Genomic DNA, 115,824 nt, shown 5'->3' on the forward strand with positions numbered 1-115,824 from the left:
ATGATGTCTCTAATTTGTTACCGAGTGCTTTTTAAACATGTTTTAAGATCCCGACGACTTCACCTATTTTCTTAAAGAAGATATATTTAAATAATTTATTCCAATGTATTAAAAACAATAACGTCATTGATATGATAAATTAAAGAGCATCTTGAAGAATAAAATGCGGTCGAATGAATTGTATGGACAAGTTATTCTATTTTGTCAAGGTTTTTTAAATGTCTAAATGCTGCTTATTTTTTTTATTTTTTTATTAATAGATAGTGATATCAATTTTAATGTTAGTCAACGTCATCAATATTTTTTTTAATATTGTATTTTAATTTTTTAGTTCTTAATAACCATGCATTTATATCACATTTTCTTCTACTTTATAACACATATTCTTTTGTCTTTGGTACATTTCTAGTCATTTGACTATTATATTCGTTTATCTTTTTCTCTAAGTGTTGGATTGTACATCAACACAACTGATCAAGATATTTTTTGTGGTTGTCATTTGTCAGCAAAAGCAAGTATCTTTTGTCTATTTCTTTATATTATATTTTTTATTTTTTTAATATAATTTTTGTATATTTCTTAATTAATTTTGTATTATCTTAAAATGATTAATTTTGTGTCAATAATTATTAAAGAATGTTTTAATTATGTTTTTAATTTACGATTACAATCATAAATTTTAATTTTAATTTTCAATATTTAAAAAAAAAAGTAACCACCTCTATAAAAGAAACTATTTTAAAAAAATAGATTTGAAGTGTTATTAGTTAAAATTTGGGCGCCCTGATGCATGCCAATTCTTTAACAATAATCACACATTATTTGTTGAACAAGAACAGTCATACATTAAAATAATCCTCAAAGTTCAATTGAATTGAAATTTGTATATTTTTAGTTCCAAAATAATTATATGCCCTTCAAATCGTGAAGAAATTAATTAATGGAAGTGTAATGCTACAGTTAAAAGTTGAAAATAGGATGCAGTTCCAAAAAGGGACAGAAGAATTAGTCCCACTTTAATGATAGAAGCAATGTTTATTTAAAAGGGGAGTGGAAAAAATAAATAACTTTTTGGGATTCCTGACTTTACAAAAAGCGATTTGATACTTCTAATGCCAACAACTACTTTATGAGAGAGTCTTAAAGGAACAGATTTCATCATCACTCGACTTTTTCTAACGCACGCTCTGCTCTCTCTCCCTTCCCTTTTACGCGTTCCTCGACCTTGCTTTTTATTTTAATTCAGAAGGGAGCATACAGGATTATAAAAAGTCTATTGAAATATGAGAATAATAGGTGAAACTTTGAACACATATAACCATTTTTTCATGAATTATTTATATAAATATCAGTCTAATTTTATCAATCTATTATAATTATATTTCTGTCGTATTTTTTTAGTTTAAAATCTACCAATCGACTCTTCTAATCGAAAGAGTCAATGATATGGCTCGAATTAGTTGAGTTATTTATAATCAATTGGACAACATCAATATTATAAAGATGTACTTCAACATTCTTAAAAGTTGGAGATTATGTTAATTTGAATTACAACTTCTACAATTCAATAATAGGGATTGGTATAACTATTACTCGTTATGTGAAATCAATGATTTAAATTTCATTTATATGCTTTTCATTATTAAACAATATCAATTTAGAAGATGTGGCCAATTTATATGCTTTTCATTATTAAATTTTATACTTCAATTCGTTCGTTAAAATTTAGAAGATACACGCCTTATTAGAATACTCCATTTAAGCTCAACTTTATTCTAAATAGCTCTATGATATACTTACCTTTATTTTAAAGGGTGTTTAACTTACTGAATAATTACAACATTATTTTTCATATTATATTATTTTATATAAATAAATATGATACTTATGACGACTATTTAAAAAATAAGTTTGATATACTAATTTATTAATTATATGTTAAATGTGTTTTTATTAAAAGTTAGGTATAATTAAAATATTTTAATAAATTTTCATTCAAATATTTATAATTTGATATTAAAATTGAAGTAGTTATAAATAATATATATCACTAAAATAATTTGATAAAATATACATTTAAATAATATTATACTACTCTAATCAAACAGATATTAAATATTTTTATAATAATGTTATATTTTAATATTCAATTTTTAATTTCCATGACTGTCATATAAGAGAAACAGAAAAAGAAAATTCGAGGACGACAAAAACAACATAAATGAAAGAGAAGTTTTCTAAAAACTAGCTATCAATGGAACATGAGAAGGAAATCATTTCATATCAGACTGAGCCATAGCCTCTTTCTACGAGTAATTTCCTCACGCGCTTACCTTTCTCGCGTGGTCATCCCATCAAAATATCTGGGCCGTTGATACGGAGGGAAACTATAATTTCATCGCCAAATTACTAATTTTGTCGTGTAGTGAAGGAAAAACCAAAATAAGTTGAAGAAAAAACTGGCGCGTGAAACTTAGTCCTTTCCCTTTCCGGTGGCCGAGAGAGAAAGCCTAAGAGAAAGTTTTCAGCTTTCTGCATTTATTACCGTTCACGTATCTTTGCCACCTGCTTGTCTGCTTTTTCTCTTTCAGTTTTTGTCATCTTTTTCCCATTTGCAAAGACTATAATACCCTCCTCAGTTGCTCCATTCTCAATTTCCCCTCGTCGTTAAAAGATTTGACAAGTCTGGCATGCGTTCAATTAAGTTAAAAGGCGACCTTTGTATTTGTAATTGTAATTGTAATTGTAATTGTGTGACGAAAATTGTTTATTAAAAAACATTTACAGACACCAAACCTCTGTTTATTTACTATATTAATCATGATTGCAAAAGTTGTTATAATATATTATTCTCTTCCTTTGAACCAAATTTGTATCACTTCGTTGCTGTGATAATTGCAAAATGACAAAACAGTAGTTTGCCTATTTATTTTCATTAAACGAAAAAATAGAATTAGTTTGAAAAATAAGGCATTCAGAATAGGCCAATTGCCAAAAATCTCAATGCTTTTGTTTTGACTTTATGTTTGCAAAGAATCTAAAAAGTTGAAAACTTTTGCTTGTTTTGACGCCAGGAACCACCCTTCCCTGTGATTGCGATGAGACAGCTTTTCCCAAACCCATAAAATATATTTAAGTCTTTCAAAATATAAGTATACTTAGTTTATTTGGACCCAACTTTTTCCTAAATTTCTAAATTCATCATTGTAGTTTTTGACGAAATTTTGATACCCTTTCCTGGCTTGGTATTGTTGTAAATTTGCACTCCCAAATCACATTATTCGTATTTCTACACTTCCAGTTTCGATGCCTTTTTCACACGGAATCTTCATGTTTTTTGAATGAAAATGACACTATTGTTTGTCCTTTTTGTTTTATAATAAAAGGTGTTTTTGACTTAGTCGTACAAAACATTGTCTATTATTTTAAGAAAAAAGGGGATTAATCACTTTAATCAATAAAATTTTAGCCTTTGAAACATTCTTAAAAAATATTTTAGGTGTAATTATAAGTATGTGTTTAGTTTGAGCATTGTTACATTCTTTTTGATGATATGATTTTTTTTACCATAGAAGGTTAACATTGAACCATCCTACAGAGGATGGCTAGAATGAAGTTAGGATCGGATCGATGAATGCCTCCGTTACTATGTCTATATCCATATTCAAACAAAATGTCATTTTTTTTATTTTTAATGATATTGCAAAAAAATATTATAAATGATATGTTATTTTGTTTGATTATTTGATTATAATATAAGAGTCTAATGTTAGTTTGAGCATATTTTACTATATTTAAAACAAAATATTTTGTTTTAAATATAGTAAAATTATATTTAAGCAGATTTGGCAAGGTAAAGATAAGAGGAGACAGGATTGAAAATCAACACTTTATAGGCATGGAAAATAAAAAGAATGAGAGACAAAAGAACAAATTTGGCAGAGAATACGATAGAAGGAAATGATTAATTTAAAATATTTAATTTAATGGGATAGTAGAATAAGGATGCAGCCAAATTCATGAGGTGGGGTCCAAATCCATTTCTTCATGTTCCCTTGGCACAATGCTTACACATCTTCACCCTCTTGCCTACCATTAGAAATTACAATTAGTATAAAAAGAAAGAGTTTAAAGGTTAAATTAGGCCGGACAAATATCAAATTTACTTTTTTCTTTGTTTAATATTAGTACAGATTTAAAAACAATCTCGAAGTGAGATTTATTCGATCAGATTTATTAGTTTTTTAATTATCAATTTTAATTTTGATAAGTTCGATTATCGATTTTTCCTTTTAATTTTTGAATCTATTATTATTTTTAAGTAGAACTATATATCATTAGCTACATAAACCATCATCAACAACTTATTGCCATCTGTTCATTGGACAAATACATTTATAATTATCAAGTAAAATATAAATAATAGCAACCAATGACAATTAGATGTACAATAGTGTAAACGGTTGAGACAACGACATACAAAAAATGATGACTTTGACGTACATGAACCCTAGACATAGAGGGGAAAAAATATGAAGTATATCCAAAGCGAATAAATGAAAAATCAATCCTCCTTATATGCAGTATCAAAAAAACAAGCAACCAAGAAATCTTTACGTCCTATCACCGCTGTCGTTAACGTAAAGACATTGTGATAACTGTCAAAGGAGAAATAACTGCAACAGAGATTTTTTCTTCCGATTAGATTTTTGAATCCATCAATTTTGAATATGTAAGGGAGCTTACAATGGTTGGTTATACGAATAAGAACCAAGAAAAATATATGTTTTTGTAACACGAAATATTAATTTTAAAACTTTGAATTATATTTATTTTACTTTTCAAATCACAATATGAGAAATTGTATTGTCATGATATGGGAGATCGCAATCTTTGCAAACGACAAACATGGCTGTTTTAATAATGGGCAAGGGTTGTGTCATGTATGTAAGATGTAATGAAAAGAAATAGACATATAAAAGTTTCGAAATTTAATAAAAGTGTGATATCGATCCCTTAACTATTCAATTTTACGTTGAGCGTTTCAACTTATGGGATATACAATATAAACTAATGGAATTCGTAAATCAGTAACAAAAATATTATAATATTAAATGGTAAAAGATATTTATGACCAATACATTAATATTATAACCAAAAGAAAAAAAACTTTAAAATTTAAAAATGATAACACTGCAATTTTTATTAGACATAAATAATAGGCCATAACAATTTCCGGTTGGCAACATCTTCATTTAGGATACACATATAATAAATAAATAGACATGTAATTACCCCATATATTCATTATGGGATAGGTAGTCGAATTAATGCTTCTTACTAAGAAAAACTACCATTATGTCATGTTACTGTTCTGCTTCACACTTATTGGAATGATTTTAAAATTTTAAAATATTTATGGCAAGTACAAGTAGAATAAAATAATAGTTTGTGGAGGGGCCTCAATAAATTAATAATGTTTGGACTCATTTTCTACACCATATATATCACATGCTCTCTATTTTTGTTACCAAATATGAAATATGTATACATCACCATTATTATTGTGAGTTCTTATTATAAAAACGATACAACATTTAAATTATCATAATCTCTTTAAATTTTTATATTTAACCAAATTAATAAAATATGGAGATCAATAATAAAATTAACCAAATTAATACTCAATTCATTATACCATTTTAGTTAACATGTTCAAAACTTGTAAATGTACTACTTATTCCAAATTATTTACCTTCAATATTGCAACATTTTTTATATATTATTGAGGAAGAAGAAATTTCTAGGGGAAGCTCCTTTGTTTTGTCTCTTTGCAAACCCACTCCTTAAGCATATGATGCCGTAACAATCCCTTTCAATTAAACAAACAAAAATACTAAAAGGTAACCTCATTAGCCTCCCCCCATATTTCAAACCTTCCTAGATCTCTTTCCATTACATTTGAATCAAACCATCTCTCTCTCTCTCTCTCTCTCTCTCTAAAATTAAAATTGTTTTATCTTACCATCATTATCAAAAGATGTTTCCTTGCTTTCTTGTTGGTTCCTTCACAAGAGAAAAGTTTGTTTCTCCTACCATACCACCCCCATCAATAATATAATAACCATGATTCAAAAAGTTGTTTCATTTTCTATAATTTTTGAGTCGGATTAGTCGATCAATGAATTAAACACCGATAATTAAAAGAAAAAAAAAAGCTCTTTCCATTTCCCTTTCTCATCTAATTGCTCGAAGACTCATTTTGTTTAAGTTGTTAAAACATAAACAAATATTTTTTCCTCAAAAATCAGAATTGATTAATTCGTGATCATCTGTCGGGGTGAATAATAGTAAAAAAAAAGCCTCATCCAAAGTATAATTGATGGCATATGATGAGACAAAGGGTCCCATAACTCCTTTCACTAGTGCAAGCCAAACCCCACATTTTAACTTATCACACACACATGTATAATAAAGAGATGATAATCATGTCATGAAAGGTCAAACTTTAAGCAAACATAAACATAACAACAAAGTCACTCACACCATATGAGAGCTACCACCACCTTTTATCTATAAAGTTATGGTACCTTCGTGCACTCAAAGCAACTAGACTTTTCCAAATACCTCCCCCCTTTTTTTATTAGATGGAGCACCAATCAAGCAAAAGATAACCATTGATTCCCCCTACCTTTTTGCAATAGAAGATGGGTACAGTCACTTTTAGAAGAAAAAAGGGTTCCAATTTAATGTTAGTTGTTATTCCAACAAAGGGAAAATGTTCAAATTATATTATAACTAATGGTGCATTTTATTTGAAAAAAATTATGACCTTGAATTAGCTAATTTGAGATTTGGTTATTTATAATCAACTAGTGGTTATGGAAATTGACTTTGTCGTTTTATGAAATAAAACATTATGATTATTATTTTATTAAAAAATGAGAAAGATGAAAGGAGGCAATTAGAAGATGCCAAATCCCCCACCTCAAAAGCTTTGCTTGAAAGTATGTGGCATCTATATTTTTTCCTTTACTTTTGGAATCCTTAAAGAGTTAGGAACAAGAGGGGGGGAAGCCCACTTAGAATAAGTTTGAGGGAGAAAAGTTACTTTTTCCCACCACTAATGGTGTGGAAAATTAGGGTTTTGTGGCACTAATCTCTCTCACGCCTTTACACACAAGCATATTCAACTTTTAGGAAAAATATTCAAGAAAAAGCTTTGTAAGATTGATTGACTGACACTTTCGGATACATCTATGTGAAAAGCAAGACATGCCTACGTGAGGCACTTAAACCATACTCATTAAATATATGCACTCAAGGTGTGATAATTGGGTTTAATTAAGGCATAAAGTTTTGTTTCAAAAGACACCCAACTTTCAAAGGGACCTACTTAATTAGTAAATTGAGCCGGTGATCATTATCTTGTAGATAAATTCTTTACCATCCCAACCTCAATGAGTGGATAAATAATATCTATTTATTATCTGGAGATAAATTCTTTACCATCCCAACCTCAATTAGTAGATTTTTTTCATGATTAATTAAATTTATTAATTTTTATATAAAACTTTTTTAGTTTTAATAAGTATTTTGTTTTTTCTAAATTATTTTGAATTATTTGTGATTGTTTCTCCACAGATTAATCTGCTCTTTTTCATTAAATAAATTGATTATTTGTAATTATTTTAAATAAATTTTTATTTATACTATTTTTTATTCAGTTTATTGAATTTAAAAATTAAATAATTTTAAAAGATTTTTTTTTCAAGACTCCTCTAATAACTCGCCGCGTTTGGGAATGTCTCAGGAACGGCGGGTTAATATACGACGTTACCGGATATATTAAAAGATATTTAACAAATTCGGTTTAGCGCTACCAGAAATGTTGACTAATAATAATGTAGTAGGTCTAAGTCATAAAGAAATATTAAAAAATTGTGCAACCGGCAAACTTAACTTGTCGGTTCGTGTCGATCCAAATTAAAAATATATCGATCCACAACGATATAACATGTAAAACTATGACAAAACCAGTATTGAAATGATAAAACCGGTAAAGCGGTACCGAATATATTTAAAGTGTCGGTACTTTAATATAAGAATCGACACTTCGTTAATTTAAAAGAGAAGCAGTTTTAGCGCCTATAAAGTGTCGATACTTTCAAAAAATATATCGATCAACAACGATATAACATGTAAAAATATGATAAAACTGGTATCAAAATGATGAAACCGGTAAAACGCTATCGGATATATTGAAAGTGTCGAAACTTTATATAAGGATCGACACTTTGTGAATTTAAAAGAGAAGCAGTTTTAGCGCCTATAAAGTGTCGATATTTTAAAAAAATGTATCGATCAAACAACGATATAACAAGTAAAAATATGATAAAACCAGTATCAAAATGATAAAACCGGTAAAATGATACCGGATATATTAAAAGTGTCGATACTTTCGTAAGTACGTGTAATAAATTATCGATACTTTCAAAGAAATACGTAATTATCCTTTCGAAAGTATCGACACCTGACATAAAAGTATCAACACTTTTGTATTTGTATCGATTAAATATAAATAACATATCCAATGAAATTATAAAGGTCATAGCTAAATATCCTCTGAAAATATATAGAACGGACGAGTTTTTGAAATCGAAACGTAATTGTTGCTGCATTTCAGAAGGCGTTTCTAAAGCGAAGTTTGTTTGTTTGTTGCTGCAGTCGAATCGAAAAGTATGTTGTCTAAACCCTAATTTTTTATTATTACAATAATCGCGATAGGATTTTTATGTGTTGTTTGAGGTTTTGGAGTAAAGAAGCATTTGAGACCGATTGCAGGTAGAAAGTGATATTCAAGGAAAAATATAAATGTCGACACTTTTATGAAATATTATAGGTAGAAAATGATATTATAGGTTGTATAAATGTGCCGACACATTTTGTAGTGGCCATTCAAATTCTTTTGAAGAAAACCGTTTTACCACAAGAGTAGTTATCTATATTTGTATATTGAATAAAGTGTATGTAACAAAATAATTTGATTTGCGTAAACTGATATATAAAGGCTAGGAAAAATGGAGTCAATGGGTTGGAAAATTGTTGGTGGCGCATATGACTTTGAAATTGAGGCCGAGACTCGAAAGTAACCAAAGGGTGGATATATGTACTTCTAGTAAGTATCAATGTCTTTTTGTTATTATTGTTGAAATGGTAATTGGATTAAAGTATCGATAAACTTTAAATTGATTACAAATTTTAAATGTTGACAGTATGGCCGAATGCAAAAGGATGAAGGAAGATGTCACACAGAGCGGTTCGGTATGTAAAATGAAATTGACATTGAGTATTATTTAGTGTTAATGTATTGATTAAGAAACGTTTATGTTTAATATTAGGTGACAAAAGATGTGAGGTCCAAATGGAATTCGATGAGTGATGTTGAAAAGGAACCTTACATCACACAGTCAATGAATGATAGTAAAGAATACAAACGAAGTCCGGATATATGTACTTCATTGAACCTTACAATGATAGTAAAGATCTGATAGCCCTCTGCATTGCCCTATCCCCATCGGTGACAACTGAAATAGGTGATTTATTTATCATGGCTTTTAAAAAATTATGTAGCACCCACTCGAAAGATTGAGACGTCTCGTCAGCGATTATGGCAGTGGCAAACACAATTGTGTTATGGTGATGATTGACACCGACAATAGGCATAATTGGTTGACCATACAAATTATATTTGTACGTTGTGTCGAACGCAATTACATCACCGAAGCATGTGTAATCCGATCTCGATGTAGAATCCGACCAAATAAGATTATACAATGCCCCCGATTCGTCTACCGAGTATGTCATAAAAAAATCGGGATCATCATGTTTCTTATAATCAAAGTAGGCAATAAGCGCATTCACATCCCCATCGACGATTTCCTTTGCTTTACCTCTTTGAAGTGCATTGTAGAGGTCTTTATGTGTAAATCCAACATTATGATAGCCCCCTGCCTGCTGCGTTAAATAGTTCATTACTTGTGACGTGCCAACACCGACCCCTTTCAATATTGTTATCTCATCGATATCAACCTTACTTACAGCTCTATTAGAACGCATAAATGGTGTCATAGCAGGTGTGCACAATGCATGATTATGTTTCTGATCAGACTTACTTATAACCCACTGATCGTTTGTATTTGTTGCTGTAACTAAGACTCTAGCCTTACATCATGTTCTTGTGACTGGCGTATGAGTACGTTGACGATCAACAGTATTGACTTTTGATCCTCGAAACCCTTCTTTGGAACAACAAAATTCTTGTGTCTTCACATTCCCTTCCACGTCAAGCCGTGTTGTTCCCTTACGTGCACTAAACCCATGTTCCCGTGCGAATCCCTTGTAAAAGTACCAAGCTTGATCACGTGAACAGAAGAGCTGACCAACCAATCTGTTAGATTCATCAACATTATGTACTTCATGGCATTCATCGGTTGGCTTAACATTGTCTACATCAGTATGATCCATGGCAAAAATTTTGTTGTGCAAGTTCAGTGGTCCCGGAGTTGGTGGAGATGTAAGCAAAGGTTCATTTTGAACATGTTTCAGTCGTGCTGCTTTTCAATAGGATGTGGTATTGGTAATGGTAGTTAAAGGGTGGGTACAACATTAAATTCGCAGTACATATTTAGGTATGCACAATAACTACCTAAATATGTGTCAATACATTTTCTACCTAAACATATTGTTAAATTTAAATTTTAAATAATATTTTATAAAATATCAAAACAATCAAATAATTTTTTGTGTAAATAAAATTATTAAATTAATATTGTTGGTGGAAAACATGAAACACTATTAAAAAAATTGAAACATAAATTACATAACTTTAAAAAAAGTATGAATCCTTTTTATAAAAAGTATGGATACTTTCAACATATTAGGTAAATTTTACCTTTTTTAAAAGAGAAGAAGTTATATCGTCAATAAAGTGTCGATACTTTATAAAAATGTATCGATCCATAACAATATAACAGGTAAAAATATGACAAAATCGGTCTCGAAATGACAAAACAGGTAAAACGCTACCGGTTATGTTGAAAGTGTCGATAATTTATTATACGTATCGACACTTTTGAAATTTAAAATAGAAGAGTTATAGCGCCAATATAGTGTCGATACTTTATAAAAATGTATCGATCCATAACAATATAATATGTAAAAATATGACAAAACCGGTCTCGAAATGACAAAACAGGTAAAGCGCTACCGGTTATGTTGAAAGTGTCAATAATTTATTATAAGTATCGACACTTTTGGAATTTAAAAGAGAAGAAGTTATAGCGCCAATAAAGTGTCGATACTTTATAAAAATGTATCGATCCATAACAATATAACATGTAAAAATATGACAAAACCGGTCTCGAAATGACAAAACAGGTAAAGCGCTACCGGATATGTTGAAAGTGTCGATAATTTATTATAAGTATCGACACTTTTGGAATTAATAAGAGAAGAAGTTATAGCGCCAATAAAGTGTCGATACTTTATAAAAATGTATCGATCCATAATAATATAACATGTAAAAATATGATAAAACCGGTGTATAAATGACAAAAGGTGAACGCATATAGTGTCGATACATTTATAAAAAGTATCGATCAAAAAAATATCGAAACCGATAATTATAATGTAATAGGTAAATTTGCAATGTTACCGGTATAAATATACCGATTTACTTATAAAATATGTCAATATAAGCGCTACCTATTACATTATATAAGCGCTACCTAATATGTTATTGTACTTGATAATATTTCCGGTTAAATACCTATTTTATTATATAAGCGCTATCTATTACATTATATAAACGTTACCTAATATGTTATTGTACTTGATAATATTTTCGGTTAAATAATATAACATAACCGATCTAAATTTTAACCGATCACTTATTTAACCGATCACGTCATATATTAACCGTTTTTTAAGCGCCGCACACCAGAACTACCCGCCGCGTTTTATAAGCCGACAAGTGAAATTTTGCCTCTTGCACTAAGTCTGGCTAAGGTAGGCCCTCCAATAAATGGAAGTCGGTGTTGGGAGACTGAATCAACCCTTGGGCTTGGAGAGAAATTGTCGTGCGTCCAATATCTCATTTCTTTATTATTAAATAACAAGTCCACTGATTCGTAATTCTGAAAATAAACATAAATGTCCACATTAACATGTATTTTATCCCCCCAAAATATAAATCATGCATTTTGTAATACACCCCTATACTTGCAACTTTGTAAGGGATTAGCCTCACGTTGTTTTCGTTGAAGAAATCCATATTTGTCAAAGAAATAAATGTTAAAAATAGACAACATTTTCAAATAAACCAGCTCTAATAAAGTCTTCACCAATATGCATGCATGTACATTAATGCTTTACCCTCTCAATAACCAATTTTGGGCAAAAATGACAAACCTCTTGAGTTCACCCAAAACAATACTCTTGGTTTATGTCACCCTATACCCTAATGTGAAAACAACGAGGAAAGGACCACAATCATCCTGCGTTTGGCAGCCCAGAAATACAGAAGATAACACATGCTTTATATCACCAATTTTAGTCTACTACTGCTAGTTGTATCAAATAGATTATTTTGTCCTTTTCACGTTCATGGCGAATAACCAGTTCATATATATGGTCCATGGACTAGCTTGAATCATTTAATTCTTAACTTATTTCAGTAGTTTGACTACACAAACATTGATTGCAATTTTTTAAATGAAATTTAAATTTTATGCTTATCCCATATCAACTTTTAAAACTGATTGTATTAATTAATTTAATTTAATTTTAAATTACTTGTTTCGATGATATGAAATATCATAAATATTATAATAGTTGAAATTGAATAAAAGTCACGTTTTGTGTTACAAATAGAATTGATAAGTATGTGAGTATTAAAATACTGAGTGATGCATGCCACACCCAGAATAAAAATACAAATTGCATGCAAAAAAATGGAAACCACTAAAAATGATCGAATCAAAATACAAAAAAAATCGGGAATGTCTAAGGAAAAAGCAGCTTAATATAAGGCTAAAAAAAGATGTTATTAACATTTCCGGTAGAGCGCTAACTAAAATATTATTTTTTTCTACCGAAAATATTAATATCGGGCTCTAATTAAAATGCTATTTTTTATACCAAAAATGCTAATATAAGAAATATTCATTTTAAGTTACGAAATTAACATTTCCAATAAAAAAAATAACATTTTAATTTTAAGTAGCACTCTACTGAAAATATTAAAAAATATTAACATTTATAGTAACGAAGTTCCTTTATACTTATATTAGGTAGATCATAACTAGCCAAAAAATTCTGAGCTCATACATCACATTTATTTCTATCGCTGTTGGACTGAGATAAGAGGAAACAAGTCGTTGACAGTTGCAAAGCAGTAGGATCATAAAAGACGTAGAACGCAAGGCACCCATAGTCTAGTCCAGCATCAAAGCTAGTTGAGACAAAACCAATTAGAGTGAAACATATCTAAATAACCAATAGCATAATCAAAATAAATACTCAGGTTAAAATCTATTTACACAATATAAATTATTTTTAGTTTTACACAGATTTAAGACAGCTGGATGAGCATAAATAGATGTTTGAGATTAATTTTTTTTCAATGAACATCTTCTCATTTCTTGTTAACCAAATATTTTTAAAAATTTATCATAAAAAAATTATTAAATAACAAAACCAAGACCATAAAAGAAAAAAAAACAACTAACCTAACAACTTAAAAATAAGAATATATAACCTTTATTGTTGATGGTGAAGAATAAACACCATTAACTCTTCATAATAAATCATAACATGTTGATAACAAGTTTTATCATAACTCAATCGTAACATATTAAGAATGGTTAATAAACACTTATTCAAAAAATTGATGGAAGAAAGAATATAAAAATATGGAAGAGAACGATAATTAACGCTCGTATAATTACTAACAATAACTAATTAAATTTAATAAAAAGTTAATATATAAATCCACTCTTTTAATCAATAAAAATTCGTTCGACTGCCAAGCATTGATACAAGCTTAAAGCTTAATCACAAACATAGCCTAAATCTTTCAAGTCTAAACACAAACATTAAAAGGGCCTACTCTTCATAGCCATCAGTCCAAGAAATGGTATTACTTCGTTAAGTTGGCCTAAACTAGAACAAACTTGCCATGCATTTTTATTTGTGTTCAACTCAAAGTTAAATAATTTGATATCTATTAATTGATTGAGTTATTAAAATGTTTATGTTATCTTATTTTATGTGGGTTCAAATATTATTATTTAAATTAATATCGTAATACCCCTCTACTTAATAAAAAAACAAAGAATTTCAGTTGTCGGAACCGTCTTTCGGTTGGACTCGGAAATTGGGCTTCGACTTGGATTAAATGAATTGAAGTCGCCACCGATTGTTTTAAAACGTTATTTAGGTAGATCGGACACCATCTTACCTGATTTGCGTCTTACCAGTGATATGTCGGATTCGGGAGTCGGTTACAGTCAAAGAAGGGTTAACACCCTTGAACTGCCATTTCGGTACTATATAATTTTCAGTTGTCTTTAGTTAAGAAAAACATAACTTTAAATTAAAAGGTAAAATAACGATCACAACGGCTTACCTTAGATTGATTTGAAAATGTGCCTTTAAAAAGATAGTGATGTTAGATTCATAGTGTAGTACAAAATTAAATTAAGTTAAAAACGTGTAAATATGAGAACAAACAGAAACGAGAAATAATGAGATAAGTAGACATAAAAATAAAGCAAAACTAAATAAAAGGGTAACGTGAGTAAAAACGTAACAAAGTAAAAAAAAAAGAATAAAAAAATATGAAAACATAAAACAAAAGCAAATACACAAAAAAAAAAAAAAAAAAAAACAAAACAAAAGAAAAATAAAATATGAAAACAATATATGTATGATAATAAGCTATGGTACATTAAAAAGAAAGATAATGAATACATTATATATATACGAGAAAAAAAATAGATATATAAATACATATAAATAAACTTTAAAAGATCCACATTAATAAATAAATAAAGATGGAGAGAGAGAATATATATATATACATATGTTTAAAAAAAGGTAAAATAAAAAAAATACAATAAAGAATATACATATAATGATAATAATAGTGACAAAAGAGAAAAATATATTTATATACGTTAATAGTAAAATAATAATAAATATAATAGTTATAAATATATATATTATATATATATATATATATAATAACTTTAAAAAACATTAAAATAAAAAAATATTAGAATAAAATTAATTAATATATATATATATATAATACGAATTATCAAAAAGAAATAAATAAAAATATGAAAATAATACATAAGGGACCGTTATGAAAGAAAAGATAAAAATTGGGGCCAAATTAGAATTGAATTGGGTTTTAAAAATTGAATTAGGGGGCTAAATTAAACACTTTGAAAACTGGGGGACCAAAACGCGAACCCCCTTCTTATTTAAAACACGCGGGTCAGACGAGGTCACGGGTCGGGTTAGGCGTCTGATGGGTCTACTATAAAACCAAATTTCTTTTCTAATTTCTCATTTCCTTTATCCTCCCACGAAAACACTCCCCCTTTGGCTCAAAAATTCTCGCAAGTGTTCTTGAGATTCAAGAACAAGAGCCGTGCACCGCCGCCTGAAAATGGTGGCCACCGCCTCGCCGCCGCTCATCGGCGGTGGTCCACCACAAAACCCGTCTTTTTTAAAGACCACTCTCTTCCCTCAGTCCAGAAATCCAACTGGTTTCTCAAAAAATCGGCTCGAAAAATGCGGATCTAGGAAATAGGTTTCGAAAAAATAAAAGGCCTCACTTCGTTCATCGGCCAAAACGTTTGTTTCTAGTGGTTTTCCGAGTTAAGAACAACGAAACGAACGCATGCAAGCCTCAAAATGAAAAAAAGGTACAAACTTTACCTTCTGTTGCTTTCAAAATCTCAAAAACGTTTATGCTTTGCCTTGATAGTGCTCGTGATTTTGCTCGAAAGTTTCTGCTTTTATTTCGTATCAACTCCTAGTGTACAAATGAACTGATTACATGTATTTATACTAAAAAATAAACTATTTTAGCTTGATTTCTGAGTCCTACTCGAACTAAACTAATGCCTTATTTGCTATTTTTCTGGTGTCCCAAACATCCACGTTGTTGCGGTTGTTGTATGAGGGATGGAGTGCCTTGAAACTCGGCGTTGAATGTGTGAAAGGAGAGCTGGTAGCGGCGTGATACTCCTGGAGTCTTGGTGACGCGGCGCAGATGAGAACCGAATGGAAAACTAGGGTTTTTGGAAACCTTTGCGTGTTGTGGACTGTTGGATCACACCTTGATCCAACGGTTCCCATGGTTGGCGGCTGGAACAAGAGTGGAGTGAGCTAGGGTTTTTGAAAACCCTAACCTGTTGTGGGTCTGGACCATTAGGCGTGGTTGGGCCTGATACAAGATGTAAAACATGTTTATAATATATTTATACAATATATATATATATATATATATATATATATATATATATAAAATATGTTCATTTCAGTCACAAAAAATGTGTCTACAGCTGCCCCTCTTTGCCCATAGTCGTGTAACGGGGATAGGACAAAGATTAAAAGACACACTTTTCATTTACCATAAACGTATCATCCCTATAGGGGTCAAATCCCATAGAATATCCTATGTAGAGTTAAAATCCGATAATTGGATTAAATCACAAAATTACTCCCTCGTCGTGAGGTCGGGTTAAACTGGAAACTTCTGAGCGCGATATCATTCGTCGTGAAGTTGAAATCATACTCAAAACCCTTGGTAAGTGGCCTCTGAACCGTCTTGTAGCACACGATACTTCGTCGTGGAGGTGAAAAACTTGTCCTGAAGACTTCGGTATTGGTGTGTCATAGATGACTCACTCGTCGTGAAGTTGGGTCAATCTATTGGTGAAGTTGGAATTGTATACGGCCTCTTCGTCGTAAAGTTGACCCTGAGAATTGGTTATCCTTCATCGTGAAGTTGAAATCCAATGTAAGATGCGTTGTTTCGAGGCCAACATCCTCCGCCGTGAAGTTAAAATTGACTCTGAAACTAGAAAGTTTATTGACAGACACTCATTCTTTAAGTTGAATATCCTTCGTCGTGAAGTTAAAATCCAATCTAGAGATGGATGCTGCTTGTGTGCACGATTCCCTTCGTTGTGAAGTTAAAACCGTGGGTGGCCCTTTCATTGTGAAGTTGAGCATGAGAATTGGATATCCTTCTTCGTGAAGTTGAAATCCAAGTAAGTCGTATTGCTCCGAGTCCAATATCTTTCGTCGCGAAGTTGAAATTGGTTCTGGAACTGGAAAATTGTTTGTTGACAGTCAGCCGCCCCTTCGCCGTGAAGTTGAGCTTGTGCTGTCTTGGGTCCAATATCCTTCGATGTGAAGTTGAAATTGGATCTGAAATTGGGGAATTGTTTGTTGACAGTCAGCCGCCCCTTCGCCGTGAAGTTGAGCTTGTGTTGTCTTGAGTCCAATATCCTTCGTTGTGAAGTTGAAACTGACTCTGAAAGTTGTTTGTTGACAATCAGTCGCCCCTTCGTCGTGAAGTTGAGCTTGTGTTATCTTGGGTCCAATATCATTCGTTGTGAAGTTGAAATTGGTTATGAAATTGGGAAGCCCCTTCGTCGTGAAGTTGAGACTCAAATGGCACGATATCCTCCGTCGTGGAGTTGAAATCGTGGATGGCCCCTTCGTCGTGAAGTTGAGCCTTGACTTGAATATCCTTCGCCATGAAGTTGAAATCTAAGTATTGTATGTTGCGGGTAAACACGATTCCCTTCGCCGTGAAGTTGAAACCGTGGATGTCCATTTTATTGTGAAGTTTGGCTTTGAGTTAGATATTCTTCGTCGTGGAGTTGAAATCTACTCTCGAGCAAATTGTGTCGCTTCGAGTTCAATATCCTTCGCTGCGAAGTTGAAATTGACTCTAGCTGAAACCTGAAAAAGTTATGAATATATATGATGCTATGAATGCAATGCTCTTAGGTGTGCCTAAAAGGCATATGCAACATATGTTATCTTGGGGCTCTGGAGAGAAATCTCGATCTCCGATTGCCTGTCTGGAATCTTGATTCGGGAATCCTGAAATTCTGATCCTTGGTCTTAAATTCTTAAAATGTTGAAATATGATTTGCATATTTTGTTTTTTTTACTCTTGATCCGGGAAATACTTCTCGACCATCTCAAGTATATGCATGAGCCTTGATCGGCTTCCGAGTACCTGTACTTTTCAATGAATCTTTGTACAGTAATATGCGATTATCTTTTGCATAAGTAGATAAATCATTGAGTGTAATTCAAGATGCTCAAAAGGAATTGATTTAGAGAAAAAGATTGTCTTTATTCATAAGGGAGAAAAGGAACAAATAATACATGACAAACATTTTGGAAAATGAATACATGATGAAGTATGAGATCCCGATAATGTGAGAACTTCTGAGCTGAAAAGCCGTCAAGTGACTTTGAACACAACCTTTGCCAAGGGATCTTTGAGAATGCGACAACATTCTGGAGAGTGCAACCCTTCTCCGACTTATTGAGTTTGCTGGAGATTCAGATGCCGGGATGCTTCCACTGTCTGGATTTCTTGAACTGACATCCAAATCGCCCTTTCGGGTTTTCAACTTGGACCCATCCTTGGTTGCAAGATGCCCTTTGCGGGTTTTCATCTTGAACCCATCTTATTTTCTTTTCTTTCTCTTTTTTCTCTTTTACTTTTCTTTTTTACAATTTAGGGCGCCCTTTCGGGTTTTTACCCTAAACGATTTTTTTATTTTTTTCCTTTTCCTTTTTCTTTTTTTTAAACTTAGGACGCCCTCTTGGGTTTCTATCCTAAGCGAAGTACTTTTTGACTGCATCCAAGTTGATGGGATGTGGCAGTTCAGGTCCGCCCATTTCAGCCAGGATAAGGGCTCCTCGAGAGAAGACCTTTTTCACGACATAAGGTCATTCCCAATTTGGCATCCATTTTCCTTGGAAATCTTTCTGGACTTGTCAAATTCCTTTTAGCACCAGATCTCCTTCGCGGAATATTCTCGGGCGCACCTTTTTGTCATGTGCTCGGATCATTCGTTTCTGATAGTTTTGACCATGATGAATGGCTTTCAGTCTCTTTTCATCTATCAGATTAAGTTGATCATATCTGGATTGTACCCATTCTGCATCATCCAGTTTGACTTCTGTCAAGACCCGAAGTGAAGGAATCTCTACTTCAATGGGTAGCACTGCTTCCATTCTATAAGCTAATGAAAATGGATCGAGGTTCGTACTGAGGTTCGATAGGCGAACAAAGCAAAAGGCAACTTCTCATGCTAGTCTTTGTAAGTTTCAGTCGTTTTCTCCACTATCTTCTTAATGTTTTTGTTTGCTGCTTCTACTGCTCCGTTCATCTTTGGTCTGTAAGCAGTAGAATTGTGATGCTTTATGTTGAATTGCTCACAAGTAGCATTCATCATTTTGTTGTTCAAGTTTGTAGCATTATCGGTGATGATCCTTTCGGGTAGACCATACCGACAAATGATTCTTTTTTCAGAAACTTGCAAATAGTGGATTGAGTGACACTGGCATATGATGCAACCTCTACCCATTTCGTGAAGTAATCAATTGCCACAAGAATAAAACGGTGACCATTCGAAGCCTTCGGATGAATTTGCCCGATGACGTCCATGCCCCATACAGAGAAAGGCCATGGTGATGTCATTACATGAGGTGGATGAGGTGGAACATTGATTTTATCTCCGTAAATCTGACATTTATGATATCTTCTAGCATAGTTGATGCAATCACTTTCTAGTGTGGACCAAAAGTACCTGCATCTCATTATTTGTCTTGACATCATGTGTCCATTTGCATGTTCTCCACAAACTCCATCATGTACTTCTTCTACTATCATCTTTGCCTCTTCAGCATCGACGCACCTTAACATGACTTGATTATGGCTTTTCTTGTATAAAACCTCTCCATCAAGGACGTATCTAGCTGTCATCCTTCTAAGGGTTCTCTTATCAGTTTCGGTGGCTTCTTCTGGATAACTCCGATGCTTGATATACTGTAAAATGTCGTAGTACCAAGGCTTAATGTCTTTCACTTCTTCAATTTGGTAACAATGAGTCAGGTACTCATACGTCTGCATGTCGATTGGCATCATTTCAGCCTCATCGCCAGCCTTGAATGCGGCTGCCAAGGTAGCTAAAGCGTCAGCCATTTGATTTTCTTCTCTTGGCACATAGTGGAAGGTATGTTGAAAACATTTTGATGTTTCGATATAACAAATTAATTTAAATGAATTTTAAGATTTTACAAAAGATTTTCTAAGTATATTTGATGTAATTATTCAAATATCAAAATATTACTCCAAGTCTTTCAAAGTTCATTTTAATCCTTACTAAAGTGTAAAATTGTGTTTTATACTTAAACTATTTTAAAACAATTTTACAAAGTATTTCGAGCCTTAATCGAGCAAAAAATATATTTTTTTAAAGGGTTTCAAGAAAAATCAGATTGTCCAGGGGTACAGATTCCCCCCAAGGGGTACCGATTCCCCCCTGTCTAATGGTCGAAAATAGATTGCACTTAGGGAACAAATTCCCCATGAGGGGGTACCGATTCCCCCCACGCTCCAAGCTATTTTATTAATTGTTTCTCATCTCCAAACGGCTCCAAAACATCCCCAACGGCTATATACGACTTCAAACACATTCCAAGCTATAAATACAACCTAAGGACACTTGAAAAAGCAATAGAACAACTATCCAAGCAATCAAACACAAGAGAAGAGTTTTTCATTCTTATTTCATCTTTCTCTTGTATATATTTTGTTCTTGTGAGCTCAATCTTGTAAACACCTACCTTAGAGAGGTTTTCTTGTTTACATTTCTTATCATTTTGTAAAGGGGAAATGTTCTAGCTAATCCCGTGTAAAAGCTAGGGAAAGGTTCTAGTTTAGTCCGGAAAAACTAGGGAGTTTGTAAGGTTACTCTTTATCCTCAAAAGAAAACAAATTAGTGAATTTATTGGAAAATCCTTGGTGAAGAGCTAAGGTAGTGGACGTAGACTTTGATTGAGAAAGTTGAACCACTATAAATCGCTGTGTAATTCTCTATCTTTCAATCTCCTCACTCACTAAACACAAAACCATTCCGACCCCTCTTTACAAACCGTTCTGGTTATCGATTCGAGCTTCCGAAAATCCCAACAATTGGCATCAGAGCCTAACTCGTTAAAAAGGTTTAATCACCTTGAGACGATCCTAGAGGAAGCTCTACCAATTCCCGACGCAACCGACAAAGAAATGACTTTTTCCTCCGGTGCTTATTATCTTGAAAAATATCCTATTATGGATTCACAACCGGTCAACAAGCCACCCTTCTTCAATGGAGCAAATTATGCACATTGGAAGAATAAGATGATGTACTTCATTCAATCATACAATCTAGGAGCTTGGTACTCAATCATGGACGGTTACTCCTCTCCACCGGGCAAGTACAACGATTGGAGTAGAGAAGAGCAGAAAAATTTTCAGCTTAATTCTAAGGCTATACATATTCTATTTTGTGCTTTAGGCCCAAATGAATATGGAAGAGTCTCATCTTGTTCCAATGCCAAAGGGATTTGGGATAAGCTCCAAGTCACTCATGAAAGAACCGATGAAGTGAGGGAATCAAAGAAAAGTCTTCTCAACCATAGCTACGAGAACTTCAAGATGAAACCCGATGAAGACATCAAAACTATGACGGATAGATTTTCCATGATTGTCAACGGTCTCAAGGGATATGGAGAAGTATTCCCAAATGAGAAGCTTGTGAGGAAGATGATTTACTCTCTTTCAAAGGAGTGGCAATCAAAGAAGATGGTCATTATCGAAGCAAGAAACCTAAAGTCTCTCACTCTCGACGAGCTAATTGGTTCCCTTCTCACTCATGAGATGATGGTGAATGAAGATGAAGAAAGGGAAGAGAAGAAAAACAAGAAGAAGATGAAGAAAAATGAGGACGTAGGCATCAATGAAAGCTATCAAGATTCAAGTGATAAGGTGGATGAAGACGATGATGAACAAAAAGAAGAGATGGTCAAGCTCTTGAAGGAACTCAAGAGATTCATGATTTCCAAGGAAGTGAAACATGAATCAACCAAGAAGAAGAGTCCCCCGGTATGTTTCGATTATCAAAGAAAGGGGCATGTCATGTATGAATGTCCTCTTCTAAAGAAAAAGGGGAAGAAGGCATTTGTTGCATCTTGGAGTGACGAAGATGATTTCAATGATGAAGATGAAGTAGTCAACCTATGCCTTATGACCACTTAAGAAGAATTCAAGGTATCTTCTAACTCAAATGAATTTAATTCATTTACTTTTGATGAGTTACAAGATGCTTATAATAGGTTGTATTTGGGATTTGAGACCATGAATTCCAAATATACGAAATTAATTTCAAAACTAAAAAATAAAGATAATTTGATTTTGAAAGCAAAAGTTGATTTTGAAAATCAAAATGAAATTTTGAAAAATGATTTAGAGATTTCAAAAATCAAAATAAATGATTTAGAAAAAGAAAATTTTGAGTTAGGTGTTAAGTTTGAAAGCTTAACAAAAGAAAAAAATTAATTTCTAAAAACAACCTATTATGTTTAAATATGACAAAATGCTCACATTGTCATTATCATGGTCATATGGAACATACTTGTCCTTTGAAGAAAGGAAAACGTTTTAAAATTAGGCAAGTATGGGTTCCAAAAGGAACAAGGGGCATTGTAACTAACGTTCAAGGATCCAAAGCAATTTGGATACCAAAATCTACTTAAATGTCTCTTGTAGGTGTCTGGAAGCTATTGCGATGAAAATGATGATATTCAAGATGCTCTAGCCACACATGAAAAAAGAATGAGTAACCTCTAAGCTTCATACTTTTAATTTTGGATTATTTGGTTGCTCATTTGATTTTAAGCATGCACGAGTTTTGGTTTTAAATGATTATGCATCATTGTTTTAATCTCATGTATGTTGAAAAGATGATTATGATGAACATTTTAAAGTTTTAATGATTTTTCAGAATTTTTAGTTCATCATAATAAAATTTTGGTCAAAAATTGTTTTAATGCAAATGATATCTCTCTAACAATTGATATTAACTTTTCAAATACTTTGATTTTATAAATATTTAAAAAAAATTGACCTAAATTTGAATATTTATGCATGTGGTTTAAATAAAAATGACATCTCTCTAATAATTGATATCAAAAATTTTCAAATGCATAACATTTTTAGAAAACTTTATGCATATGATCTTAAATTCAACAATTGGTATTGCATAAAGTATTTTAGTCTTGGATATATTGAATTTCATATGCTACTAACATGTTTGTTATTCTTTGTTGAAATTCAATTTTGTTTAAGTGTCAAGATCCTAAAAGCAAAATTTTATTTGGAATGCATTTATTGAGGGGGAGCTTTGATTTTTTCAAATGATTTTTAAGTGTCAAATTTACTACTTACTCTCCAAAGTTATTTGAACTTCAAATTAGAGTCTTTTTTATTTAACAAAAAGGGGGAAAAGTGTTAAGGTGTTAAAGGGGATAAGTGTTAAAGTAAGGGGGAATAATTTCAAACTTTATTTCAAAATCTTAAAATTACTCAAATGTTTTGTTATATCAAAAAGGGGGAGATTGTTGAAAACATTTTGATGTTTCGATATAATAAATTAAGTTAAATGAATTTTAAGATTTTACAAAAGATTTTCTAAGTATATTTGATGTAATTATTCGAATATCAAAATATTACTCAATGTCTTTCAAAGTTCATTTTAATCCTTACTAAAGTGTAAAATTGTGTTTTATACTTAAACTATTTTAAAACAATTTTACAAAGTATTTCGAGCCTTAATCGAGCCAAAAATATTTTCTTTTTAAAGGGTTTCAAGAAAAATCAGATTGTCCAGGGGTACCGATTCCCCCCCAAGGGGGTACCGATTCCCCCCTAAGGAGGTACCGATTCCCCCCTGTCTAATGGTAGAAAACAGATTGCACTTAGGGAACCGATTCCCCATGAGGGAGTACCGATTCCCCCCACGCTCCAAGCTGTTTTATTAATTGTTTCTCATCTCCAAACGGCTCCAAAACATCCCCAACGGCTATATACGACTTCAAACACATTCCAAGCTATAAATACAACCTAAGGACACTTGAAGAAGCAATAGAACAACTATCCAAGCAATCAAACACAAAAGAAGAGTTTTACATTCTTATTTCATCTTTCTCTTGTATATATTTTGTTCTTGTGAGCTCAATCTTGTAAACACCTACCTTAGAGAGGTTTTCTTGTTTACATTTCTTATCCTTTTATAAAGGGAAAATGTTCTAGCTAATCCCGTGTAAAAGCTAGGGAAAGGTTCTAGTTTAGCCCGGAAAAACTAGGGAGTTTGTAAGGTTACTCTTTATCCTCAAAAGAAAACAAATTAGTGAATTTGTTGGAAAATCCTTGGTGAAGAGCTAAGGTAGTGGACGTAGACTTTGATTGAGAAAGTCGAACCATTATAAATCGCTGTGCAATTTTCTATCTTTCAATATCCTTACTCCCTAAACACAAAACCGTTCCGACCCCTCTTTGCAAACCGTTCCGATTGTCGATTCGAGTTTCCAAAAATCCTAACAAGGTGACTTCGTCGAACTCTTCGAGCAGATTCAGTACTAGTTTTTGGTACTCTAACAGCTTTACATCCTTGGTTTCCCACTCTCCGCGGAGCTGATAGATTACTAATGCTGAATCTCCATATATTCGTAACGTCTTTATGCTTTGCCCCAGTACAACTCAGATTCCCAAGACATATGCTTCATACTCTGCCATGTTATTGGGGCAATCAAAGTTGAGCCTACTAGTAAATGGGTAGTGACTCCTTTCTGGAGAAATTAGGATAGCCCCGATGCCATGTTATAATGCATTTGACGTACCATCGAAATGCATTCTCCAGGAACTGTCCGTTGAAGTCCCTGCTTCTTCTAAGGAGATAGCCATCAAGTCTTCGTCTGGGAAGTCAAAGTCCAAAGGCTCATAATTCTCATCGGTTCTGCTGTCCAAGAACTCCGATATGACACTTCCTTTGATTGCTTTCTGGCTCACGTACTCAATGTCAAATTCCGACAAGAGCATCTGCCATCGGGCTAACCTTCCAGATAAAGCAGGTACACTCATCATGTATTTCAGGGGATCTAACTTGGAAATTAGCCAAGTAGTGTGGTACAACATTTATTGTCGGAGTCTTTTTGTAGCCCAGACTAAAGCACAACAGACCTTCTCGATAGGAGGATATCTGACCTCGCAATCGGTGAACTTATTGCTTAAATAGTAGATGACTCTTTCCTTCTTCCCGGATTCATCATACTGTCCTAGGACACACCCCATGGAGTTCTCGAATATGGAGAGATACAAGAATAGAGGTTTACTCGGAATAAGGGACATCAGGACATGAGAGTGAGATAAATACTTCTTTACTATCTCGAATGCAATCTGACATTTTCATCCCATACTCTTGGATTGTTCTTTAGGAGAAGACAGAAGATTGGGTCACACTTGTCAGTTAACTGGGATATGAACCGTGCTATATAGTTCAATCTGCCCAGAAAACCTCGAACCTCCTTCTTTGTTCGTGGGGGAGGCAGATTTTGGATAGCTTTAACTTTATCAGGATCAACCTCGATGTCTTTCCTGCTGACTATAAAGCCTAATAGTTTCCCGGATGTTACCCCGAAAGTCCACTTGCTAGGGTTCAATCTTAGTTGGAACTTCCTCAATCTCTGGAAGAGCTTCCTTAGATTATCGACATGTTCATTCTCGGTTTATGCCTTGACAATCATGTCGTCGACATAAACTTCTATCTCTTTGTGCATCATATTGTGGAACAGGGTCACCATAACTCTTTGATATGTTGCCCCATCATTCTTTAGTCCGAATGACATCACCTTGTAGCAGAAGGTTCCCCACATTGTGATGAACGTGGTCTTCTCCATGTCTTCAGGATGCATCTTGATCTGGTTATATCCTGAAAATCCATCCATGAATGAAAAGAAAGCGTTCCGGCTGTATTGTCTACCAACGTGTCAATGTGAGGTAGAGGAAAGTTATCTTTAGGGCTCACCTTGTTAAGATCACGGTAATCGACGTACATGCGAACCTTCCCGTCATTTTTCAGAACTCGCACTATGTTGGCCACCCACTCCGGATACTTGGCCACTTGAAGAAAAACGGCACCAAATTACTTCTTGACTTCTTTTTTATCTTAAGGAGCATTTCTGGTTGCATCATTCTTAGTTTCTGTTGCACAGGTTTGCATTCTGGCTTAATTGGCAGTTTATGAACTACCATATCTGTGCCTAGTCCCGACATGTCCTGATATGACCAGGCGAACACATCTCTATACTCATGAAGTAAGACTATTAGGTTCTGTCTTGCTTCAGTCGAGAAAGTTGTGCCGATTTTAACCTTTTTTCTGTCATCTTCAGTGCCCAAATTCAAGATTTCTATCGCTTCCTCATGTGGTAGAATTTGCTTCTCATCTCTTTCTATCATCCTCAACAATTTGGTAGGCAAGTTACACTCCTTTTCAGTGTCGCATTCATCAAATTCCCCGAGACAAATGGCTGATTCAAAATCCACTTTCGGATCAAGATCATCAGTGCCTACATTATCATTATCTGGGGTCCTGAAGGAACAAAGAAGGGTATGGGTGTGTGAGAGGAAATATCCCACACGAAACTGTCAAAGAATTAAATTTGAAAGAGAAATGGAAATGAAGTGCTGAAATGAAGAAAATAGACAATGAATTCAAAAAGAAATAAAAGAAAATTTGTTTGCCATGGATATAGAAAAAAATGCATCCTTTATTGAAATTAAAACAAATGTTTATTCACCCTTAAAAAAGATCACCTATTGCCCCGGGTATAGGCAAATAGGGGTAGTTCGAATATTACTCTGAAATACTCTTGTAAACCACAGGTAGTTCTTCCACCGACCATCTGCTAGGCACGAACCTAGGTAGCAGAGGGCATATACCGGATCTATCTCCGTTGTCAACATCTTTTGTGGTCACGACATTGATATCCAGATCTTTCAGAGTCGCTTCTAACTCGGATATGGTGGTTTCAAACAAATAACCACCTGATTTGAATGTTTTGTAAAGAGGCGGGAATGTCATAGGCTTCCATTGTAATTCACTTCCAGTCAACTTTGCTAATCTCCTCTCCCGACTATTTTGGATCTCTTTCCTCTTTTCCTGATAACTGGGCTGAAAACCGAGCCCAAACCGATCTAGCTTTGAAATGGGAAGGACTGGATTAATCCTTCCTTGTAGCTGTTTCCCAAACCCTCTTTCGATTTTAGCACCTCGGCCTAAGGTTTGCTTGATCTCCATCTTTGTGTATTTGGAGAGTCGGGGTTTAGGAATCTTCTTTCCCTCTGTCACGAATATGACATTCACAAATTCCAAGAAGCGGAATGAGCACTCCACCGCTTCCTCATCTATTTTCGATGTATGGGGGCTCCGTGGTCACACTTGCCACGATATCTTCTTCAGCGTTGATAATTACCAAGGCCCCGTCGATAACAAATTTAACTTTTTGGTGCAGCGTGGAGGGTACTGCACCTGCTTAATGAATCCATGGCCTTCCCAAAAGACAACTATAGGACGACATAATATCAATCACAAGGAATTCAACATCATAGGTGGCTGGTCCAATGGTCAACGATACCTCGATCTTACCCATAACCTCTCGTTTGGTCCCGTCAAATGCTCGGACCACGTTCTGACAGGCTCTCATATGAGAGGTATCTATTGGTAGCATCTTCAATGTAACCAAAGGCATCACGTTCAAGGCTGATCCGTTGTCGATTAAGACACTTGGTAAAGTGTGCCCCTTACAGTAGGTGGTAATGTGTAATGCCTTTGTTCGGCCTCTTCCTCCGGATGGAATCTCATAATCTGAAAACGAGATAAGATTATCATCTTGAATATTGTTTACCAGTCGATCCATTTTACTGACTGGTATGTCATGTGGCACGAATGTTTGATTAAGGACTTTCAATAATGCTTCTCAGTGTGCCTCTGAGTTTAAAAATAGTGCTAGCATTGAAGTACGCGTAGGTAAGTTGTGGAGTTGTTCTACAATGTTGTACTCGCTGTGCTTCAAGATCTTGAGGAAATCTTTAGCTTCTTCCTCCTTTATGGGTTCGTTGACAGCTAACACATCTTCTTTGAATGGCTCAAGTGGTCTTTGTCCCACTTTGCCATCACATCCTTTAGGAGTACTCACTTGGCATTCGTACTTCCATGGCACTTGTCGATTATCCTTGTATTGAAAAGGCCGAGGTGCTGTGATAATCACCCTGACTTGTGTTGTTGTTGTCATCTTCACTTTAGGGGTAATTATCAGAGGACCACCCCTGCCATACCTCTTGTCGGATGATTCTTCGGTAGTGCAAACATCTTCTTCCAAAGAATCTTGAATTTCCTCGTAAAATTCCAGCTCTTTCCGGTCCATCATGAGCTGGACTAACGATATGAACTCTGGGCATTCTTGCACATTATGCCCCTCTTCATTGTGGTAACAACAATAGTCACCATTTCCTATCCTTGTTGCCCGTGAATGGGGTGTAAGAAGCCCCACCTTTATCATTTGGCTCCATACCCAAGCCAAAGGAGCTTTAATAACTTCCGAAACACGAGTTTTGTTTTTCTTGCCATTCTCGGTGGTGATTGCGTTAATTCCTGTCTCCTGATGATTAGGCAAGGGATTCTGGGCACACCTCCATGATATTCACAGTGGGTGTTCTCGTTAAACCATTTCGGATATGGGGGCTTTATCGGATCCATTGGGTAGGGTGATATTGCGTGAGTGTCGAAGAGTTGTTGATATAACTCTTTATATGTCATGGGAATGGGATTGAACTGCTCCCTTTCCCTTTCCCTCATTGGTTCTCTCTGAGATTGGTTAGAAGTACCAGATGGTACAGCTACAGTTGTTTTTAAGATCGTAACATCTTTGCTAGCGTTGTAGGTATTGACATTGTTAATCTCGCGGTCTTTGTTCTTCACGGGAAGCTTTCTACTAAAGTCACCTCCTTCAATCTTTCCTTGTTTTATGGCCAGTTCAACCATCTCACCGGCCATGACTAAATCTGAGAAACTTCCCGACGTGATTGCTACCAAATGCCCAAAGTAAGGTGCCTTCAGGGTTTGTAAAAAATAACTTTCTAGTTTCTTTTTCATCCAATGGTGGATGAACTTGCACAGATAAATCCCTCCATCTCTGTGCGTACTATCAGAAACTTTCGTTATGCTTCTTTTCCAAGCTTTGCAGCATAACTCGGTCTGGTCTCATATCTTTGATATGTTTGTAATGCTCTGAGAAAGACTTGGCTAAGTCTTTCCATATCTTGATATGAGTTCGGTTGAGCTGGTTGTACCACCGGATAGCTGAACCGGACAAGCTCTCCTGAAAGCAATGGATTAAGAGTTGGTCATTTCCCCCGTACCCTGTCTTCTTCTGACAGAACATAGTGATATGGGCTGAAGGGCAGCTGTTCCAGACGAACTTCTCAAACTCAGGAACCTTAAATTTTGGTGGAAGAACCAAATCGGGAACCAGACTTGGTTCCATTGCATCCACATCATAATAATCATGGTCTCCTTGGACCATATTCATTTGGTCTTCTAACATCCTGATCTTTTCTTCCATATTCCTTGCCTTATCCTCCTCGTCAAAATCCGGGATAGGGCAGTTGTTCGGATGACTGTCATGTTTCACCGCAGAAGTCTGTAAATTTGCCACTGATGCAGCTTTCCCTTTGGCGGCGGATGGGTGTGCGTATCTAATGCTTGCGGTGGTACGCTTGGTGTCTGAGACATGTTCTGTTAGTTAATACGAATGTAAAACATGGAAATATAAAATAAAAACAAACATGAAAATATAAAATGCAATAAATGCAATGCATGATGTATGCAATTTGAGGCATTGATCCAAAAAAATGTACATTATTATAAATAATCCTTATTCAGACAAAAATGTTTTATCTTTTAAGAGACATAAACAATTAAGGACATTCGGACTAAATCCTCTATACCCCTAACAGCTTCTAGTAGGTTGACAAGTCTTCTGCCTTCATCTATCACTGGTTGAATGCCTTGTCGAACCACTCCTGCTTCCATTGCAGGCCGGAATGACGAGCTTCTGTACTTGTTCCAGGAAATCTCGGATGGTTCATCTCTGGCCCTTACCCTTCGTTGTGTTGCTCCCACGGAAACGCCACTGTAAACCTCCATCAAATGACACTATCTGAAGCTCGTTCGCTTGCCTTTTGAACCCATCTCAACAGCTTCTAACTCACTATTGTCTTGTCATCCTTTTCATGTTTCTCTAAGTCGCCACCCGGATTCTCAAGCGTTGGTTCTGATGTTGACTGTCTGCCAAGCACCTTTGAGCAGTCTTCAGTTGTTCCTTCCAAGCACTTTCATCGGGCCCCTCGAATTTCCTTTCAGACTATGAACTTTGTCTTTCCAGTATTCAGAGGTTACTTTTAACTTGGAGTTATCCTTGACCCTTATCTTGATAGCATTTTCTTAAGTCTTCAAGCTCAAACGGACTCTTTTTCTGTTCCTTTTCTAGTTTGTCTACTTACCTTTCTGAGAGTCGGCATCTAGCTTCCATTGATAATTCAGCTTCAAGTTCCTTAATCCTCTTCTTAAGCTCGTTATTCACAGCTTCAAACTCTGGCCCTGACTATCTCAAGTCCAAAGGGACAGACCTGAGATGTTCCTCCATAGTTCGGGTGTCTTCGCAGTCTGCACCGGATGTTATCATTCTTTCTCAATATTCGCCACTCCACATATTCCGAGTAAGCATGTCTCTGGCAGCTACAACATCCATCCGAAATACTTGCTTTCATGAATCGGCTGTTTCTTGATCATCTTCTTATAACTGTCCCGCTATACCACAACTCGATTTAATTAGTCCTTATGTTGCGGGGACAACTGACGTGCCCCATACTGTCTCTCAGTGCCAACAACGAGCATTCCCAACTGCACCCCAAAGTCCAAGTAAGTTATAGTATCAGAATCCCTACAACGGAAAAGAATGTCACCGAGATAACCAGGGGCTCTCCAGGTAATATCCCGATCCTGAAGATGTGTAAAACCTTTCATCCCTTTTCCTTTGAAGAACCTTCATCCATTTCATTGTGATGAACTCTCCCAAAGGTGAATAGTGGTGCTAATCGGCGGTAGACGACCCCGTTAGTTCCAGAAGTTGGCTGTGAATCCAGACTTGAAGGAGCTGAATCACCTAAACCTTCCTCCACCAGATCTTCGACAATGATTAAGAGACCGAAAGGTATCGGCTAAGATGGTCAGTGCTGGGTTCTCGTCTTGGAAGTTGTTCGACAGCTCTATACTACAGCATCAATGTAACCCAAAGTCTTCGGGAATATAATCAGACCCAGTGCAAATAGGTCTATTGCCTTCTACTCATCGGGATGGTTCTTCATCAGTTGCTTGATATGAAGCCAAGCAATTCCTTCCTCATTGGCTTTACATTGAGCCCGGTCAGTTACCCATTTTTCGTCAACCCCGACAACTTTGGCTAGTGCATTCTTGAAAGGCTGACTTTTAATGTGTTTAAGGTAGGCCCTCTCTAGTCTGATACTTTCACAGTGTAACATGTAATGTATTCTTCAATGGTGGGGCACCATGTCCTCCTGATTAAAGTAAGCAACTGTATCCCGGTTCCAGAATTGAACCAAGGCTCTGATTAAGGGCTCATCGGTCTTGATATGAAGCAAAAGTGCAATGTCACCATACCGTTGGCTGAATTTCTATTTCTGATCATTCTTCCAACTATCCCAGATGTCTCGAAGCTCCTGCACGTCATTCTGTTTTAGGCTGATAGAGGCATAGCTGACCAGCTCTGACATATAGCTTCTTTGAAGACTGTCTCCCTTTTTCCTTCTCTTCTCGGACCATAGTCGTACCTCAGAGTTTTTAATCTCTTGTATTAAAACACCTTTATCCATTTGTTCAGATTATTTTATGTCTAATAAACGCTTTTTAAGGATCAATGGTCTCGTGTTATGATGCAAATGCTAAAATACAAACACAGGCAAAAAGTTAGTACAATAAAAATAAATAAATAAATAAATATAAAATGACAAAGGGAAAGAAAAAAAACATGGTTAGGTAAAAATATCTAGTTTTGGAATGTGGTTTCAGGGTAGGCTCTAATTCTCCACAATCTCCCGGTTCAGCTTCTAAAAAAACGGTACTCGAGATCTCCTCGCCGGTGCCACCCTTAGTCTTAAACCCATCACAGGCTTGTGTGGACTAAGTTAAACTCGAGAGGACACATTCCCTTATGTCTATGCGAATAATAAATTCACACGAAGACATAAGATATATGAATCCCGAAGGCTACTTGCTAGGCATATGCGGTGAATAAATTCACACAAATGCGTCGCTTTCACCCCCACTTAAAACAGGGTTTGGAGCTCAGGTTTAGAGCCTTAAGTGAAAAAAACTTTGAAGGCTGAAATCATTAGAAAATGATTAGTACAACTATTTACTCGAAAATATAATCAAAATTAAGTAAAAGGATCAAAATGTTACCTTAAAATTTAAACTTACCCTTTTCGTTAAAAAGACAACTGGAAATTACCTTAGCCTGACTCACTTACCTGTATCCCCAGCGGAGTCGCCAATCTGTCGGAACCGTCTTTCGGTTGCACCCAAAAATTGGGTTTCGACTTGGATTAAATGAATTGGAGTCGCCACCGATCGTTTTAAAACGTTATTTAGGTAGATCGGACACCATCTTACCTGATCTGCGTCTTACCAGTGATATGTCAGATTCAGGAGTCGGTTACAGTCAAGGAAGGGTTAGCATCCTTGAACTGCCCTTTCGGTACTATATAATTTCCAGTGTCTTTAGTTAAGAAAAACATAACTTTAAATTTAAAGGTAAAATAACGATCCCAACGACTTACCTTAGATTGATTTGAAAATGTGCCTTTAAAAAGATAGTGATGTTAGATTCATAGTGTAGTACAAAATTAAATTAAGTTAAAAACGTGTAAATATGAGAACAAACAGAAACGAGAAATAATGATAAGACATAAAATAAAGCAAAACTAAATAAAGTAACATGAGTAAAAACGTAACAAAGTAAAAAAAAGAATAGAAAATATGAAACATAAACAAAAGCTAATACTAAAAAAAAACAAAAAAACAAAACAAAAAAAAAAAATAAAATGAAACAATATGTATGATAATAAGTTATGGTACATTAAAAGAAAGATAATGAATACATTATATATATACGAGAAAAAAATATATATAAGTACATTTAATAAACTTTAAAGATCCACATTAATAAATAAGATGGAGAGAGAAAAAATATATATACATATGTTTAAAAAAAGGTAAAAAAAAAATCAATAAAGAATATACATAAATATAATAGTGACAAAAGAGAAAATATATTTATATACGTTAATAGTAAAATAATAATAATATAATAGTTTAAAATATATATATAATATATATATATATATTTAAAAAAAATTAAAATTAAAATAATATTAGAATAAAAATAATATATATATATATATATATATATATATATATATATATTTAATAAGAAATCAAAAGAATAAATAAATAGAAATAATACATAAGGACCGTTATGAAAGAAATAAAATTGGGGCCAAATTAGAATTGAATTGGGTTTTAAAATTAATTGGGGGCTAAATTAAACACTTTGAAAACTGGGGGACCAAAATACGAACCCCCTCTTCTTGTTAAAAACACGCGGGTCAGACGAGATCACGGGTCGGGTTAGGCTTCTGATGGGTCTACTATAAAACCAAATATCTTTTCTAATTTCTCATTTCCTTCCTCCTCCCACGAAAACACTCCCCCCTTGGCTTAAAAATTCTCTCAAGTGTTCTTAAGATTCAAGAACAAGAGTCGTGCGTCGTCGCCTGAAAATGGTGGCCACCGCCTCGCCACCTCTCATCGACGGTGGTCCACCACAAAACCCGTCTTTTTTAAAGACCACTCTCTTCCCTCAGTCCAGAAATCCAAGTGGTTTCTCAAAAAATTGGCTCGAAAAATGCGGATCTAGGAAATAGGTTTCGAAAAAATAAAAGGCCTCACTTCGTTCATCGGCCAAAACGTTTGTTTCTGGTGGTTTTCTGAGTCAAGAACAACGAAACGAACGCATGCAAGCCTCAAAACAAAAAAAAGGTACAAACTTTACCTTCTGTTGCTTTCAAAATCTCAAAAACGTTTATGCTTTGCCTTGATAGTGCTCATGATTTTGCTCGAAAGTTTCTTCTTTTATTTTGTATGAACTCCAAGTGTACAAATAAACTGATTACATGTATTTATACTAAAAAATAAACTATTTTTAGCTTGATTTCTGAGTCCTACTCGAACTAAATTAATGCCTTATTTGCTATTTTTTCGGTGTCCCAAACATCCACGTTGTTGCGGTTGTTGTATGAGGGATGGAGTGCCTTGAAACTCGGCGTTGAATGTGTGAAAGGAGAGCTGGTAGCGGCGTGATACCCCTGGAGTCTTGGTGACGCGGCGCAGATGAGAACCGAATGGAAAGCTAGGGTTTCTGGAAACCTTTGCGTGTTGTGGACCGTTGGATCACACCTTGATCCAACGATTCCCATGGTTGGCGGCTGGGACAAGAGTGGAGTGAGCTAGGGTTTCTGAAAACCCTAACCTATTGTGGGTCTGGACCATTAGGCGTGGTTGGGCCTGATACAAGATGTAAAACATGTTTATAATAATATTTATACCATATATATATAACATATATATATAAATATATGTTCATTTCAGTCACAAAAAGTGTGTCTACATCAGTATATTGCATTTTCAAAGTCTAAAAGGAAAATTTGGTACTAGCAGTTCAAGGAAACTTCATCAAACTTAATAATAATTATTTTTTTGAATAATCTAGGGTGATTATAAGTTAGTATATATATGTTTAGAGTTTTTCTTAGTCATTGACAATGCATGCACACCCGCAATAACTACTTGATTCCGTGTTTTTTTAAAAATAACTCACTTTAATCATTGATACCACTAAATTATGCTATAACAATTCTTTTATATAGTACTTAAATTAGTAAAAAGTAGAGTAGGAAATGTCTAACGCAAAAACACAATTCGGGTCATGCATAGCATAAGTGAACCTTAAACTAACCTTAAGTAATACCTAAACACATGAAAACTTATCATCATCCCATAATTAATCATGCTATGTCCAACCATATGTCCCAAACGTTTCATGTAAAAAATAAATAAAAAATGAAACAGCCACGATTCTTTAAAGGTGAAATTTAGAAGGTTGGCGAAATAAACTTTAAAACAAAAAACAGTTACCATTTTTCTATAAGAAAATAATTTAAAAAAATAAACATTATTCTTCATTCATTCGTTTATCATTCTATGAAAAATGACTTGCTGATTTAAACCAAGTATAAATTTTATGATTTCATATGTTTATGAATTTAATTATACTTTAAAAGTAATTATTAATTCCTACTTTTAAGATTTGAAAGTTTTTGAAATATCCAATCCCCGTAATGATATTTATTTAAAAAATGGCTTAACATAAAAGTAAGTGACCAAATTATCTTTTCTCATTTATGTGCTTATACTTTTTAAATCAATTTAGGTGTCTAACGTTTCTAATATTATCATTTAGGTGCCTTATCCGTAACAATATTAAAAAAATCCGTTATTGTTAAGTTAAAAAAATCTGTTTGTGGCTGCAGACTTTGGAGATTGAGAGGATGTTACCGACAAAGTGAACGGCTATGGAGTATTCTATAATTATTTTAGCATAGGTGTAGTGTGATTGTTTAACTTCTAGCTCTTGATTATTTTCATTTCAGGTATGGAAATTTTCCCTTAGTAGGGACCTGTACTTTCTTCCAAGAAGTTTAATGGATGAACTAACTTTTATTACGACTCGGTTTGCTTCTTTTTTATCCCCCATTTTACATTCAGGAATGGATGCACAAGTTGCTTATGGATTCCATCATTTAGTAATGAGAAACCTTATCTTGCGCACGGTCCTATTGCAAACAAGGTATTTTGGATTTCTTTAACGTATTTGACTGCCATCTGCAGAAGATTAGGTATCCAGATCATAGTATGACTAAGGATGGCATAGTTGGAGGATTTGAATTGATTGTCCCCAATATACAAGTCTGCCCATTGACAAGTGTAGAATGTGATACGTCACATGATCCAAAATCTAGGAGGCCCATACTTTGAAAAATATGTATTAACTTAGAAAAAATTATTTTTTCTTGCTAAGATTTAACAAAAAAACTTCTAATTTTCTCCCTTATTATCTCAACAATTCAATTGTGATCAATTATTTCTAAAAAATTATCAAATTTATGATGTTTAACGAAAAAATCTTATTTATCAATCATAGTTTCAATATTCTTAAATTTGATAGTTTACGATTCGACCTTATTATAATTTATTTTAGGGACCTCATTATAATAAAGTACACATGGCCCACATGTTTTCTAAGACGGGCCTGTCAATATGTTCTTTCTAAATGATAATACTTGCACTTCAATGGTGATGTATATTTTAAAGATTTATTGATGCATACTCCTTTGACAAGGATGATGAAACGCTACAAGTGAAATGAATCTATAATTTATAAAACCCTTGGCAATGTCTTATTCTTCCCCAATATATTCTTTTTGTGGTTAAATATTTAGCACTTCAGTCTCAATATCCATATTTAAAGATTTTCTGCTCTATAATTCTTTGAAAAGGAACGAGGGATGCATGAAAAGCTAGACGTAAATTTAATTTAGGAGCATTTTCTTGATATTAAGGTGCCGTGCCATAGCACTAGGAGCATTCATTTGATTAGGCACATTGTTGGCGCAAAACAAAGCTTGTCTGATTGAATGTCTCTACTTCTTAATTTGTGGTAATTCAGTAACAAATTTGGGACCATAAGGAAATTGTGTACTTTGGCAAACAAACAGAAATGAAATTGTGTATGTTCTCAATGATTTCTGTTAGATGCAAAATGTAATTATCTCACTATAATTTATCTCCCATGATTTCTGTTAGGTGCAAAATTTAATTATTATCTCACTAAATTTAAGTTAGATTGTAGTTTGGGGATTGGCATTCGAAATTCAAATTATTAGTTTATCTACCTCAGTCACTGATTTCTTTTTTTGTTGTTGCTAAAACTAATATTAAATTGTAATTGGTTCATCCTTTTGGTAGATCGTCTACTCCGGTTACAGTTGCACTCAGGGTTGGTTTCTTACACCATGCACAAGTGATCCAAGTTTAAGGTTAGATATTATAGATTTTACCTATCATCTCATCCTATATGGACATATCTATTTTTTGTGTAATAACAATATGTATATTGCTCTTCATGTTGGGGTGTGGGTGTGGGTGTGCGTGTGCATTTATAACAAGCATCTTAGTTAAGTTTTGATTATTCCCAAGACAGTGTAGCCAGGGCAGAGGCCTTGGTGCATAGGCAAGGCTTAGTGTGCCTCGAGACTACACATGTTCTAGTACCTTGAGGGTGTCTTATACAAAAATGTAAAGGGTGCTATTTTCCCTTTATATTTGTATTATATCAGCACCTTGCTTCGCTCAGGCAAATGTTTCCTTGTTTTTCACTCTTGTGCCTTGAGAAGTACAGAAGTCATAGTACCTTGACAGTCTCTTCAGCCTTTTACCTCATATTTTTGACTTAATATTCTAAAATTGATAAATCTGTTGATGTTTATAATATGGTTATAAGCATAGATGAAGTTAGGATCAGACAATAAGAGTCAAATAATCTATTTAAAGTTAATGAAAACTTAATAAGTGTTAACTCAAAATTTAAAAAAAATTATTATAAAATATTCGATTAAAATTGTCATTAGATAAAAATTGAGGAGCACAGACTTATCCGAAATCTTAATAGCCCCATCCCTGTACATACGTGTATGTCAGTTACACCATTTATTTCCTTTCGGTCCATTAGCTGGGAAGAAGTGATCCCCGAATCCCATGGAGAAAGTGTCTTGCCATCTTTGAATGGTATTTGGTGGTGAACGACCATTCTTTACGAAGTGAACATATTTAAAAATTGTTTCTAACTGCAGGGGATTTTGGGAGATGGTTCCAGTCCCTAAAAGGTGCATTTCTATGTATTTAATTTATTATGTATTTGATCAGTCACTTGACGGCATAAATATACAATAATTAAAGTGATCCAACTAAAAAATAAATTTGTGTCAAACTCTACGAAAACGAGTGATGACTATTTAAAAGTTGTTATGATTTAACCAAGTATCAATTTGATTTGTACATGCTGACACAACTGCTCTAAGATAGATGGTTAGAAGATTTCTGCCCTTGCTATGGCATGCGATTTCATCATTCTCTTAACATTATGTTGTGTTGTTTTAGTGTGAGAGCAATTATTGCTTTAAATCTTCATAATTATGGAAGTGGGCGAAATCCATGGGTCAATTTAACGCCAGTATTTGGAAAAGGTATGTTATACTTTTTTCACGTTAGGTAGTATTGGGGTGGTGTCATGTCATACTGCCTCTTTCCCCCCTCTCTTTAAGGTTTTACTTTGAACTGTTTGCTTATGTTTGATAGTTGAATTTGGATTTCAAAAGCTGAGCCTTGGAATTTGTTTTGGGTTCCTGCATACTTTATTTGCAAATCAATACAACTTTAGCTTGGTTATTTTCCAAGATTGGAGATTTGAACCTGCTTGAGAATTCAAAATTTTCTGACCAGTAGTAATCTTCCGCAAGATGTTAGTGAACCATATTGATGGCATGACATGTAGCCTTTTTAAAGACATAGACGGTTGAAGTTGCATATGTCACCCGTCATTCCTAACATGGTCCAGGTAACAGAATGAATTCTATAACGGGCCAAATTCTTTTAAAACTGGGGAATTTGTGCTTATTTAATCAATAGGCTTGGAAATGTTATTTCAATCCTGATGATCTATGGTCAGCTTTCTGCTTGCGGAAATGCTAAAATGGCTGTAAAAAGATGATCCGACCTGTAAAACTGACTGAAACCTACTCGAGTCAAAACTGTTTTCGACCTGCACTGTGGCGATCCGAAACCGATTCGAGTCAGAACTGGTGTTGATCTGAACCCGATTTGGACCTGGAAATTGTGGATCCGAATCCGACCTGAGAACGACTTGAACCCGAATTGAATCGAAAATATGATATCCGAACCCCAACTGCATCCGACTGATATGAACCCGAACCCGAGATTGACCTGGTAAATAATTGGTATTACCCGACCTGTTTTCAACCTGACCTGTTTTTAACCTGACCTGTTTTTAACCTGATCTGTAAATGATCCGACTTGTTAATGACCTGATCTGATATTTATCTGACTTATATATTATCATGGACGAAATTATAAGATTTTAATAAATTATGAGTTTTTTAGTTTATGTAATTAAAAAATTAATATGATTACTTTTTAAATGTTATAATAAAACTTATTATGATAATTAAATTAATAAATATACCTATTATAAAAATTATTATATAAAATTAATAAAACTATTTAAATGTAAATTAGATAAAACATGATTAATAATGCAAAGAAAAATTAATATAGTTTAATTTATATAAATTATATAGTTTTATTTATACAAAGAAAAATAATATTAATAATGAAAGTATTTATTATGTAATATATTAATGTTTTACCTTATTAATATAAATAATTTTGGCAATACATTAGTTTACATAGGCCTAATACATAAGTTCACTCTTTTTACAAATATATATGCATTAGTGCTAGTCTATTTATATTATGGTTTATGATTTAGTGTTTTTTATGTTTTAGTTTTTAGTGTTTATGATTTAAAGTTTAGGGTTTATGATTTAGGGTTTAGGTTTCTATATATAATTTTACTTTATATAGTTTATGCATAGTGTTTCTATAACTATGTAAGTATTTATTTTATAGTTTATATATTATATATCTATATATATATATATATATATATATATACATATATAACTTACCTATACTATACATGGTTTATACATACATATTATAAAATTAATAAAATTATTTAAATATAAATGATATAAACATGAATTAATTGGTGTTAATAATTAGTATGTCACATTGCATATTATAAGTCCATTTGCAATAGTAATAATCCATTTACATTAGTTTACCTAATACATAAACACACTCTTTTATTAAAATATATATGCATTAGTGCTAGTCCATTTTATTAGGTTTATGGTTTAGTTTTATATTTAAAGTTTATTAGTGTTTATGATTTAGGGTTTAAGTTTCTATAAACTATACTTTATATAGTTTAAGCATAGTGTTTCTATAAACTATAGTATCTTTATATTTTATATATATATATAGTTTATATATACTATACATGATTTATACATACATATTATAAAAATTATTTAATAAAATTAATAAAATTATTTAATATTGGTTATATATATATATATATATATATATATAAATTACTTTTGTTTTCATTCACGTTCAACCCTTTAACAACTTTTGATAATAATATTATATTTAGAATTGGAATCACGTGGTTAAGCTTTTGAGAATGTGCCATTACCGATTCTCTATTAGTGCCATATGCCCACCACTATTATTGATCTTTGATCCAGCAGAATCAACAATAGGAACATCGTGCAAAACCATTAATGTTATATATCTATTATTTTATAACTTATATTATATATATATTTATTTTTTTTTTCAATTTTTAAATGAATGAAATTTACTATATTTTTATTATTTCTTTAGATTTTGCATTTATTTCGATTTAATCTTTTTGTTTTTTAATTTATTTTAATTTTGAGTCTTTCACTTTTATATGTATCAATTTAGTCCTAAATTTATATTTGCATCTTCATTTGGCCCATTGTTAGTTGTTATTTATATTTTTGTAACTGGCCCATAACTTTTTAAATGTGTTTAACTTAGTCATTTTTTATATTAATTTAAACCTCACATTTTAAATTTATTTCGACTTAGTCCCTTACCTATGTGTTGTTTAATTTATATTTTAAAATTTTATTTGTAATTTTACATTTCTTCAATTTTGTCCTTAAATTTATATTTTTTACAAAATTGATCCATAGATATTTATTTTTCTCTTAATTTACTCGAAATCATATACAATTACAACTTGCAATTCAACAATCACGAAAGATGACAAAATAATTAATCCAAAAATAAAAACGATCCGACCTGAACTCAATCCGTATCTGGTAAACATTCGACCTGAATTTTATCTGTCAATGATGTAACCCGATCTGAACGAGATCCGACTGAAGTCCACCCGAACTTGAATTAACCTGGTCTTTATCTGCTTCGAACCTGAACTGAGATCGATCCGAATTGAAAATGACCTGACCTGAACCCATCTGAATCTAGTCAAATCAATATGAGTTGACCTGTATTCGATTTTACCTGACCTATCAAGATCCGACTGAAACATGTCCGATTATCTGATTTTACAGCCTTAATGGTTTAAGATGGTTACCAGCTATTGCTATATTGTTGTGTCTAGTCTAATATAATATTTATATCAACATAAATACTACCGGTGAATAGTACAACAAAGTGTAGTATCTATCTTAATAGGTGTTATTATTGGACAGCTTAGTTACTTTCAGCATATAAATGTTTATTTAAATTAAAACCAAATCACGGGGATCGCATGTATTTGGAAATATAAAATTATATAAATAGTGAGAAAGGGTGATTTTGAACAGCTAATTGATATTGTAATTTTATATATTGAAGTAACATTGAAGAATTTCGTCAATAATCTCTAGAACAAGTGGTTAAAAATTTTCAGTTGACATATTTTTTTTCTTAGTACGTGGGTTAAATACCCTATAAGAGAAAAATTCCACTTTCTCCTCTGCAGAAATTGCTAAAAAAAAAAAATTCTGGAAGGGCATTTGACTTTTCATTAGATGCATCAACATGGATTTTACCTAACAGGAAAATCAAGAAAGTAGAACTGTTAGTTTAAAATGATTGGTCATCAATAGATATAAATCATGGTTCCAAAAGCATTCTGAAAGATGCTACCGCTAAGTTTTTCGACCTATAATTTTCGCCATTCTTTGATTATGTAAACTTGATTGCTTTCAACCTCGCAGCCTATGCTTATGTTGTAAGTAAGAACAATGCCTTATCTATGATTCTTAGGCCGGTGGATAGTAGAAAAGTTAGCCACTTTGTTTGATAATATGAAAGGCTTGATTGAATTCCAAATCTAAACTTATTGCCTCTGATTTTCATTATTTATTTTTGCAGAGGGGATTTGTTGAGGCCCGTGCCAATGATGGGATTCTAGAAATCTTTGGTTTAAAGCAAGGGTGGCATGCATCATTTGTAATGGTTGATCTCGTATCTGCAAAGCACATAGCGCAGGTAATGTAACGTATACAGTTTCACATCATAACAAGCCAAATGGGTTAAACTTAAGATTAAGTACAAGTTAGACTGGAATCAAATAACGTTCATCGTAGGTGGCTTTCAAAAGAGGAAAAAAGCGAAATTACGAAGGGTTGTTTGACAAGATGCTTGATAGGTAGCAAAAATTACTCTCATGAACTTCATAATGTTTACAGATGATCAATGTTGTATACTCTGCTGTGCCATGTTTCTGGTAACGGTAGTTCCTATTGTTGCATGCATAATAAATGGGTTTTGAAGTGCCCTGGGGATGCACAGGCCTTGCTCTTCTGAAAATATGATGATGTTTTTATTGATTATTGTCTCTTATCGCAGGCTTCATCGATAAGATTGGAGATAACAGGTGGAGAGTGGAAAGACGTATTTATGCAGATGGATGGTGAGCCGTGGAAACAACATATAAGCAAGGATTATTCGACGTTGGTGGAGATTACGAGGGTTCCTTTTCAGTCTGTAATGGTCAACGGAGAGTGACATTCCTTAAACTTGAGCATCAGTTAAATAAATCGATGTAAAATGTGGGTACCATCCTAGGGTTTGTAAATTATAGTAGTTTCCCCAATGACTAGGAACTTGGGCTGAAGATACAAATTCCAACCTAGGAATAGTTTATCTGTTGTATCAAATTTGATTTGCAGTCAATTTCATTTATTTATATCTTTACAAATCAAATACACAATCCAAACCATGCCTAAAATTAAGGAATAAATCAGGATTTAACGTGCAAAATGAAAAGAGAATTTCCTTCAATTTTATTGAAAAAACCTGGGGGAAACTGTGGATTGTCTTCCATGAATAAGTGATTAAAAATGTATTTGGACATCACATCTTTACTGACTTAATTGCTGACGCTTTTGTTTCAAGCAATAAGAGCGAGAATCCACCTTTATCTGGAGTATGTTAGGCAGTTCCCTAATTTGCTCTGGAAGCAGTTCTAGTTCATGGCACCTACTGATGGTCAACTCTTCAAGGCTTCTCATGGCTCCATCACATATCGTCCAAGTTCGAACACCGATTTCTTCCATGAACAGGAATCTGAGTTGAGGAAATGAGTTGGGTCTCATTTCGAGGTCCGGTCCCCTAATGGACTTTTTTAGTAGTTTCAGCACCTGTAGGTGATCCAGATTCTCTAACATTCTCATTACATCATCAGCAACCAGGTCAGTTTCCAACAAGGTTACCTTAACCAACTGTGCTGGTAATGTCCCTGGTCTCGATGGAAGTATAGCTGGATTGATAATCTTTAGCTTTTGAAGACAATCCAACCTGTCAAGGCACTCCAAACATCTTTGAATCTTCTCCATGTCTTGGCTATTAACGTCAACTTAACCAACTCGGAAACCTGGGATGCATGATGAGAGCTGTTGTGTTTCATTAGGAGTTATTGCTGAAATTGTTTGGAGAAAAGGTAGACATTTTGGAGATTGTTTAGGACAGTTAGGCAGTGTAGTATGGGGAGGCAACAAAGATGCTTAAGGTTGTGCATTCCAAATGTCATTAGGCAGGCATGTAGATGGAACACATGTACTTTTAATATCAAATGTCTGTAGGTTGGGAGACTAAAAATGGAACGGGGAAGATGGTAGAAGAAGGATGGTTTTCCTCAATACTTCAAAAGAGATGATTTTTTTATGTTTTTATGAAGCTTGGAAACGCGTGTAGGTCCTAAGTCAAACACTCTGAGTTTTGGGAAATGATCGAATTTCAACGTAAGCCCATTGGAATCAAGGTTGTCCTTATCGTGAAAACACAGCAGAGTGCGTAGGTTGGAATTGGATAAATATCTGGATTAGACAATATGTACCTCAAACTGTAATGGATGGAAAGCCTCCCCGACACGTTACTGCTTAGAGGTGATCCTAGCTTGGTGTGAACTTGGAACTCCCTTTCACCTTTGGAAACGCAAAACTCCGTCCACAATTCATGGATTCGAAACGTTCTTACACCGCCGTCTCTTTTCTAACAACCTGGATCAAGTTTAGTTTCCTTAGTTCGTGCAAGTATCTCCATCCAATTTCCTCAGCTCTTGATCGTCCAGTTTCCTCTATAAGTTCCTCCGCCATCCAAAGGTTGATGACTGCCTTGCAGGGATTTCAAAACCGCTGGGGAAAACACCCAAATAGAGCAAACATTTTCGAAGGTATTGAGGTATAGTATTATAGGTCAAACCAAATATCCCGAAACATGGTGGGCTATCTTTTTTATTAAGATACCAACTCACATCCGCAATTACGTTTACCCAGTGCTCGTAACATATATCTCTAGCTAGTAAACTAGCCAAGCAGACAATAGCAAGCGGCAGCCCAGCACACTTGGAAGCAACTTGTTTTCCAATATTCTTCAGTTGTGAACAGAAGCTTCCATCTTTGAATACCAGCTTTTCCAGGTTCCCAGCTCCGATCATCATCAAGGGGTTCCATAACATGAATATTAGACTGATCATCTGTTGATGAGCTTGCTAGTGAAGCCACGTTTTGTGAACGAGTAGTCAACAGTAGTCTACTTTGATGCTTTTCTTTAGGGAATACCTTATCCTTTTCTAAAGTCTCCCATAGTTGAGTTTCCTCCACGCCGTCAATGACAACAAGGTATCTTTTGCCTTGTAATAAGCTCCTCGCCTTCTCAACCAACTTTTCGTCGTCTATTTTGACGTCTCCTTCCCAAGGATGCCCAACAACACGTCCCTCGTAGCATATTTGCTCGGCACAAAACCCATGCATGATGTTGAAACTGTTGGTTAATTTCTCCGTAAATCTTTTTGGCTAAAGTCGTCTTGCCGGAGCCTGTTGTCCCCATAATTGAAATAACTTGACGCTTTAGCGTTTTAGTTAGCAGCATGTTCCTAACTTCTTGTATTGCAACGTCAAACCCCACCACGTCCTCCTCCTCAACCTCCCTCCTTTGCTTCTCCAACCACTCTGAATTGGTGGGTACGAAGAGGTCAGGGAAATACTTCTTCTGGTAACCATCAATTTCTTCCATCTTCGTCTTGATTTGTTGACTCGTATGGAGATACGACGAAGCTTTGCAAGGTGACAGCAAGCGTAAAAGAACTTGGTCACCGGTTTCCTGTGGTAGTCCTGGATATGTTTTTGGGTGGTGAATGTGTCGATGATGTCCTTGCCTCCTGACCTAATTTCTGGATTTGGTTCAGCCACTCTTTGACGGTGCTATCTTTCATGAACACGTGATCATATTCTCCGAGGGCCTCGACAATAAATTGCAGTTCATCTTCAAGTGACTGAACTTTCTCCGGGGCTCCACGAATCAACCTAACCTGTTTCGCTACATATGGGATTCCTACGTTTATAAGCTCTGTTATAAGAGAAATGGTTCCAATATTCCATCCTCTCTCTCACTTGAAAACTTATTTGCAGTCTTATTTTGGAAGTTTGAACCTTCCCCTCCATTTATAACTGCCCCATAGCCCATCACCATACCCACCTTCACCACCTAAGACAAAGCAACAATGACTCTACAACCACCACGTTAGGAACCGCTTGTCTACGGTAATAATAATATTAATATTATAAATCAAGTCAACACAAGTAATAAAATAAGTCACTCACCTACTGACGTGTCCATTAGATGATAATAATTATATTTTTTAAATAAAATTATTCAAAATTTAATTTTAAACCTATTACAATAGCCAATTCCACAAAATAATTAAATATAAATCAATCTATTTTACAGTAAGATTCTTATTTTGATAGATAACTAAACATTATATTAATACATGTGAAGTGTGAATGTACCATTATATAATCTGTAATATTTATTAATTTTATTTATAAATTGTGAATGTACCATTGATTTTTTATTATTATTATTATTATTATTATTATTATTATTATTATAATATGTCTACCTATTTTGCAATTAGATTCTTATTTCGATAGAACTAAACATTATATTAATGCATGTGAAGTGAATGTACCATTGATTATAAATTGTGAATTAAGTCATGTTACTAAAATATATTATTTTATCTAAAATACATGTGAAGTGTGAATGCACCATTTATATCATTTGTAATATATATTAATTGTGGTAGAATTGATATTTACTAAGATTTATATAATCTCTAATATATTATTAAATTTTATTCTTAATTTATTAAAAATTAAAGGAACGTATATAAAATTTTGAGTTAAAATAAAATAATTTTACAACGCATGGCCTTCGACAATGACTGAATCTATCTTAAATAACTCTATCTTGTCTCATCATAGTGCTAGTCCTCCTTGTACTACTACTACTATTAACAACTAGTCAATTCCACAAATAATTAAATAATAAGTCAATCTATTTTTACAATAAGATTCTTATTTTCATAGATAACTAAACATTATATTAATACTTGTGAATTGTAAATGTACTATTTATGTAACACCCCCCCCGTACCCGACCTGGATCTGAGTCCGAGGTATACATTGACTTTTCAAAACATTACTTGTATAAAATAGTGAGTAATTTAAACTTTTATACATGTAACTTATTCAAAAGATTTCCAGACTATTCAGAGCTTAAATGTTTTTGCAAAACCGATCAGAGCATACAATTCAAACATTAATTACATGCCAATTATTTTCAATGTACATACATCTAATTCAAGACAACTTTTCTGATCTGATCTTCAGTAAGAAGTAATTGACCTGTCTTGCTCCACTTTGCTCTTTTCTCTTCTCACTTCTATAACCTACGTGTGAAACAATCACATGCTAAGTCTATGACTTAGTGAGACAAATAAGCATATAATATAAACTATAGCTTGTAATCATGCATGAACAATTACTGCTATCACTCATACCCTTATTCATGTAACAAATCCCTATAACATCTATGCAATATATCATTACATGTAAGAACATATACACACACATATACTCATCACCCATCATTTCCATCATTAGCCTTATTTCGTTATCAATATTATTATCGTTTATATCACTTAATACATATCCTCTTATACCTAGCCTTTTAACCAACATTTGACTCATTTAATCATACAATCCACATATCATCATATAAATATATAATATCATTCATAGCACAAAAGCATACAAGTCACATGTACTATATGTTTGTTGTTATTTCTTTATTAACCCATGTACACATGTGAGAACTATGGATATGTGAGTCTATATAGGTTATGCACTAATGCTATCACCATAGCTCGTATAAATGCACCAAAGTGCCACGTAGAAGTGCACCGAAGTGCCGCATAGAATTGCACCGAAGTGCCATATAAAATATCCCTAAGGACCACGTAGAAAATTCCTTAAGAGTCATATACATATACAAAGGATCAAGTATGTGTCTCAAAGATATCACACATGTTCCAGGAATACATATGTCCCGAAAACCGCGTAGACCCTCAACTCTTGGCATGCCAACTATACCTCTAGCTCTCAAGACACATAGCATGGGCATTGTCATTTATGTCATTTCACATATTCATATTATACACATAGTTCACTTACGTAGAACATTTTCATATGATTCACATTTACATGTCACATAGCTTATATACTTTCTCACGTAGTCACATAGATCCATGTCATATCATATATCCAAAGTGCATATAACACGTATATCATATCTATAGCTTAGATAATTTCTCAGGTATTCATGTAAACATACATATCATATCTTGTTCACATATGATCATATATACTTCATATAACACATAGAAACACTAGAACACTTTCACATAGCTTATCAATTTTCAGAGTCCTTTCATATGCTTGATAACATATATCTATATGTATATAATAACATATATAATATCATCTACCTTATGCTCCATTTCTTGTATTCCCTTAGATTATATAAATTATGTCGTATTTCTAAACATATCATTTAAGTATTTTTATTAGGTATTAATTTAATCTATTTACTTAATTCAATTCATATATTCATTATAATCTTTTTATATAGCTCCATATTTAGCATATAACTTATTTTACATATTCGTATCGTCCCTTTATATTCAAGTTTTCTAACTTGATATACTATTCCCATTTCATTCTATATTCAATCTTATTTAGTTCCCTTAACTCTCATTAATCAAAAAGCTCTATTATACTAATTCTCATAATGGATCATACCACTATGTACTTGTCCAACTCATGTTTCTATTATGCATATACTGTTACCCATGTTTACCTAGTTCCTATCACTTCTCATGAACTCACTTTCATCATATTTTCCTATTATTACATATTTTATCTCATAACCATGTATTCACATAGTCTTATATTTTATTATCATATGGCTTATATTTGTTCTCCTATGACTCTTCATAAACATCTATTTCCATTTCCATACATCTCTTGACTTATCTTCTATATTCCTATAATTTCATAACTTATTTTATATTCTCTCATTAACACTTAATAGTGTTTTAGATAAACCACATAACACATACAAAATCATATCAATTCATATAATCAAACATACATACACTTCATATTGTTAACATACTTATAATCAAGACTTAATGAGCTATTACTATAGGAAATAGACTTATCACAAGTCCAATTTCCATATAATCTTATACAAATAAGATGCACTCACCTTGGCCTCACTAAGTTCCAATCCACTTTTATGATTTCCTCTTTTTCGATCGAATCTTAACTCGATAATCGTTCCGGAACTTGTTCATGTTCGATATCTACATAATCATACATTGATACATATTAATATCCCATTGATATACTCTAATCTATCATTTCTTATACCAAAAGAAATGTCTATTTCAATTTCCCCTTGAAGTGCATCGATACATTCTATAGTGCATCGATGCATTCTTTAACATGTGCATTGATGCACTACCCATGCATCGATACACAAATCACCTTCGATGTTTTCATTTTAAGGGGGTGCATCGATGCACTAACTGCAATCGATGTTTCTATTTTTAATGGGTGCATCGATGCACTTCCTATGCATCGATACACACTGAACAATTTCTGGAAATACCCTTGATGCATCAGTACACATTGAATGTGCATCGATGCACATATCCCAGAATTCATTTTTATGCCCGAAAATCTACTATTTTCAGCTTAATAACTTCATATATCATCCCCTTTCTTATTCTTAACTTACATACTCATATTCAAACTCATTTCTATTCATTAATCACCTTTAACATCAAAATCCTATTCTTCATATTAATTCAAGAATTACACTAAATTTTCAACATGTTCCAAATTCAATTCTATTGCTTCTAACTTCTTAATTAGACCATTGACAGGTCAAATCCATCTTTAGAACTTCAAAAACCTTTCTATAACAAAAGTTCATTTATACACCCTTCATATAATTTCCTTTTTAATTATCTATTCTTGATGTTTAAAGCTTATATAAGCTTTCCTTAAGCTTATATAATACTCAAAGAACCAAAATCAACTTATAAATCCAAGAATTAAACAATTGAAATTAAACTCACCTTTAACTAAGGCTTACGGGGAGAAGAATAAGCTGGAGAAGAAGACTCTGGATAGATTTCCTCATTTCCCACGTTTTTATATTCCTTAAAAAGAGAGAATAAAAATCTTCTCTTAGAAAAGACCATAATACCCTTGTTACTTTCCAGCTTTACTATTAAATCCATGAACTTTTAACTTATTTCAAAATCAAGCACATAATTTTCAAAATTTGCAATTTAGTCACTGACCCTGAATTTCGAGATGTTACAATTTATATATTTTGTGATACATTATTAATTATGGTAGAATTGATTTATTTATTTATATAGTGTGAATACTAAGAAATATCAAAGATAGATGAAAATAAAAATGTATTATATATTTTTAAATCATCAACACAATTTTTACCTTACATCATAGATGTTATCATTTAAACAAAAGTCAATTTATCTAACCAAATATTGACAATTTATTCAAATAAAATCATGCATGACATGAGCTTAATATCTTAATGTGATGATTAATGGTATAGGATAGATGATATTTACAAAAGATGTATATTTTGATTATAAATTTTTGTGAATTAAGTCATGTTATATAAATAAAATTGTTTTTGTATTTATTTTTAAAAGATATTAGTCACGTAAACTATATATAACCTATAAATAAAATTTTTAAATAAAAAAAGAGTAGAGTTAAAAATGAAAAATTCTCCAACGCATCGCCCTGGACAATGGGTATGGATTGGGGTGAATAAGATGCTATGGAATGGGGTTGATGATAACGTAGTGCGTTGGAATGTGGTTCCTTCACTACAGAATTTTGGATCGTAAACACTGCTTTTATGGGGTTGATATTAACGCAGCATGTAAGTTGGAATCTAATTCTTTTCTTCAGCTGCGGTGGAACGGGATTCTGGATTATAAACACTGCCTTTATGGGATTGATGTTAACGGCATAGGCATCGATTAGTAGGAACCAACGTCAAATCTCTTTGCAATGAGCACCCACGTTCCCAACTGTTAAAGCAGATTGTGCTTAGAAAATTAAACGCTCTACCTTTCAAGATTGGAATATTTTTGCTTATAACTTACGAATAAAATTATCATAAAGAGCGGAGTTTTTTGCTCATTCAGTTGTGACCAATACCTACAAGTTGCAACCATTTATTAAAGAAATTCGTTAAAAAATTAGAGATATCAAAATGATAAAGTAATATATATTTACTTCATAAAAAGTGGAAAAAATCGTTAATAACCAGAACTGGTGATTTTTCTACTTCTACGATCCAAAATCAAAGAAACAAATGGTATAAGATGTGCTTTGAGAACTGGTGAGTTGTCGACCACCAAGGTTTGATTCCGACCATGGAGGCAACAACTCGACTTTCATATTATAAAGAATAAGTTTTATTTTTTAAAATTAAATTAAATTATATTTTTATTACAAAAGGACCGAATATAAATCTCATCGAATGTATCACATGACACATCATTTAAAAAAATACCACATAGCTAAATTAAATGTCAAGTCAGACTTTTAACAACATAATATTTGAATCGTTGATGAAATTTTTTAATATATATAGATTAAAATATTTTTAATTAAAAATAATATTGGAAACATAGTATATGAATTGTACTTTAACCCATAGGCATCCGGATGCACTCAGAAATCCAGGCCTTTTAAGCATGTTCTATGACCGACAGGAGAGAAAATCTCAATCAATTAGATGAAAATCTTTCCATGCCTATAATCAATTTTCATCCAAGATAGTAACTAATTTAATTTGAAGAAACCATACGAATAAATTAACAAAGTTAAACTGAAAAATATCTCAAAAAGTTCCAAAAAAGTGGTGGGAACCATTTATGTGATAAGCAACAAAACTCTGCACCAACAATGGCAACGACTCTTCAAGGCTGCCCATAGCTCCATCACCCATCGCCCAACTTCTAACAACTATTTCTTCCATGAACAGGTAAACCAAATGTTAAGCCCAGAAAATAATAATAATAGTAATAATAAAACCAGAAATTTCAGGTCAACTTTTTCCACGGATCAAATTTCAATCAGATCATCATGCTAAAGCAGACACCATTAGGATGGATCATGTAGCTGCAATGCTTCTGATTCTCCATGCCAAGAGCTAGCTGCTTCCAGATTTAAGGGTATTACTCAGCCTGCAATCATGGCCAATAAGGTGAACAGTTTAATTAGGCTAGAGAGAATTGAATCCCCAGCGACCCACATCAATTTGCCTAGTAATTTCAAGGATAACATAAGATACCAAACTTACCAGTCCAAACCTTCAAAAAGACCTTCCCCTTTTATCGCTGATGTTTTAAAAATAGCCCATTGTCGGTTTTTTATCTTGTGCAATTCCAAAGACTCTGTAATTGCAGCATCATCAAGTGCACCTGGAAGATCCTGTGTATACACCAACAACGTGAGTTACAAAACTTTCATAAACTACAAGTATCAAAGTGGCTTAAAATCTTTTCTAAGGAAATTAAAATGTTATTCCTCTTTCCTCAGCCAAATTTCTTAAGGTTTTATTTGGGAATTTAAATTTTGAATAATGGATTTGGATTTATATTTGTGTCAATATTTGAGCAATAAAGCACACAGTCAATGATATTCACGACTAATTTACACATGATGCGCTAATTCAACCCCAAAATGTCTACCAAACAAAATCCAAATTCTCTAAAGTAGCAGCTTTCACTCGATGTCAGTCGTCAAACATGAGAAAAACACCTAAAAATAAGAAGGGTCTGCAGTCTGCACTACAAGAAGAAAAAAAGAAGAAGAGCCCCAACCTGCTTATTTGCAAAAATCAGAACAGCTGCCCCTCTTAGCTCCCCTCCTGCAAAAGATTCAAACTTGAAACTAGTCCAGAAGTGGCATGATAAAATATAAAACAAGCATTGACAAGTAAACAGGAGATCGTAAAAACCAAGCAGGAGTTGTTGGTTACAGACATAAAAATAAAAAGGTTTGGTTTAATTCTTTTTCATGGGAGACTACAAACAGACAGAGAAGTCCTCTGATTTTGCATTCAAATAAATAAATAAATACACGAAAGGGAAAGACAATACAGCAGGACTATAACATTCTAGGCAGGGACGGAAACTGTGTAGTGCCCCCCCCCCCAATTTTTTTATTACTAAAAACTACCTATTTAGACCTTCAAGTTTTGATTTATTTTGATTTTCCCCTCCCATTTTTTATTGTTAATTATACTTTGCCTCCCTTGAAAATTGAATATAAGTTGTAAGAAAATAACATTCTAGTCTAGGAAGCAGAAAGAATGTTTTCATGCATCATTCTTTCTTGTTATCGAACTTCTAAACTACAACAATTACTACAATGGAAATTTATATAAACGTTACAGCCTGCCAATGATCTATATGTCATCTTCACAGCATGGAACATTTATAATATATACCTTAACTATGGTTTAGGATGTTTTAAATAGGAAAACTAAAAAAAAAAAAAACTGTCATATGAAGAACTGCATCTTGATGTGTTTACCTCCAAGATTGCATGGAATTCTTCTTTAGCTATCACCAGCCTATCTGTGTCACTTGAATCAACAACATAGATTATAGCTTGGGTATTTGGAAAGTAGCATCTCCAATATGGCCTGTAGAGCAAATGGATAATAGATTTAGGGGTTTGTTCTAAAGGTACTAAAAAAAAATGGAAATCCACTTGTACGAACATGGAAATGTTAATAAACAATCTAGGTTCAGATTGCATGGTAAAAGCAGTCTTTGATATTCTCTCTCTCTCTAAAGCAAAAAGTGACTAAGATAACTAAGCATAATTTGTCTTTTTAAAGATCTCCATTTTAGCAATAATTTGACGGAGAGGAAAGTTAAACAGCTATGGAAATTGAAAAAAATAATGACCTAATTGAATTAGGGATAAAGAAAAGGGTTCTGGGATTTTCCAGCAACCAATTCTATTAAAATTCTGTTAATGATAATAATCACTTCCCTAATAACCTCTAGCATAGTATTTATAGTAAAATTCTCACAGATACTCCAATTTAATTATAACTATAACTAAGAGTCCTATGCTAATCATATAACTCTTCAAAATAACACAAAAGATAAACTAAAAAAAACTAACCTAAAGCCTGATAACAGAAAGCTGATCCTAATAATTAAATAATTAAATAAAACTTGGATGCTCATGCATCAAATGCAAAAATAAAGCCTATTGTGTATCCAATCACAAATGTCGTAGGATGAGTGTACAACATGATACACTTTTATTATGCAGATACTCCTATAATACTCTGAGAAAAATATCCTTGAAAGACTATGAAATGTCCTTGAAAGACTATGAACTGTCCTTGAAAATTTTACAATTACTGCATTAGATGGATTTTTGTAATGCATACCCCTTAACTACATGAACTGAATAAAATTTCTAATCAGCCAACGGCCAGGTCTAGACTCACAAAGACAAACTTTACATACAGCTTCCGCAAACCAAACATCTTATAGGAGAGAGTTGACAGAAGAAAATAAATAAAAATAACGAACGAACTTAAAAGACAAAGAAAATAGTGCATGTTTAGAAAAGTTACCTGATACTTTGTCGTCCGCCTGCATGATAAATGGTAAAGATGTCATTGAGACAAGAAGTTGATAGCACTTATGTTAAAACAAAAGAACTCCAAATGATCAAAGAAAGCAAACTTGCGAAATAATGTATATTATTTTTCAGTCCAACACTAAGAGATTCAATTCCACAACCTAAAATTTTTGTGATTGGATAGACAAAAGAATGCCCATGTCATGAAATACTAAGAACAGAAATATGAAGATATAAGAAAACCATGAATAGATCAAGGAGTAGTGGTCGACATACCTAAATCCCAAACTTGAAATTTGATGTTATTGTACTGTACTGTTTCAACATTAAATCCAATCGCTGCGCCATTAACAACAAAGTAAATCATATAACAATTCTTAAATATAAAAGAAACTCGTGGATCTGCTTAATTGCAAACACTAACTCCGTAACACATGAAATGCTCATAAATCCATTTCAAACAAACAAAAGACAAAATATAGAAAATTGAAAAAAGAAGAAGACTAACTTGGAATTGTCGAGACAACTTCACCCATCTGGAGTCGATCTGCAACCAAACCATTGAATTATAAAATAAAAAAGGCAATTGTACATTTAATAAATCCCGATAAAAGCAAAACGGGAAACACTGAAAATAATAAGGAAGAGAAATAATACAGAGAATGGTGGTTTTGCCGGCATTGTCAAGGCCTAGACAAGGATCCGAGCCTCCTTGTTACCAAACAGAGAAGAGAACATTTTTGTAAACAGAATACCCATATCGTTAAATATAGAAAAAAAGGTCTCTCAGAGCATAGATCTTGGATCCGATCAGAGAAGCAGCACCCCTTCTTTTTTTCTCCCTGTACAAAGGAGAGGGCCTGCTTGCAAGAGGACTTGAGATCCCGAGAGGGTGAAATTAAGAATTCGAGAAATAGAGGGGGAATAATTCCGAAGAATTGTAAACTTCTTTTCTTCTTCTTTTTTGCTTTTCCCAAATCGAATCGAATGGAAGCAACGAAGAAGGAAAATAATGGGATAGAATTATGTGCGGAATGGAACAGATACAGGAATACATGATTGGGCCACATATCCTTTTGGGAAATCCTTGGACTTTGTATGTTGCTGACGCGGTTGCATCTAGACTGCAATCCTTGAATTTTCGGAGGGAAATAAAGCGGCAGTTTGGCCATTTTAGTTACGAGTTACAACTGCCTATTTAAATTTTTAAAAACTAATTACAACGCTTAGATTTATTTCTGTTAAATTAAAATATGAATGTACGTAAACTCATTAAATGACTTCAATGACAAAAGTAAATGTTATTTTTTGCGTTATTAATTGATTAAAAAACTGAACATATACTATTAATTACACTCTTACCTATTAGGAAAAAATAGAAATGTACTTGAATTTATATTTTGTCACGATTAAAGTATAGATGGGAGAAATATTTTATATAAAATATTTTTTTAAAATTTATCAAAATCAGGCCTTTTAGTAGCATCATCTTCACACTACAAAAAAAATCTCTCCCACAAATTGCAAAGGAAGCCATCCAGTTGAGTATCCAGATAAGGAGCTCCCTCGAGAAAATCAGGCCTGGGAATCCCAACTCCAAATCAATGGCATCGCATGTTCCATTGATGCCCAGTGTGTAGTAAAGGAGGTCCCATTGTTCGAAGCTGCAAAAATAGCGGCTGTATTGTCCTGTTGTGAACACCAGTTCATTGTAATACATTGACATCAGGGGGAGAATCTGGTATGCATTAAAATGCTGTATATACGATGAATGGCTGGATGTTGTCTCATAAAACTTTTGCTTACAAACACCAGTACAGATCTTAAAACAGGAGATGGAATTTCTAAACCATTGAACTTGTTAAAGACCGTGACACAGGATCAGGAAATGAATAGATCACCAAAAATCACCACAAGAGCAACGACCTCCTCCAAATGGTGAAACCGGTTTATCTAACAATGATTTCCCTCTGCGTAATGCTAGATGCATGTTTCATAATAGAATGGCAGTCCCCACAAATCCTGATTCTTCATTATTCGAATCGGGGCACTAGTAGGTAGGCACAGCAGCCCAAAACTAAGCGCCAGTTTCTCACTGTGGTGTTTCAAAAGTTCTTTTACTCTTCCACATCATGAAGGTCATGTTCAGTCTCTACTTTATAACCAGGATCTTCACTTCCTCCACCAACTTATCTAATTTGGAATAAATTTCACTAATTCTTGGGTGATTGATCTCTCCAACCATAAAAGCATGGACCTTATCCTTGATTGCTATCCAACTCTACCCCTTTCGTTTTTCACCATGTTTCTTAAGAAATTTCCTTGCTCTCACAACTTCCTCCCTTTATTAGCCGCATAAATATTGGAGAGCAGAATATAGTTTCCAGCATTATCAGGTTCCATCTCAAACAAATGCTTAGCTGCTACCTCAGCTATTCAAGATTCCCATGGAACCTACAACAAGCTAAAGAGATCCCCATAGAAAGTGGCAACAAAAGGCATTCTGTATCAAATCGTAAGCTTCAGAAATCATTCCATCTCGGCCAAGGGTATCAACCATGCATGAATAGTGAATGACATTAGGTGATATATTGTGTTTTCTTACCATGAGATCAAAGTAGCTCTCTGCTTCATCGACCAAGCCCATATGGCTACATGCAGATAACACAGAATATTTCACTTCCTTAGGGTAAAGACTCATCTGCTGCATTTTCAAATGAAATCATTGCCTCCAAGGCACGAGCATGTTTAGAGAAGCCAGAAATCATTGTGTTCCAAGAAACACATTTTTCTTCTATACCGGTGAATACAGTGTAAGCGTCTTCGACGCTGCCACATTTAGCATACATGTCTATAAGAGAGGAAGCTATGATATGTTTGAACCAAATCCAGTTTTAGATATAATGGCATGCACCTGTTTTCCTTCATCAAAGCAGCTAGCCCCGAACAACCACATAACGGAAGAGAGTAAAACTGATCATTCTACTCCCATCATTTGAAATCTACGAAACAACAATAAAGCCTCCTCAAATAACTCATTTGAATGTACCCCACCACCATACAACTCCATGTAACAACACCTCTCCCGCTGCTCTCGAAACCCAGCTAGCATCCTTTACCAAACCAACTTTGCATAACATCAACCAATGCAGTTCCCACAAACATGTTTGAATCAACGGCAGCCTATAGCAAGCCATGCAGTAGTTTGCACACAGAAACAGCACAAATTGCAACAGAGGCGCAAAGACGCTTGAAATGGTGATTCACTAAACGAGCTTCCATTCCTTTGCATAAGCTTGAAAATTTAATGCTTCATGGGCTTCCCCGTTTTGGGCGTACGAACCAATCAATGTATTCCAAGAAACCAAGCTTCGTGCTAGCATTCCATCGAACACTTTGCGGGCGCTGGACAAAAGACCTGATTTACAATACAAGTTAATGAGAATGTTAGATGTTGTAGTGTCTTCTTGCAACCCGAAATGGATTGCCCGTACATGGCATGCTTTCCCATGGATGGCTGCTTTGTTCTTGCTTCGTGCTGCATTCCATCGAACACTTTGCGGGCGCTGGACAAAAGACCTGATTTACAATACAAGTTAATGAGAATGTTAGATGTTGTAGTGTCTTCTTGCAACCCAAAATGGATTGCCCGTACATGGCATGCTTTCCCATGGATGGCTGCTTTGTTTCTTGCGCATAACTGTAGAACAGCATGGAAATACGAAACCCACGTATTACACATTGTTCTCCATGAAAGGTTCTCTGGAGTCGGTGTCTCAAGTTGAACAGCAGCAGCAACTCCTACTGCAGAAAAATTCTTACAGCAGAGAGTAGAATACAAGGTGTTCATCTAACAGCTTACAACATAGCATGCACACGGCACAACTAGCGTAGTATAACGAACGTCGAATATATATATATATATATCAAAAAATGGGGCAGCGTAGTAATTGCAATAGCATCTCCAAGTGTTTATTTGAGAAATTATATTATTTTGAATTCAGATCAACATGCGGGGATAGCTCAGTTGGGAGAGCGTTAGACTGAAGATGTAAAGGTCACGTGTTCGATCCACGTTCACCGCATGAAGTTCCCTCCGTCCCTTTACATGCTATTTCCCTGATCGAAACAATAAAGGCCCACTTCGACTTGACCAACTCATTGGAAGAATCCAAAAAAACAATAAAGGTCAGGCCCTTAAATCATCATGAACATAAGTACAGAAGTAACTCCCATGTATTAAAAAATGATCTCCTAGCATATTATATCTATATTTATATATACAAAAAATTTAATGTTTCTTTTAAAATTTAACCATTAAGAATTTACCCTCATTAGGAGTATAGAAAAACAATATAAATATTAGATTTAAGTTTTATCTTTTTATAAATGCCAAAACAAAATACACACGGGGACTAGAGTTATATTTCTTCCTTGAAATTTTCATTTTAAAGGGGAAACTGTTATATTAATGTTAGAGATGTTTTAAGAATTCCCATAGCCTAGAATAATCAAAACATCAAATTCTGACAACTGCAATGTATAAAATATGTGCATAAGGTAAAAGGCCAAATTAACTTCTTTAAATTTTAATGAAATATAAAAATTAATAAAAATAAACATTCTTGGATTAGAGAACTAAATCAAAGGAGGAAAAAGAACCCTGGGCGATGCATAGAATAAGGAAATTTCAATTTTAAGAGTTATAAAACTGATGGATTTGGCAGGTAAAACATTTGAGTAACTGTAAATTAGGGGGGGGGATTGTTTTGCAAGCAACAAGTTTGTTTTCTTCTTTATGAGTAGCAATGGATGGAGATGATCACTTCAACTAGTCTTTTACTATATGGTTTACCGACCAAAAAGAATTAAAAAAATTTAACTACCTTTTTGCGTAAATTTCCAATTCCCAAACATAACTAAAACCTCCCTTGTTCCTTATAGTTGGAGATTGTTGGTTCAAAGGCACCTTGAAATGGCTTTGCTTATTCAAAGTTGAAACTTTTGTTCACACGCATGAAAGACATTGCAGCACAAACCCCGTTTCGTTTCCAGTACTTGTAAAAGCTAATTTTGTAAGAAAATTACCATGCTATGCAAACAAGTAACTTGTTTAGGTCTAGTCTATGTAGCTACATGCATGTGAAAACATGAATTTATTTTTCATGCAAATTCAACATGGAATTTCTTTTGATGTTGATTGAATCTTAATTTCATTAATAATATTGCTTTTATAATAATTAAATTTAATTAAACATAAATTTCTGAAGTTTAAGGATTAAAGGTGTTCTTTAGTTAACGGTGTTCCAAACATAAATGTTGATTGAATCACAAATGATTCTCAAGTCGCATAGGATTACTATTGTTTGAAGCTCTAGAAAAAAAAAGTGCAGTTGAGAAGGAAATTAACGTTATTATTGACACAATTTACATGATATCTTTGCATGAAACCCAGCAGTCTTCCCCGTCTTATGTTCATCACAAATAAGCTTAAAGAGTAAACCATCCCTACATTTGATTTTCTATCTTTGTCTCTCACTACATAGGGTAACCTAATTCATAATCCTGAAAGACCCCATTGGATTGAAGGAGCGAAGTTGAATCCCAAGAGTTGGAAGATGATGATTTTGCATCGAACTCAGTCGGCCACCAAATCAAGCTTTCCTTTGAACCATTCATGTCCTTGAACAATCCAGTACTTGATCAGCCATTTTTCTTCCTGGGGATAACCGGCTGTTTTGTTATTAAGAAACTCATCCAGCTCGCCCTGCAACTTCGAACTGCTTGAAAATCACCATTATTTCCGTTTCCCTTTGGCACAATCGTCGAATCCATCAAATTGTCTCCGGTTCCAAAAGGAACCGAGTCATCCGATGGAGATATTCCATCCAAAGAATTATCCAGCACTTCAAGCCCCTTGGCTTGAAATTTTTTGGATCATAGAGATCACCAACGCTTTGTTCATTTGCAGGCTGAGGGTTTTCCAAGAGAGGTTGCATAAGAAGGTTGGGGTTTCCATTGGATGCAGCAGCCTGCATGCTTTGGATCATCTTGTCTTGCAAGGGGTGAATGTTCTTAGGCCATAAAGCTGGATTGTTATAGAAAGAGAAAGGGTTGTGAAGTCCTTGAAGCTGCATATGAAGTTGGAGTCGTTCCAACGCTGAGTTGCTCAAACCGGAGAGAATTGATTATTATAGGAGGCTGAGCCAGTGGGCTGATGATCATTAGAGTCTTGATTGGAGGAGGAGAACCTATGGATGTTGTTAGATTGTTTGCGCCTCCCAAGTAGTTTCTTCTTTAATTTGGTATTCCAGTAGTTTTTGATATCATTATCAGTTCTCCCAGGCAGTTGTGCAGCAATTATGGACCACCTAAAAAAGTAGATCCAACTCAGTCAAGGGTATCCTCAACGAGAAAAGACGAAGCATGGAAGAACAAAGAGAGAATATCAGAACCTAGGGAATTGGAAAAAAAAAAACATAAGTAAAGAAGATCTAAATTATCTAACTGTAAAAGATGCAGCTTTGCATATAGTTTTCGTGAAGGGTATCTATCGAGGACAAAGAATAAGAAGACAAGCAATCAAAGCCTAAAGTTTGAGAGGAAAAAGAAAAGACTGGATGCATTACCTGCTTCCAATACTTATATAGAGACTGCAGATGATGTTGTCTTCTTCTTCAGAGAACCCACCATGCTTAATGTTTGGCCTCAAATAATTCAGCCATCGGAGCCTGCAACTCTTCCCACATCTTTTAAGGCCTATGAAATATTACCCAACAAATACAAAAGGTCAAGTTAAATCAAAATCTTTTGACAACATGCAAATAAGCTCCCACCATATATATATATATATATAATTCAAACAAAGTTTTATGTAGGGTAACTAGGGGATATATATATACCAATTTTCTGAGGAAGAGCAATCCAATTGCCTCCAGTGCCATACTGTTCGATATAAGCCTTGAGCTTAGCATCTTCTTCAGGTGACCATGGTCCTTTCTTCACGTTAGCTTTGTCACAGCAGGAGCTCGACCCATGTCTTCTTTCTTCTTCTTCTTCGTTTGTTTCTTCAAAGCAAAGAAAAAGCTGGTTAGATTTTGGGGGAAATGGGGGAAAGGAGAGAGCTGGATTTTATAGGTGAGAAATTTTGGGTGACGTGAGGCATTTTGTTCCCATAAAATGCTTAATTTTTTATCAGGGCCTAACGAATTACAAGTTGGCTACTTAGGGTTGCTGTGTAAATGAATTTAAAATTATAAATGAAGGCAATATTTTAAATAAAGCAATGAAGAAAATGCCAAAGAGATTGAGTATTCAAAACCTTTTTAATTAGAAGCACCACCACTCATTGACCTTGGTTTCCTTTCTATAATATTTTCCCTTGGTTTTATTAAGCTAACAAAGGGAAGAAAAGGGTCCCCGGAACCCCAACTGCATAGAAATTAACATGAGGAAAACTATCAAATTTTCAAAAGCATATAACATTTTAAACATACATTTAAATTATAGATTTTAACACATATTTCTTTGATTATCCCGTGTTTATCATAATCATGCATAACATTTGATTATAATAATTAATTACGATATATTATGATAGTATGAAGATAATTAGAATCGTAAAACTAATAACAAGTAATCGATAAATTAAGATTTAAAAGTAAGAAGAAGAAAAAAGCATGTTTGTGCTTGTCTTTTCTCTTAACCCTAGAATCTATGCGTTGACATATAAACACTTGCGTTTCATCATCAATAAGACCAAAGCTTAAGAGTCCTTTGAGTGAGAGCTGGTAAAGGGTGGGATCAGTGGGTTGATAACAAGATAAGCTTAGATTGTTGTGCATACTATATTAATAAGGTGGAATGATTGATGCTAATTGCAAACTAATTTGATTGCTTTACTGAAATATTTCAATTAGACCAACTTTTGGTTTAACATATAATATACATTTAGAGTATAATACATTAACAAAGGTACAAAATGTTGGTTGACTTTTGTTTATGGGAAACTAATTTCTTCTTGCTTGGCTCTGTTTCCCATATAATTGATTCAAACCTAATGTATAATCCACTTGTTTTGTGGGAAACACAATTGGAATTGGGTAGTTTTGATTTGGATTAAGGTGTTAATAAAACTGGTTAATTAACTATAGAATAATAAGCTTAGAGAAAGGAGTAAGGTAAAGTTAATGTACTTTACTAGGCATTCTTCTTCTTCTAGGGATTGGGTCTTCTAGTTTGCCTTTTTGACCACTTCGTTTAGTTCTAGGCTCTATAACCTAAGTGTTTAACATATTAATTATCTGTCGATATTTTTTGGTTCAAGCTTTCTTCTTTATCCTCTCACTCGTTGTAATTTTTTAAATTACCATAAGATTAGCTCTTGTTTGCTTAGTGTGCTAAGAGGGATAATATCTAATTAATTATTTTGTGTATGTATTAGGGTGAATATTAGGCGTGATATAGTAAGGACAATAGCTAAGTTCAAACAAAGCTCTTGCTTTATCAAATTTTGCTTATTTTATTAATCCCTAAAATCGCCACCTGTCACTTCACCCAAGGGATAATGTAGATAAGACTGGAGATATAACCCAGAAATTAACAACGTTAATTATTGATAATGCATGCAATTACTGGACTTTTCATATACACCATAACACTTGTTTAATTCTTTTAGTGCGGAATGTGACACTGATTCTTTACATTATTAACGTATCAACCATGTCAATATTTTTACCTTCTGCCTCGTGTCACATCGGTTATATTTCAATTGTTGTTTACCTGGAAAATTTCTACTAATTGGATCACTTTCTACCTTAATTATTAAGGGTTTTTCTTTCAATTTTATAAATAGTCCTCATTTCTACCTTAATTATTAAGGGTTTTATTTTTATCAATTTTATAAAATTATCCTCACTTTCTACCCTAATTATTAAGGGCCTCTAAATTTTTTAACTTTATAAAATAGTCATCACTTTCTACTTTTATAATTGAAGGCTCCTAATTTTATTTAGATTTTATAAAATAGTTTCAGTTTCTACCTTTATAACTGAGGCATCCTATTTTTTTCTAATTCTATAAAATTCTCAATTTCTCATCCCTTTCTCTATCTCTCTCATTTATTCATTCAACTTTGAATTAAATCAAATCATATTTTTCTCTCTTTTTTTTAATCTCATTCTTCAATTTATCAAATAGCATTTTAACTGTTAGTCTTCTTCAATCTTAATTTATCGGTAAAACAATATATTATTCTTTATTTTTTTTTTTATTGTTCAAAATCAAGCTCCATATCATACTTACATAAAAAAATTATTCTCACTTAGTTGTATTTAAGGTGTTTTCTTAACAAAACAATGAAAATAATGTGTTTAACAAAATTTAATCATTTTCTATGATTTATTAAAATACTATTAAATTGATTGTTCAAAGTAATAGAATATATTCTAATTTTATCGGCCTATATTTGAATTATTGCTCATGGCCTCAAAAATATCTTAGATGACTTTGATTAAGATTGATTTCAATACATATGATATTATAATAACATTTAGGGTTTCATCCTTATGATCTTAGTTATCTGGTTACTAACGTAGATGGAGACCATGCATAGTCAAATTAAATGCCCGCCTCTATAGTTGTAAACCCTAGATGACATTAACTCATAAATTGTTTAATCATTTGGAAAACTAAAATTCTTTATATGTCACATTCCACGTAGTTTCCATTTTATGGACTCCAAAGTTTGCTTAAATAATTTATTATATTCAATTGCACAAAAAATGATGATAAAAGGATAAAGGTTTATGAAGCTATGCAAATGAAACATTGACGATAAAGTTCAAAATGACGATTTATTCATTTTCTTAATATTTTTAATTTCAATTTTGAAAATTGATATTGTGGCCACCTGAGACTTAATATCGCTACCATTAACTTTTAATAGTTGATTGAATTTATGAAGAGTTTATTAATCAAACCATCAACTCTTTTGTTACAATAAGAAACGTAAAGAATTTATTGAGTGATTCTAATGATTAAAGAGAGTGTTATTCTCTCTTAAAATTATGGATTTCGGCAGTTATGTATGTAGAGTGTATATGTTGTTAATGGTTAAATAAAATTATGAACAAATACTACCTTATAATTATTCACGACTATTTTTTTTTTAAGAGGATACTTTGTATTAAGAAAGTTGTTCACGACTATTCAAAGGGGAAAAAACAAAAAACTTCAATAACTAATCATAGAATTACCCCTTTAATTTTTTAAAAAAGTCAACGACACATGAAAAACTTTGACTTGTAAATTAAAAGTCTTCTCCGCGTATTAGGTGCATGCATGGTCATGAGAATAAAATGTAGCCAATAGAAACTTCCAGAGAATTGCCACATTTCAGTCATATTGGTATAATTTTATGTTATTATGCGCTTTAATTGTTATATAAAATTTAGTATCATTTAATTATGAGCTTGATAAAAAAATATTTTTAAATCAAAATATTATTATAAACATATCACTTCACCATTAAAATTAAAACAAACAGTACATGTGTCTCGGTATAATAATATTTTAGTTATAACTTGTATATTATCAATTTTATCTTAATTTAAAAAATTAATCCTTCATATTAAAAATTATAGTAATTTATTATTTTTTTTACAGTATTATTAAATCAAACGAACTCATTGGATCAAGTAGTGGTTGAATAATTGTACTTTTCTATAAAACAATAATAAATTATTATTAAAACAAACATTTAATGTGTTTTGGTATAATAATAATTTTAACTTAAAAGTAAATATTTTTTCGTGCCGCATAATACTTTATATTGCCCTTTAGTTAGTTTTATGATACAGAAATAAAGTAAATGGCGTCAGAGTGTTGACTCCATGGGGTAGCGCAACAGGGAGTTGTTGATGTCGTTGGCATTGCCATGCTAAATCCTACTTAATTCATTTACCTCATTCTTTAATCATTATCGTAAGTATTATAAACCCTTCAATGCCACGCTAACTTCATGCACATTATATAATAAAAAGAAGTTTTAGCTGAGGAATAAAGTCAATCCGGTGTTGGGTTATTTTGATTTGCAATAATCTCTTGTCAGTGAAAGTGGGACATGCAGAGCATAGAGATACCAAAAACTCTGGTGATAGAGCATATATTTTAAGTTAAAAATTTGGATTATATTGTTAGAATTAAATTTTATATATTTTAATAACAGATATAATAATTTTATGTCAATTATTTTTAAAAATATTAACTTTTTTAATGTTTTTATATAAATTTATTTAATTTTTCAATAATTTCGGGGGGCGTCGAATACTAAGGTAGCTCGGCCATATATTTGCATGGTATTGTTTTAGTTAATTTTGATAGAGTAGGTGAGTCCCTCTTCTCCAACGACCAGAGTTGGATTTAAGATAATCCCCCGACAGAAATCAAGCATAAATTACCTACTAGTGTAGAAAAAAGTTCAATAATTACCGTAAACTCGTGTACAGATCTTCTAAGCAACAGGAATCTCACAGCCACATTCACCCGTAATTAATAGGGATGGACAGGAGGAGTCTGATGATGCAGTCACCCTCCTAAAATTTTTAAATTAATATATTTTTAATATTTTAGTTATATTTTCAATTGATAATGTCGTAGATGTCTTTTGGTTAGACCCGAAATTGAACTTCAACTTGAATGGATTGGGTTAGAGTCACCACCGACTATTTTAAAACGAATTTAGGTGGGTCAGACATCATCTTACCTGATCTGCGTTTTACCAGAAACGTGTCGGGTTCGGGAGTCGGTTACGATCAAGGAATGATCAACACCCTTGAACAGCCCTTTCAGTATCAATTAATTTACCGGTTGTCTTAGTTGCGAAAAGTTGAAAATTTAAATTAAAATTTAAATTACCTGATTCGAATTACTCACCTTTGATCGATTGAAATTATCACTGTAAGTATCAAAAAATGTTAGATGGTAAAATAAAAATAAATACGAGGTAGCAAAGGGAAATATATATATATATATATATATATATATATATAGATATAAATATAATAATAAAACAAAACGTACGACAAAAATAAACAACAGTTAGTAAAAAAATAATAGAAATAATAAATAAGTAAAATAATAATATATAAAAAGGTTAGTTAAAAAAAAAATAAATAAATACATAAGAATAAAAATGAAAATAAAATAAATGAGAAAAATAGTATAATATAATAGTAAGAAATAAAAAAACCAAAAAAAAATAGAAAAATATAACTAAAACATATATATAAAAGAAATGTTAAAAGGGAAATAAAAAATGAAAAGAGGTTTTAAAAATAATAATATAATAAATAATGATACTAATAAAAAATCTAAATTAGGACTAAAATAATTGAAATCTAAATCTAACGATTCAATTTAAAATGAAAGTTCTAGGATCAAAATGAATTGGATGCATAATATAATGCCACACTTAAAGGAAAAATAAAGCTAACATAATTCATCAAATATCAAATGACCAAATAAGTAATTTTCCCGATATATTACAATTGGTGTGCTCCACTTGCTATGTCAGATCAAAGCCGGGTCGTTCTGCGGTGCGGCGCCTAAAAAACGGCTAATATACGGCGTGACCGGTTAAACAAGTGACCGGTTAAAATTTAGACCGGTTATGTTATATTATTTAACCGGAAATATTATAAAGTACAATAACATACTAGGTAGCGCTTATATAATGTAATAGGTAGCGCTTATATTTACCTATTTATAAGTAACCACCATATTTATACCGATAGCATTGCAAATTTACCTATTACATTATATTATGAAAGTGTCCATACTTTTTATAAAAAGGATCGATACTTTAACAGTGTTTCATGTTTTCCACCTACAATATTGATTTAATAATTTCATTTGCACAAAAAATTATTTGATTGTTTTGATATTTTATAAAATATTATTTAGAATTTTTAATTTAATAATAATATATACCGTAACGTAAAAAATAAATCATTAGACGCCTATAATTACTAAATTAATATCTTAAAACTCACTCAAAAGATAACCTTAAATTAATGTTTTCCACAGTGAAAAAAGTATGGACACTTTTATAAAAAGGATAGACACTTTACAATATAACCATTACCTATTACATTATAAACGATACCTATTACATTATATAAGGGCTACCTATTACATCATATGTTTACCTATTATATTGAAATGTCCATACTTTTTATAAAAAGGATCGATACTTTTTTTAAAACTTATGTAATTTATGTTTCAATTTTTTAACAGTGTACTGCGAATTTAAAATGATAATATACTTGTAGTTATTGTACATACCTAAATATGTACTGCGAATTTAATGTTGTACCACCCTTTAACTACAGAAACATGTTCAAAATGAACCTTCGTTTACATATCCATCAACTCCTGGAGCACTGAACTTGCACAACAAAATTTTTGCCATGGATAATACTGAGTAGACAATGTTAAGCCAACCGAGGAATGCCATGAAGTACATAATGTTGATGAATCTGACAGATTGGTTGGTCAGCTCTTCTGTTCACGTGATCAAGCTTGGCACTTTTACAAGGGATTCGCCGGGAACATGGGTTTAGTGCACGTAAGGGAACAACACGGCTTGACGTGGAAGGGAATGTGAAGACACAAGAATTTTGTTGTTCCAAAGAAGGGTTTCGAGTATCAAAAGTCAATACTGGATCGTCAACGTGCTCATACGCCAGTCACAAGAACATGATGTAAGGCTAGAGTCGTAGTTACAGCAACAAATACAAACGATCAGTGGGTTATAAGTAAGTCTGATCAGAAACATAATCATGCATTGTGCACATGCTATGACACCATTTATGCGTTCTAATCGAGCTGTAAGTAAGGCTGATATCGATGAGGCAACAACATTGAAAGAGGTCGGTGTTGGCACGTCACAAGTAATGAACTATTTAACGCAGCAGGCAGGGGGCTATCATAATGTTGGATTTACACATAAAGACCTCTACAATGCACTTCAAAGAGGTAAAGCAAAGGAAATCGTCGATGGGGATGTGAATGCGCTTATTGCCTACTTTGATTATAAGAACATGATGATCCCGGGTTTTTATGACATACTCGGTAGACGAATCGGGGGCATTGTATAATCTTATTTGGTCGGATTCTACATCGAGATCGGATTACACATGCTTCGGTGATGTAATTGCGTTCGACACAACGTACAAAGATAATTTGTATGGTCGACCAATTATGCCTATTGTTGGTGTCAATCATCACCATAACACAATTGTGTTTGCCACTGCCATAATCGCTGACGAAACGTCTCAATCTTTCGAGTGGGTGCTACAGAATTTTTTAGAAGCCATGATGAATAAATCACCTATTTCTGTTGTAACCGATGGGGATAGGGCAATGCAGAGGGCTATCAAATCTGTTATCCCTTATGCTAAGCACAGATTATGTTCTTGGCATCTTTCTCGCAATGCACAAGCTAACATTGGTGACCCAAAGTTTACAGCAGCATTCTCAAAATGCATGGCTTCCTGGTGGACAACCAAGGAATTGATATTCAATGGCGTTCGATTGTTTCAGAATTCAACGTCCAAAAGCATCCATGGGTGATTGAGAAGGGAAATACGACACTTATGGGCACAAGCATATCTAACCGGTCATTTCTTTGCCAATATTCGCTCAACACAAGGTGCGAGTCTATGAATGCTTCACTAGCTATTGCACTGAAACACAAGAAGACATATTTAGATGTTGTTCGTGCAATTGAAGATGGAATTAGTAGAATGCGTATGAACGAGTTGAAAGCGGATTACTTAAGTTCCCATACGAAGCCCTTCCAGATCACAAAACTGGTCGACCTTGAAAGCCATGCCGCTGCGATTTTTACCCCGAATCTTTTCGTGTGTTCCAAGATGAACTTACACGGGAGACATTGTACCGGATTGAGGCAGAGATTAAGTCCTTATCAGATGAATGTCAACATTATATTTTGTCAAAGTACGCAGAAAAAAAATAGGAAATTTGAAATTAGTTTTGATTCTCGTACGAAACTCTAATTTGCTCCTGCAAAAAATTCGAGACCGTTGGACTTCCGTGTCGCCATCAACTTCACATTTTGAAGCAATTGGACTACACATATTTGCCCGGACTTTGATTCAAAGTAGGTGGACTAATGATGCGAAGGCTTCTGCACCCAGCTATGTTGATTTGAATGTGTCTCCAGAAGTGATGCAAATGGCAAGGTTCGCTGCTCTACGTTCAACGTCAAGTAGGTTATGCTACATTGCATCAAAGACAGACGAGTCTTTCAAACCGCAAGAGATGAGATGAAAAAAAAAAATAGAAGAATTAGAAAACTCGTTTGGTTTGAATCATTCAGTCAACCAGAGCATTGTAGTAAACAATGTTCGTGACCCTCAACGAAAACAACGCAAGCGAAAAGAAGTGCCGAAGAACAAGGTCGAGAAGCAAATTAGGCGATGTGGGTACTGCAACGGTGAGGGGCATAAAAAACTAACATGTCCTCAAGTCAAGCTTAGTTGAGTACAAGCACACAGCCTACATCAACTGATTTTTTCAAGACGGAATGGAATGACAACGATCTCCATATAATATATCGTAAGTATCAACATCACTCCTATTGTATGTACATATAAATATTTTGAATGAAGGAAGAAAAACCGCGTTACTTCAAATTACCGACACTTTTTTAAATGGTATGGACATAAAGTACCGACACAATATTAAAAAGTGTCGATACCGGTTGTAGACCTATTCGCTCATAAAACCGGTATATTTATACCGGTTATATTACAAAATTATCTATTACATTATAATTATGGGTTCCGATGTGTAAAATGTCGACACTTTTTTAAATTGTATCGACACATTTTTCTTCCAATATGGACATAAAGTACCGACACAATATTAAAAAGTGTCGATACCGGTTGTAGACCTATTCGCTCATAAAACCGGTATATTTATACCGGTTATATTACAAAATTATCTATTACATTATAATTATGGGTTCCGATGTGTAAAATGTCGACACTTTTTTAAATTGTATCGACACATTTTTCTTTCAATATGGACATAAAGTACCGACACAATATTAAAAGTGTCGATATAGGTTGTAGACCTATTCGCGCATAAGACCGGTATATTATACGGTTATATTACAAAATTATCTATTACATTATAATATGGGTTCCGATGTGTAAAATGTCGACACTTTTTTAAATTATATCGACACAATTTTCTTCCAATATGGACATAAAGTACCGACAATATTAAAAAGTGTCGATATAGGTTGTAGACCTATTCGCGCATAAGACCGGTATATTTATACGGTTATATTACAAAATTATCTATTTTATTATAATGTTGAAAGTGTCCATACTTTTTATAAAAAGGATCGAAACTTTTTTAAAGATATGTAATTTATGTTTCAATATTTTTTAAGTATGTTTCATGTTTTCCACCTACAATATTAATTTAATAATTTCATTTGCACAAAAAATTAGTTGATTGTGTTGATATTTATAAAATAATATTAAGAATTTTTAATTTAACAATAATATATACCGTAACGTAAAAAATTAATCATTAGACGCCTATAATTACTAAATTAATATCTTAAAACTCACTCAAATGTATATGTACACATAGAAGCAAATATGGAATAATTAATGAAAATATACATACAATATAATCACACCAAAATTTAAATACACAAGAATGTTCAAATAATGTACCGACAAACAAAATTAATCCGATGAAAAAGGGTTGTTTCTAACGAAGTCCGGAACATTAGAGGCCTTCAACAAATTTTCCAAATACTCTCGTATGTTTCCGCCTTTTTCTGAGGACATACATAAATAATTTCAATTATCAAACTAATGAGGTGCAATTTTACTAACAATAAATTAAATTCGCATAAGCATGAATAAATTTGTGTCATACCTAGAGCTTTGTCGTTCGAATGGGAAGCAGCGTCAAAGGTATGTGGACATATGTAATTGTATTTCTATATAAACACATAAGTTGTTAAAATAATCAATGTCTGAACACCTGTTCAACTGATCAGAAACATATTGCATAAATGCAACCTACCGGATTATAAATCATTTTTTCCGCTGAATCATCGACCAAAAGTGTATTTAGCTCGTTAAAATCTGGACACGCGTTCCAAACATCATTGAGATCTTTACAATAGGTAACAGAATCGTATGTTTGCATTTTTTTTGATCCTGTTCACAAACAGTCGAACATAAATATGTAGGAATCATAGACAAGGAAAAGTCAGCAAACTGTAATGACATTCATCTTACCCACACGAATAGAAAATGCTCGGAAAATACAGGTAGTTTCTCAAGTACACGGTCGACGTTATGCCTGAGATTGTAATCAAGATGAATGTTAACATTCAAATGTATATTAACGATTTGACTACAGTAATTCAATTGCCTCAAACATGTTCTAACCTCATCTTTGAAGACCAAAGGGCAACAACAAAATTGTCGACACAAAATTGCATAAATTCAAATAATCCTCTTCTGAGGACAACATCTACAACATGAAGAAAATGAGATTAAAGTTCTACGCTTATATGTTAAAATAATGGATACAAAAGAATAGAATTAAAACCTGCCGGCAGTCTTGGGATGTAGGCAAGGACACCATTGAGATCAAAAATTAAAAGTTTTCTTGAAGGCGGCGTTGCAGACACGATATACTTGTTTGGATCATCATCTTCATCATCATCGTCATCATCATCATCATCGTCATCTTCATCGTCAGCTTCATCTTCTGCGACCGATTGGTTGTCCACATCTGTTAAAGAAAATAAAATAAAGTTCAGAACGTGTAAATGTTAAGAAACATAGATAATGAATTACCTAACTCGTTTGATGTCGTTGACGTAATTCGTTACGCAACATGGAGACTTCACGTTGCAATGATGAAATATCGGATCGCATTCCACTCACAAGGGAATCAATATGCTCCCGAAAATTGACCATGTATTCCATCACGGTCTTAATTGTGACATCCTCTGCAACTGTTGCTTCTTCCATCATTGCGTCTCCACTTGGTTGCTCTTCTTCATGGCCAACGGGGTCCATTTCCTCCCTCTCTTGATCTAATCCGACCTCCTTGACACGCTTCCAACCGAGTTTTTCAACAAAATCATATCCCGCTTTTTTAATAAATACCATGTCAATCTTGCGGGTTAATCGAACAGGGGCGTCATGCGAAAAATCAACTTCCTTCTTCTTCAACAGATGGGTGATGACACATCCATATGGTAGTGTAGTTGAAATTGTTGCTCCCTTTGTGACCATATATACAATTGTATTAAATATGAGTTTTGCAATGTTTGGAGCCGTTTTGGATTTATACTTTGCTATCCACCAATAATCGCTGTCTCGAAGCGTTGAATGTTTCCCCCACTAGGCCGGATATACCATGTGAGCATTTTGTGAAACACTCTCGACTCTACATCGAGGTGAATTGGGCTATTTCTAGTAACCCGTTTAATTGTAGACCAATCTACACCATTTTCATCTGAATCCCCTGTATTCGCTACACCTAAACCCTCCGCATAGTTTCTGGAGATATATATATCCTTCCCCATGACATGTGTATTAATTCCTATTATTAGTCTTATTAGGCTCGTGCTGTAAGGAAGCATTGTTGTAGAAGACTCTAACTAGGTTGGGATAATATCTTGGTTCTACACCAAGGAATTCAAGCCAACCCCAAGATGTAAATGTGGATTTAAAACTAAATGCATATTATCATCAAACAAGAAACCCAGGTCAATGACACGTTCGGGACGAATCTTTTAAAACTCGTCTGCCATCTTTGTTTCTCCATGTCGGATCTAAAGTTCAGAGTTTCGAAGGACCTGATTTCCTCAGAAGAATCGTTTGTTACAGAAGGAGGTGGTTGAGAAGAACTGGGTTGAGAAGAGCTTTGAGAAAGACCTCGCTTCTGACGCTGACGTTTTGGAGCCATTTGGTTGGATGCTACCCCTATTACAATGGAACACAAACACATTCAGGATAAAAACTCCAATAGAAATCAATCAAACCCATAAAATATCGATAAATTTACCTGAATATCTGATCGTCACTTATGATAACGGTAGAAGGAAGAAAGAGGAGAGGAAGATCTGCCTGCTTGCATTTATGTTTAGGGTTTCTCGATTAAGAGTACTATATAACGGTGGAAAACACTTGATATTTAAATTAGTATCGACACAAAATATATAGTGTCGACACATTATTTAGACATATTCTCTCATAAAACCGGTATAATTGTACCGGTTAGATTAAAAAATTACATATTACATTATACTTTTGGGTTCGATGATTTTGGGATCGACACTTTTTTATATATGGATCGACACTTTATGGGTGCACCTTGTTTTAATTCATTCTGGGAAAAAAATATCGACACAAACTATATTAGTGTCGACACATTATTTAGACTTATTCTCTCATAAAACCGGTATAATTGTACCGGTTAGATTAAAAAATTACATATTACATTATACTTTTGGGTTCGATGATTTTGGGATCGACACTTTTTTATATATGGATCGACACTTTATGGGTGCACCTTGTTTTTAATTCATTCTGGGAAAAAAATATCGACACAACTATATTAGTGTCGACACATTATTTAGACTTATTCTCTCATAAAACCGGTATAATTGTACCGGTTAGATTGAAAATTACATATTACATTATACTTTTGGGTTCGATGATTTTGGGATCGACACTTTTTATATATGGATCGACACTTTATTGATGCACCTTGTAAAAATTCATTCTGGAAAAAAAATATCGACACAAACTATATTAGTGTCGACACATTATTTAGACTATTCTCTCATAAAACCGGTATAATTGTACCGGTTAGATTAAAAAATTACATATTACATTATACTTTTGGGTTCGATGATTTTGGGATCGACACTTTTTATATATGGATCGACACTTTATGGGTGCACCTTGTTTTAATTCATTCTGGGAAAAAATATCGACACAAACTATATTAGTGTCGACACATTATTAGACTTATTCTCTCATAAAACCGGTATAATTGTACCGTTAGATTGAAAAATTACATATTACATTATACTTTTGGGTTCGATGATTTTGGGATCGACACTTTTTATATGGATCGACACTTTATTGATGCACCTTGTAAAAATTCATTCTGGAAAAAAAATATCGACACAAACTATATTAGTGTCGACACATTATTTAGACTTATTCTCTCATAAAACCGGTATAATTGTACCGGTTAGATTAAAAATTACATATTACATTATACTTTTGGGTTCGATGATTTTGGGATCGACACTTTTTTATATATGGATCGACACTTTATGGGTGCACCTTGTTTTTAATTCATTCTGGGAAAAAAATATCGACACAAACTATATTAGTGTCGACACATTATTTAGACTTATTCTCTCATAAAACCGGTATAATTGTACCGGTTAGATTGAAAAATTACATATTACATTATACTTTTGGGTTCGATGATTTTGGGATCGACACTTTTTATATATGGATCGACACTTTATTGATGCACCTTGTAAAAATTCATTCTGGAAAAAAAATATCGACACAAACTATATTAGTGTCGACACATTATTTAGACTTATTCTCTCATAAAACCGGTATAATTGTACCGGTTAGATTAAAAATTACATATTACATTATACTTTTGGGTTCGATGATTTTGGGATCGACACTTTTTTATATATGGATCGACACTTTATGGGTGCACCTTGTTTTTAATTCATTCTGGGAAAAAAATATCGACACAAACTATATTAGTGTCGACACATTATTTAGACTTATTCTCTCATAAAACCGGTATAATTGTACCGGTTAGATTGAAAAATTACATATTACATTATACTTTTGGGTTCGATGATTTGGGATCGACACTTTTTATATATGGATCGACACTTTATTGATGCACCTTGTAAAATTCATTCTGGAAAAAAATATCGACACAAACTATTAGTGTCGACACATTATTTAGACTTATTCTCTCATAAAACCGGTATAATTGTACCGGTTAGATTAAAAAATTACATATTACATTATACTTTTGGGTTCGATGATTTTGGGATCGACACTTTTTATATATGGATCGACACTTTATTGATGCACCTTGTAAAAATTCATTCTGGAAAAAAAATATCGACACAAACTATATTAGTGTCGACACATTATTTAGACTTATTCTCTCATAAAACCGGTATAATTGTACCGGTTAGATTGAAAAATTACATATTACATTATACTTTGGGTTCGATGATTTTGGGATCGACACTTTTTATATGGATCGACACTTTATTGATGCACCTTGTAAAAATTCATTCTGGAAAAAAAATATCGACACAAACTATATTAGTGTCGACACATTATTTAGACTTATTCTCTCATAAAACCGGTATAATTGTACCGGTTAGATTAAAAAATTACATATTACATTATACTTTTGGGTTCGATGATTTGGGATCGACACTTTTTTATATATGGATCGACACTTTATTGATGCACCTTGTAAAAATTCATTCTGGAAAAAAAATATCGACACAACTATATTAGTATCGACATGACCCTTAATGTGTATAAGAAACATGTACAACAACATACTGCTAACTTTTCTCATCTCATTCATAATTATATTCACATAAAAAAATATAAATCGTATACAAATTATAAATCGTATACAAAATTATAAATCTTATACAAAATTAACTCGACATTTACATCATTGCATCCTTTGTTATTCTTATGTAATATTGCGGCTTTTGTTATCTCCTGTCTTCGTTCATTTTGATTGTGGCTTACGAGATCATTTAATACTCGCGATCGATCCCAGTCTCCAACAACCTATATTCAAATTGTCAGAACGTTAAGTATTGTCAACTACAGCATTCAATCTACGACTTTTAACAATTTTACCACAAACAATTTTTCTATCCACTTACAAATCACCAGTGCCCCTGTAGAACCGATCGATTCCATCCACATCATCACATACATGCCGCAATCATATCTGTTACAAAATTTGAAAACCACACATGTCAATTATGATGAATACTGCATAAATTAAGCTTTCTATTTGTGATAACATCTCATACCCATTCAATTGCTTATTCTTCTTATGCTCCACAAATTTGAAGTTTTTCAAGGGATACTTTCCTAGAGATCCACATGACTCAACCCAAATGCGTTTCTTATTATAAGAATCTAATATTTTAATCTGCATTAAAATAGAAGAAGTTATGCACCAAAAAAATTATACATTATAATTTACATAATGTCCTTTCATACATACATACATACATACATACCAATCTCTTAGCATCCTTCACTCTCTGTTTAGCTGCTTCAGTTGTAAACATACTATCATATATTTGTTACAACATGATCTACCATATCCAACACCAACAGATACCAGTGTGAATTATGGTAGTTTATTGTGATCATTATCTGCAACAAATTTCACACCCAATTTGACAAAATTCAACATTCTATATCCGAAAACATCATTTGCAATTGGTATGGTGTCTTACCTTCTCACAGTCCGTGAATTTCACATAGTTATCCAATATGACACCCCAGAAGGTAGAAATATTCTCAACACTTTCTTTATTGTTGGCTTCCAACGCCTGTTGCTGTAATTACGCAACAAACATTATTAATTTACCGTCTATAACACTACTTTTCAATATTTATTAATTTAACTCACCACTAAGAGGTATGGAAGGTAGCCAATCCTCCGGTGTGACTTTTGAGAATCGTAGCATATGGTCCAGGCGAGCAAATCGATAACCTAACAAAATTAATTACACAATCAGAACATATTCAATAAGTTTTATTTATTTCTACTTTCTACTTACCACACCGCCAACCCATTCTGTAGGCTTCAACGTTGCAACGTCGTATACAGTAGCGAATTGATTTCCCATTGATATTACAGAATATCTGTATGAATCATTAGGATTAATATCTTGTCATGAAATATTTAAATATCACTCACAAAACAATATATTTCACTTACCCCGATTCTAACTCGCTATTCCATAAATAATCACAAATTGCAGCTTCGATGTCATCAATTCCAGTTGGAATGTCCGCTTTTTCAACCTACAATTTTGCATACAAATTTTTGTCACAACAACATATAAAAATCAAATTAAGTATTCTTTTATTAACTTACCTTCTGCTTCTTCTTCTGGGGTGCAGGACATTCCGAATCCAAAACTGCTGCTATGACACTCTCCGGTGTATAAAGCACATTGGGCCTCTCCTTCCTCCTCATTTCTTCCATCTCTTCTTCTTCCTCCTCCCTCTTTTCTTCTTCATATTTTTTCAGTTCATCGTACTTTTTTTCTACATAGCTCTTCATATCTTTTATTTCACCCTTCAATTGAGCTCCTTCATCCGAGTATTTATCAACCACCCCCTTCACCCCCGTAAGTTCACTCCTCAAATCAACAACCTCCTTCACCACTCCCTCAAATTTTTCTCCCGTCACCATCTTAATATCACCCCTTAACACCGAAACTTCTTTCACCACTTCACCCCTCAACACCTCTACTTCTTTCACCACTCCATCTATTTTTCCTTCCACTACCCCCTTATGCCTCTCGAGTTTCTCTACGACTTGATCAAGTTTCTCTTCGACTCTTGATTGTCTTTGCATGATTTCAAATTGGATTTTTTTGATATCAGCCAATTCAGACATCAAAATGTCGAAGTTACTCTGTTTTGCTTCACCGTCGTCCCACTCACCTTCATCCCCCAATACAACCATCCCTCCTTTCTTCTCCTCTGCCTCCACTGCCTCCTCTACATCCTTGCCAATAACCTTCAAAAAATTAAATTACAATATTAAGACATTGATTATATTCTTAATATTATTTAATTACATTTATTACCATTTCTTGCTTCTTCCCTCTATCCAACTTCAACTTCACCATCACTCTAACCACCTCTTCCTTCCCCCATGCACGGATGCGTGCCACTCCGGTTCTTTCATAAGCCGGCACTGCCTCACAGCCCGACTAAAATCGAACAGTGCAACCTGCATTTATAATAAAATTAGAATTTTTATATAAAAACACAAAAAAGTGATTCAACTCATTTACCTCTAAGATTGCTATGCACCCTTTGAGGTATCTCTGGCTGCCCTTTTTAAAGGTGATAATTGATTCAATCAATCTCGAATGGATATATTCAGCCCAATTGAATTCACCCTTCAAGCCTTCATCGCAAATGAGCTTCATATATTCCTTGTTCGTTGACGTATCACCCGTTGGACAAAGAAATATACCGACAAGGTACAATAGAACTCGGGCCTTCAGCTCATCCCCCAAGTAAGATCCACTTTTGATATCCTCTTCAACTTCAGTATATGTCACCTTATGATTCAAACCATATTTGGAGGCAAGTGCTTTCCAGTTCTTACTCCTACAGACTTCTATAACACTTTTGCCTTTGTTTTGTACCCCCAATACGGCTGCAGCAGTCGATACCCCCAGAGGGAATGAATAATCACCATACTTAGCCATACATTGACTGACGTCAAATTGTGCCATCAAGGATCGACACAATTCCCTCCGAATAGGTCGATCCCTTACTCCGATCAACGATCCAAAACCTATTTCTCCCAGCACATTCAACTGACCCTTCTCCTTAAGGTGTTTAATTAATAAATTCACCCTTTTAATGCTGCATCTTGTCGAAACTTCCTACATTTTTTAACAATATATAATGTTATAGTTCTTATATATTTTGTATCAACGTATTTACAAGTTTAATGAATACCTTATTTTCATGTGCTTTCCTCCGTTCTTTGTATTCTTTACTATCATTCCTTGACTGTGTGATGTAAGGTTCCTTTTCAGCATCACTCATTGAATTCCATTTGGACCTCACATCTTTTTTCACCTAATATTAAACATAAACGTTTCTTAATCAATACATTAACACTAAATACTAATACTACTCAATGTCAATTTCATTTTACATACCGAACCGCTCTGTGTGCCATCTCCCTTCATCCTTTTGCATTCGGCCATACTGTTAACATTTAAAATTTGTAATCAATTTAAAGTTTATCGATACTTTAATCCAATTACCATTTCAACAATAATAACAAAAAGACATTGATACTTACTAGAAGTACATATATCCACCCTTTGGTTGCTTTCGAGTCTCGGCCTCAATTTCAAAGTCATCTGCTCCACCAACAATTTTCCAACCCATTGACTCCATTTTTCCTTCATATATCAGTTTACGCAAATCAAATTATTTTGTTACATACACTTTTCAATACAAATATAGATAACTACTCTTGTGGTAAAACGGTTTTCTTCAAAAGAATTTGAATGGCCACACCAAAATGTGTCGGCACATTTATACAACCTATAATATCATTTTCTACCTATAATATTTAATAAAAGTATCGACATTTATCGTTTTCCTTGAATATCTATTTCTACCTGCAATCGGTCCCAAATGCTTCCTTACTCCAAAACCCCAAACAACACATAAAAAACCCTATCGCGATTACTGTAATAATAAAAAATTAGGGTTTCGACAACATACTTTTCGATTCGACTGCAGCAACAAACAAACAAACTTCGCTTTAGAAACGCCTTCTGAAATGCAGCAACAATTACTCTTCGATTTCAAAAACTCGTCCGTTCTATCTATTTTCAGAGGATATTTAGCTTATATTTTCATCGGATATGTTATTTATATTTAATCGATACAAATACAAAAGTGTCGATACTTTTATGTCAGGTGTCGATACTTTCGAAAGGATAATTACCTATTTCTTTGAAAGTGTCGATAATTTATTACACGTACTTACGAAAGTATCGACACTTTCAATATATCCGGTATCATTTTACCGTTTTTATCATTTTGATACCGGTTTATCATATTTTTTACCTGTTATATCGTTGTGGATCGATATTTTTTTTTAAAGTATCGACACATTATAGGCGCTATAACTGCTTCTCTTTTAAATTCACAAAGTGTCGATCCTTATATAACGTATCGACACTTTTAATTTTACCGGTTTTATCATTTTGTTACCGGTTTTATCATATTTTTACCTGGTATATCGTTTTGGATCGATATTTCTTAAAAGTATCGACACTTTTTAGGATTTAAAACTGCTTTTAAAGTTATGTAATTTATGTTTCAATTTATTTAATAGTGTTTTATGTTTTCCACCTACAATATTAATTTAATAATTTAATTTACACAAAATTTTATTTGATTGTTTTGATATTTTATAAAATATTATTTAGAATTTAAATTTAACAATATTAACCAAATATAATAATAAATATGTTTTCAACAGTGAAATAAGTATGGACACTTTTATAAAAATGATATATACTTTTTTGAAAGTTATGTAATTTATGTTTCAATTTTTTTAATAGTGTTTCATGTTTTCCACCTACAATATTAATTTAATAATTTCATTTACACAAAAAATTATTTGATTGTTTTGATATTTTATAAAATATTATTTAGATTTTAAATTTAACAATATTAACTAAAGATAATAATAAATATATTTTCACAGTGAAATAAGTATGGACACTTTTATAAAAAGGATAGATAATTTACAATATAACAGGTAAAAATATGACAAAACCAGATTCATTATGACAAAACCGGTAAAATTTACTTGATATGTTAAAAGTATGGACACTTTTATAAAAAGGATAGATACTTACCGATAACCAAAGTTTACCGGTTACCAAATTTTTTAATAGTTTTTTCTTTTTTCTACCTAAAACATTATTAGTTGTCAACATAATAGGTACCGCTAAACCGAATTTATTAAATACATTTTAATGTATCCGGTAATGCTGTATATTAGCCGTATATTAACCCGCCTTTCCTGAGACATTCCCGATCAAAGCCACATTCACGTTTAAAATTAAAAAAAAAGGAACCATACTCATTTGTTACCAGATATTAAAAACAAGGGTGAGTGCTTCACTGCTTTCTCGCCGGGAAAGAAGCCGTTCAACGCTAAACTTTAAAGGTAGATCTTTCTCGACACCGGTAACTTGGATCCAATCCCGGTCTTGCAAAAAAATGTCCCCAACTCCGCGAAAAGGAAAAAGAAACTTCGACTCTTCACCTCTTCGATCTAACTCCTCCGCCGTCAGATCGTTTCTGTTCTGAGGTATGTCGTTCTTCTCGGACTTCTCCTTCCGAAATACTTATGTATTTTTTTCTTCGAATGAATCCCCTCTGTATTTCTCGTATTTTTCGTGTATTCCTTGTAGGATTTTTTTTGTAAATCGTTGCTCCCCGTATGTTTGCCCCGTCGCGTTTCTTGTAAACTCTGAGTATTTTTGCGTGTAACCTCCTCCCTATTGCCTGAATTTTTACACACATTTATAGTAAAAAATATGCTATTTTTAGTCCTGATTTCTTGAATCCTACGAAGACTGAACTCTTGCTTTATTGGCGAGGATTTCGGTTGCCTTTGGAGTCCTATGGAGCCACGTCTCATGTTGGTTGTTTTCGAAGATTCCGGTGACGTGAAGGGAGACATGAGGCGAGAGGAGTCTTCGGGTTGACCATGGAACTTGGCTGGCGGAAAATTAGTGTCAACAACTGCCCTTTTTTATACTTTTTTGTGGAACGAAAAATAAGACAAAGATAAAAAGACACGAATTTTCATTTGGTGGAGTTGAAAATTGACTTTGATATTTCCATTAATAATAACTCCCTGTCGAATTGAGTTGTGGATGGCTCTTCCGTTGCGAAATCGAGTCCATATTGAAATATAGAATTAAAGTCGCAGTTCGAAATTTGAATCAGAATGTGGCTTCTTATCGTCAAATTGTAGTCCACTTCGGCCTTCTTCTCGATTTAAAGACCTTGGTTTTAAAACTCGACTGGAAAACAGTTCTTTGACTCCGCCATGTGGTTGATAGGTCCTCGAGATGAATGAAATCGAACTTGAAAGGTCTTCGTTGACAGATAACTTTTATCGACTTAAGTTATGTTGTCGGAAAACAGTTCCTTGTCACTACAGCACGACTAACCCAGATTTTCTTCTCGACTTGAAAACCTCGATTGCAATTGGACTATAGTGTGATTGAGGTATCATCGAGCTAAACGTAATCGAACTCAAAAAATTTATTGACAGATAACCCTTCTTGCCTTGAGCTATGTTGTAAATTTGGTTTGCCTCCGAGCTGAATGCAATCGAACTCGGAGGTCTTCGGTTGGTAGATAACCCTTCTCGACTTAAGCTATACTGCAAATGATGTACCTTAGAGCTGAGCGTAGTCGAACTCGAAGGTCTTTGGTGACAGATAACCCTTCTAGCCTTGAGTTATGCTGTAAATGATGTGCCCTCGAAGCTGAGTATAATCGAACTCGAGAGTCTTTGGCAGATAGCCCTTCTTGACTTAAGCTGCTGCAAATGATATGCCTTAGAGCTGAGCGTAGTCGAACTCGAAGGTCTTTTGGTGACAGATAACCCTTCTAGCCTTGAGTTATGATGTAAATGATGTGCCCTCGAAGCTAAGTGTAATCAAACTCGAGGGTCTTTGGCAGATAGCCCTTCTCGACTTAAGCTATGCTATAAATTATACACATTGGAGTTGAGCGTAGTCGAACTCGAAGGTCTTTGGTTGGCAGATAACCCTTCTCGGTTTAAGTTATGCTGTAAATGATATGTCTTGGAGCTTAGCGTAGTCGAACTCGAAGGTCTTTTGGTTACATATAACCCTTCTAGCCTTGAGTTATGCTGTAAATGATGTGCCCTCGAAGTTGAGTGTAATCGAACTTGAGGGTCTTTGACAGATAGCCCTTCTCGACTTAAGCTATGTTGCAAATGATGCGTTTTGGAGCTGAGCGTAGTCGAACTCGAAGGTCTTTGGTTGGCAGATAACCCTTCTCGATTTAAGTTATGCTGCAAATGATATGCCTTGGAGCTGAGTGTAGTCGAACTCGAAGGTCTTTTGGTGACAGATAACCCTTCTAGCCTTGAGATATGTTGTAAATGATATGCCATCGAAGCTGAGTGTAATCGAACTTGAGGGTCTTTGGCAGATAACTCTTCTCGACTTAAGCTATACTGCAAATGATGCGCTTGGAGCCGAGCGTAGTCAAACTCGATGGTCTTTTGTTGGCATATAACCCTTCTCGATTTAAGTTATGCTGCAAATCTGAGACTGTTCTGTTTGAAAATGTTTTTTTCTTGTTTAAGAGGGGGAAAAATGTTGCTCCTTAATTCAGGCTCGCAAATGAATCAAATTATAAACATGAGTTCAAAGTATATCAAATGAATCAATAGCTCGTTTAATCCTTCCAGAGTTATAGCTCTTTGACAAATATTTAAATGGATGAGTTGGCTTTAGGTTGACCTAAGGTTTCATCCATAAAAAGGTCATTTTTTGGACTGCTATTGCAACAGGCTTTTCTTTGGCTTGACAGTTTAATTGGATGCGGACAAAATGACGCAACTAGCCTGATCAATTACTAGACCTTCTATTTCGGTCCTATGAATTCTCCATTTGTTCAAGTTTTGTAAGCTCTTCTAATAAAGGTAGTGCAAAAATATCGGTCTAAAAATGAAATTCTTGAGTGCTCGTGCGTATTTGACTATAACAGGTGTTCCTTAACTCCCTTAGTCCATCATTACCGAAAATTTCTTTCTTAGATAAATTTGATTTAATTTGTCGTTATCTGGCTAGCTGAATCCATAAAGTCGGGGCGTTTAACCAATCGCTTTACAGGGACAACTTAACATTATAATCAGTTTTATCAGGTTTAACTGAAGGGTTCATCTTATCACAAAGTCTTCGGCTTGACAAAAGCAGTGGAGCAAATACCGAATTGCCAAGTGTTCGAGCAATGTCATGGTTTGAACGTAATCTACTCATAAGGCCAGGGCTTTCAATTTTCCTCTATAACCAATTGCCTTAGTGGAATAACTCAGCTTTACGGATTTAATTTCTTAAGATTGTCAAGAAGAACCTGTTATAGCCTAGGTGTTTGTTGAAAGTCAAAAATTTCATCTTTAGAGTTCAATTTCCAAGCAACTGACATAAACTAGATTTTACCTACTCGACTATTCCATTTGTGAAGATCATTATCATCACTGAACGTCTTAAATAAATAGTATAATAATGTCATATGCAAATGATGCCCTATGTTGTCTATACATTATTAAAGGAAAATGTTATATTGGTTAATTGCAAGAGAGGGTACGGTGTTTGAGGGTATATTCTGGGTAAGGTCAAGGTCTTTGTTTTAAATCATGTTACCTTGTCAAAGATCTGTAACTTTGAACCATTTACAGAGTTTCTTAATTCAAATGATATTCAAAGAATTGCAAGTTTGCAAATGTGATTCATTGCTTAACATCTTTAAAGTAACATAAATTTCTTTAAAAAGTCCTTACAAAAACTTGAGAAAAAATGAAAAAAAAAAACAAATTCAAACAGAATGCCTTAGATGATGAAATGGTCTTCCTCACTTGGATGCCCCCAAGTTGTTGAAGTCGATCCAATTCTGGTTACGCATCTTCTGTATGACTATCTTGAATGCGTAACAGTTCTCAATAGTGTGCCCTGGGACACCGTCGTGATATTCACATTGAGCACTCTCGTCATACCACTTGGGGTATGGGGGCTTTATGGGTTCCACCGGATATGGTGACACTACGTGGGTGTCAAGAAGTTGTTGATAGAGTTCTTTGTATGTCATCAGAATAGGGTCGAAATGCTCTATTTCCTCTCCGGGTTCTCTGGAATCTTGTTTAGAAGTACATGACGGCACAGTTGCAGTTGATTTCGGTTTGGAGATTGTAACACCTTTACTGACATGGTTGATGTTGTTAATCTCTCCACCCCGCTCTCGCATAGGAGGTTTCCTACTGGTCTCCCCATCCTTAATCTTGCCTTGCTTTATGGCTGAGTCGATCATTTCTCCGGCCATAACCAAGTCTGAAAAGCTCCCTGATGTGATCACAACCAGGTGTCCGAAGTATGGAGCCTTCAGGGTCTGTACGAAAAGTTTTCGGGTTTCTTTTTTATCTAAAGGTTGATGAACTTGCACAACCAAGTCCCTCCATTTTTGTGCGCACTGCCTGAAACTCTCGTTATGCTTCTTTTCCATGCTTTGTAGCATGACTCGATCTGGCCTTATGTCATTGACATGCTTGTATTGTTCCAGAAATGACTTGGCCAGGTCCTTCCAGGTCTTGATATTTGACCGGCTTAGCTGGTTGTACCACCATATGGCCGAGCCCGACAGACTCTCATAGAAGCAGTGAATCATGAGTTGATCGTTTCCTCCATATCCTGTTATCTTTCGGCAGAACATGGTGATGTAAGCGGATGAACAACTGTTCCCGTCAAACTTCTCGAATTTTGGGGACTTAAATTTCAGAGGAAGAATTAAGTCTGGGACTAGACTGAGTTCCACAGCATCAATTCCAGGATAGTCATGGTCTCCTTTAACTACCTTCATTTGCTCCTCTAACTGCTTGATTTTTTCCTCCATCTTCTTCGCTTTGTCATCCTCATCCAAATCCGGTATATTGTAATAACCCGGATTGTTCTTAGGGTTAAATACAGAGGATGAGGGCTTCGCTTTTGCAGCAGAAGAGTCCCCTCGAAGTTCTGGTAAGATTTCAGGTGAGATAACCACTTGCGGGGTAGGCTGTATAGTTACCCCTTCCGGTGAACCTGCCCCAGGCGCACTGGTCTGTTGTAGGCCAACTAACTTGACAACGATCTGATCAACCAAGGACTCTTGGTTCTTTGTGATTGTTTCCAGAGTATTTCGACTGCTGGTTTATCTTGTCTTCTAGATCTTTCTGCAATTTGGCCATGTTCTTTTCGATTTTCTCGATTCTTGCTTTCATCTTCTTCTTTTTCAGGCGGGTGTTATGCGGATGGGGTATGTCCAATGCTTGAGGTGGTGTATCTAGTATGTGTTCCCTTTTTATGAGACATACATATGTTAGTTAATGCGAATGTAAAGAAAAATAACAAAATGCAACATATGTCTAGATGTATAATGCATGCAATGTTCGAGGCATTAATCCAAAAATGTGTCTGTTATTAGAAATAATCCTTATTAGGGACAAAAGTGTTTTATCTTTTAAGAGACAAAAAATATTCTGACAACTTCTCACATGTTGACTAGTCTTCCACCTTCATCCGTAACCGGTTGAATAACCTGTCGAACCACTCTGGCTTTTATGGATGAACCGTGCAAATGACGAGTTGTTTGCCCCAAAAAAGAAGTCTCGAATGGCTGCACCTCCAACATTTATCTTTTGTTGAGCCTGTTCCCAACGAATACGTCATTGAAGCCCTTAATTGATAGGACTATGTGAAGTCCATTTGTCTGTTTCTTGAACTCGTCAGCAATGGTCTCCAATTTCAGTTATCGTTTTGCCATTATCGTCTTTGAAGTGACTCCTAAGATCAGTGGCCATCATCTTGCCCCTGCAACTTCTGCCAGTCAGTTCTTCAAAGATAGACTTTCATTGTGCTTGATGTAGACCCGGTTCATTGAGTCCTTTATAATGCAGTATAGTGATATATTCTTCAATTGTGGGTACCACATCTTTTGGATTAAATGTGATACATAGTCTCCTTGTAGATTGTCCTCTGCATTTTCATCTCTTGTATTACAACCCCTTTTTCCATTAATGCAGATTATCCATGTTTAACAAACACATTTTTGGTGGATCAACACCTCGTTTCAAATGATGAAAACAAAATAAAGGAAAACAAAAAATAAAAAGAGTTAGTGAGGTAAATCAAAATAATAATAAAAATGAAAAATCCTACTGCACATGATATCTACCCCACATGCTTTAATTCCTACCCGGACATGATCTCTATCCCGCATGCTAATTTCAAACAAATCCTAACCGCATATTTGTCTAGTTCGCATGCTTTGAACAGAAAATAAAACAGGAAATAAAGCAACCTAGGGTTTGGAATGAGGTATTGGGGTGGGCTATAATTCCCTGTACTCTCCCGGTTTAGGTTCTAAAAAGGTACTCGAGTTCTCCTTGTTGGTGTCCCCTTGGGCTTGCCAGACCCTTAGTCCTAAGCCTATTATAAGCTTGTGTGGACTAAGTTAAACTCGAGAGGAAACATTCCCTTATGCCCATACGGAGAATAAATTCACACGAAGGTATAAGGTATATGAATCCCGAAGGTTACTTGCTAGGCCCATACGGCGAATAAATTCACACGAAGGCGTCACTTTTACCCCCACTTAAAAGGGTTCGGAGCTCGGGTACAGAGCTAGAGATGACAATTTTGAAAAATCTGAAATCATTAAAAAACGTCAGTATAACTATTTACTTGAAAAATAATCAAAGGTAAATAATTAGAATCAAATAAATAAATTAAAATTAAAATTTATAACTTTCGCTAAAAAAGACAACCGAAAATTAATTTCGGTCTGACTCACTTACCGATCCCCCGCAGAGTCGCCAAGCTATCGCGACAGTCTTTCGATTGGGCCCAAAATTGGGCTTCGACTTGAATGGATTGGGTTAGAGTCGCCACCGACCATTTTAAAACGAATTTAGGAGGCTCGGACACCATCTTACCTGATCTGCGTTTTACCAGAAATGTGTCGGGTTCGGGAGTCAGTTACGGTCAAGGAAGGATCAGCACCCTTGAACAGCCCTTTCGGTACCAATTAATTTACCGATTGTCTTAGTTGCGAAAAGTTAAAAATTTAAATTACCCGATTCGAATTACTCACCTTTGATCGATTGAAATTATCACTGTAAGTATCAAAAAATGTTAGATGGTAAAATAAAAATAAATACGAGGTAGCAAAGGGAAATATATATATATATCTATAGATATAAATATAATAATAAAACAAAACGTACGACAAAAATAAACAACGGTTAGTAAAAAAATAATAGAAAATAATAAATAAAGTAAATAATAATAATATATAAAAAGGTTAGTTAAAAAATAAATAAATAAATACATAAGAATAAAAATGAAAATAAAATAATTAAGAAAAATAGTATAATATAATAGTAAGAAATAAAAAAACCAAAAAAATAGAAAAATATAACTAAAACATATATATATATATATAAAAGAAATGTTAAAAGGGAAATAAAAAAATGAAAAAGAGGTTTTAAAAATAATAATTATTATAATAATAAATAAAACGATACTAAATAAAATAATCTAAATTAGGACTAAAATAATTGAAATCTAAATCTAACGATTCAATTTAAAATGAAAGTTCTAGGATCAAAATGAATTGGATGCATAATATAATGCCACACTTAAAGGAAAAATAAAGCTAACATAATTCATCAAATATCAAGTGACCAAATAAGTAATTTTCCCGATATATTACAATTGGTGTGCTCCACTTGCTATGTCAGATCAAAGCCACATTCACGTTTAAAATAAAAAAAAAGGGAACCATACTCATTTGTTACCAGATATTAAAAACAAGGGTGAGCGCTTCACTACTTTCTCGCCGGGAAAGAAGTCGTTCAACGCTAAACTTTAAAAGTAGATCTTTCTCGACACCGATAACTTGGATCCAATCCCGGTCTTGCAAGAAAATGTCCCCAACTCCGCGAAAAGGCAAAAGAAACTTCGACTCTTCACCTCTTCGATCTAATTCCTCCGCCGTCAGATTGTTTATGTTCCGAGGTATGTCGTTCTTCTCGGACTTCTCCTTCCGAAATACTTCTGTATTTTTTTCTTCGAATGAATCCCTTCTGTATTTCTCGTATTTTTCGTGTATTCCTTGTAGGTTTTTTTTTTGTAAATCGTTGCTCTCCGTATGTTTGCCCCGTCGCGTTTCTTGTAAACTCTGAGTATTTTTGCGTGTAACCTCCTCCCTATTGCCTGAATTTTTACATACATTTATAGTAAAAAATCTGCTATTTTTAGTCCTGATTTCTGAATCCTACGAAGATTGAACTCTTGCTTTAGTGGCGAGGATTTCGGTTGCCTTTGGAGTCCTATGGAGCCATGTCTCATGTTGGTTGTTTTCGAAGATTCCGGTGACGTGGAGGGAGACATGAGGCGATAGGAGTCTTCGGGTTGACCGTGGAACTCGGCTGGCGGAAAATTAATGTCAACAAATATGCTTAAATATACAAAAGTTGTTTAATTTATGCATGCTTTTTTAGTTTAGTGCCTAACGTTTATTTCGTCACAGTTTGGTGTCTAAGTTTCATTCCATTACTCAAAATGAGACAAGCTGTGATGGACTGTTAGTTTTCTCCGTTAAGTGACACATGTCACAATCTCGTAATTTTATTTTTTTTTAAAATTAAAAATATTATTATATTTATAAAAAAAACCCTTATATCTTTTAAATTACAAAAACTCTCAAAATCCCTAAAATCCTCAAATATTAACACTAACCTGCCGTCGCCGTCCTTTCTGACCACGACCACCATCGCCGATGTAGTCTTTGTCATCATCCTATTTATAAGTCGTCGTAGTTGTCGTCGATTGGTCGTTGAAATCGCTTGGGATTGTGATTTTCATCCTAGGGTTCGCGGGGTATAAAACATCGATTCGTCGTCGATCGACCGTTGATCAGTCACGATTTCATAGGGGTTTTGGTCATCGGGGGAGGTGAGGTTGGGTGGAGCTTTCTCGACGACAAAGTGTGGCGGGCGGCGTGGGTTTAGGGGTTGAAATGAATGTTTTCAAAGTTTTGGGGTTATTTCGAATTTTATGTGCTTTCTTTTAAAAAAATATATATATATATTTTTTAATTTTATATAAAAAATTTAAAATTATCATATTGTGACATGTATCACTTAACAGATAAAACTAACGGTTTATCACGGCTTGACCTATTTTAAGTAACGAAATAAAACGTTAAGTACGAAACTGGAACAAAATAAACGTTAAACACTAAACTAAAAAACAAGCATAGGTCGGATAAATTTTGTATATTTAAGCCTAAAAGATATTGCATGACACGTACCAATTATAGAAGCACAATGAATATATGCGCACTCCCAAAAGAGAAGACACCAATCTGAAGTGTAGTACTTGATTGATGAAACGTGAATAAGATAAACAAAGAACATATAATGTCCCAAGAGAAACACAGAACTCATGCTGCAGACATCTGTTTCTGTGCACAGAACCTTTTTCGGATACCATGTCACTTTTACCACTCAAAAGCTCAGGCAGAGGTCATGTGACCTTTTCCGGGGAAATCTTTTTACCAAATTAATCCAATAACTATTACAGTATTACACTGCTAACTTATGAGGTCACGTGATCTTTATATATATAGAAATATTTTAGGTTGAGTTTAATTTGTAGAATGTAAGATTATATTTGATAATAAATAAATAAAGACAAAGATAATATGATAAAAAAAATTAAATTACACCTTTAATCTTAGATATGACTAAGGTAGAATGTTATGATATTATAACCTGTACATAATGTGAGATCACGGCCAAGGATTTTCATGAACCAAGCATCATAATCTGATCTGAAATCAAAGATTTATGCCCTATAAAGTTATACAACGTGAACCAAACCTCTATCATATAATAAAAGTTTGACTTAATCAGGGACGGAGCTCCCTTAGTGTCCAAGGAGGCCCGACCCCTGTTAAAATGTATATATTCGATATAATTTTGATTTAATAGTATTTTTGATTCATGAAAAAATAAATATTTAAATTTAAAAAATATAAAAATTTATTAAATATTTAATCAAGTAGGGGTCGAACTAAAGAATGATAAGTCTGTGTTCTCAAATTTTTTGTCTAATTACAATTTAAGTCATTGTAAGTTTAAATATTAGATAAATTAGAAGTTTTCTTTTGATTTTTTTTTAAATTTAGGGTGAATATAAGATAAATATCTTAACAATTACTTTCAAGTATTTGACAATGAACGTTCATACCCTACATGCGTTCTTGAACTCGGAACCTCAAGGATAATAACAATCCCTTAATCACTAAGGTCACTTGGTTCATATTGAATGAGTTTAAATACATAATAAGTCTTTATATTTTTCTTAAATAGTCTAATATTTAGGTCACTGCCAATATTTAATTCTGGCTCCGTCCCTGGACTTAATGGATTTGAAGTACTCATTCTTAAACAATTTTTTTGCATTTAATGTGACTTTTAAATTGAGAAAAAAAAATTCAGTATGATCTTTTAACTAACACAAACACAAGTTGATTTAAGAAATAATAATAAAATAGAAATCAAACGCCAGAACTCCTTAGATCCAAGATGGAGAATAAAGTCAAAATGTCGGATGGAGCAAAAGACTCCTTAGATCCATAGGTGGAGAATGAAGTAACATGATATATATTATTCTCACCATTTTACTTTCTTATAGAAAGAAATTAAGAGACACTTCCATATTATTTTAAGAATTTCATTAAAAAAACTGACGGATTCAGTATCAAAGATCGAATGATGTGCAAACTCGGACAGGATGACATCCCGTAATTCACCTTTCTCTCTTGCAGACTATAAACACAGCTAGAGGTGCTTAATGAGTTAAACAATTTGTGAACGGCTCGAACTCGACTTAGTCAAAACTCAGGTAATACTTAACTCAGATTGACTCAACTCGAGCTCAAATTCCATTGGAAACATTAACGAATTGAGTTGAGCATGATCAAACTCAATAACTTCGTGAACACCTTGTTAATTTTTTTTTATAATTTGTAAGTAGTCACCTTAAAAAATTACTACATTAAAAAATTAAACCTACTTAATAATTTTATTAATAGATAATAAGAAAGATACTAAATTACTAATTAATAAATATTACTAATTTTATAATCTATTAATCTTTTAATAAACAATAAAAAATATTAAATTATCAATTGATAATTTACTACACTAAAATATAAACACTAATTACCCTTCCCGAGTAACAAATCGAGTAAAAAAAATTTCAACGAGCATGAATCAAGTAAAATTTTAACTAACTTAACGAGCACCAAGTCGAGCAACAATTTTTTTTAATGAGCACGAGTAAAACAAAATTTTAACGAGCAACGAGTCGAATAACAAATTTTTTTAACGAGCACGAGTTAAATATTGTCTAACTCGTGATCGACTCGCTCGATAAACACCCCTAAACACCACCAACAAACTCTCAAACAGTCCAATGAATCCACCCTAAACACAAGACTACTAACAAATTCATTAAATAAAGATGGATAAAGGAATCGAGGCTGAGAGAGTAGTACTCTCACGCGATCCCAATATCTGCAAATTTATAAACATGTTTTATATGCCCAAATCTTTTGGTATTCCATCACTAAAGTCGTTTCCTTCAAGTGATACGACTTTAAGATTTCGGTAATGACGTAAACTGCAGAATAGTGAGCCCCAAACCGACCACGCTACTGGACTTGAAAACTAACACGTAATTCAACAGAAAACAAATTGAAACCATGGAGTCCGCCAAAACCGGCTGTCTTGAAACACCAAGCAGAGGCTAAATGAATCAAATATGTGAATCCCTCCATTGATCTTTTATTCCCTGTTGTTTGTACTATTTTTCACATGCAAGTGCAAAACCAAAGATGTATATAGATATTTACAAGTAAATACACCGCCCGACTTCTTTAAAATTCAACTCATTTTTTTGTTAAAACCAAACACCCAATTGAAATACACAAGTTGCCACCAGATACCTCATTACCTATGCCAAAGCTTGAGCCATAATCGAACGTTGCGACAGCTGCTGCTCATAAAGTTCTCGGAAGATGCGGTATTTAGCATCATGATACTTCTTCACCCTTGGGTCTGTTGATGGATGAATGACCTGCATGGTTTCAAGAGTTGAATTGGTCTATGTCAAGTACAATATCAGAGACAATCGTCTATTGAACCACATAAGTGGTATGATCTCGGTTGCATAATTAAATAGAGAGACACATATGGAAAGAAATCGTAGAACATCAAACTTAAACAATTTAAGCCAGTTTAAAAAAATGGTATCTACAACCTAGGCACCAGCCAAATCATTAGCCCAAATAAATTTAATGCCCAAAAGGCCAAAACAGGCCTGCCCTTCGATTAGTTGATGCCAATCAATCAGAGGTCACACGCAACTATTCTTTGCACCACAAGGAGATTGAGCAAATTAAATGAGACCACCTTCCTAAGCTAGATTTCATGCATTACCATCAGTTAACTTGTTTAAGTTGAACCACTTTATGAAAGATGTAAAACCGAAATACAGCTCAATTTTCAACTGGACCTTCTACAGTTCTACACATATTTTCATGATAAAAGCACCAACTAACAATAAAAAAAAAACATGACCGATAGCTTACCTGACCAGCTGCATTAAGTGCTTTCATAGCCTCATTAAGACAAGTATACTTCTTTGCAGAAACTGCACCGAGAATAGCAGCCCCTAAGAGCACCGACTCACTTTCACGAGGAAGTATTATAGGGCAACCTGAAATTATGAGCAAATGGTCTCCCACCAATAAAATGAATAAATAACAAAAGAGGGAATAGCAAATTCTTAGCAAGAAAGCCACAAGTTTTTTATCAGCATGTGCCCAGCAATAACTAAGATGCCAACACCCTCCTAGATGACCCGGTTCACTTGTTTTATGTGAGAATTACATAAATCTAATTCAAAGTGTCTTCTGTCTTCTATAATGATGTAAGAATAATGTGTTTCCACACTAACCTTTCTAGGTGGTTTCAACTTACAGTGAATTTAGATTTCAGTAAAGGTTACAGTTCTCAAATGAAGATCTCAATCTACATGATACAGCCATAACTGACTACAAAGTTCAACGTTCTACGTTTCAACAATAATGTGTAAGACAATGTCGAAATCTTTCATTCTAAGAACTCTCCATGACATGGAAGAAAATTAATCTTTGCCTACAGCAGCTACAAATATAGAACCAGTAAACTCTATTAAAGACCATACCCAAAGTAAAGCTACCCTAAGTAAAGCTCAAACTCAAGGAAGGTCCTGTCAGCCACTAAATCACACTTTCAAGGGAGCATCCACAGGTTCTTCTGTACATCTTAAGAGGAGACAAAATTACATTTTTAAAAACTTATAATTACCATAACATTAACAATCAGTCTTTTAAGGGGCAGTGGCAAGTTCCTCTTTACATCTAAGAAATTTTTACATCCAAAGTTAGCTTAACCCTAGAAAAATTCTGCCTTTTCCCTAGTCATATTAACAAAAATGTTTGGCTACATGGAATGCATCACTTGAGTGCAGAGGAAAAAGAAACATTAGACCAAAACAAGGTTCTATGTTGCTATAGACTATAAGGTATATAAAACCTTAATCATAAATCGAAAGATGAAAGTTACTAAGCATGCAGGAACATGCACACAGGACCATGCATGCATGCAAAATGGAAGAAAATAAATGTACAAACCAATAATATCTGCATGCTCTTGAATGAAAAGGAGGTTTTTTGAGAGGCCACCGCATGCAAGCAATGTATCAATCTGCACAAAGGGAGAGACATACTAAGGAAGGATTTCAGGGTATAAGAGAAACGAATTATGAAGAACCAATGGCCCAATGCCAAGCAACCCTATTGTTAAGCCATAACAGCAGCAGCAACATATTTAATCATCGAGCAATAATTAGATTGCTTCTAATTGGAGCTTCTTGCACGTGCACAACTTTGTTTTATATATAATAACAGGAAATGAGAGTGCAGGTGAGGACATGGAATGAATTGGGACCAATTTAACAACCAGTCAGGCCATTTGCCAACAGCCAATCTACATTATAATTTGACTAGACTGAAAGCTTACGCTCTTTATCACACAGAAAAAGCAGGCACTATGGATTGAACTGAAATGATTAACCTAATTCCATTTTTATCCATCAAGGATGGTAGCCTATTTATCCATTATGCAGGTACCTCAAACTAATCCTTGCTTAATTCTTCATTATGCAATCACTTCATTCCAAGTCCAATTGCTTCCAAGTTTTTTTTTATCACAACAACAGGGTTTGATTCATAATTGTTTCAACCAAGTGTGTGTGTGTGTGTGTGTGTGTATAAACAAAAAAGAGAAGAAAGGTGCATATCTTGCCTTGTGACCATTAGCATTACAATGCTCCACAATATGGCGTGTACCATATGCAATACCCTGTACTGTGGCAAGGTATAGACGAGCCAATTGTTGTTCACTAGGATCCAGAGTCAATCCAAACACTACTCCTTTTGCTTTTGGATCTGCAACAGGAGACCTGTGCATCACAATGGTAAAATCTTAAGCTCATTCATACTGATATGTAGGCTGCAGTAAGAACTGGAAAACTCATTATTCAATTCTTCAAATGCTTTACCTATTTCCATGGAAGTCAGGAAGGACATGTGTATCTTCAGTCAAAGCAGAAATAAACGGACACTGCATCTCATGCATCATTGATTCTAACATCATGTTCAGTAGCAGAAACACAGAAGTTTCTGGAATGAACATAGAATAGAAAGTCAAGCCAGTCCCTAGAATTAGAAAGAGGGGGACACAAACCAATTTCTTACTCTGAGAGGCAGCACGGTTTGCAAGTTGAGGAGAAGCAACATGGTTCTCAATTATGTAATCCAATAATGCACCAGTAGCACTCTGCCCCCCTTCTGTGAGCCAGTACTCAGGTATCATTGCTAAAAATCAAAGCAAAAAGGAAACACCAAATCACCATTAATGATGCATATCTACCATAAGTAAACTTACATGGTATAATATAAAATCATTCAAATTATGCCATTAGTGTTAACCAAAGTGACAAAGATGAATGGTTAAATAATGAGTTAAACTTTGAGAGAAGTCTAACCCAATCAAACATTATGTATAGGCATGAGTATATGTACATGCTAGTAACAAACGAAAAAGATATATAGATGCCTAATTGGCAAGAATTATCAGATAATATTTAATAAAGCCAGTCTCATAGACCACTCTGTAACTACATTATATATTTTGAGATTTTACCTGACCAAAATGGTCCCCATACCCCAGGAATAAATAGCTTGTCCCGTGATACAGCCATATGACAAGTAGAAGTGCCACAGACCAGCACCATACGACGGCATATAGCTTCATTATCGTCCTCTGAACATGTGTCACTTTTTCCAAAAAGTTAAATATTGTAGCGAATAAGGAAAGGAAAGAAAAAAGTGAAAAATTTCTCCAATAAATAAACCTTTTTCAGGCAGACTTTCCATTACCCCCACACCACCAGCATGTGCATCAATCAGTGATGTCCCGACAGGCGTTCCAGCTACAAGACCAAGTTCCTGAAGATATAAATTCTCAATTATAAAAGAACCAGAAAAGGGTCAAAATCTACAGACAAAGATGAACAAACCTACAAAGCCACATAAAAGGTCCATGTTCGCATTCTTATATCTAAATAAGTACATTGACTTCATTAATTGACCTCAAGGGAGGACCACTTGAAAACAACTTCAAATCTAGAGTACAAAATTTCTTGCCTTTGCAGCAGTAGGAGTGAGACCAGATCCCAAAGCATGGCCTGGAAAAGCTACACTTCGTCCTGTCATTATAGAATGTGTCATGTTGTAAAACTAAAAGGTTAAGTTAATTTTTTTTAAAGAGATAGCAAAAGTTCTTTCACTGTGAATTTCAATGTTTTTTTGACACGTTCACAATACAGCTGCATAATCTAAGTACAAGTCTAAAACTGACTAGAAAGCACTAACAAAGTCATTGCACTTCTACTATTAATGCCACCGTCGAATTTTCTTCTGCATTTGAATCTTGAATGGACAATAAAGTAACATAATAGGCACGTAATTGTGTAAAAACAGAGCATTTTAACAGCAATAAGCCTACACCAGCAGTCAGCTATTGGATGTAATTTTACAGAATGATAAGCTATGTTGAGAAAAAATAAATTCTTACTGCCAACCTTCAGTTATGGAAAGAGACTTTGTAGTATAAAGTTCAGTCACTCTAGAAAAAAAAAGAATATTTAAAAGGTAGATCCAAATAGGAATGAAGCAAGAGAATTGAAGATAGGCACACTGCTAATTAATTTCGGCATCTAGGCTCAATTACAAAAAGGATTGGGGGTATTGCCGGAGATGTCATCCACATGATCTAAGCATAATGGACAAAAGAAGAAATGCATCTAGAATCTTGACTGATTGCGAAATTTTATAAAGGAAAATACAAGTATAACGAAATTATGCATTTTGGGTAGCTCAATTTTACTCTGTTAGTAGTACTTTTTGTAATTTTTGTTATAACTAGCCGAGATCCATTTCTTGGTTGTTATATTGTGGCCATGATCAGGGCAGCTGGCATGAACGAAATATACACAATGAATATCTCTTCCTTTTATGCTCTTCTCTCTGTTTCTCTAACTCTTGTATTCCTTCTCTTCTCCATCTTACTTTTTCTTCCTTCTCTTTTCTAACTGTTCTTGAATTGGCTTGTATCAATAAATGATGGATAAGATAAATTGACGAATGAGTAGATGAGGGAAAATGTAGTGGATACATATCAGCCATTTAGGGTAAAATGAGGGGAAAGCTAATTAGACATGTAGAAAATAGAAGTATGAATTATCCTATGAAAAGATGCAAGTTAAAGGAGGTACAGTTGGAAATTATAACAAAGCTCATTTTTCCTATCAAGTTTGTTGAGTATATGGTTTGAAGTGTATAATATGACCAATGCTGCCAACCTCACTACAAAATGGCTCATCAACTCAGTCTAGCTGCTATTCCAATCTATTGAAAATTATCCATGTACACAGGAAACTGCTCTACTCTCACATCCAACCAAAAGATAAAGATCAAGAAATGAAACTCTTAAAGTATACCGATCTTAGCATGATGGCCCTCAACAAGATCACCTAAGTCAATCTCCTCCCAAAAATCATCATCCCATCCACAAGCTTCCATGTCACGAGAATCTCTCTCATTCATCTGCTGCATGTGTGCATGACCAAGATATGTCCATTTGCATACTGTGGTGCATAGGCTTCGTGTATCATCTCCTGTTGCCCTATTAAAGGAAGTAAAAAAAATAACGTTGAGTTCATAAGGTAAAAAAAGAGCATGATGTCTTGACATAAAGAAGCAAATGAGATAGATGAGCAGAAGAAAGAACCTGTATGACAACCAATCACTCAAGTCCATCCACCTAAAAGCCATTGACCAAGACTCTTGCAAATTTTCTTTCACCCATAAAAGCTGCAAAAGGAAAAACAAAATTATCAATCATTGTCTCTGACAGAAAACAGAAGACAAACCAAAAAACAGAAAGAAAAATGAAAACTGAAGTTCTTATTTTCTAATCTGCCGTAATAGCATGCATATGTCCCCTATTTAACACTTAGTGATTAACTCCTAATAAAGTACTCTACTGAAAGATAAAATTTATCCAGAGATAAAGATAATAAAAAATCATAATTTTAAAAGACTCCTAAAACAGTAGGTATTCTTAATAAACATGATCATTTGTTCATTTTAAGCATGTTCGCATTCGGTTTGTGTTCGTTTAAAATTTCAATGTGATCATGTTCGTTTTGTGAACAATAAATGAACAGGTTCGTGAATATGTAATTGAACATGCCCACGAGCAATTATAATCTGTTTAAAAATAATAAACAATCAAACTGAAAATAAACATATTTCTTAATGTTAGATCTAATAATCAAACATTAATATTAAAATTATATTAGAAACAAATAAAATAAACATACATGCTTTTAAGTACTTTGTAGGAAAAATATCAACTTTAAATAAACGAGCTTGTTTGTGAGTATAAACGAACTAAACGAACCAAACACACCTTTGTTCAAATAGGTTCGTTTAATTAAACAAACATTTTTTTGTTCATACTCATTTATTTACGTTATCAAAAAAACAATATGCGAAACGGTTCACAAGTGGTTCGTCGAATGACCTATTCGTTTACAACCCTATTTTGACCTCCCTACCACAAGTCCCCGACAAACTGAATTAGTTCAATGATTTGAACTAATTTTCAACTAAGATTCTAAGAAGAGCACACCAACAAGAAGCACTGCTTTAGAACCCCCCTCCCCCCTTCTTACCACCATCCTTTCACAGAATAATTGCCCATTTATCAGCAATCCTAAGTACTCATACTAGTTTTATTGCCTTCTTGCTGCAAAGGTGCTACAGTACTCATACTAGTTTTATTGCCTTCTTGCTGCAAAGTTGCTACGTTTACCAAAATTAAGGAAAAAGGAGGCTCATGTTATCATCTACCCTAACCAAAAATAATCTACTGAGCTTATTTTAGACATCCCTATCACAATAAAAAAAGGACCTGCAAGATTCAAGGCTCAGAACCAAATATTCAAGATATGTACCAAACTACCAATAATATGTGATGGAGGATTCTTGTTCAGCAAGTATTTGACAAAAAGATCCACTTATATTACCAGGGTGCATAAGACTGAGTGAGAAAAAGAAACCAGGCATTATCGTTTTAGGTCCACATTCCAAAATATGATATTATGATTAAGCATACTGGAAATGGGTAAAATAACTTCAAATTCCATTTTGTTTATTATGTATATCAGAATACAGGGTGTTCTATCTTCCCAACATAAACGTTCAGAATAAGTTGTTTTTTACTATTTTTCCAACAAAAGAAGCTGCATATTCAGGGTAGATTTACCCTGCAAAATCATTCAATATTGAATATAGACTATGCAAAAAAATCGGATGGCGAAACTTGTTGACTGGGTACCTTTGGTGGCTGCATCTCCGGTGAAACAGATCCACCACAGTATTGTAACACAGGCGAGTTACGAGAATTAATCTTCTCAGCTTGTTTAACAGCCCTATGGTCCATCCAGACTATAATATTTCTTCTTGAATCACCACTCCAAGAAACTGTAACAGGAGAGTCATCTGCATCCACAGCCACTGCATGAAGAAGCCATATTTTCCTTAACATTGCGATTACCTTTCCATTGCGATTACATGGCATACAGCATTAACAAAAAGAGTTCTCATTCAGACACTGTGTTGGATAAATATTTCCAAATACAAACCAAGTGAACAAGTAGCTGCAAATCCAATGCCCTTCACCTCTTCCCCTTCAACTTTTGCATGTGAACATGTTGATTTTACAGCTGAACAGACTGCATGCCAGATATCAGTTGAAGATTGCTGGTATAAAAAGAAATGGTCTCGATTAAAAAAGTATTCATTATAAGTATGGTAATGTTTACTCCAATCAAAGTAAGTTGCCACATAAACTCAGCTACAAATTAATAGGATCATAGAACAGTAACTCCACAAAGATTGAATTTTCGTTTATTTTTACCTCGATACAGTCACCTTCTTTCCATATTTGTATTGGGCTACTAGCAGATCCTAGAAGCTTCCCTTGCTCATCAAAGAGACCTGAAGCAGGCAGTAATATATAAACAAAAACGCAGCAATAAGGTTTAACCCCAAAAAAAAGGGCTATATTGCAAAAGAAAAAATGCATGATGTGTGCCTTTTGTAATAGGTCGGAAAAATAAAGAAAGCAACTTCCATATTTAAATTGAAATACAAAGTTTTTCAGCTATTAAACAATCTCCAATAGACTAAGTTCACAAAATATAAGAAGATATCATCTCAAAAATCTTGACTCATTTTCAAGTGTTTACGCTATTTGCTTTCATCTTCATCAATAGCTTTCATCTTCATCAAAGCAGATATAAATTCGTAAGGAAAGTTAAATATAAGAAAAGAAGCAAGAATCATATTTGACTAAAAAGAAAAGGCATAAACACCAAATCAAAAAAAAAATTGAAAAGCATCAGTCCATTCTCGATAAACTAATTTTACTCGTCAACATTCCATTTTCATTTCTAATTACTACTCCAATTTAAGTTCAAACAAGGACGAAAGACGATGTTTAAGTGAAGCTAAGTATTCAAGATATATAGAGATTAATAGGAAAGTTGAAAGGGGATAACAGAGTGGATGCATCGGTTTAAACTAGAGAAAGGGTGAGTCAAACTTTTTCTTCTTCCTCCTACTTCAGTTGCAGCAATCACACGGGTAGTGTCTACTTTTATTATGAAGTGTCAAACACAATTTCTATTCCAAATTACTCCAAAGTGTATAGCATTTCAATCAAAACTATAAATAATCACGCAGTTATTATTATATGAAGAAAATAAAAATGGAGGAAAACAGACCGGCGCGTGCGCTACCGGTGCCGACGTCGATGCCGAGGAAGATTGAACGACGGGAAGTAGGGGAGGAGGAGGAGGAGATAGCGGCGGCCATTTCAAGGAACAAAGGAGAGGAGATGCTGTGGGAACATGCGGAGGGAGAGGAATGGAACCGGATAATTGGATGATGATGTTGTTGTTTGTGTTTGTGTTTATGTTTGCCCAGAAGCGGCGTCGTATCCGATTGAGATCTCCCTTCACCTGACACATCTTTTCCTTTAATTTTCTCTATTTCTTTCATCATTTTGTGTTTGGTAAACTCTGTTTAATCTGTGGTTTTCGTTTTGCTCATCCGTTCATGCTTCCTTTACTTGTCAATTTGCTTTTGTTTGTAAGCCGATAATAATGAGTTGAAAGCTAATTAATTTTAGTTTTGGTTAAAGGGTAATTCTCTAATAAAATACTTTTATTAATTTTATAAAAATAAACTATTTTAAAAAATATATAAATATTTTATATTTTTCAATTTTAAAATCTTTACTAATATAGTATAGAAATAAAATAATGGATAAACTACATATTTGTCACATTCATTTAAGTTTTATACATTTTTCCTCACTAAATTTCAAAAAAAAAAAATATTTGATCACTTTCGTTTTTATTTTATTAAAATAAGGTCATGTTCGTTTTTTATTTAATTAAGATTTAATCACTTACCTTATCAACTTTTAAATGATTAGTCAATGAAAAATTGTACAAAACTAAAACAAAAGTGAGAAATCTTGTAATTTACCTTAAAATAATTCATATCAAAAAATCAAATGTTAAATGTAATGATAAAAGTATATTTATATGTAAAAGTTTAGGTTTAAATTTTTTTTATGAAAAAATAAACTAAGCCATTAAAATTTTTTATTATCATTGAAAAGAATAATTATATTTTTTTTATAAATCAAATTACAAGGTAATATCTATTTACAAATTCTCAACTCTTTTAATAATGAAGGTTTATACTTCGAGTATATGTGATGCTCAAATCCTGGATCACAAGAGATATTAATAAATCTCTTAGTCACTAAAATAACTTGATTCCTGCAAATAATTATAAACTCTAAATATAAATCATTACATAAATATATATTTATCTAACTTAAAGAAATTAAAAATAAAATATAAATGGTTAAAAATTTTAATCAGTATATTTGTTTGGAATATATATTTCATAATAATCTATTGCATATAAAAGTAATAAGAAATCTCAAATTTCAAAAGAGTCGCGACTTAATATAAAGAAAAATAATAAAATATCAAAGAATAATGAATATTGATCTCTAATTTAACTACCCCTAAGTGGACCTAGGTCTTTTAAGACATGTTGCAATATGAGGGTAAACCTTGAGGAAATCTCTTGACATAAGTGCAGTAGTTATAGATCATATAGTTCTTCTGTACCCGTCGCAGCCTTTGTTGATTTGTTGAATCCATCTCTTGAGAGAACCACGCATTGTTGGTTGATGCAGAAGAAGATGGGGAACTTGATTTGCAAGAAGAAGCTCCATTGGACCACACACAAGCATCGGCATTGAAGTTCCTATAAGAGGCAGTGAAAGGAGCTTGGGACCAATCGGTCTTAACCAGACCAACCCTTGTGGCCCAGTCATCAACATTCCACAAACTGGAGTAGATTCTCATCGGTTAGTTCTTTGGAAATGGGACACCGATTGATTCCATGTTTTTGAACTCTCTGATGGGTGTACCATCCACAGAGAAGATGATGCGTTGGGTATTCCAGAGGATGGAGTAAGTATGGAAACCCGTTGTTGGATCAAACCAGAGATAGAACTGTTGTTCTTTATTGCCCTTTCCTTGGCTGAACAAGTCGGTTTTTGAACTCTCTAATAGGTGTACCATCCACAGAGAAGATGATGCGTTGGGTATTCCAGAGGATGGAGTAAGTATGGAAACCCATTGTTGGATCAAACCAGAGATAGAACTGTTGTTCTTTATTGCCCTTTCCTTGGCTGAACAAGTCGGTGTGAAGAATGTAAGGATCACCACTTAGATTTCTAAGGAACTCAAAATCAATTTCATCTCATGTTGACCCTTTCGAAGATAGTTGCAGATACAACTAGTGAAATATACATAAGCTACAGTTATCTGTCATTTCTACATAATAAAGTGTTAAAAAGAAGAATTAAATGGAGAATAACTTACATGGTAGGCAGTGACCGTTCCAGCAGAGTTGTCAGGTACAAGCTTGAGTTACATATCAATCTTGCCAAAAAGATACTCATTACTGGACTGGAAACCAGAACCAGAAGCTTTATCAAGTGAGAGAGTGAGAACCTCTCCATTGTTAATAATCTTACCACGGCCATCTCCCAATGTAATGTCAAAATCATTGTCGAAGTTGTTAACAAATGCTGTAACGAGACAACCGACTATAAGAGGCATCCGACTATATGAGGCATAAGCAAGGTAAACTTAAAATCTAAAGAACGCATTTTGTTTACTGGTTTTTGCACAGCAAAGAGAAGTGAGAGAATATATTGGAAAATGACAAGTTTGTAGCTCGATAATTTGGTGTGATTGTCAGAGGAATGGCAGAGCTTGACATTTATATAGTAAAGAAAAAGGGCATAGGAAGAGCTGAGGAAGCTCCCTTGAGCTTGGTTATATACACGTGAACTTGTGGGGCCGCAATTAACACAAAGCATCCTATTTTTACTGTGGTGCCGAGACCAGCTAGGAACGGCAATGGGCGGATTCGGGCCGGATTTTGCTCTTTCATCCTCATCTCTAAAATGAATCTTTGTCCTTGTCCTGTTCTCCGTCGGTGATTTTTTTGCCCCGTCTCTGAAATCGACTCGAAGTATTGTACCCGAACCCGACCCAAAGTATTGTACCGAACCCGACCCGATCCCGAGAAAAACCTATCAGCCGTAGTTTTCATAAAAAATAGGAAAAACGATCACAAAACCTGAAAAATTAGTCTACATGATTTATAATTCAAACTACAGTCACAAATTCAAACTCAATTCTAAATAATTGTCTAAACTCCAAAATAAAACACACACATAATTAAATACAAACTTGTTCCGATATTCAAATCATACATCGAAGATGCATACGTAATATTAAGTCAAATAAAGTCATCCAAAATCGTCATGCAACTTTTGTCACTTTCTTTGGTAGCTCCCTACATTGAGAAATTTATCAATAAATCAACCAAATTTTACTTTAATAATTAATATAAAAAATATTATATATTATATATATATAATCGGGGCGGGGATACCTTGGCCCATCCCCGAACCCAAAAAAAATCCCTGAATTTTACCCTGATACCCGACCCGACCCGATATTATTCAGACCCGACCCGACCCGAACTTAGCCAGGTTTCGGGTTTCCCCATCGGGTTCGGGTTGTTCTGTCATTCCTAAGACCAACACCTATCAGGGTAAGAAAGACGCCGTCCAGACGGCTCACAAGGGTCACGCTGAGACTAAGGTACACATAACATCGAACAGGGTAAAGACAACCCCACCCCAAACTACCCACAAGCACGACCATCAAACAACAAAGGTCGCCTAGGGTCGTGACCACCGCACACCAAGGTGCACCTAGAACCGAGACTAACGCATGACAAGGTTAGCTGAGGGCTCTAGCCAACAAGCAACAGGATGCACTTGAGGTCGGGGCTAACGCACACCGAGTGTGCGCTTAGAACCAAGATGAAAAAACAAAGGGGGTCACTTGAGGGAGAGGGCAACACACATCGGGGGCACACAAGGTCGAGGCTTGCGCACACCGAGGGTGCACTGAGGGCCAAGGTCAGTACCGACTTAGGACTTGTCCACCTAGCAAGGTCGACCATTACTTGGAAAATAAAGCCAAATATCATAGTCCTTGTTTGAATAGAACTTAAATATTAGAGTTTCAACTAAAGTAAAGAGTTTTACTTATAGTTAGCCTAGGAGTAGTCATGAGATGTAGGGGTGTGCAAATCCGAATCGGTGATTTCTCGGCCCGTGTCCCAACCCAGATGTTGCAGGTACCCGATTTTTTTCATTTTCAAATTATTAATTTAAAAAAATATACACAAATTTAAATGTTCAAAAACTTCAAATTACCTTTGGGAATCTTTAACAAATAGAAAGAATCACAGCTCTGTTTGAGCTCTACTGGTGTTCCACCCACAGAAAATCGCTTCTCTTTAATGGTGACTTTTTTGGACTAACGAGTTTTTCTCTTTGTATGTTAGTTAAGTTCACGTCTCCATCAGGTGAAGAACACTACATGTTCATCAATAAAAGGAGTGATGACAAGTTTGGCTCAATATAAAATTCAAAGCGGAATGGATTCTCTCAAGGCGCATGTTAGCTGGTCTGATGTGGTCTCCAATTCTCCTCTCCGATCCTAATTTCCTGCTGGGTCTTTCTTTTCTGGTTGGTTTGCTAGCTCTATGGGTAGTTAATTCATGGATTCGTCGCCTTTAAAGCTTGATTGAAGGAAGCTTTTCGTTGGATCAGCAGACCAGTCTCTTGAATTCTTTCCTCTTGAGGTTCTGGATGGTATACTCATTGTTAAGCCGCCTTTGGAGGTGATTGAGGAGGGTATTGCTGAGTGGAATTTTCCTGTTGTGGGTCAATTCATTGGCGCTGCTCCTAATTTTGATTCGATGCAACGAATCATTCGATCTCTTTGGGGGAAATCTTCTCCAGTAAAGGTTAGCCTAGCTGGTGCAAACCTTTATGTTTTCTCGTTTGTGGATGCTGCCCTTAGGGACTGGGTCCTTGAGAACGGGCCTTGGCATGTTCTGAATAAGCCCCTGGTGTTGAGGAAGTGGGAGCCGTGTTTGCAAATGTTAGATTTTGATCTTTCTCACATGCCTGTTTGGGTTCATCTTTATAATGTGCCTCTAGAATTGTACTCTAGAAGTGGGCTTAGTTATATCTCTGGTGCCCTAGGAAATCCTTTATACATGGACTCCATCACAGTTTTTAGGGGTAGACTTGAGTATGCAAAAGTTTGTGTTGAAGTTTATGCGGAGTCTGTGATTCCAAATGAGGTTCAGGTAATCCTTAAGGATGGTTCTATGGCGAGGGTTGGAGTGTTTGTTCCTTAGTTTCCTAGAGCTTGCTCGAGCTGCAAATCTTTTGGCCATCTGGCCAGTAGATATGTTGTCAGTCAGAAGGTTGCTGGGAAATAAGAGGTTCAAGTCTGGAGGAAAAAGGTAGTTGTCATTTCTGATGATAAGAAGAAGCTGGATCATGGTATTAATTTGAGTACCTCTGTGGAATTCAATTTGCCTAGTTCTTCTGTTAATACCACCTCTGCAGTTGGTAATGATAGTTTAAATCCTGAGTTGGTGGTTGGTATGGCTGAGGAAATCTCTGTGGTAGCTTTGCAGGAGATCCCAGATAGTCATCTTCAAGAAGCTGTTGGCACTGGTTTTGGTTTTGCTTTGAAAGACTCTGACAGAGAAATAAATGGTATTGTGGAGAATCAAGGGGATGTTATTGCTGATTCTATTAGCTGGCCTAATTCTTCCTTAGTTGAGGAAATGGCTCAACTAGTCTTGCAAGAGGATTTGAGATCAGTAAAGGAGTTCCCCACTTTGCAGGACTCCATGTTCCAAAAAAAGAAGACTAGAGGTAGGAAAAATGATAATGTTGGCTCCTCTAGTAAGCTTGATATGATAGCTGGTGGAGGTGTTATGGATGGTCAGAGGAAAGCTAGAGTGGCTTCCATGGGTGTTGTTGTTTTGCTCAATGAAATTAAGTCCAAGAAGAGGGACATAGTGGATAAAGCTAAAGGCATTGGGAGTGTGGGGGTGGTTAATGGTGCTGGCCCTACTATTACTTGATGTTGGTATGCTTTTGGAATGTGAGAGGGATTAATAACCCTCTCAAGCAAGTTAAGGTGTTAAGGAGGCTGGTTACTTTGGAAGTTGATGTTGTTTGTCTTTTGGAAACTAGGATTAGGAGGATCAATGCTGATAAGTTCATCTCTGCTTTCTCCAATGACTGGAATATGGTCGGGAATTATGAGTCTATTGAGGGTGGCAGAATTTGGGTTTTGTGGAAGAAGCAGTGGTCTTTTACTGTCTTTAGGGTGAGTGATCAATCCCTTACTATAGATGGTAGTGTAAATGGTCATAGGACTCTGATCACTGTTGTTTATGGTAGTAATAGCAGGACAGCCAGGAGAGGGTTATGGGATCAGCTAAAATACCTAAAATGTGAGGATGGCTCTGCTCCATGGGTGGTTGGAGGAGATTTTAATGTTATCCTCAGAGCTGAGGAGAGCTCTGATTTTGAGACCCTTGGTGTTTACAACTCTCCTGATATGGAGGATTTTCAAGGCTGCCTGGAGGGCTTAGATCTTTTGGACCACCCTTTCCTGGGTCCTTCATTCACTTGGACTAATAAACAGGATGTGGAATTCTTGGCTCGCAAGTTGGATAGAATTTTGGTTAATCCTGGTTGGCTGTCTGTTTTCCCTGATTCTTTTGCTGAATTTAAGGCACAGGGTGTTTCTGACCACTGTCTTGGTGTGATTTAGACTCAAAGGGGTACTTTGGCTAGAAGACCGAAGCCTTTCAAATTTTTTAACTGTTGGACCTCAAGTGCTGACTTCTTGAATATTGTAAAAGAGTATTGGTTTGAGCACTGTGATGGTAACCCTTTGCAAAGGCTTTTCACTAAGATGAAAAGATTAAAGCCTAAATTGAAGAACCTTAACAATGAGTAGTACTCTGATATTTCAAAAAAAGTTCTTTACAAAAGAGCTGAGCTGGAAATGATCCAACTGAGGAACTTGGGCCATGCTGATCTGAGGAATATTGATGAGGAGAGAGCTGTTCATGCTAAGTTGGTGGATCTAGAGGTTACGAAATCTGATTTTTATAGACAGAGGGCAAAGGTACATTGGCTTAAAGAAGGTGACCTTAACACCAGATTTTTTTTCATCAAAGATTTGAATCAAATAAAAAGAGGAATACCATAAAAATTTTAGAGACTGAGAATGGCCAGTTTTTGAACTCATTTGATGATATGGCTGCTGAGTTAGTTAATTTCTTTACTAATCTCATTGGGACAGCTGATCCCTTGGTTAGATGCCCTTCTGTGGAAGATTTGAGGAGCTTGTTAAACTTCTCCCTGGATGCTGGTGCTGAAGAAATGCTTACAAGGGAGGTTGATGATAAGGAAATCAAGGATGCCTTGTTTAGGCAAGGCAATGGGAAAAGCTCTGGTCCTAATGGTTACTCATCTTGGTTTTTCAAGGCTTCATGGAGAGTGGTTGACACTGATTTTTTAGCTGCAGTAAGGTTTTTCTTTCAATCCTCTTTTATGTTGCCAGCTTTTAATACAACTACTATTGTTTTAGTCCCAAAGTCCTTGAATGCTAGTAGGGCTAAAGACTTTAGACCTATTTCTTGTTGCTCGGTAGTATACAAGACCATCACTAGGATCATTACTACTAGGTTAGCTCTCTTTTTCCCTGGAATGATCTCTCTAAGCCAATCGTCTTTTGTAAAGGGGAGAAATATTGTTGATAACACATTGCTAGCTCAGGAAATAGTCAAAGGTTACTCTAGGAAGAGCCTCTCTCCTAGGTGTGCCATCAAGTTTGATTTGCAAAAAGCCTTTGACTCTGTGAACTGGGAGTTTTTTATGGTTGTTTTGGAGGCTATGGGTCTGCCTTTGAAGTTTTGTAGTTGGATTAAGGTTTGTGTCACTTCCTCCAAATTTTCAATCTCCTTGAATGGAAGCCTAGTTGGTTATTTTAATAGTGCTAGAGGGGTCAGGCAGGGGGACCCTTTATCCCCTTACCTCTTTGTATTGGTGATGAATGTCCTTTCTTCTTTACTGGATGTCTCTGCCAAGAATGGTATTTTTAAATACTACTCCAAGTGCAAGAGAATCTCCCTCACCTACCTTTGCTTTGCTGATGATTTGATGGTATTCTGTCATGGTTCTATGGATGCTATTATGGGTGTTTTGAGCACTTTGGAAGCCTTCTATGAGTTTTCTGGTCTGAGGCTTAATGTGCAGAAAATTGAGTTCTATATTTGTGGTTTATCTGGGTCTGTCCTTGAGCAAATTCAGGCTGGTACAGGTTTTAGAGTTGGACAACTCCCTATAAAGTACCTGGGAGTGCCTTTGGTGACTAGGAAGCTCACTGGAAAAGACTGCTCTGCTTTGGTGGTAAAAATTAAGGAGAAGCTCAGCAAGTGGTCCAATAAGAAGTTGAGTTTTGGTGACATGCTACAACTCATCAAATCTGTTATGTTCAGTGTTTTCAGCTATTGGAGCAGGCAGTTGATTCTACCAAAAGGGGTTATCAGGGATGTTGAGAAGTTATGTATGAGGTTTTTCTGAAAAGGGTGTGACTCCCCAGCTAGAGGAGCTAGGGTAAGTTGGAGCCAAATCTGTTCCTTGAAATCTGAGGGAGGTTTGGGATTGATGAGTTTAGCTGATTGGAGTAAGCTTTCTTTTTATTGCTAATCAAGAAAATCCTGGCAGGAGAGGGCTCTCTCTGGATTGCTTGGGTGAATTCTTACTGCCTTAGATCAGTAGATTTTTGGAATGCTGATTCTAAGGCTCATTTCAGCTGGATCCTAGCAAAGTTGTTCAGAATTAGGAGTGAAGCTAGGAGGGTTTTTGGCTCATGCAGTTGCTGGGACCAAATCAATGCCAGATGGATATGGGATAACATTCGGAATAGGTGCGAGAATGTACGTTGGCATCACCTGGTATGGTTTCCTGGCCATATCCCAAAGTTCTCTCTGATCTCTTGGATGGCAATCTTGAACAGATTGCCCACAAAGGACATGCTCTCTAGATTTGGTGTAGTAATGGATGGAGGATGTGGTATGTGCAGTTCGGGTCTTGAATCTCGCGACCACCTTTTTTCTGACTGTGCATATGCAAAGGAAATCTGGACTGCCATCCTTCTCTCCTGTGGTCTTTCTCAGACGCCTCTCGATTGGTATGGTTCTTTCCAGTGGCAGTTACTTAACCTTAAGGGTAAATCTCTGCTAGTGCATATTCTCAAGTTGGCTTGGACTGGATTCATCTCTTCATATGGGAAGAACGGAATCGCAGACATTTTGGAGGAACTCATCGCTTTGCTGGAGCTGTTGTTAGTTGTATTAAAGAATCTGTTAGAATCAAATTACATAGAACTCATATGAATAGAATTGATGCTGTAAATAGGGAAATGTGTATAGATTGGGGATTGATGTAGTGTATTTGAGTATCTATTTTGTAGCAGCAATTGTTGCCTTCTTTTTTTGGATGAATGGAATTTTACTTATCCAAAAAAAAAAGAAAACTTCAAATTACATACTCCAACATTCGAACATAAAATGTAAAAGTTCGAAATACAAAATCTAATAATTCATAATATAAATAATCTATTATATATATATATATATTAAAAAAATAAAACTAATCGGGTAACCGAGTACCCGGAAAAACTCAATTTTATGACCCCGAGCCCGACCCGGGAAATGCCGGGTCGGGTAATTTTTTTTAGAAAAGTATTCATTTTTTTTAAGTTTGGGTCGACAAGTCGGGTTAACCATGTCGGGTATTTTTGCACACCCGGGAAGTGTTCGCTATTTGTGAGTACTATATATGGGTGCGGAAATATGTGCAAGTATACACAATCGAACAAGTAATACAGTGATAAGTTGAGTATCGTCTCCACAGGGAATTGAGGAAATCAAATAAGTTTGTCAAGGCACTTTACTTTGTCACCTAAGTAAAATTAGTGATGGTATGTACAAATGAGAATGTTGTGGCAAAATGTAATGTCTGATGTGGAAATAGAATGGTGGTAGTGTGGTAGCAAATGGATATGTCGTGACAAATTATATTGTGATGCGTGCGAACAGATTGAAATGTCAAGGCAAAATAAAATGTAAATACGAGATTTAAAATGTAGGACTTCAGCTTTCTCACACAACAAGCTGCTTTGGGAGTGAGTGATGGGAGTCACTAAGGAAAATATAAGTCTACTTCTCCGAATGATTTTATCTCTATGCCTCTACTGCCCGACAGAGAATATTAAGGTACCCTATGCTATCTCTAGTAAGGGACTCGACAGATTCAAGATGCCCTGGTAAAACCGATTGGCGTAAACCCCTACAATGATCCTATTGGTCCAGATAACAGGATATGTCTCAACAATACCTTTTTGCGGCAGCATTAACATCTAACCTATCGTTCTTGCACAAATCCTTTTAGTCGAATGAAATCCTAGCCTTATCTCTAAGGTGGATTAGGCATAGTTACTACCTAGAACCCTTTGTTTATATAGTTCCTCCCTAGTTTCTCTTGAATACTAAGGATATTTTGCCAAGGTATTCTTTCAAACCCTAAGAACCTCCTAAGGAAAGGCTAATCTTGTAGCTCCTACAACCTTAAGGCATTAAGTTTCATAAATAAAACAGATTAAAGCATAGAAAAGCAACCATTCATTGAAATAAAAACTTAAACATCCAAGCGAACTCCCACCAAATAGGATTAGTTCATGGTGGGGTTTGAAATAAACAAACACAAGTCAAGTTTAATTTGTTCCTTACAACCCAATAACAAAATATGAAAGCAAAGAACTAAGGGAATGAGGAAAAGCCTTCGACGTGCACTGTCGGAGCTTCCCTCGGCCACCACGAACTGCTCCCAGCGAACTAGCTCCTCTCGGATGACTTAGAACGCCACTCCTTCAAGTTTGTCACGAGAAATGCCACAGCAAGTAGGATTGACGGAGAAAAGTAAGACCTTCTCTCTATAACTTTTAAGCTAAAAATGGCGTGGCACCAAAGTGCATAACATTGTGGCTTCATCCTCTATTTATATAGGGAGAAAAACCATAAAGATTTATGTTAAAATTCCAAAAATACCCCAAATCATGCTTAATTCACGTGAGGATCGGGCAGAGCTGGCGATGGTGTTGCTGGGCAGCTGGCAATGGTCTAGCCTAGATGATTGACTGAGCACCCAATAGACAGCACTGATTCAGGCAGATTCCTCGGTCATGGTCAGAGATCCAATGAAAATAGGGACAGCTGGTTCCAAAAATTTTTTCTTTCATTTTGTTCACTTTCGAAATATCAATCCAACTCAGCATTTTCATTCTGCTCATCAATCTCCTTATGCCACGACATTTTCCTTTTTCTTTTCATTTCTCTCAAATCCTGCACATCATTAAGCAAACACCTTCCCCATAAGACAGCACTGATGACAAATTAAAATGTCGCGGCAAACCTAATTCCACCACATGCAACTATATGCTCCTAAATGCATCTATGTGGTCCTAAATTTGGTCTTAAAAATTCAATAACTTAAGTGAAAAGGTCTCAAAATGTGACATTTTTACGGAGTTTTCACACCCCCAAACTTAAGCTATTGCTTGTCCTCAAGTAATGGATATTATTAAGCAAAATAAAAATACCATGGCAAGTTTAGAAACATAATAGTTATATGGGATAGAATTTCAACCCTTTGAACATTTGGCTTCAACATGTTAGATTGGTTTGAGAAATCAAGTACTGTCCCCTAGGGCAAGATTCTTTGTGTTGGTGTGTGCGTGTTTGTATCCAGTCCATACTTAACAAACCTAAAAATTTTCTAAGCAAGTTTTATTGTTTTGCCACGACATTTACGAATTTTACTCCCACATTATTTTTTTATTCTTCTACGAAGGAGTCAGCCCATCACACCTACCATCCCACACTCTAGGTGAAAGGGAGCATACCTTCCACCCCCGAGCTAGTCAGGTAGAGTCATCCCTTGACTACTTTCATTCACTCATATGCCATAGCTACCATTTATTTATTTGCAGTTTACAGGAAATGCCATGGCATAGCGGAGTGTCCCTCTACAGTTATGCCGTAGCATTTATTCACAATCTCATTTTTTTAGAGTGGGGTTTCATCATTTATGCCAAAACATGCAAGAATTCTCTTATAAAAAATTTCTAAGTTCCATAAGCATGGAAAGCATACAATCGTTTATTCAAGGGTTTTAAAGAAGCAAGTCCTAGAGTTGGTTCTATCATCCTCAATAGTCATGTACATTCAATCCTAGCCATAAAGAATTCATCATCATCGGGCATCCTTAATTTATTCCAGAAAACCAATTCAACCACTTACTAATGTCATGGCATATTCATTCTACTAATATTATCATGCAATGATTTAAGAACCCTACCTCCCCCAAATTTGATAGAGTCATTGTCCTCAATGCTTACTAAAAACTAAGTAAAACTAAACTAAATGCTATGAAATGCAATGCAAGGTACCTTGACTTTACGCTTGTGGTGGTGCGGTGATCGTGCGACGTGTGCGCTTCCAAAATTGTGTGGGGCTCGAGTGTTTAAAATCTGATGTTGGTATGATTGAAAGTTGTATGTACCCTAATCTTGCAAAGAAAAATAAAATAGCCAATTAAAAATAAGCGAAATAAACATTTATTTATTTACAGGAGTAATTTTAAAATGTCACAGCATCCTTAAAATGTTGGGTCAGTATCAACTTCATGCAAGAAAAGTGCAGTCTTGTCACGCAATGGTGGGACTCATTGGTATGCCTTCAGGCGCTGGCCATTGACTTTAAAGACAGACCCATCGTCTATGTTCTTGATATCTACAGCGCCATACGGGTAAACATGGTGGACTTCGAATGGTCCCGACCATCGTGACTTCAGTTTGCTAGGGAAGAGTTTGAGTCTAGAGTTAAACATGAGCACTTTCTGTCCAACATGAAAATGTATTGGCAAAATAATTTTGTCATGCCACTTCTTCATTTTTTCCTTGTAGAGCTTGGCATTTTCATATGCTTGTGCTCGAAACTCTTCTATATCATTCAGATCGAGCAGCCGTTTCTCCCCAGCTAGTTGTGCGTCGAAGATCAGCTTTTTGATTACCCAGTATGCCTTATGTTCTAACTCAACTGGCAGGTGGTAGGCTTTTCCAAATACCATCTTAAAGGAAGACATTCCCAAAGGTGTTTTAAATATCGTCCGGTATGCCCAGAGCGCTTCATCTAGTTTTGGGGACCAGTATTTCCTTCAGGGTTCACCAACTTCTCGAGAATCTACTTGACTTCACGATTGGACACTTCAGCTTGCCCATTTGTTTGTGGGTGATATGTCATGGCAATTTTATGTCGCACTTCGTATTTCTGTAATGCCTTGGCAATTAGCTTGTTGTCAAAGTGGGTGCCCTCGTCACTGATAATGGCTCTTGGTACTCCAAATCGAGTGAAAATATTCTTGTGAAGGAACTTGAGCACCATCTTCGAGTCATTCCTTGGTGTCGCAATCGCTTCAACCCACTTGGATACGTAGTCCACCACGAGTAAAATGTATAAGTTTCCAAAAGAAGATGGGAACGGTCCCATAAAATCGATGCCCCAAACATCGAATAACTCTATGTCCAAAATATTTTACAGCGACATTTTGTGTCGTCTGGAAATGTTCCCAGTACGCTGGCATCTGTTGCAGGTTTTACAAAATTCATGGGCATCCTTAAATAGCGATGGCCAGTAGAAGCCTGATTGGAGGACCTTGGTAGCAGTCCTCGCACCTCCAAAATGTCCTCCATAGGGTGTTGTGTGGCAATGGTGTAAGATATCACGTTGCTCCTCTTTGGGGATACACCGTCGAATCATTTGATCGACATATTGCTTGAACAAGTACGGCTCATCCCAAAAATAGAACTTGGCATCATGCAAAAACCTCTTTTTGCCCTGTCTGTTCAATTCATATGGAAAAACACCACTAACAAGAAAATTAAC

At 34.6% G+C, this 115,824-nt stretch overlaps 1 protein-coding gene, 2 long non-coding RNA genes, 1 other non-coding gene and 5 pseudogenes across 4 annotated transcripts; 3 read left to right on the plus strand and 6 right to left on the minus strand.

Moving 5' to 3' along the window:
* Positions 1 to 17,569: 17,569 nt before the first annotated feature.
* Positions 17,570 to 36,260, plus strand: LOC120219035. The gene is made up of 4 exons (XR_005525277.1): positions 17,570 to 17,582; positions 29,314 to 29,317; positions 35,939 to 36,010; positions 36,174 to 36,260. It is a non-coding gene; the product is annotated as an uncharacterized LOC120219035 (long non-coding RNA).
* A 7,229-nt stretch (positions 36,261 to 43,489) lies between these two features.
* LOC120218960 lies at positions 43,490 to 46,271 on the minus strand (annotated as a pseudogene).
* Positions 46,272 to 51,882: 5,611 nt separating this feature from the next.
* Positions 51,883 to 55,742, minus strand: LOC120219034 (annotated as a pseudogene).
* An 891-nt stretch (positions 55,743 to 56,633) lies between these two features.
* On the minus strand, positions 56,634 to 58,586 carry LOC120218961 (annotated as a pseudogene).
* A 162-nt stretch (positions 58,587 to 58,748) lies between these two features.
* On the plus strand, positions 58,749 to 58,821 carry TRNAF-GAA. Its single transcript has one exon. It is a non-coding gene; the product is annotated as a tRNA-Phe (tRNA).
* Positions 58,822 to 60,152: 1,331 nt separating this feature from the next.
* LOC120218962 lies at positions 60,153 to 90,280 on the minus strand (annotated as a pseudogene).
* A 3,118-nt stretch (positions 90,281 to 93,398) lies between these two features.
* On the minus strand, positions 93,399 to 102,344 carry LOC120219026 (FGGY carbohydrate kinase domain-containing protein-like). The gene is made up of 15 exons (XM_039215890.1): positions 102,039 to 102,344; positions 101,171 to 101,250; positions 100,896 to 101,013; positions 100,589 to 100,767; positions 98,975 to 99,057; positions 98,685 to 98,869; positions 97,330 to 97,391; positions 97,038 to 97,131; positions 96,827 to 96,946; positions 96,379 to 96,498; positions 96,183 to 96,303; positions 95,927 to 96,083; positions 95,254 to 95,326; positions 94,168 to 94,295; positions 93,399 to 93,653 (listed from the first exon to the last, which is right to left on the minus strand). Exons 1-15 carry the CDS (start codon positions 102,316 to 102,318, stop codon positions 93,531 to 93,533), a joined length of 1,923 nt encoding a protein of 640 aa, XP_039071821.1. The 5' UTR covers positions 102,319 to 102,344; the 3' UTR covers positions 93,399 to 93,530.
* Positions 99,756 to 100,156, plus strand: LOC120219027. The gene is made up of 2 exons (XR_005525276.1): positions 99,756 to 100,005; positions 100,051 to 100,156. It is a non-coding gene; the product is annotated as an uncharacterized LOC120219027 (long non-coding RNA).
* A 1,035-nt stretch (positions 102,345 to 103,379) lies between the features above and the next one.
* Positions 103,380 to 113,442, minus strand: LOC120218965 (annotated as a pseudogene).
* Positions 113,443 to 115,824: the final 2,382 nt, after the last annotated feature.

The sequence above is a fragment of the Hibiscus syriacus genome, unplaced genomic scaffold (assembly GCF_006381635.1).
Source record: "Hibiscus syriacus cultivar Baekdansim isolate YM2019G1 unplaced genomic scaffold, ASM638163v2 tig00110202_pilon, whole genome shotgun sequence".
Lineage (NCBI taxonomy): Eukaryota > Viridiplantae > Streptophyta > Magnoliopsida > Malvales > Malvaceae > Hibiscus > Hibiscus syriacus.

What these genes read in the sequence shown, in the direction of transcription:
- LOC120219026 (XM_039215890.1), bottom strand. Translation starts at nt 102,318, where the DNA reads ATGATGAAAGAAATAGAGAAAATTAAAGGAAAAGATGTGTCAGGTGAA. An exon ending in GGGCCATCATGCTAAGATCG is followed by an intron (nt 97,392 to 98,684) that starts GTATACTTTAAG and finishes CTATAATGACAG; the next exon opens with GACGAAGTGTAGCTTTTCCA. An exon ending in CACTTAATGCAGCTGGTCAG is followed by an intron (nt 93,654 to 94,167) that starts GTAAGCTATCGG and finishes GAAACCATGCAG; the next exon opens with GTCATTCATCCATCAACAGA.